Source organism: Ambystoma mexicanum, chromosome 9, assembly GCF_040938575.1.
Source record: "Ambystoma mexicanum isolate Mex_15411 chromosome 9, UKY_AmexF1_1, whole genome shotgun sequence".
Taxonomy (NCBI): domain Eukaryota; kingdom Metazoa; phylum Chordata; class Amphibia; order Caudata; family Ambystomatidae; genus Ambystoma; species Ambystoma mexicanum.
Genome location: NC_090931.1, coordinates 1328186673 through 1328330851, shown reverse-complemented (window position 1 = coordinate 1328330851; position 144179 = coordinate 1328186673).

The following is a 144179-nucleotide window of genomic DNA, read 5'->3' as shown; positions in this document are numbered from 1 at the left end:
CACCCCCACCCCCCAGCAGTCAGGGGCCCCTGCCAGCAGACCCCCACTCATGTCCCCCTGCACCCCCACCCCCCAGCAGTCAGGGGAACCTGCCAGCAGGCCCCCACTCATGTACCCTTGCATCCCCACCCCCCAGCAGTCAGGGGCACCTGCCAGCAGGCCCCCACTCATGTCCCCCTGCACCCCCACCCCCCAGCAGTCAGGGGTACCTGCCAGCAGGCCCCCACTCATGTCCCCTTGCACCCCCACCCCCCAGCAGTTGGGGGCCCCTGCCAGCAGGCCCCCACTCATGTCCCACTCATGTCCCCCTGCACCCCCACTCCCCAGCAGTGAAGGTCACCTGCCAGCAGGCCCCCACTCATGTCCCCTTGTACCCCCACCCCCCAGCAGTCAGGGGCACCTGGCAGCAGGCCCCCACTCATGTCCCACTCATGTCCACCTGCACCCCCACCCCCCAGCAGTCAGGGGCTCCTGGCAGCAGGTCCCCACTCATGTCCCACTCATGTCCCCCTGCACCGCCATCCCCCAGCAGTCAGGGGCACCTGCCAGCAGGCCCCCACTCATGTCCCACTCATGTCCCCCTGCACCCCCACCCCCAGCAGTCAAGGGCACCTGCCAGCAGGCCCCCACTCATGTCCCCCTGCACCCCCACCCCCCAGCAGTCAGGGGACCCTGCCAGCAGGCCCCCACTCATGTCCCCTTGCACCCCCACCCCCCAGCAGTTGGGGGCCCCTGCCAGCAGGCCCCCACTCATGTCCCACTCATGTCCCCCTGCACCCCCACTCCCCAGCAGTGAAGGTCACCTGCCAGCAGGCCCCCACTCATGTCCCCTTGTACCCCCACCCCCCAGCAGTCAGGGGCACCTGGCAGCAGGCCCCCACTCATGTCCCACTCATGTCCCCCTGCACCCCCACCCCCCAGCAGTCAGGGGCTCCTGGCAGCAGGTCCCCACTCATGTCCCACTCATGTCCCCCTGCACCCCCACCCCCCAGCAGTCAGGGGCACCTGCCAGCAGGCCACCACTCATGTCCCACTCATGTCCCCCTGCACCCCCACCCCCAGCAGTCAAGGGCACCTGCCAGCAGGCCCCCACTTATGTCCCCCTGCGCCCCCACCCCCCAGCAGTCAGGGGCCCCTGCCAGCAGGCCCCCACTCATGTTCCCCTGCATCCCCACCCCCCAGCAGTCAGGGGCACCTGCCAGCAGGCCCCCACTCATGTTCCCCAGCACCCCCAACCCACACAAGTGAGGGGCCCCTGCCAGCAGGCCCCCACTCATGTCCCACTCATGTCCCCGAGCACCCCCACCCCCCAGCAGTCAGGGGCCCCTGCCAGCAGGCCCCCACTCATGTCCCCTTGCACCCCCACCCCCCAGCAGTCAGGGGCACCTGCCAGCTGGCCCCCACTTATGTCCCCCAGCAACCCCACCCCCCAGCAGTCAGGGGCCGCTGCCAGCAGGCCCCCACTCATGTCCCACTCATGTCCCCCTGCACCCCCACCCCCCAGCAGTCAGGGGCACCTGGCAGAAGGCCCCCTCTCATGTCCCACTCATGTCCCCCTGCACCCCCACCCCCCAGCAGTCAGGGGCACCTGCCAGCAGGCCCCCACTCATGTCCCACTCATGTCCCCCTGCACCCCAACCCCCCAGCAGTCAGGGGCACCTGACAGCAGGCCCCCACTCATGTCCCACTCATGTCCCCCTGCACCCCCACCCCCCAGCAGTCAGGGGCACCTGCCAGCAGGCCCCCACTCATGTCCCACTCTTGTCCCCCAGCACCTCCACCCCCCAGCAGTCAGGGGCCCCTGCCAGCAGGCCCCCACTCATGTCCCCTTGCACCCCCACCCCCCAGCAGTCAGGGGCACCTGCCAGCAGGCCCCCACTCATGTCCCCCAGCACCCCCACCCCCCAGCAGTCAGGGGCCCCTGCCAGCAGACCCCCACTCATGTCCCCCTGCACCCCCACCCCCCAGCAGTCAGGGGCACCTGCCAGCAGGCCCCCACTCATGTCCCCTTGCACCCCCACCCCCCAGCAGTCAGGGGCACCTGCCAGCAGGCCCCCACTCATGTCCCACTCATGTCACCCTGCACCCCCACCCCCCAGCAGTCAGGGGCACCTGCCAGCAGGCCCCCACTCATGTTCCCTTGCACCCCCACCCCCCAGCAGTTGGGGGCCCCTGCCAGCAGGCCCCCACTCATGTCCCACTCATGTCCCCCTGCACCCCCACTCCCCAGCAGTGAAGGTCACCTGCCAGCAGGCCCCCACTCATGTCCCCTTGTACCCCCACCCCCCAGCAGTCAGGGGCACCTGGCAGCAGGCCCCCACTCATGTCCCACTCATGTCCCCCTGCACCCCCACCCCCCAGCATTCAGGGGCTCCTGGCAGCAGGTCCCCACTCATGTCCCACTCATGTCCCCCTGCACCCCCACCCCCCAGCAGTCAGGGGCACCTGCCAGCAGGCCCCCACTCATGTCCCACTCATGTCCCCCTGCACCCCCACCCCCAGCAGTCAAGGGCACCTGCCAGCAGGCCCCCACTCATGTCCCCCTGCACCCCCACCCCCCAGCAGTCAGGGGACCCTGCCAGCAGGCCCCCACTCATGTCCCCTTGCACCCCCACCCCCCAGCAGTTGGGGGCACCTGCCAGCAGGCCCCCACTCATGTCCCCCAGCACCCCCAACCCACACAAGTGAGGGGCCCCTACCAGCAGGCCCCCACTCATGTCCCCTTGCACCCCCAGCCCCCAGCCGTCAGGGGCACCTGCCAATAGGCCCCCACTCGCACCCCCACCCCCAGCAGTCAGGGGCCCCTGCCAGCAGGCCCCCACGCATGTCCCCCTGCACCCCACCTCCAAGCAGTCAGGGGCACCTGGCAGCAGGCCTCCACTCATGTCCCACTCATGTCCCCTTGCACCTCCACCCCCCAGCAGTCAGGGGCACCTGCCAGCAGGCCCCCACTCATGTCCCACTCATGTCCCCCAGCACCCCCACCCCCAGCAGTCAAGGGCACCTGCCAGCAGGCCCCCACTCATGTCCCCCTGCACCCCCACGCCCCAGCAGTCAGGGGCCCCTGCCAGCAGGCCCCCACTCATGTTCCCCTGCACCCGCAACCCCCAGCAGTCAGGGGCACCTGCCAGCAGGCCCCCACTCATGTCCCCCAGAACCCCCAACCCACACAAGTGAGGGGCCCCTGCCAGCAGGCCCCCACTCATGTCCCACTCATGTCCCCCAGCACCCCCACCCCCAGCAGTCAGTGGCCCCTGCCAGCAGGCCCCCACTCATGTCCCACTCATGTCCCCCTGCACCCCCACCCCCAGCAGTCAGGGGCACCTGCCAGCAGGCCCCCACTCATGTCCCACTCATGTCCCCCTGCACCCCCACCCCCCAGTAGTCAGGGGCACCTGAGAGCAGGCCCCCACTCATGTCCCACTCATGTCCCCCTGCACCCCCACCCCCCAGCAGTCAGGGGCACCTGCCAGCAGGCCCCCACTCATGTCCCACTCATGTCCCCCAGCACCCCCACCCCCCAGCAGTCAGGGGCCCCTGCCAGCAGGCCCACACTCATGTCCCCTTGCACCCCCACCCCCCAGCAGTCAGGGGCACCTGCCAGCAGGCCCCCACTCATCTCCCCCAGCACCCCAACCCCCCAGCAGTCAGGGGCCCCTGCCAGCAGGCCCCCACTCATGTCCCCCTGCACCCCCACCCCCCAGCAGTCAGGGGCACCTGCCAGCAGGCCCCCACTCATGTCCCCTTGCACCCCCACCCCCCAGCAGTCAGGGGCACCTGCCAGCAGGCCCCCACTCATGTCCCACTCATGTCCCCCTGCACCCCCACCCCCCAGCAGTCAGGGGCACCTGCCAGCAGGCCCCCACTCATGTCCCCTTGCACCCCCACCCCCCAACAGTTGGGGGCCCCTGCCAGCAGGCCCCCACTCATGTCTCACTCATGTCCCCCTGCACCCCCACTCCCCAGCAGTGAAGGTCACCTGCCAGCAGGCCCCCACTCATGTCCCCTTGTACCCCCACCCCCCAGCAGTCAGGGGCACCTGGCAGCAGGCCCCCACTCATGTCCCACTCATGTCCCCCTGCACCCCCACCCCCCAGCAGTCAGGGGCTCCTGGCAGCAGGTCCCCACTCATGTCCCACTCATGTCCCCCTGCACCGCCACCCCCCAGCAGTCAGGGGCACCTGCCAGCAGGCCCCCACTCATGTCCCACTCATGTCCCCCTGCACCCCCACCCCCAGCAGTCAAGGGCACCTGCCAGCAGGCCCCCACTCATGTCCCCCTGCACCCCCACCCCCCAGCAGTCAGGGGCCCCTGCCAGCAGGCCCCCACTCATGTTCCCCTGCACCCCCACCCCCCAGCAGTCAGGGGCACCTGCCAGCAGGCCCCCACTCATGTCCCCCAGCACCCCCAACCCACACAAGTGAGGGGCCCCTGCCAGCAGGCCCCCACTCATGTCCCCTTGCACCCCCAGCCCCCAGCAGTCAGGGGCACCTGCCAATAGGCCCCCACTCGCACCCCCACCCCCAGCAGTCAGGGGCCCCTGCCAGCAGGCCCCCACACATGTCCCCCTGCACCCCACCTCCCAGCAGTCAGGGGCACCTGGCAGCAGGCCTCCACTCATGTCCCACTCATGTCCCCCTGCACCTCCACCCCCCAGCAGTCAGGGGCACCTGCCAGCAGGCCCCCACTCATGTCCCACTCATGTCCCCCAGCACCCCCACCCCCCAGCAGTCAGGGACCCCTGCCAGCAGGCCCCCACTCATGTCCCCTTGCACCCCCACCCCCCAGCAGTCAGGGGCACCTGCCAGCTGGCCCCCACTTATGTCCCCCAGCACCCCCACCCCCCAGCAGTCAGGGGCCACTGCCAGCAGGCCCCCACTCATGTCCCACTCATGTCCCCCTGCACCCCCACCCCGCAGCAGTCAGGGGCACCTGGCAGAAGGCCCCCTCTCATGTCCCCCTGCACCCCCACCCCCCAGCAGTCAGGGGCACCTGCCAGCAGGACCCCACTCATGTCCCACTCATGTCCCCCAGCACCCCCACCCCCCAGCAGTCAGGGTCCCCTGCCAGCAGGCCCCCACTCATGTCCCCTTGCACCCCCACCCCCCAGCAGTCAGTGGCACCTGCCAGCAGGCGCCCACTCATGTCCCCCAGCACCCCTACCCCCCAGCAGTCAGGGGCCCCTGCCAGCAGGCCCCCACTCATGTCCCACTCATGTCCCCCTGCACCCCCACCCCCAGCAGTCAGGGGCCCCTGCCAGAAGGCCCCCACTCATGTCCCCTTGCACCCCCACAACCCAGCAGTCAGGGGCACCTGCCAACAGGCCCCCACTCATGTCCCACTCATGTCCCCCTGCGCCCCCACCCCCCAGCAGTCAGGGGCAACTGCCAGCAGGCCCCCACTCATGTCCCACTCATGTCCCCCAGCACCCCCACCCCCCAGCAGTCAGGGGCCCCTGCCAGCAGGCCCCCACTCATGTCCCCTTGCACCCCCACCCCCCAGAAGTCAGGGGCACCTGCCAGCAGACCCCCACTCGTGTCCCACTCATGTCCCCCTGCAACCCCACCCCCCAGCAGTCAGGGGCACCTGGCAGCAGGCCCCCACTCATGTCCCACTCATGTCCCCCTGCACCCCCACCCCCCAGCAGTCAGGGGCACCTGCCAGCAGGCCCCCACTCATGTCCTACTCATGTCCCCCAGCACCCCCACCCCCCAGCAGTCAGGGGCCCCTGCCAGCAGGCCCCCACTCATGTCCCCTTGCACCCCCACCCCCCAGAAGTCAGGGGCACCTGGCAGCAGGCCCCCACTCATGTCCCACTCATGTCCCCCTGCACCCCCACCCCCCAGCAGTCAGGGGCACCTGCCAGCAGGCCCCCACTCATGTCCCACTCATGTCCCCCAGCACCCCCACCCCCCAGCAGTCAGGGGCCCCTGCCAGCAGGCCCCCACTCATGTCCCACTCATGTCCCCCAGCACCCCCACCCCCCAGCAGTCAGGGGCACCTGCCAGCAGGCCCCAACTCATGTCCCCCAGCACCCCCACCCCCCAGCAGTCAGGGGCCCCTGCCAGCAGGCCCCCAATCATGTCCCACTCATGTCCCCCTGCACCCCCACGCCCCAGCAGTCAGGGGTACCTGCCAGCAGGCCCCCACTCATGTCCCCTTGCACCCCCACCCCCCAGCAGTCAGGGGCACTTGCCAGCAGGCCCCCACTCATGTCCTACTCATGTCCCCCTGCACCCCCACCCCCCAGCAGTCAGGGGGACCTGCCAGCAGGCCCCCACTCATGTCGCCTTGTACCCCCACCCCCTAGCAGTCGGGGGCCCCTGCCAGCAGGCCCCCACTCGTGTCCCACTCATGTCCCCCTGCACCCCCACCCCACAGCAGTGAAGGTCACCTGCCAGCAGGCCCCCACTCATGTCTCCTTGTACCCCCACCCCCCAGCAGTCAGGGGCACCTGGCAGCAGGCCCCCACTCATGTCCCACTCATGTCCCCCAGCACCCCCAACCCCCAGCAGTCAGGGGCACCTGGCAGCAGGCTCCCACTCATGTCCCACTCATGTCCCCCTGCACCCCCACACCCCAGCAGTCAGGGGCACCTGTCAGCAGGCCCCCACTCATGTCCCACTCATGTCCCCCTGCACCCCCACCCCCCAGCAGTCAGGGGCACCTGCCAGCAGGCCCCCCACTCATGTCCCCCTGTGCCCATCACCCCCAGCAGTCAGGGGCCCCTGCCAGCAGGCCCCCACTCATGTCCCCCTGCAACCCCACCCCCCAGCAGTCAGGGGCACCTGCCAGCAGGCCCCCACTCATGTCGCCTTGTACCCCCACCCCCTAGCAGTCGGGGGCACCTGCCAGCAGGCCCCCACTCGCACCCCCAACCCCAGCAGTCAGCGGTCCCTGCCAACAGGCCCCCACTCATGTCCCCCTGCACCCCCACCCCTCAGCAGTCAGGGGTACCTGGCAGCAGGCCTCCACTCATGTCCCACTCATGTCCCCCTGCACCCCCACCCGCCAGCAGTCAGGGGCACCTGCCAGCAGGCCCCCACTCATGTCCCACTCATGTCTCCCAGCACCCCCACCCCCCACCAGTCAGGGGCCCCTGCCAGCAGGCCCCCACTCATGTCTCCTTGCACCCCCACCCCCAGCAGTCATGGGCACCTGCCAGCAGGCCCCCACTCATGTTTCCCAGCACCCCCACCCCCCAGTAGTCAGGGGCCCCTGCCAGCAGGCCCCCACTCATGTCCCACTCATGTCCCCCTGCATCCCCACCCCCCAGCAGTCAGGGGCACCTGGCAGAAGGCCCCCACTCATGTCCCACTCATGTCCTCCTGCACCCCCACCCCCCAGCAGTCAGCGGCACCTGCCAGCAGGCCCCCACTCATGTCCCACTCATGTCCCCCAGCACCCCCACCCCCCAGCAGTCAGGGTCCCCTGCCATCAGGCCCCGACTCGTGTCCCCTTGCACCCCCACCCCCCAGCAGTCAGGGGCACTTGCCAGCAGGCCCCCACTCATGTCCCCTTGCACCCCCACCCCCCAGCAGTCAGGGGCACCTGCCAGCAGGCCCCCACTCATGTCCCCCAGCACCCCCACCCCCCAGCAGTCAGGGGCCCCTGCCAGCAGGCCCCCACTTATGTCCCACTCATGTCCCCTTGCACCCCCACCCCCCAGCAGTCAGGGGCCCCTGCCAGCAGGCCCCCACTCATGTCCCCCAGCACCCCCACCCCCCAGCAGTCAGGGGCCCTTGCCAGCAGGCCCCCACTCATGTCCCACTCATGTCGCCCTGCACCCCAACCCCCAGCAGTCAGGGGCACCTGGCAGCAGGCCCCCACTCATGTCCCCCTGCACCCCGACCCCCCAGCAGTCAGGGGCACCTGCCAGCAGGCCCTCACTCATGTCCCACTCATGTCCCCCATTGCCCCCACGCCCCAGCAGTCAGGGGCACCTGCCAGCAGGCCCCCACTCATGTTCCCCAGCACCCCCACCCCCCAGCAGTCAGGGGCCCCTGCCAGCAGGCCCCCACTCCTGTCCCCCAGCACCCCCACCCCCCAGCAGTCAGGGGCCCCTGCCAGCAGGCCCCCACTCATGTCCCCCAGCACCCCAGCACCCCCACCCCTCAGCAGTGAAATGGCGATTCCATGACACAAACCAAAAGTCAACTATGTACATCAACACATGTCCGCCTCACAAAGGCAGGCGGTAGCATCCCTGCGCATTAAAAAAATGTGCGCTATCAAAAAGCATGTATATACAGCTCTGATGAATTTCCCATACTGTGGCCCTCCAGGACAAATGACGTGCAAAGGGGTACGCGACAAACACGGGCACCCGCTGTGTCAACAATAGGCTGTATTTTGTGGGTGCGCGGGAAGTTTCACACGCGATTGTGCCTGGGCGAGCGGGGTACGTGTACTTCAGGGGCTCGCGGGAAGTTGGGCTCGCGTGAAGTTTTACACGTGATTGGGCCTGTGCGAGTGGGGTACGTGTAAATCTGGGGTGGGCGGGGAAGTACAGGAGGCAAATGCGCGGAACACCCACACACACGCGCCAAAAAAGACGCGCTAATCCGGAAACCCGTACGCCAGCAGGAAGCAGGCATACATGGACCCGCGCAGCATAAAAGTGCACGCAAACAACAAGCAAGCTCAGACGCCAGGATGAACATACCGTTCCTAGCAGCAGTGGTCGTGGGATACGCAGGAGGAGGAGGAGGATAGTCAGGCCCATAATTTTCACACCCAGAACCAGCCTTTTTGGCATGCCTGATGACCAGGTGTATGGGAGGTACAGGTTTCCACCTCACATAATACTCGACCTGGTCAGTGAGTGGGAGGATGACCTCACATCACCCACCCTCGGCTCCCAAGCACTCATCCCCCTGGAGAAGGTCCACAATGTACTGCACTTTGTGGCCACCGGATCATTTCAGCGGACAAGTGCCATAGTGGGGGGGTGTCACAGGCCACACAGTCACGCTGCCTACACCAGGTTTTGGCCATCATGACTGCACGCCCATCAGTGCGCAGGCACATATACCTGCCCAGAACACCTGCAGAAAGGCAGGCTGTCGTCCAGGATTTCTACGGGGTGGCACAATTCCCCAAAGTCCTAGGTGCCATTGATTGCACCCATGTGGCCCTACGTCCCCCCAGGGCATCAGAGCATATCTATAGAAACCGCAAGCACTGGCATTCCATCAACGTGCAGGTAGTATGTGATGCCAAGGGAATCATCAACTCAGTATATGCCAACTATCCAGGGTCCACCCACGACAGTTTCATTTACAGAATGTCAACCCTAAACCGGGACTTAGAAGCTGGGCGGCATGGCGATACATGGCTGCTTGGTGAGTATAAATGCCACAGCACATGCATGCATGCCAGATACTGAGTAATGTCACAACCCCACTAATGATACCCATCACCACCTCCCAAGGGGACAGTGCCTACCCTCTGAGCACCCACATGATGACGCCAATTCGGAACCCCACCACGCAACCCGAGGTAAGATACAACACAGCCCATATTGCAACCAGGGGCATAGTGGAGCGCACATTCGGAGTGCTCAAGTCATGCTTTCGCCCCCTTGAGCATTCTGGTGGGAAGCTGTTATACGCTCCCCCAGTAGTGTGCAGGATCATAGTAGCAGCATGTGTCCTGCACAACGTTGCCGGTGGACATGGTGGTGCCCCCACATCCCCAACCACATGCATGCCCGCTGCGCATGGGAGGGGAAAGGGCATGGGCTGAGGCAGCCCGAACACAGCTGGTGGCTAATTACTTCACTTAGAGTCACACCCCTGTGGAGTGCACACAGCCCTGCCACATACCAGCTGACAATCAATGATGATGACATGAGGGACAGTCAACTGTCACAACCATACCATCCTGAGATTGGTCACCTGGAAGTGTCACTATGTGTGCATCCCTACCTACAGAAACACCACCAATGCTGTGTCATCAAATGACACATATGCTGCTAAATGCATGACCGCCTTGAAAAATACAACATGAGAACAGTGCCATGTCACCCAACCCCTCCCCAGCACCGCCACCCAACACACCATGGTATGTCATGCTATGTGAGAGCAAACAAAGCAATCCCAAAAACCTGACACAAGTGTCACAAAGTACAGTGTCCCTAATGGAAACTGGCCACACACAATATGCTCCTAGTAATGTTGAACTAACAACACACATGACCAAATACTTACGAACTAAACAATGCATCTAGACAAGTTCAAACATTTCTAAAACATGACAGTACTAAGATAAAGTAGTCGTAGTCATACAATCTGAATATGCCACCACATCGCCCACTTCAAACTGTAGTCTTGCAGCCTTCAAAACTGGTCTGTGTACTGCATACAACATGAACTCCATCTCCAAAGTAGATGGCCTTGTGAAGACATGAGGAATGAACCTGCAAATTCAGAGGGAGACATGGAAGCAAAATCATACATTAATACACCATGCAGTTTACAATACAACAACAATATACACAGGGAATGTCTTCACAGTATTGACTACAGACTGCCCACACAGCTCATGGGAGCCCAACGTCACTGTGTACATCACTGTCACGTGGTCACACCCTTTGCAAGCCCATGGAAACGGGAAGCAGGAGGGGCGTGTGTCTCATGAACCCAAGCATCTAACCCAAACGCAGGACAAGCCTGCATGTGCCCAGCCGGAATACAGTGGATGCCCACGGGAGCCACACAAGGCAACACACTATCAAATTATTTTTAAAAAAAAGCAAAATTCAAAATTCAAAAATCAAAAATCAAAAATCAAAAATGGCCATGTGGGGGCCGGGGCGGGGGGGAGGCCACCCAGGAGGTCCGAGGACAGGGTGCGCACCAACAGCCACCTGTGTGGATGTTGGGGAAAAAAAACACCTCCATGGGCTCATGGCCTGCACGGCTATGCCAATGTGGGAGAACTACTACCGTCGCTCTCATGACCCTCTGCTGCTGCATCAGGAGGTGGTGGTGCTATGGGAGGCAACCCACGCAAAGCCCTGGTATGGTCCTCCATGGCAGAAAGCATGCAGGTGTGGAAGGTCTCGTTCTGGAGGATTATAGTGCAGAGATCCCCATGCAACACCTGACATGATGCCCGGATCTCCGCCCGAGTTGCCCACATCTCAGCTGAGAGCGTACTTGGGAGGCGCTCCAGCCGCTGTTCTGCCCTAAAATTAGCAGAAGTCTCAAGCTCAAGAAGAGTCTGCCTGTGGTTATGGAGTTCTTCACTCAGGGCTTCCCTGTGGGCCTGGGACTCTATTGAGATGGATTGGTGCAGAGTCTCCAGTGCCGCCCGTCGGTCCCTGTTGGATGCCAACATGTCTTCCCTGTGTGATTGGCAAATGGAGTCTGTTGCCTGCTATAGTTGCTCCACCTGCCTTTCAGGGGGATAATGGAAGTGACAAAAAATGCTGACAGTGGTGCACACCTGGTAACATTTGATATAGAAATTCAAATCGTCATTATACGTACAGCAGAGCTGATTTAAGAATTTTAAGGTGCGGGGGAGGAAACAAGGCCTTGGCACAAAGCCTAAATCAGAAAAGAGAAAATAGAAGAGGACCCAAAAGGTGGGGCCCTCCCGTCCCCTGCACACTATTTACTGATGCCACATAGGGCCTTCAAATATATAGATATAAATCTATCAATGTATAAATATATAACAGCAGTTTTGTTAGTTGAGCATATAACGATTTATTTGGCAAAGAAGAAAACAAAATAAAATTTGCCAAAAAGCACAATCTGTCATACAAAGTAATTCATGACGTATGACATATTAAAACAAATTGCGATGAAGCAATAAATGATGAAGAGATGATGCTGTCCAATTGTGGGGTGGCCGACGCGTTTCGAGGGTAACCTCTTCTTCATAAGGGCCCAATTGAACTGTTGACAACATTACAAAGAGACAAAAAGTAAAATCTTTTATTTTATTTCCATACCAGTCAAGGACTGACTGACAAGCTGTATATAACTCGAGATGCTAGCGAGATGGTGAAAAGCAGAATACTGGAGATCTAGTATGGTGAAAAGAGTGAACTCTCAGATAAAAGAGAAATACTCTATACTAATAACTAAACCCATAACAAAGGAGATGTATTGTGTGAGATCCACCTACATGGTGGGATCTAGAAAATGGCGTGATAAAAGATTGAACAGATCGAGATAAGCCAAAGGCGGTAGTGGGTTATAAATAGCAAGGACCACCCTTGAATAGTGAAAAAACAGAGACAATATGGGGAACGTGTACAAGAAAAAAACCTTACCCCTCCTATGGACGGGAAAAGAAAAAAGAAAAACTCCAAAAGAGCGTTACTGAATAAAATAAATAATACTTAGAATGAACCGGAAACGGTTTTAAAGAATGCACTCACTCGAGTTGCGGGACGGGTAGCCAAGGTATCAGGGGCATCCGTGTGGTCAACAAATATTTGAAACAATTATACGATGCAGGGCATCTGCAAAGAGACACGTACTGCTGGCACCTAAGTGGGGACACATACATTTCTGTTATACTGAAGAGAAATGAACATGGGGTCTCCCAACCGGGCAAAGAAATCCAAGTAGCGGTAGCTTACCTATACAGTGTGTAGAACACTGTTAGTGGAAACTGAAACCGGCAGGCAATGGCTCCGCACGGTCGTGACCTAGAAAACGAACTGTGCTGGGGACACGCCGTCAGACGTAGAAAGGAAACTAAATAATAAACATAAAAAAGGGGGCATAGAGGACGGTGAGTGAGGAATATGGGGGCCATCTTGCAATGGCGCATAGTGCAAACGTACTCATAAGGACTGACCAGAGATCAGGATGAATAAGAAAGGTAGAGTAAATATGTTCCATAGTGAAATTTAGGAATTCTGGTGTTCACCATCGTAACGCATTTTATAATTTAGGTACTAAAAAAACAGAAATTTGTGAATAGTACAGTAATCATTACAGTCATGATAGATAACACAAATGGTACATGCAGTTTACTCTAAATAGTCCAAAACAAATCATATAGAGTAATGAGGCTACTCATTATATAGTGAAACAAGTATGATACAATGGCAAGGGGATTGAGGACAAGGATAAGAGATTGCGATATAGCCTATTACTCATACAAGGTTCGAAATTTAGGAATTCTGGTGTTCACCATCGTAACGCATTTTATAATTTAGGTACTAAAAAAGCAGAAATTTGTGAATAGTACAGTAATCATTACAGTCATGATAGATAACACAAATGGTACATGCAGTTTACTCTAAATAGTCCAAAACAAATCATATAGAGTCATGAGGCTACTCATTATATAGTGAAACAAGTATGATACAATGGCAAGGGGATTGAGGACAAGGATAAGAGATTGCGATATAGCCTATTACTCATACAAGGTTCGAACCCATAGAAAGATGGTTCAATAGGTCATTCGTGGACAAGTGCAAACAATTAAGTAAATATAGGCAAATCAAACAAAGGAGAATACAGTTCCTTTGGAGAAAACATCAAAGTCACAACAGTTGTAATGAAATAGAATATTAAAGTAGTGTAAACAAAAAATTGTTTTAAATCCGGGATACAGACACTTGTGTATAGTAATTGGCAATGTAGTATGTGGATTTCGCAATTAACTATAGAAAGCAACTCAAAGAGAATTCATCATTCAGACCCTTAGGTTGCAAAGTGTCAAGTGTGTGGATCCAGTACTTCTCTCGCTGTGACAACAGGGATTGGTAATTGCCACCTCTGGGTGGACGTTTGACAATTTCTATAACTTGAAATTTAATTTGTTCAATCGTGTGTTGGAATTCGATGAAATGCCTTGCCACTGGGGATCTGAGATTCTTACATCTGATGGTGGATTTGTGTTCTGACCATCTTTCTTTGACGGGTCTTATGGTTTGTCCTATGTATAATTTACCACAGGGACATTTCAATGAATAGATGACACCTGCGGAGAGGCAGGTGGAAAAATCTCTGATTTTGAATTTCTTCCCAGTTTGTGGGTGAGATATCGTTTCACCTTTTATAACATTGTTACAGTTTGTACAATTCAAGCAGGGAAATGTACCCTTCTTTATGGTACTCAGTACAAGTTGTTTGTCTTTAGGAGGTCTTTCCGCTCTCACTAGTTTATCTTTGAGATTGTGTCCACGTCTAAAGGCCATCATTGGTGCTTTAGGAAATAATTTCAGGAGAAAGGGATCATTGTGTAGTATGGTCCAATTTTTACGCAAAGTTTTGCTGATTTGGAAACTCTGTCGTGAATACTTTGAAATGTAGAGTAGCGGTGTGGGTTTGTCTTTGACTTTAGGGATGCGTAGTTGTTCCTTCGTGAAGGTCTCTGATCTGTTGCGGGCTTCTCCTATGACAGTATCTGGATACCCCCTAGAACCAAATCGTTCAACTAAAAATGAAAATTCTGAGTCAAGGCCTGCTGGATCTGAGATAATTCTCTTCAATCTTAACATTTGACTGAATGGTAGGCTTTTAAGCATGGGTTTAGGATGGAAACTGCTGAAATGTAAAAGATTGTTCACGTCTGTTGGTTTATGGTACACCGTGGTGTCGATGTGACCCTCTTTGATCTGTAAGCTCACATCCAAAAAATGTAATGAAGGGTCCCCTACTTCCATTGTGAATTTGATTGTGTTATTTACTGAATTCAGATGTTCCAAAAAGAGATCCAATTCATCTCGTGTTCCACACCAAATACCAAAGATATCATCTATATAACGTTTCCAGGTCAAGATTTTGAATGACCAAAATGGGTGCTCCAACACGTTTTCTTTTTCAAATTTATACATGTAGGTGTTAGCATAAACCGGAGCCATGGCAGACCCCATTGAAGTACCTGATGATTGTACATAATATTGGCCCTGAAATCTAAAATAACTATTGTGAAGAATTATTTCCAATAATTCCACAATAAATTCTTTATTCCCTCTTATATGTTCATGATTCAACAGAAGCCAGAGTACAGCATCGACCCCTTCGATGTGGGGAATAGAGGTGTAAAGGCTGCATACATCCATACTAAAGAGAATACAGCTAGTGTCCAGGGCTATGATTTCTTGTAAACAATTGAGGAAGTCTGTAGTATCCTTCAGGTAGGTTGGTATTTTCTGGATTAGAGGTTGAAGTAAACGATCCACATAGATGGCCAAGGGGTCAAATATGCTATCGGTTCCCGCAACTATTGGTCTGAGTGGCGGATTAATATTGTCTTTATGAACCTTTGGTAGGCCATAGAACACAGGCGTGATTGGATATTTGTTTATAAGGAACTGACTTGTTTTTAAATCAATCCAGTTGTTTTCCAAAGCATTGTCAACAGCTTTCCTGATGATGGCTTTGATTCTAAATAGTGGATCAATATCAAGTTTTGTATAAGTAACGGTGTCGTTAAGTAGTTCCAAACATCTCCGTGTGTAGTAAGATGAATCCATGATCACGATTGCCCCACCCTTATCCGCAGGTTTGATAATGGAAGTGGCCACCCTCTCCATTGCCTGAGCCATCATTTCAACTGATGCTGACTGTTGGGTTGCCATAGCGTACATGGAGTTCTCCCATAGGCTATTGCCTGGTGGTGTACGGCCACCGCGTCGACGGGCACCACACCTGTTTGGGGCAAGGAGATGTGCACCTTGCTGTGGTGGCACCGCCTGAGGCTGCAGGACTGCATTCCCCCTCTGATATGCTGGCCCAGGAACAGGATCAGATGCTGTGGAGTGTGACCCTGCATCCGTAACCGCCAAAGGCGCCTCTACCAACACTGACATCCCCATAGAGGGATCTACCCCTGGTGCAGGTGGGTTGGCCAGAACAGAATCCCTGCCAGAAACACTTACCTGTGACGGCACATAGGTCTCATCATCTGAATCAGCACCTGAATAGAGGTCTGGGGAGGTGCACCCAGAGACACCCCTGGAAAGTATGGTCTGCAGGAGGATTGGGTTCTCACCCACCACCACACCACGTCCCCTGCTGGTGCCCGGTCATGCCTGGGATTCCTCCTGGGTCTGCACCATCTCCTGAACCTCAACAGCATCAAGTGCGTTATCCCTTGCAAAAACATGAAAGAGAAAAAATGGAAACAGGCATTAGCGCCATAGCACACAAATAGGCCTGTCAAGCTACAGAACCAGTACATGATTCACACATGTCCCATATGACTATAACCCTCCCATGCCTGCACGGTCACTGAGTAGTAAGGGGAGGCAAAAGGCAGACACTTATGACACCAATATGGGAGAGCAACACATTTGCTGCATGCTGGGTAGCACTGCCATCACACATTGGCCTGTGAGTGGCATGTCCAATACACATAGATGACACATAGCAGCACACAGATGGCATTTAGCATAGCCATGGTACATTTGACAAGTACAGCCATATGTCAGTGATTGAGTACTGTCACCCATTCATGTGAGATGGACATGATGACATGAAAAATGCTGCATACTGGGACTAAGTACACATGTGCCACTCACTGCAACACATGAAAGGTACAAGAATACTGTAATAGTTGGCTGATCTATTTTTCCTCATATTGACATCGCAGGAAACATCTGTCATTTTCCACATGCAAACAGGCACTCATCTAAACATTTGTGCTGGCCAATACTCCATCAGCCTGAATGGTCTCATTGTGTACATAACCAGGTAAAGCATTGCCCCAGTGTGGCCAGTAAACAATGACCGAAGCATATCACATATGTCACAATATGGTTGATAAATGTCTAGCAAAAAAGGGGAGAGTGGAAAATATTATCCTGAAGGCACACTTACAAATTCTGACCAATGTAGTTACAAGATGGCAGTACAAGGTCAACTGCACAATTGTGGACCTAATAGGATACTGTGGGCAGAAGGGATGCAGTCATAGCCAAATACAAGGCACGTGATCCCATGTGAGGAAGGAAATGGGTGACCCATAACACTCTGGAGTACACACCTTCACCTGGCACTCAATCAGAACCTGTCACCCAAAATACATACACATGCACACACACACACACACGCATGGGCACTCACCGGACAATGCTTCATAATCAGGTAGTTCTCCCACACCTCGGATCTGTTCCTCTGTGACGAAGGTCCCAGCAACAGACTCATGTTCAGTGAGTTCGTTGTCCGCTTGTGGAGACCCACCGGCAGTACCAGAGTAGCGGCATGATTTGAGGATAGCTTGTCCTTTGCTCTGCATTTCAGGTCGTTCCACCGCTTGTAGCAATCATCAGCTGAGCGCCTCACAAATCCAAGGGCACTTATGTGGTTGGCGATGGTCTTCCAGTGTGCCTTATGTTGACCAGGTGTGGTCTTGGACCCTGCAGTCACCACCATTTCGTGGCTATGTTGCGACACATAGCTCACAAGTGCATTAAGCTCCGCATCATTAAAGCAAGGCTTCCTTGACATGCCGGAGTGTGTAGCCGTACCTGGGTTCTCAGCCTGTCGTGCCAGAGCACCCTTCTTCCTCTTTTTAGAAGGTGGAGCGGAGCCAGAGTGGCTAACGCTGCTCTGCTCAGTAGGGGCAGAATCACCGGTGGACTCAGTTGTTGGAGTGTGCGAATGCACATTGACCATAGGACTTGGTGCAGGTATTGTCTGAAGTGTGATGTTGGCAGGGGGAACATCAGTATGATGGACCAGGACCGACACTGTCATGGCTGGGAGAGTCAGAGCTGGGGCGGATGGAGCTGCAGCTGCCACTGCAGCCTCACCACCCTGCATACTTGGGGCAGCAGATGACATAGCTGCCCCAGATCCACGTGCCTTGGTGACAACTTGCACCGCCACACGTGGCCTAGACTTGCTGACCTGGAAGTCAGCCAGGGAGTCATCCTGTGCCAGGTCAGGTGCCACAATGGGCTGGTCCAACAGGGGCTGAGCTGGGATGGTCTCAGCCGCGTTTCCCTCAACCATGGGGGGGGAGCATGGGTGTCCCTGATTGGTCCTCCACACATGGGGGTCTAGGGGCACCCTGCAAATCCTGGCCACGTCCCCTATCACGCCCACCACGTCCACCTTTTGAAGGTCGGCCACCTTTGCCTCCCTTACCGCTTGGTCGCATCCCAACCATGGCACTGATATTGTTGTGCGTATGGGAGGAGCAGTAAACTATCGCCCTGGGCAATTGGGGGTCAAAGGGGTAGGGTACTAGATGGAATTCGTACCCTAGTGCTCTAACAAGGCTGTCTGTGACCCCTGGGGGAAGATGACAGGTAACGCAACGCACAGGCAGCCCAAAAACAAAAATAAAGGTGCACGCAACCCCTCGTAGACCACGCGCATGGAAAAATGAACCTGCACTATGCTGTGGCACCCAGAAACACAAAAATAAGCGTACGCGTAATACACGCAGCCTACAATGACCTCTGAAGGGGAGTGCGACACACGGGGCAAGCACAGTTGCTGAGTACGTGCGGAACTCATCGTCTGCCTGGAATAAGAACGTGAAAAATACGCGCGTGTGCGCATTGGCAACACCCCCGCCAAAAGAAGAATTGTACGCTGTCTGAGGAGACAGGACAAAAGGAGAAGTGAACACTGTTTGAGGAAACGTGCAGCTTTTCCACGTGTGCTCTGTCATCACGTGCTATGAGGGAAACACCCGCGCGTGTCACGTCACAGACACGCTTACGTGCTAAGGGCCTTTGGTCCAATGAAATCGCGTACGTGCGCTGACGCGCTTACGCGCTAAGGGCCTTTCCTCGAATTACACGCTGACGTGCAAGATTTTCACGTGCCAAATCACTCCGTATCAAGCTGGCCAGGCGTTCACACACGGAAGACCACGCTCCTGCCCAGAAGGCCGAATTACTGCCCCCCAGAGCCCCGAGCACGCTCCCACCTGCCATCTGCTGCTGCCTGATTGCCTGCTGCCCACGTGCCCTGCCATTTGCTGCCTGCACGTCAGCCAGGGGTGCTGTTGCTGTGACCACCCCGGCTGGAACCGAAGACTCCCGACTGCTATTCCATCGCTCCACAGCCCAGCCCCAAGACCCAGTTGCCCACCCACACCTGCCTCTGCCAGAGAGGCAGAGGGCCACCAGCTTCACTGCCACCGAAGTTGGTGTCCTGATGGAGCAAGTCCTGGGGCAGTATGATGCCCTCTTCGGAAGTTCAGCCGCCGAGAAGGAAGGACGGACTCGGATCTGAACGGACATCGTGACTGCCATCAACGCGGAGGGGGTGGCAATCCGCGACTTCCAACATGTCAAGAAGCGCTGGGAGGACTTCAGGTCCAGGACCCTCAACAAGTGTCATGATCTCTGCTTCCAAAAGATCAGGACTTGCCCGACTCCCTTGAAAGCAGACCCATAACCCTGGTTCCGAGTGCCAGCCAGTCCCAATTGGGACCTTTTGGACCCTGTCCTGGCGCCAGTGGCACCAGGCTCATAAAGATGCCCAGTCCCAGCGCTGGAAGCGCCGGGCTCATAATGCTTGGGTGGACTTACCTGCAGCAGACCATGCTGCTTACTTACCTGCCAGTTGAACCCCTGATCCTCTTCTGTTTGGGACTACTTTTCCTGTTGGGTGGGGCAGGAGCCACTCCCTAGGTTCAGAACACTGGAACTCTTCTGGAAAGCAGGAACTCTTTTCTTACCTAGGCGTGGCTGTGGAAGGAGACACCTAAGCACTACAGGAGGCTATTTAAACCACACCCGATGGATGAATCTTGCTTTGCGTTATTCTGCATTCTCTGCATTCTCTGCAGCAGAACGCTCATCGTGACTTCTGCTTCTGATCCTGGGCCTAAGGGAACAAAGGCTTACCATCCTGGAATCCAGTCTTCAGCAGCACCTGTAAAGACAAAGAAATAACAGGTTAGCACTACGGTCTTCAGTGGCAGCGCATCTCTTACCTGGTCCATCGGCTGTCACCAACGCCTCGCGCTGCATTCCGGCATCTGAAAGACAAAGGCTTACCTACTCTTCGCATGCTCCGGAGGTCTTCGCACTGCATTCCGGCATCTGAAAGACAAAAGCTTACCTGCTCTTCGCACGCTCCGGAGGCCTTCGGCGCTGCATCCCGCATCTGAAAGACAAAAGAAGGTGCGTTTAAAGACATTGGGCAACTTTATTACTCACGTGCCATTACTCCTTCCCACGCCGAATCCAGTGGGTATTCCAGCACCCTTCAGCTTCTCTAAAGCTCCGAACTTGTACCTGCAAGATAAAAGGGACAGTTAGTGCGCATCGTGAAGCAGGCTACAAGCGCTTACTTACGTGCTTCCAGGCGCTTCTATTCCTCACGCGGGTTCGATCCTCAACTCTCATCAGCCCGCCATCCGCCTTCGCCGGAACCCTGCAAAACAAGAGATATCATTACAAAAGACTTTTAAGACATTTGAAGTGCCCAGAACTTACCGTTCGTGCAGTTAACGATGGACAGCAGTCCTCTGAGGTCAAGAGGCCTGCACCCTTATCCAGTGAAGAAACTGGTTACGGCACCCTGCCCGGAGGCAGATGGAGAGCTCGGCGTTCACTTACCTAAGGTGAGGGTGTTATCCTTTGGGGTTCTACAGGAGAAGAGAAAGGGAAGAGGAGAGAGGCACCCAATAACCCCAGTTCATTAATCCCATATTTTCTATCTGCAGACATCTTACTCTTCGAGTCAGACATACAGTGCACAGAGGTCCAGCCCAAAGAGCCAACCGTGTGTTACACATCACCTTTGAAGATACGGCATTCACCCAGTCAAGACCGGCGCCTCTGCGGGAATCAGGTGAGCGTTACAGAACGCAAAGCCTATCGCAAAACTCCCACCCAGGCGCTATGGAAACCTCGGATACCGACCAGCTAGCCCAGTTACTTGGGGAACTAAGAGCAGAAGTGCATGCAGCCCGTCAGGAAACGAATGCTCTAAGAAGGGAACTGATTATTTCCACGGAGCGAACAGACGATCTCGCTAGACAATTGCTACAGTCACAAGCCGGACAAACTCCGTTACCCGCATCAGGGGCAAATCTTCCTTCAACATCCTCTACGAACCCAGTGCAGATCAACCTACCTGGGAATGTACCTCTGACTCCGCCCGAACGATTTTCTGGTGACCCAAAGAGGTTTGCAGTATTTATTAATCAGTGCCGGTTGCACTTCTTATGCCGGCCAGCAGCCTTTCCAACTGATCAAGCTAAGGTAGCTTTCGTGCTTTCGTACCTTAGTGGCAATGCGGCAGACTGGTCGATCCTCTAGTTAATCAAGATGATCCGGTTCTCCATGATTTTCAAGCTTTTCAGCTCAGTATGGAAAAACTGTTTGCAAGACATTCACAGGGGCAGGCCTTGGACAATGAGCTCCTTTCATTGCGACAGGGTAATCAAGACCTTTTGGCTTATATTGCGTCTTTCAACAGACTGATAGTGGAAACCCGATGGCCTGAGGACAAAGGGATTACGCTGTTTTATAGAGGTCTACGTGGAGAGCTCAAAGATGTGTTAGCCCAAGTAGTGAATCCCCCGCAAGACTGTTCGGACTATATTGACTTAGTCGTTCAAATTGACCACAGACTGCAGAACAGGAAGGCCGATCGTTCCAAGTTTGATGCTCGAGTATTTTCCAAACCACCAACTCCTACCAAAGGAGTAGACTCCGGGGAACCCATGCAAATAGGGGGCCTGAAAGGACCACTAACACAAAAGGAGCGGGAAAGGAGAAAACAGCTGCAATTATGCCTCTATTGCGGAAACTCGGGGCTCTTTCTTCGAGAATGTCCGGTGAAACCAGCCAAGAAGGCAGTAGGAGCTGCAGTTACCAGGGTCACAAACTCTGAGCAGGGAAACGACCTCGCCCGACAAGAATAGAGGTCCTCTTGCCGAGCGTTAAAACCAGTTCCGTGACCTCGCATTTCGTGATACCTATGGTCCTCATTAGCCCTGAACATCCGGATCGATTACATGCGATTGAAGCTTACGTCGACAGTGGTGCCATCAGCAATTATGTGGATCATGAAATGGTTTTGAGGATGAATCTGACTCTTTGTCCAAAGGCTGTAAAGGACGTCATTACTACGGTGGATGGTACGGTGATAGCCTCCGGACCAGTAACGCATACCACCCAAGAAGTGACGCTAGTAAGTCAAGATGGACACCATGAGAAGATCGTGTTCGATGTGATCAAGGCCCCTCAGTTCCAGATTATTCTAGGAATTCCTTGGTTAGAGAAGCACAATCCTCAGATCGATTGGCGAGCAAGAACGGTTCAGTTTCCAGAATGTGTCTCTACTTGTCACCCTCGACCTGGTGTTGCACTGGCAGCAATTTCCTCGGAGGCTCCTCAGTTACCTCCTGAATACCTAGAATTCCAAGATGTTTTCCAGAAGGATCAGGCTAACTCTCTACCTCCTCATAGGTCTTATGACTGCCAGATAGACCTGATACCTGGATCTACTCCTCCTTGTAGTAGAATTTATGCCCTCACCGAGCCTGAGAATCTTCACCTCCGACAATACCTGGATCAATACCTAGCGAATGGGTTTATTCGTCCTTCCAAGTCCCCTGCTTCCTCAGCTTTGTTCTTCGTTCCAAAAAAAGAAGGGGACCTTAGAACTTGTATAGATTATCGTGCCCTGAACCAGATCACCGTTAAGAATAGATATCCGTTACCTTTGATCCCTGAACTCCTGGACCAAGTCAGAAAAGCATGCATATATACAAAGCTGGATCTTAGAGGAGCCTACCACTTGATACGAGTAAAAGAGGGCGATGAATGGAAGACGGCCTTCCGCACCAAGTATGGGCTATTTGAATATCAGGTCATGCCCTTCGGACTTTGCAATGCCCCGGCCGCCTTTCAATATTTTATGAACGATGTCCTCAGAGAGCTCATAGATGTGTGTGTTGTTGTTTACATTGACAACATCCTCGTTTATTCTTCATCGGAATCTGAACATCGGAAACACGTGAAAATGGTCCTCGAGAGATTGCGTCAACACAAACTTTTCGCTAAATTGGAAAAATGTGTTTTCAACGTGACTGAAGTTGAATTCTGGGGATTCATATTATCACCTAGCGGAGTGCGTATGGATTCAAAGAAGGTCGGTGCAATTCTCAAATGGCCATCGCCATCCTCCGTAAAAGGTGTTCAAAGCATGTTAGGCTTCGCTAACTTTTACCGCAGGTTTATCCCCGAATTCTCTCGAATAGTCCAGCCCATCACCGCCTTGTTAAAGAAAAACAAACGTTTTGAATGGTCTACCAAGGCGGAACAAGCTTTCCAGAATTTGAAGACTAGATTTATCTCTGCACCGATCTTAAAACATCCTCGCCCAGAACTCCCCTACATCGTTGAAACTGATGCTTCGAGCCTTGCCATGGGGGCAGTTCTATCACAAAAGGACCCAGTAACCAATCAGTTGCATCCCGTGGCATTTTGGTCCCGCAAATTCTCGCCTCCTGAAATCAATTACACTATTACTGATAAGGAACTTCTAGCTATCAAGTCCGCCTTTAAGGCTTGGCGGCATTATCTTCTGGGGGCCCGACACACCGTTACTGTGATTACAGATCACCGAAACCTGCAATATTTGAAAACCGCAAAAGCTCAATCCTCTAGGCAACTCCGTTGGGCACTATTCTTTGCCGAGTTTGACTTCATAATTACCTATCGACCTGGTACAAAAAACGGTAAAGCTGATGCCCTTTCTCGGATGGGAGTGGAAGAACATTTGATCAATCCTAAACCTGTACCTATCATTCCCGAACAAAGAATTCTAGGTGTAATCGCCACACAATCCATAGAGGAAATTAAGGATAAAGCCAGGCTACTGGTAACTCCAGCAGACATACAGAATTGGCATCTGCAGGGAAAGGACTTTACGGTGAAGGACAACCTATTATATTTCCAAGAACGGTTATACCTGCCCAGCACAGATTTACAGAAAAAGGTAATCTCTTGTTATCACGATTCTTTAATGGAAGGACATCCCGGTATGACCAAGACCTCGGAAAAGATCAAGCGCTACTTCTGGTGGCCGTCTTGGAAAAAAGATATCAGAGACTTTATAATGTCCTGTGGAGTATGCGCCCAAAACAAGAGTCAAAAGGAAAAACTTGCCGGCCTCTTACGCCCTATTGACATCCCGCCTCGCCCTTGGCATACGCTTTCTATGGACTTCATCACCGATCTACCTCCATGCTCCGGATACAATACGATCCTAGTAATCGTGGACCTATTCTCCAAGATGGCGCATTTCATTCCACTCAAAGGCTTACCAACAGCAGCAACTCTGGCCCGAGAATTTCTCGAAAACATCGTCCGACTGCACGGTTTTCCTTCAGTTCTAATTTCGGATTGAGGTAGTCAATTTATTTCTCATTTTTGGCGAAGTGGCTGTCGGTCGGCTCAAATTGATGTGAGACTTTCGACCAGCCACCACCCTCAAACCGACGGACAAACCGAGAGGACCAATCAAACTCTGGAACAGTATTTGCGCTGCATGCTACAACAAACTGAAAAAACTTGGAAAGATATCCTTTGGATAGCCGAATATGCCTACAATAACTCTGTCCACTCGGGAACTGGGAAGACCCCGTTTTTTCTTTTATACGGTAGTCACCCTCGAACCTGGGAGTTGGATCCACTCCAAGATCTTGGAACACCAGCAGTAGACCACCTGCATTCTACAATCACCCAAGCCTTTAAGGAAGCCGTTTCTCACCTTCAAAGGGCTAAAGAACAATACAAGAAAGGAGCAGACCAACATCGGAAGGAAGCCCCCCAATATCAAGTAGGAGATCAAGTCTGGTTATCCACCAAATATCTACCTCTAAAAGGACCACGCACATTCAACCCAAGATACCTTGGTCCCTATTCCATCACTACCATAGTAAATCCAGTAGCGGTCAAGTTGGACTTGCCCCCTCACATGAAGATACATCCGGTCTTCCACGTCTCTCTATTAAAACCCGTGCAACCTCAAACCCGACTAACTACATCTCCAAAACCTATTCTAGTTGATGGAGAACTCGAGTTTGAACTCAAAAGCATCCTGGATTCCAAGATCTCCAAATCTAAACTATTTTACCTGATTGACTGGAAAGGCTACGGTCCCCAAGAAAGATCCTGGGAACCTGCAGAATATGTCCACGCGCCTCGTCTAATCAAAAGATTTCATCGAACATTTCCTAACAAGCCCAAACCCCCAGAGAAGCCCGGTTTGGGAGGGGCCTTGAGGGGGGGTGCTGTCATGATCTCTGCTTCCAAAAGATCAGGACTTGCCCGACTCCCTTGGAAGCAGACCCATAACCCTGGTTCCGAGTGCCAGCCAGTCCCAATTGGGACCTTTTGGACCCTGTCCTGGCGCCAGTGGCATCAGGCTCATAAAGATGCCCAGTCCCAGCGCTGGAAGCGCCGGGCTCATAATGCTTGGGTGGACTTACCTGCAGCAGACCATGCTGCTTACTTACCTGCCAGTTGAACCCCTGATCCTCTTCTGTTTGGGACTACTTTTCCTGTTGGGTGGGGCAGGAGCCACTCCCTAGGTTCAGAACACTGGAACTCTTCTGGAAAGCAGGAACTCTTTTCTTACCTAGGCGTGGCTGTGGAAGGAGATACCTAAGCACTACAGGAGGCTATTTAAACCACACCCGATGGATGAATCTTGCTTTGCGTTATTCTGCATTCTCTGCAGCAGAACGCTCCTCGTGTCTTCTGCTTCTGATCCTGGGCCTAAAGGAACAAAGGCTTACCATCCTGGAATCCAGTCTTCAGCAGCACCTGTAAAGACAAAGAAAGAACAGGTTAGCACTACGGTCTTCAGTGGCAGCGCATCTCTTACCTGGTCCATCGGCTGTCACCAACGCCTCGCGCTGCATTCCGGCATCTGAAAGACAAAGGCTTACCTACTCTTCGCATGCTCCGGAGGTCTTCGCACTGCATTCCGGCATCTGAAAGACAAAAGCTTACCAGCTCTTCGCACGCTCCGGAGGCCTTCGGCGCTGCATCCCGCATCTGAAAGACAAAAGAAGGTGCATTTAAAGACATTGGGCAACTTTATTACTCACGTGCCATTACTCCTTCCCATGCCGAATCCAGTGGGTATTCCAGCACCCTTCAGCTTCTCTAAAGCTCCGAACTTGTACCTGCAAGATAAAAGGGACAGTTAGTGCGCATCGTGAAGCAGGCTACAAGCGCTTACTTACGTGCTTCCAGGCGCTTCTATTCCTCACGTGGGTTCGATCCTCAACTCTCATCAGCCCGCCATCCGCCTTCGCCGGAACCCTGCAAAACAAGAGATATCATTACAAAAGACTTTTAAGACATTTGAAGTGCCCAGAACTTACCGTTCGTGCTGTTAACGACGGACAGCAGTCCTCTGAGGTCAAGAGGCCTGCACCCTTATCCAGTGAAGAAACTGGTTACGGCACCCTGCCCCGAGGCAGATGGAGAGCTCGGCGTTCACTTACCTAAGGTGAGGGTGTTAACCTTTGGGGTTCTACAGGAGAAGAGAAAGGGAAGAGGAGAGAGGCACCCAATAACCCCAGTTCATTAATCCCATATTTTCTATCTGCAGACATCTTACTCTTCGAGTCAGACATACAGTGCACAGAGGTCCAGCCCAAAGAGCCAACCGTGTGTTACACATCACCTTTGAAGATACGGCATTCACCCAGTCAAGACCGGCGCCTCTGCGGGAATCAGGTGAGCGTTACAACAAGGCCCGGCGCCTCTTGAAGGCAGCGGATGCTAAGGGGTGCCGGGGCCACCTGTCGGAACATCAGATGAGGGTCCTGGAATGCATATGCCCAGCGCTCCACGTCCAGGTCCTTGAGAGGCAGACCCGTCTGGAGTCGAGTGGTAAGTGTACATGCATACTGATTGGAAGCTGTGTGTGTGGTGGTGTGCCAGTAGTGTGCAGGTTGTACATGTGGTTTTGTAGGGCCATGTATGGATGTGTATGTACAGGGCTGTGAGGCTGACACATGCAAGTCCTTTCATGTGTGAGACACATGGATGGTGTATGTGTGGGTAAGCATGCAGGCCAAATGCAGATGTGTGAGCACACATGTTTGGATTACAGTGTATGTAAGTTGGCATGGTTGTGGTGTCACACATGGATGTTGGTTCCAGCTGCATGTATCTTCACCGTATACATGTGCATGTGTGTGTATTTGACATGGGTGCAACAGTGATGCAACATGGATACATGTGAGACTGATATGTAGAAGACTGATTGCCAGATGTGACATGGATGCCAATCTCATCACTGCGACAGTTGGCGGAGGTGTACACATGCATGTAAGTGTGGTGGCGTGTGTGTATGTCTAGTGCAATCCCTGTGTTTCATGTGTTTTCTGGCTCACCTTTGGCTGCTCATGCTGTTGTATGTGTATGGATGGTGCTGGCTGTTGCAATATGGCTGTGGAATAGCTCATGTGTGTGAGTTGCAATGACATGTGTGTTGGGGATTGTGATGCCATGTCTGAAGTTTGACAATGCCACTCATGTACAACTGTCATGTGTGTATGAGTCCATTGTACAGTGCCCTCATGCCTGTCTCCTATCTCTCCCTGTCTGCAGCGTCAACTGATGAAGAGGGCGGAGAAGGTGCTGTGGAGCACAGCGGCAGGGATCGCACTGCCAGCCGGAGACGCAAGGCCCGGCTCCCCTCCCAGGTTGTGATCTCATCGGGGAGTGAGGAGTCCGGTGCCGCGTCCCAGGTCGCAGCTGCCGAGGGGAGGTCCAAGAGGCGGAGGTTGGAGTTGGACTCCTCGGCAGCCGAAGGGGCAGCTGAGACCCCACAGGGCCCGACTGAGGAAGACGGCACGGAGTCATCCAGGTTGGTGGGGGGTTTGGTGGAGGAGGAGGCCGTGCAAGGGACAGAGACGGGGTCTGGAGGTGGGGATTCCACTGGTGCTAGTGGTGCAGTGCAGGGGCAGGGACAGGAGGCAGCACAGGCCGCCACGGAGGTGCCTGTGTGTAATCCTGTCCCCGATCCTGTGACTGCATCATCTTGCACCAGCAGGGATACCTACGTCCAGACCCGTTCTCAGGGAGGGAATTGGCTTACACCAACTGGCCTTCCTCTCCCTGCGGATGTGGCTTTCCGGCACCGGGTTGAGCCTGCCCTGGGTGGGGTGGCGTTGCGTCAACGTGCCATGCGAGCTGACCTGCAGTCTTTTCATGAGGAGACTGCACGTCTTCTCGCATGGCTCGTTGACCGCATTGACCCACTGGGACAGCTCACCAGGGCCGGATTCCTCCGTTTTCTGGACCTTGTTCCGACCCCCTCCTCAACTGAACCCCCTATGCGCCAGTCGTCCTCCGTGCCATCTTCTCACCCATGTGTCACCTGGGTGCCCTGTGGAGCTGCCTCTGACCCTGCGGCCAGGCTGGTGGAGGACACATCCCTGCCACAGTCGGGAGTCGGACGTCCAGCAGGGTTGGCCACCTCAACAACTGCACCCCAGCTGGAGGAGGATGTGCAGGCAGCAGGAGCCAGGGCACAGGCAGCGGCACAGCAGCAGCAGCAAGGTGGGAGCCATGATGGCTCGGGGCCTTCATCATCGGAGGGGCAGGCATCGGCCGGAGGGTAGGAGGACCCTGGACAGGAAGTGTCTTCCGTGTGGCAGCGGTTGGGCCATGCGATAGATGCGAAGCGGCAGCGGGCGGAAGAGGCACGGCTCACGATGGTCAGGGCGGAGAACTCCATGCGTAGGGCCCGATGTCATCGTCCCTGCGAACCCTCAGGGCCATGGAAGAGGACCGCCTCTGGGACATCGAGCAGGAGTTCGATGATTCCCTGGCCTGGGACATCAACATGTGAGCCGTTGGACTTGCCCACTGCCCTTGTAAATAGTTAGGTACTGTTCGGTTTCCTTTGGTTTTTTCTTTATTTTGGTTGCGCTTGGACAATGCACCACGTTTCTGTATATAGTTTTTCATTAGGTAGTATTTTTGATAGGTTTCATTTCTTCAGTTGGGATCATGGACCCTGGATTTTTCATCTGTATATAGTTTACTATTGGATTCATCTTTTTTTTTGGATTTCCCCATGGAGCAATGGTTTTTCCCTTGGATTTGCTTTGTTGGACTGTGACTTTGGACACCTTTCCTTTGGATTATGATTTCTTGTTTTTCATTATTTTACGGACATGCAGCTTTTCTTTTTTTATTCTCATTGTTGTTTGTTTGATTTTAATTCCATTCATGTTGCTTTTAATACATTTTTTTCTTCATACTTCGATGTGTGGTATTATCTCATTGGTTTCATGCATGTCATGATATGGGTTTTCACATTCACTTGCAACCATTGTGTGTGTGTGACGGACATGTGTTCATTTACATACTTGCCATTGGGGTTGTATCATGTAATTGCCTTTTCTATGTGGGTGGATGCAATACTTGGTTGGGTCTTTGGGCTGGAGAGGCTGGCCATAAGGGCCATGATTGAGGATCGTCATGACCTGGGTGCAGGGGGACATGAGTGGGGGCCTGCTGGCAGGTGCCCTGCACTGCTGGGTTGTGCAAGGGGACATGAGTGGGACATGAGTGGGGGCCTGCTGGCAGGTGCCCCGCACTGCTGGGGGGTGGGTGTGCAAGGGGACATGAGTGGGGGCCTGCTGGCAGGTGCCCCTCAGTGCTGGGGGTGGGGGTTCAAGGGGACATGAGTGGGGGCCTGCTGGAAGGTGCCCTGCACTGCTGGAGGCGGGGGTGCAAGGGGACATGAGTGGGGGCCTGCTGGCAGGTGCCCTGCACTGCTGGGGGGCGGAGGTGCAAGGGGACATGAGTGGGGGCCTGCTGGCAGGTGCCCTGCACTGCTGGGGGGTGGGGGTGCAAGGGGACATGAGTGGGGGCCTGCTGGCAGGTGCCCTGCACTGGTGGGGGGTGGGTGTGCAAGGGGACATGAGTGGGGGCCTGCTGGCAGGTGCCCCGCACTGCTGGGGGGTTGGGGTGCAAGGGGACATGAGTGGGACATGAGTGTGGGCCTGCTGGCAGGTGCCCTGCACTGCTGGGGGGTGGAGGTGCAAGGGGACATGAGTGGGGGCCTGCTGGCAGGTGCCCTGCACTGCTTGGGGGGTGGGTTTGCAAGGGGACATGAGTGGGGGCCTGCTGGCAGGTGCCCCGCACTGCTGGGGGGTGGGGGTGCAAGGGGACATGAGTGGGGGCCTGCAGGCAGGTGCCCTGCACTGCTTGGGGGGTGGGGGTGCAGGGGGACATCAGTTGGTTATCAGTGGTGCAAGCGGACAGGTGGCTTGGCTGGGGTGCATGGCCATGGTGGATGGGCTGCCTGCGGGACATGACCAGGGGTGCAGGGTAGTCCCTGTGGTGTGGTCTGCCTGCAGGGGCCGTGGAGGGTGTAGAGGGAAAACCTGGGAGGACCCACACTGCCAATTCACGTGTAGGACTCCCCGCGCACCCCCGAAATTCACTTACCCCGCTCTGACAGCTAAATTGCGTGTGGAACTTCCCGCGAACCCCTGAAATACACGTACCCCACTGGCACAGGGCCTATCGCATGTGAAACATCACGTGAACCCCAGGAATATTGGCCCTGTGCGAGCGAGTGGGGTACGTGTAGTTCTGGGGTACAGCATGAAGTTTTACACGCGAAAGGGCCTTTTTGAGTGGAGTACGTGTATTCTTGGGGTTCGCGTGCAGTTTCACCCATGATTTCATCAGGGTACGTGTATTCCTGGGGTTCGCGTGCAGTTTCACCCACGATTTCAGCAGGGTACGTGTATTCCTGGGGTTCGCGTGAAGTTTCACCCACAATTTCAGCAGCGTACGTGTATTATGGGGTTCGCATGAAGTTTCACACGCGAAAGGGCCCTGGTCGAGGGAGTACGTGAATTTCAGGGGTGCGCGGCAAGTTTTACACGCGAAAAGGCAACGCCCGTGCACAATATGTCACAGACGCGCTTACGCGTTAAGTGCCTTTGGTCCAATGATATCGCGTACGTGTGCTGACGCGCTTACGCGCTAAGGGCCTTTCCTCGAATTACACACTGACGTGCAAGATTTTCACGTGCCAAATCACTCCGTATCAAGCTGGCCATGCGTACACACACGGAAAACCACGCTCCTGCCAGAAGACCATTTTCCTGCCCGCCAGAACCCCGAGCACGCTCCCACCAGCCATCTGCTGCTGCCTGTCTGCCTGCTGCCCACGTGCCCTGCTATTTGGTGCCTGCACGTCAGCCATCTGCAGGGTCCAGTTGCTGTGTCCACCCCTGCTGGAACAGAAGACTCCTGACTGGGATTCCATTGCTCCACAGCCCAGCCCCAGGACCCAGTTGCCCACCCATTCCTGCTTCTGGGGTTGCCATGTCGGGCACATCTCCATCTGGCACCACTGGCAACCCCCAGCCAGAGAGGCAGAGGGCCACCAGCTTCACTGCCAACAAAGTTGGTGTCCTGGTGGAGCATGTCCTGGGGCATTATGATGCCCTCTTTGGAACATCACGCGCCAACAAGGAAGCACGGGAGAGGATCTGGGAAGATGTAGTGGTTGCCATCAACGCGGAGGGGGTGGCAACCCGCGACCTCAAGCACGTCAAGAAGCGCTGGGAGGACTTCAGGTCCAGGACCCTCCACAAGGCCTGGCGCCTCATGGAGGGGGGCACGCATCAGTAACATCCAGATGAGGGTCCTGGAACACATAGGCCCAGTGTTCCACGCCCAGATCCTTCGGAGGCAGACCCGTCTGGAGTTGAGCGGTAAGTGGCCAAGCATTGCTGTGTGAGACAGGGCATGTTGCAGTGTGCTGGTAGTCTGATGCTTGCCTGTATGTGTGACATAGTTCATGTATGGATGTGTGTGTGCAGGGACATCATGGTCATGCATGTGAGACCAGTTATGTGTGAACCACATGGTTGGTGCATGTGTTTTAATGCAACATGGGGAGCTCTATGTGGAATGCACACATGAAAGCATGGGTGTCTCTGTTCCTGGACCTGGAGGGGGGGTGAAGAATGGGTGCTGATGTCATGTACATGTATGGTGCACATGTGTGTGTGTGTGCCTGAGAAGTGTGTGTGTGACTTTGAAACGCCATGGATGCACGTGACTTTGAAGGCAACATCTTGGTTTACAGGGGCCCTTCTACATGGATGTTGATGTTGATTGCAGGCGCCAGGACTGTTTCTGCATGTGTGTTGTGTGCATTCACCCATGTGTTGTGGAATGACAGGATGGAAGTGACATTTGACAGTGCCACTCATGTGTTATTGCTTCCTGTCTAGGGTATTTTGTACTGTACCCTGATGCTTGTGTTCTATGTCTCCCTCTACGCAGCGTCAAGTGAAGAAGAGGGCGGAGACGGCGCTGTGGAGCCAAGCGGTGGGGATGCCTCCACTGGGTGACGACGCAAGGCCCAGCCACCCTCCCAGGAATTACCATCATCCGGGAGCAAGGGGACTGGTGCTGCGTCTGCCACAACGGCTGTGGCGGAAGGGCCTGGTGAGCCCCCACAGGGGCTTCCAATGGCAGAAGATGGTGTGGAGACATCCAGGTTGGTGGTCTCCACAGAGGAGGAGGAGCCCGCTACTGAGCCACACATGGGGCCTGGTGGGGGTAGTACCACTGGTGCAAGTGGTGCAGTCCAGGGCCAGGGTCAGGAGGCAGCACAGGTCACCGCGGAGGGGCCTGTGCATGTCGCTGTCCTTGACCCTGTGACTGCACCATCATGCACCAGCAGGGAGGCCCCGTCCCAGGCCCGTCCGCAGGTAGGGGAGAGTGCCATATCACCTGCCTCTGCACTACCTGCGGGCGAGGGGTCCCGCAACCGTATGGGATCCGTCCTGGTGGGTGTCGCATTGCGCATGCGTGTCATTCGTGATGACATGCGTTCTTCCCGGGCGGAGAACGCACGCCATCATGAAGAGCAGCATCGTGACGTGGCACTGCTGGGAGGGGCCCTGGTCGGTGGATTCCTACATGTGACGCGGACCTCTCCTCCTATGTGGTGGCTATGCACCGGTCGTTCTACACATCATCTTCTGGCCCAGATTCCACCAGGGCCCCCTGTGGACCTGGCCTGACCAACACAGCCAGCTTGGTGGAGATCCCATCCCTGCCACAGTTCGGAGTTGGCGGTCCAGCAGGGGTGGACACCACAACTGCAGACCAGCAGATGCAGGATGTGGCCTGCTGGCAGGTGCCCTGCACTGCATGGGGGGTGGGTGTGCAAGGGGACATGAGTGGGGGCCTGCTGGCAGGTGCCCTGCACTGCTGGGGGGTGGGGGTGCAAGGGGACATGAGTGGGGGCCTGCTGGCAGGTGCCCTGCACTGCTGGGGTGTGGGGGCGCTGGGGGACATAAGTGGAGGCCTGCTGGCAGGTGCCCTGCACTGCTTGGGGGGTGGGGGTGCAAGGGGACATGAGTGGGGGCCTGCTGGCAGGTGCGCCGCACTGCTGGGGGGTGGGTGTGCAAGGGGACATGAGTGGGGGCCTGCTGGCAGGTGCCCCGCACTGCTGGGGGGTGGGTGTGCAAGGGGACATGAGTGGGGGCCTGCTGGCAGGTGCCCCGCACTGCTGGGGGGTGGAGATGCAAGGGGACATGAGTGGGACATGAGTGTGGGCCTGCTGGCAGGTGCCCCGCACTGCTGAGGGGTGGGTGTGCAAGGGGACATGAGTGTGGGCCTGCTGGCAGGTGCCCTGCACTGCTGGGGGGTGGAGGTGCTGGGGGGCATGAGTGGGGGCCTGCTGGCAGGTGCCCTGCACTGCTTGGGGGGTGGGGGTGCAAGGGGACATGAGTGGGGGCCTGCTGGCAGGTGCCCTGCACTGCTGGGGGGTGGAGGTGCTGGGGGACATGAGTGGGGGCCTGCTGGTAGGTGCCCTGCACTGCTGGGGGGTGGGGATGCAAGGGGCTAATACGTTGGTGATCACTAGTGCAAGGTGACATGTGGCTTGGCTGGGGGGGCATGCCCATGGTAGATTGGCTGCCTGCGGGACATGACCAGGGGTGCAGGGTAGTCCCCTGTGGTGTGGTCTGCCTGCAGGGGCCGTGGAGGGTGTAGAGGGAACACCTGGGAGGACCCACACTGCCAATTCACGTGTAGGACTCCCCTGCACCCCCGAAATACACGTACCCCACTCGCACAGGGCGCGTGTGAAACTTGCCCGCACCCCAGTAATACACGTACCTTCCCGCGCACCCCTGTAATACACGTACCCTGCTGAAATCGCGTGTTAAACTTCCCCGCGCCCCAGAAATACATGTACCCTGCTGAAATCACGTGTGGAACTTCCCGTGCACCCCTGTAATACACGTACCCTGCTGAAATTGCGTGTTAAACTTCCCCGCACCTCAGAAATACACGTACCCTGCTGAAATCGCGTGTAGAACTTCCCGCGCACCCCAGTAATACACGTACCCTGCTGAAATCGCGTGTTAAACTTCCCCGCACCCCAGATACACACGTACCCTGCTGAAATCGCATGTGTAGATTCCCACGCACCCCTGTAATACACGTACCCTGCTGAAATCGCGTGTTAAACTTCCCCGCACTCCACATATACACGTACCCTGCTGAAATCGCATGTGGAACTTCCTGTGCACCCCTGTAATACACGTACCCTGCTGAAATCGCGTGTTAAACTTCCCCGCACCCCATAAATATACGTACCCTGCTGAAATTGCATGTGGAACTTCCCGCGCACCCCAGTAATACACGTACCCTGCGGAAATCGCTTGTTAAACTTCCCAGCACTCCAGAAATACACGTACCCTGCTGAAATCGCATGTGGAACTTCCCGCGCACCCCTGTAATACACGTACCCTGCTGAAATTGCGTGTTAAACTTCCCCGCACCCCAGATATACAAGTACCCTGCTAAAATCGCGTGTGGAACTTCCCGCGCACCCCTGTAATACACGTACCCTGCTGAAATCGCGTGTTAAACTTCCCCGCACCCCAGAAATACATGTACCCTGCTAAAATTGCATGTGGAACTTCCCATGCAACCCTTTAATACACGTACCCTGCTGAAATTGCGTGTTAAACTTCCCCGCACCCCAGAAATACACGTACCCTGCTGAAATCGCGTGTGGAACTTCCCGCACACCCCTGTAATACACGTACACTGCTGAAATCGCTTGTTAAACTTCCCCGCACCCCAGAAATACACGTACCCTGCTGAAATCACGTGTGGAACTTCCTGCGCACCCCTGTAATACACGTACCCTGCTGAAATCGAATGTTAAACTTCCCCGCACCCCAGATATACACGTACCCTGCTGAAATTGCGTGTGGAGATTCCCGTGCACCCCTGTAATACACGTACCCTGCTGAAATTGCTTGTTAAACTTCCCCGCAGCCCAGAAATACACGTACCCTGCTGAAATCGCGTGTGGAACTTCCCGTGCACCCCTGTAATACACGTACCCTGCTGAAAGCGCGTGTTAAACTTCCCCGCACCCCATAAATACACGTACCCTGCTGAAATTGCGTGTGGAACTTCCCGCGCACCCCAGTAATACACGTACCCTGCTGAAATCGCTTGTTAAACTTCCCAGCACCCCAGAAATACACATACCCTGCTGAAATCGCGTGTGGAACTTCCTGCGCACCCCTGTAATACACGTACCCTGCTGAAATTGCGTGTTAAACTTCCCCGCACCCCAGATATACACGTACCCTGCTGAAATTGCGTGTGGAACTTCCTGCGCACCCCTGTAATACACGTACCCTGCTATAATCGCGTGGTAAACTTTCCCGCACCCCAGAAATACATGTACCCTGCTGAAATCGCATGTGGAACTTCCCGTGCACCCCTGTAATACACGTACCCTGCTGAAATCGCGTATTAAACTTCCCCGCACCCCAGAAATACACGTACCCTGCTGAAATCGCGTGTGGAACTTCCCGCGCACCCCTGTAATACACGTACCCTGCTGAAATCGCGTGTTAAACTTCCCAGCACCCCAGAAATACACGTACCCTGCTGAAATCGCGTGTGGAACTTCCCGCGCACCCCTGTAATACACATACCCTGCTGAAATCGTGTGTTAAACTTCCCCGCACCCCAGAAATACACGTACCCTGCTGAAATCGCATGTGGAACTCCCCGCGCACCCCAATAATACACGTACCCTGCTGAAATCGCATGTTAAACTTCCCCGCACCCCAGAAATACACGTACCCTGCTGAAATCGCGTGTGGAACTTCCCGTGCACCCCTGTAATACACGTACCCTGCTGAAAGCGCGTGTTAAACTTCCCCGCACCCCATAAATACACGTACCCTGCTGAAATTGCGTGTGGAACTTCCCGCGCACCCCAGTAATACACGTACCCTGCTGAAATCGCTTGTTAAACTTCCCAGCACCCCAGAAATACACGTACCCTGCTGAAATCGCGTGTGGAACTTCCTGCGCACCCCTGTAATACACGTACCCTGCTGAAATCGCGTATTAAACTTCCCCGCACCCCAGAAATACACGTACCCTGCTGAAATCGCGTGTGGAACTTCCCGCACACCCCTGTAATACAAGTACCCTGCTGAAATCGCGTGTTAAACTTCCCAGCATCCCAGAAATACACGTACCCTGCTGAAATCGCGTGTGGAACTTCCCGCACACCCCTGTAATACACATACCCTGCTGAAATCGTGTGTTAAACTTCCCCGCACCCCAGAAATACACGTACCCTGCTGAAATCGCATGTGGAACTCCCCGCGCACCCCAATAATACACGTACCCTGCTGAAATCGCGTGTTAAACTTCCCCGCACCCCAGAAATACACGTACCCTGCTGAAATCGCGTGTGGAACTTCCTGCGCACCCCTGTAATACATGTACCCTGCTGAAATTGCGTGATAAACTTCCCCGCACCCCTGTAATACACGTACCCTGCTGAAATCGCGTGTTAAACTTCCCAGCACCCCAGAAATACACGTACCCTGCTGAAATCGCGTGTGGAACTTCCCGCGCACCCCTGTAATACACATACCCTGCTGAAATCGTGTGTTAAACTTCCCCGCACCCCAGAAATACACGTACCCTGCTGAAATCGCATGTGGAACTCCCCGCGCACCCCAATAATACACGTACCCTGCTGAAATCGCGTGTTAAACTTCCCCGCACCCCAGAAATACACGTACCCTGCTGAAATCGTGTGTGGAACTTCCTGCGCACCCCTGTAATACATGTACCCTGCTGAAATTGCGTGATAAACTTCCCCGCACCCCAGAAATACATGTACCCTGCTGAAATCACGTGTGGAACTTCCCGCGCACCCCTGTAATACACGTACCCTGCTGAAATCGCGTGTTAAACTTCCCCGCACCCCAGAAATACACGTACCCTGCTGAAATCGCGTGTGGAACTTCCCGTGCACCCCTGTAATACACGTACCCTGCTGAAAGCGCGTGTTAAACTTCCCGCACCCCATAAATACACGTACCCTGCTGAAATTGCGTGTGGAACTTCCCGCGCACCCCAGTAATAAACATACCCTGCTGAAATCGCTTGTTAAACTTCCCAGCACCCCAGAAATACACGTACCCTGCTGAAATCGCGTGTGGAACTTCCTGCGCACCCCTGTAATACACGTACCCTGCTGAAATTGCGTGTTAAACTTCCCCGCACCCCAGATATACACGTACCCTGCTGAAATTGCGTGTGGAACTTCCTGCGCACCCCTGTAATACACGTACCCTGCTATAATTGCGTGGTAACCTTTCCCGCACCCCAGAAATACATGTACCCTGCTGAAATCGCATGTGGAACTTCCCGTGCACCCCTGTAATACACGTACCCTGCTGAAATCGCGTATTAAACTTCCCCGCACCCCAGAAATACACGTACCCTGCTGAAATCGCGTGTGGAACTTCCCGCACGCCCCTGTAATACACGTACCCTGCTGAAATCGTGTGTTAAACTTCCCAGCACCCCAGAAATACACGTACCCTGCTGAAATCGCGTGTGGAACTTCCCGCGCACCCCTGTAATACACATACCCTGCTGAAATCGTGTGTTAAACTTCCCCGCACCCCAGAAATACACGTACCCTGCTGAAATCGCATGTGGAACTCCCCGCGCACCCCAATAATACACGTACCCTGCTGAAATCGCGTGTTAAACTTCCCCGCACCCCAGAAATACACGTACCCTGCTGAAATCGCGTGTGGAACTTCCTGCGCACCCCTGTAATACATGTACCCTGCTGAAATTGCGTGATAAACTTCCCCGCACCCCTGTAATACACGTACCCTGCTGAAATCGCGTGTTAAACTTCCCAGCACCCCAGAAATACACGTACCCTGCTGAAATCGCGTGTGGAACTTCCCGCGCACCCCTGTAATACACATACCCTGCTGAAATCGTGTGTTAAACTTCCCCGCACCCCAGAAATACACGTACCCTGCTGAAATCGCATGTGGAACTCCCCGCGCACCCCAATAATACACGTACCGTGCTGAAATCGCGTGTTAAACTTCCCCGCACCCCAGAAATACACGTACCCTGCTGAAATCGTGTGTGGAACTTCCTGCGCACCCCTGTAATACATGTACCCTGCTGAAATTGCGTGATAAACTTCCCCGCACCCCAGAAATACATGTACCCTGCTGAAATCACGTGTGGAACTTCCCGCGCACCCCTGTAATACACGTACCCTGCTGAAATCGCGTGTTAAACTTCCCCGCACCCCAGAAATACACGTACCCTGCTGAAATCGCGTGTGGAACTTCCCGTGCACCCCTGTAATACACGTACCCTGCTGAAAGCGCGTGTTAAACTTCCCCGCACCCCATAAATACACGTACCCTGCTGAAATTGCGTGTGGAACTTCCCGCGCACCCCAGTAATACACGTACCCTGCTGAAATCGCTTGTTAAACTTCCCAGCACACCAGAAATACACGTACCCTGCTGAAATTGCGTGTGGAACTTCCTGCGCACCCCTGTAATACACGTACCCTGCTGAAATTGCGTGTTAAACTTCCCCGCACCCCAGATATACACGTACCCTGCTGAAATTGCGTGTGGAACTTCCTGCGCACCCCTGTAATACACGTACCCTGCTATAATTGCGTGGTAAACTTTCCCGCACCCCAGAAATACATGTACCCTGCTGAAATCGCATGTGGAACTTCCCGTGCACCCCTGTAATACACGTACCCTGCTGAAATCGCGTATTAAACTTCCCTGCACCCCAGAAATACACGTACCCTGCTGAAATCGCGTGTGGAACTTCCCGCACGCCCCTGTAATACGCGTACCCTGCTGAAATCGCGTGTTAAACTTCCCAGCACCCCAGAAATACACGTACCCTGCTGAAATTGCGTGTGGAACTTCCAGCGCACCCCTGTAATACACATACCCTGCTGAAATCGTGTGTTAAACTTCCCCGCACCCCAGAAATACACGTACCCTGCTGAAATCGCATGTGGAACTCCCCGCGCACCCCAATAATACACGTACCCTGCTGAAATCACGTGTTAAACTTCCCCGCACCCCAAAAATACACGTACCCTGCTGAAATCGCGTGTGGAACTTCCTGCGCACCCCTGTAATACATGTACCCTGCTGAAATTGTGTGATAAACTTCCCCGCACCCCAGAAATACATGTACCCTGCTGAAATCACGTGTGGAACTTCCCGCGCACCCCTGTAATACACGTACCCTGCTGAAATCGCGTGTTAAACTTCCCCACACCCCAGAAATACACGTACCCTGCTGAAATCGCGTGTGGAACTTCCCGCGCACCCATGTAATACATGTACCCTGCTGTAATTGCGTGTTAAACTTCCCCGCACCCCAGAAATACACATACCCTGCTGAAATTGCGTGTGGAACTTCCTGCGCACCTCAGTAATACACGTTCCCCGCTCGGCGTTTGCTGTTTGGCAGCCCTGTATACTGGTCCAGGGTTAGCGCAGCCCTTTGCGCTGAATTGGGAATTTTGATGGCTTTTCCTTGTGCGAGGGCGTTCTTGGGGGCGTAACTGCCGCTGCTGCAGGGTCGCTGCGCCACTCTACGCCACGGCTGGTTTTGGAGGCTAAAATCCATGAATACGCTGTGCGCGGATATCGATTTTAGCGCATGCGGCTGTCGCAGACGTTCGCACGCGCACACTATGCGCCAGCCGCGTGCGCCACTTTTGTGCGAAATTCTATGAATTACCCTGATAATCTCTTGCGTACCACTGCCTTCAAACAGCTAAGTGATCCAATTCTGTTAAATAAGCAAAGCAATGACACATACTTTTATTTCATGCAAGGAGGTCACTGGGGTTCTGCCCTCCAAAGTACTGAGTTGGCACACTCTATTACAGACACTGAATAGAATGTCCTCCTCCCTCCCAAGAATTCTAAAACTTGTCTGTGCATGCAACAAGCATGATGACTGGCCACAAAAAGACAACACTTTCACTTACAGCCACCAAATGCACTCTAAGATTTCTAAGACTTTCAATTTGCATAAAGAGCTCTCAGCCTTCTCATTGGCGAAAATAATTCTAAGACTGTTCTATGGGAGAAATAAGCATTTGGACTGGCCACACAAAGATGGTAGACTTAGTTACATAGACCGAATACAACCTCCTGCCTGCTGCTGTGTACAGAGAAAGGTATGATCCCATTCTCCTCAATCTTTCAAGCAATAACACATGCATTGATGCCATGAAAATTAATTAACAGTGCAAAAAAACTGCCCGTGTTCTTATTGCAGTTTTCTACTTCACCCTCAATTAAGCCCTAGTCTACATTTCTATGTGTCCCTCTACTGAAGTGGTATTCAAACTTTTCCATACCGAACCCTCCCACTCGCCCCGTTCCCGAGTACAAATATTGTTTGTGTCCCCCCCCTACCCACCCCAAGGGGTTGGCCTCCCTAGGGAGCCCAAAGGATGTCTAGGGGGTTCCCATGCTCTTTAGGTGACTGCTTTAAATAGAAAGTATAAACAGTAGAAAATATACTTTTGCTTTATATGAAAAACAATCACCTCAATCCCTTTTTAAAGAGTCATGGCCCCCTCTAAAGGGGAGTCAGAACTCCAGTGTGAAGACCATTGTTCTACAGAATGCTAATGTAATGTTCTACCTACCCCTCAACTAGAAACTTGACTCTAAACTTCTGTGCAACCTTCTGCCTCTGATTGGAGACTGATTCTGAAATCAAACACGCAGCCATATGTATACCACTGAGCCCTAAACACCCAAATGACTCAGCCCGAGCCACGCACAAAGTTTGTGAAAGTCCATTTTTGAGAAAATGGTCCAATTTACGGGGTTTGGCTTATAGCTCAATATACACAATTGAGTTAAAGCACGTCTTGCACATGCCGAATACGGATGGGCTAATTGAGAGCCCACAATTACTGTATGTCCTGGTATCAATTGGAAGCACTTGCCGTGAGCCGAATTGCCTCGCAGTGGTGATTTCTCAGGATTATACCAAGCAACGATCATGGAAAATTGTATGTCAGCTCAGGTCACTTAGACCTTTCCAGTTGCATATTTAATAGGCTATTTAGCCTTGAAAAAAGAACCTGGTTGTTCGAAACACGCATTGGCTGCTTTTTATGAGTTATGTGCTCACATTGACATTTATAAAAATAATGTTCTTCAACATGTTGCTCAATGTGCATTCATTTGCCCTATATTGATCCTCTTGTGGTTTGATGGTTCAGGTTTTTTCTTGCAGGATTATAACTCACCCGTGCTTACTTTTGATCCCTGCAGGAAGAACCAACATGTTACTAACCAGAGCAACAGTAACACCTGAAAATGAGTTTCAGTCTGAGATCAATCTACTCAGCCGTACGATATTCAGGTGAGGGTGTCTTCTTGGTCCATGTGCCAGGAAGTAATATATAGCATTCGGATCATAGATGTCACTCTGGTAACAGCTGGTGTAGCCAACATCAAATACAATACATGTTAAGAAGGGAAGGGTTGGATTTGTAGATGGATACCTACACACCATTGCTTTGGACACCTCCCCAACTTCTCCACACTCATGCTCTGAAGGCATAGGTTTCCTACCGCACAGCAGGGTATGGCCATCCATGCAGTCATCCAAATGTTGCCAGTGCAAGTTATTGAAGAGAGCTGTGTACATGGGAATCACCTTCTCATTTCTGACTGCCTTTACTCAAGAAAAAGGTGTCAAGCTAACACTGCAGAACGTGACAGACTTATTTTACTGGGTGAAGTAACAGCTCAGATGAGTGATGTGTTTGGGCCTTTTTACTGCTTCTCTGTATTTGCATGAGTTTATTAGCCTCCTATGCAGGTCAGGCGTCAATGGAGAGAAAGCTTCCATGAAGAGATAGAATCTAGCGTTTTGATTACTTGTTGTTTAACTAACCCTCCCTTCCCGCTTTCTAGTCCTTACTTAACATGAGCGTGTTGCACCTCACGAGATGGGTGCCCTGTTGCCCAATCCCCAAAAATAAATTCAAAAACCTAATCCTCAAAAGCGTCCTACTCCTTCTGGAGTGGGTGCCACAAGAGGCTGCCATACCCACGTTTCGGTTGCCAGTCAAAGGATCGACAGTGAAAGGGTCGACAGGTCAAAGGATCGACACCAAAGGGTCGACAGGACAAAGGACCGAATTTTTTTTTTTTTCATATTTTTTTTTTTGGGGTGTCACGCCCAACCCCCTTTTTTTGATAAAAAAACACTTTTTTTCCAAAACGAAAACCTAAACAAAAATATATAATAAAAAAAAAAATCGATCCTTTGTCCTGTCGACCCTTTGGTGTCGATGCTTTGTCCTGTCGGCCCTTTTTTTTCGATCCTTTGACTAGACACCCCACGTTTCACCTGTGTTTTACCCAAGCATGCAGAGATTCAAGAAGAATAGCTTTCTGTCTGGGGTGGAGTGATGAGGAAAGGAGGGAGAATTGGAGTAATGAAGATTACCAGAAGATCAACCAAGCATCTCCTCCCTCGTCCCAGTAAGATATAGAAGAATATGAAGCACCAAGTGATGAAGACCGAGTTCTGCAACGAGATTAACAACAGTGGCAAAAAATTCTAGGCCCAAAAACTGAAAAAGAAACATCTGTCAGAGAGGACTGACTCATTGCTCCAAATATATTTTGGGATTTTTGGAAACACACTCAAAAAAGCATAGAGTAGAACAATGACCAAATGGCTCCTATTAATCTGGGCTCTTAGCTCAAAAGATCCAAAAGGCAGTCAAGTAACATCTGGGATCCAGAAACGCTCAAATCGTAGGGAGTGCGTGAATAATCATAGATGGCCATCACAATTCCACAACCAACAAAGCTAGCTGGGTTCCCCTGGGCAGAGACAAAGGGGCGATTACCGAGTTCTGATTGCCCCACTTGTTGTGGTGAGAGGGTCCTCAAAAACTGAAATCTTCCGACTGAGCATGGCCGGACTGGAGTGAAAACCAACAGCTCACTGAAGCAGAAGCTAGGCAAAACCTCCCGGGGACGCTACAAAAGAGAGATGCTGAAGCCTGTGCTGTTTAGCAAAACATCTCCCAGCTTCTGAGAAGGGACAGGCTACTGAGGAAAGCTGCCCAGAAAAAAAGCACACCAAACTAATAGCACCTTGTGAAGAGTATGAACATATAATGAATTAATGGCACCTTGTGAAGAGTATGAAAATAGAATAAACCCATGTTGACAAAAAAACCTCCAGACGACAAGTTATTACCATTTGAAGAGCTCACATCACCACCCATTAATTGCATGCCGGTGCTGGCATTTATTTATTGAAATCAAGTCAAAACATATCCCTTCATGGCACATGAACTCAGAATTAAGCGCTGTATCAAGAGTCGCAACCAAATTGGTTTCCAATCCTATGAAGAATATAGGGCTGTCACCTTAAGTATATTATTGTTATTATTATTATTAGAGTATTTATTGATCGAGGACCTAAGTTCGGAAAGGCGAGCGCTTTTCAAGTCGTGAGGGGAAGTACATTGCTTGGGAAGCAGATTGCATGGGAACAATGCTTGGGAGGGGGGAGCTCACAACGGGGCACCAGGAGGGTGCCATTTAGCAGCCAGGGATCGACAAGCAACCAAGGGAGGAAATGAAGGCGTAACCAAGGGAGGAAATGAAGGCGTAACCAAGGGAGGAAATGAAGGCGTAACCAAGGGAAGAAATTAAGGCATAACCGAGGGAGGAAATGAAGGCGTAACCGAGGGAGGAAATGAAGGAGTAACCAAGGGAGGAAATGAAGGCGTAACCGAGGGAGGAAATGAAGGCGTAACCAAGGAAGGAAATTAAGGCGTAACCAAGGGAAGAAATGAAGGCGTAACCAAGGGAGGAAATGAAGGCGTAACCAAGGGAGGAAATGAAGGCGTAACCAAGGAAGGAAATGAAGGCGTAACCGAGGGAGGAAATGAAGGAGTAACCAAGGGAGGAAATGAAGGTGTAACCGAGGGAGGAAATGAAGGTGTAACCGAGGGAGGAAATGAAGGCGTAACCAAGGGAGGAAATGAAGGCGTAACCAAGGGAGGAAATGAAGGCGTAACCAAGGAAGGAAATGAAGGCGTAACCGAGGGAGGAAATGAAGGAGTAACCAAGGGAGGAAATGAAGGTGTAACCGAGGGAGGAAATGAAGGCGTAACCAAGGGAGGAAAGGAAGGAGTAGATTGCCCCGTCTCAGGTTAAGAGGGGATTGGAAGTGTATGGCCTAGGTGTTAGGGAGGAGCGATGAGTTGAAGGGAAGGGTCTTGGGCTCCTTCCTGAAATGTAGAAGTGAGGGGGTGAGTTAAAGCATACCTCAGAGCTTTAGATGAGAAGATCCACTTAGAACCTGAAATGCAGTTATAATGTTTGCTGTTTATGGTGGTTTGTAGCCACCTCGATTGAGAGCCTGACTCCATCACCCCTAAAATAAGCAATACATTTTTATCCAGTGCAACATGATGAGCAAAAACCTCTTCCACCACATGTTTCTTTGTGAAAGTTAGGAGGGCTGCATGAGATATACAGGTTTTTCAACACTGTGCTGGGAACAAAGGCTGGAAACAATGAGAGTATCAACTTCCAGTGTTCATTGGGCCTCCATTACACCCCACACAGCCCCCCCCCCTCCCGTGTACATCGAACCTGCAACCCTGAGGAGCCTGGCACTGAGAAGAATATCATAGTGTGATAAAGGCAGTGAAAAGACCAGTTGGCCACTATCATTTAATAATGTGGATACTTTAGGGGAAGCAGGACTTGTTGCCTACACCTCAATCCCAATAGGAATGACAATTTGAAGCATTTCTCTCGTGATCGCTTTGCTTCACGTAATAATAAATAATAATAATAATTTAGTATTTATATAGCGCTACGAACCCTCAGGTATCTGAGCGCTGCTTATTATTACCCCACCCCCCACCGGTGTGTGGTGCTCCCAAGGAAGGATAAAAGGCTGAGTTTGGCCCCGTCGGGATTCGAACCTGCGTTAGCAGGGTCTGCATGGATGTCAAAGCGTGCGCTCTACTCACTGTGCCACTTGACCAGCTACATGATTTAAGGGTCATTTGTTTGAGGTGTTTTGTAACAAAAATAAATGAGTTGTTCAATAATTCCATTTGGTATAGAATTTCATGGGGAAAGTAGATTTCACTGATCTTGGCAGCTTCATTTTTCTTGATGGTATTAAGGGCGTGATTCATGCAATTTTTGGCGGGGAAAATCAGAGACATGCCAGTCAAACCGCAGCAAGTCCCCGTTTGGCGATTTATGGAATCGAATACACAGTACTTCTCCTGGACTTGTGTGGAATTCCCGCAGGCTCGGCACATCTCTGCGAGCTGTTAAGCGGCTTGCAATAGAAACCATGCAGAGCATGGGCGTGGCTTGTACAGCGGGCTGTGAAGTGGTGGAACACCAAAAATGGGAAACAACTTGTGAAAAAAATGTGATGTTCCGAGGGACGGCCTGCAGGCAGTCCCTTGCATGCCCACAATTGCACGTCACGAGATGTATTCATGGATTCAATCGCGCAACCTCTTGGCTGGGAAATGGCCATGCAAGTCCTTCATACTATCTGCCAACTGAGGACAGGCGTAAGTACACTTGCGCATAGGAATACCAGTGCGGAGGTGGGTTTGGATGTCAGATTTTAGGGTGCATGTATGCAACTGGGGTTCCAATCCGACTTAGGGTTGTACATGTGCAGTGTAGCAGGCGGCAGGAACGGTTTACGGGGGTTCGAACACAGATTTTTTGAGTTTTCAACCAAGTTACAATTTTTCATATGCATGCTGTCCCAATACCGGAAACAGCTACAGGGGACCCTGCGCAGGGTCCCTGAGATGCAGGCCTGCTAGCGGGGGACCGCACGCACTGTTTGAAGTGTGCATGCATTCATGCCCGGGGGAACGCTCAAAGGTAGTTGTTCTGGCTGTTTATGCTTTGCGTTTGGGCGTGTCTGGGTGTTCCGGTCGCGACTTGATATTACGGTTACATTGCGCAGTAAATTCCATGAATACGCAGAGCACACATTATTTATCCTGCACGCAGGCTCGTGCAGTGTCCTTCTTGGTGCGCGCCCGTTGCCAGATTTCTGTGCAAATTTCCATGAATCGGGCCGTTACCTTCAAGTTGTGTGAAATGTGCTATAAAAATGTATTGTCATGCTGTGGTTGTGGATGAATTTTAATTTGGTTTTATTGTGAAACGTTTAATGAAACATAATTTAAAGAAATTAAATATCATAGTGCATCCTGCTGCCACTATCACTGGAGGAACACCTTGTGCTGCTGCCATTATCACTGGAGGAACACCTTATTCTAGGGAAAAGTGAACTCAGTCTCAACCAAGTGCCACGGAGAAGGGACTGGCATGCCCCAGAGACCAGCCGAAGCACTGTTAACAAAGGTGAGTACTGGGGTCACAAATGCCAGAAGAACTTTAGCTCTTCTGGCACAGTGTGGTACAATGCCATGGTGTGAAGGTTGTTTGACAAAGTAAGGACTTGAACTCACAACATTGAGAATAACCCAAGACAGCCCAGGGGGCCAAAGCTCTACTAACTGAGCTAATGGTCCACTCCGGCTAACAAGCAAGTCTATTCCAAGTAAAAAACATCCAGTGCCTAAGAAAGTTGGACAAGCCCCAATTTTCTGGAAGGGACAGAGGAGGATTTTGATTTTGTACATTTGGTCAACACATGCAGAATTTGAAAACAATAATATCAAGATGATGAATTGCACAAATGTGTGCACACCTGCAACTAAGTTGGCAGGTTAGTGGGTGATAAGGAGATTTGATTTCACTTCTTGCTGAATGTTGAAAAATATATTGATTTAGACAAGATTTATAATAAGATTTGAAAAGTACAATTTTTCATTCATCGTGATCAAGATATTGTGAGACAGAATTACAACAGAACAAAAGACACTAATGCAGATAAAACGTATTTAAAGATTCCAGGCATCACCATACAAAGATTTATTTTTCTATTTGAAGAAACTAAATAAATATTCCATTCAATTCAAATAAATAAGTTCTCTTTTCCAATTTTGACTAAAACTCATATCTCTTTATTGGGGATTGCTCCTGCGGCACCGAAAAACTTCAGTTCAGCAATTGTTAAGCTCACCTCCTGGCCACTAACCACCCGCTCACAGAGACTAAATGCTCTCTGGTCTGTGTGACCCAACCTCTTGGGATAATGGACAGCCCTGACTGATTGGATCTACCCCCGCATGGATAGCATCACTCTCCACAGTCTGGAGCGTGTAAAGCCTAACACTGAGGAAACCGCAGACGCCAAGAAGGACTTGGGAATCTGTCAAGCACAAAATGCTGACTGGTTTGCCAGATCGTGTCAAGCTGTTATAAAGAGGCATGATCTCATCTTATCAAATGCTTTCTGCCAATCCTTACGGAAAAGTAACTTTTTCACCAAATTTGGGACTGATAGCAAAAGATTAGTGGAACACGGTAATGTCTATTAATATACTATTTGTGCATATGCAAAAGCGCCCAATGGGGTTTCTAGGGTTTTTAAAATGTATTTCTACTGCAAGTTCCCTAAATTGGGACCCCTATCTCAGACCTATGCACAAGCCAAAAGTGTTGGCTTAGTTACTGCTTGTTTTTAACAGGGCATTAGTGCATGGAACAGATATGAGTCAAGTGACTGAAGGCACGCTAGGGTCAGACATTGAATTTACAGCCGCAAGTAGGCCATTATCGCTCTGCAGACTGCTTAGAAATGACATGGTGGGTCAAAGGTTGATGTGAATTCTTGATGTTTCCTGCGTTTTACAAACTAACAGGCCAGGGAGCAGAAAAATGTATTTAAAGATAGGCTGTGCAAACGCAGCACTCGCCCTCCCCCTCTCCCCTTGAGCGTATGCGTCTCTAGTCTTTATGTAATGGATAATTGCTTTTCTGGAATCCGGCGCACTATCAGCCTGGAGAAGGCGCTCTTGCAATGCTCAGCAGCCAGTCTCAGAACACGCATGGTTAGTCTGACAAGATTACTCTTTGTAAGAGGGATTCCAGGGTACTAGTCTTGGATATTCATGTACCAAACTACTGCATTGGGGAGTTTTAGTCTTGCTTAACTTTAACCTTTGGCATTCCGGATGTTTTGAACTACAGTCCTAGCCAGCAAAGTCAGCGCGGAGGGATCATGGGAGCTGTAGTCCAACACATGTGGAGAGCAGCAGGTTGCAGACCTCTGTGCGAACAAACTGGACTTGTTGCCGGCTATCACTGGTTCGTGAAAGCAAATCCAAGAAGTGTAAAAAGGGGTGCTCCAGTGACACAGACGAATGTAGGTGCTCACTATAAGGATGAGCAGAGTGACCTCCCTGATATGGCACTGGAAATGTGCATCGCTCTGTTCTGACACTTTGCTCTAGGGTATTATGAAATATCCTATTTCCTAGTGTGGTTCAAATGAAATTAAGTCAAATGCCTGACATGAAATTGCCACAGTGTATTTTATTGGGGACTTGCGTTTTTTTTTCAGTTGGGGTACCTTTTTGCTTCCGCGGTATGACAATTGAGGCTGTAATGAAAATTAGTTAGGGTGAGCTCGGATAATGTGCACTTTATGCGCTTTGATGCGGCATGCCAAAATTCAGCGCTATATTTAAAACAATTAATGAACGGGCTTGCATTCAATTATTTAATTTTTGTATCTGTATTATGGTTAACAAGTAACCTTTTGCAGAAAGAAACACAATCTAATTATAGTTCAGTGACAATTCAATTACAATTTGCAAGATTTTCATACAGCAATAAAATATAAAAACACAAACCTAACACAGCTTTAAAATGGAATCAATAAAATTCAAAACAACAATACTGAACGATAATTCATTAGAATGATTTTAAATCCGAGTCCATAGATAACCTTGTGTCAAAGGAACATCACAATTCATTAATCTTAAAAACCTTTGCTCTCTAAGGGGAATTAAAATTGGGCACGCCACCATCAATTGTTTCAATGTTTCATCCTCCTGGTTACAGTATATAAACAATTTGTGAGTTCTGGGAATCCCCTGTCCTGCACCCGATACTTCATTAGATAAAAACCAGATTAATATAAATCTTTAAAACGTTGCTGTAAAATCACTAGACAGATTACATGGTCATAAATTCAAAGGTCTAATATCATTCATCGATCACTAAAACAGCTGATATTCATAGCATCTGGCTATACTATTTATCCAATCTATTTCGAATAATTTGCGTTTAACCTTGCAGGGGTGCGGGAGGTCAATTCCGCTGCCGAGTATCCCGTACTTTCCAAAATATGTATACATTTGTCTACCCAACACCTCAGGACCTTGCAATTGTCAAGGACCAACTGACCTTGAAGCCTAGCAAGTCATGAAAATGCGGTGGGAGTTAATCATTTTGCGAATTAGCCACTTTATGTGAACTTGAGTGGAAACAAGACCCAGTCCATGACGAATCAGGCTCATTGGAAACCGCTACGGGTGATTCAGGGTATCTCTCCCTATTATTGCTTCGCTGGTAGCCCAGTCGAAATCGTATCCGTGCGTTTGGGCCCCGTATATTAACGTAGCGGGAATGTTCTGCTGGTAACACTGCAGAAGAGGAGTAGCTGAAATATTCCGATAACGGCTGTCTAAAAGCCTTAATTGAGTTGAAGCAATCGTAGCCTGCATTTTCACTTTCTTCAACATATCCTGGTCATTGGTGGTATCTTGGACCAATACCCCCAAATATTTGTATAAAGCCACAGGTCCTGATTCATGGAATTATTTGCATGTAATATAGGGATTTGCGTGCCATTCTGCACACAAATCCCTGCTTCACGAATGTATTTGTTTATTTATTTCTTGCTTGCTTGTTAGGCGTTTATATAGTAAGAAAATACTGTTTCAAAGCGCCCACAGGGCAGGGAGGGAGCAAGGGAGGGAAATAAAGTTAAATCACAACAGTTAAGAGCAGTGGGGGAAGTGGGAGAGGGATTAACCTACTATGTCTTGTGAGTATTCAGAATGTGCAAGAGCAGCAAGAAAAGGGGAGTACAGGCTCGTGGGAGAGCCACAGATGAAGTGCGATGAATGCTTTGAGTGCTACATGGACTGGACCGCAGGAGGTGTTGTAGAGGAGGTCCCAGATATGGCCTGCACTCCAGCCACCCATTTTGAAATACCAGGAACATACTCGCCGAGATATGTGATGTACGATGAGCAAATAAACCAGCAGAGAGCCACGCTAGGGCTTTGCCCAGTGTCCATCGGAAGAGCAATACCTGTTGAAATGCCAATTACCAGACAACAATGGGCAGCACAGGACTCATTGAGACAACCGTATCAGCAGCTGACACGGCATGAAGACTACTTTCAAACTGTCCCAGAAGAGACCCAAAGGGCCTTAATCGAAGGTGAATGATGACAACGCAAGGGCCCGGACAGACGTACAGATAAACGAAACAACAACCAAAAAGATGACACACTAAGACGAAACACCATGGATAAGGATATCATAGACTTAGAAGAAGAAACGGTGTTGAAATATAAAGAAACGTAACTAGGAAGTAGGATGAAAATATGCATCTAGCTAACGCCTGTAAATAGGCACATTATAAGTTTAGTCCACTGTACATGGAAGCAGATTTAAGCCCAGGATGGTAGGGGTCAAACAGGCCAGGACTCAAATACTAGAACAAAGCCAGACGAAAGAGCGGAATCGAAATTTAGCAAGAAGCAGCTCATGCCTGGGAATTCGAGATCAACCTACGGAAGGGAGGAGAGCGGCAACTTCGAAGAATCGAAACTTCAGAGCATAACAGCCTGCCCGTGAAGTTCGAGATAAGGAGGCCCAGGCAGGTGGAGAGGCCGAAGAGAGAATCAAATACGCAAATAGATGGAAAATTAAGCAGCTTCACGGTGTACTGACACGTGACCAGCCAAGTGCGAAGAGGTACCAACGTCTGATGTCACCCAAAACCAGAGGATGCCATAACTTTTCCCGATAAGAAACTACAGTTTTGAGGCCATCCTCAGCCAACAAATTGACACATAGCCCTAAAATACTGATTGATGGAAGGGAGGCGGCCATTGGCACACTTATGTAAGCAACTGCCGAAACATGCACCCAAGCTTAAGATATATAACACCGAGTGGGTTAAGGGCACCGCCCACAAGATGTTTATGCCGTGGCCACAAAATGGGTCTTTATCTAAAGCTGTTTTACAGCATATGACGACTTACTTGCATGCCACATATACAGGAAAAAAACTAGAAAAAAGCCTTGCTGTTCTAGAACTTTGGAAAATGTTCAAACAGTCAAAGGAAGAAGAGCCACCTGCTGACTGGATATTAAATGTATGCACGGAGGGGGGTGACGCCTACCATGCCACCTGCCCCGTCTGAAACAGAAACCGAAGGAAGTAAGCCTGAGGGACTCTACCTATTAAGAGAGCTTAAGGCAGCCACCGGGTATAGCAACCCTGCATATGAGTCACCTACTTAAAGTAGTGATGAAAACCGAGGGAAGGATCAGAACGAGAATCTTACCCCCGCAGTCCCGAGGGACAAGGAGAGATGCGATGATGAGAGGAAGGATCAGGCACAGATTAGTGCATCTCTCGATAAGGAGAGAGAGTGAAAGAAATGGAAAGAAGGTGAAAGCAGAACTGATGAGATAGCATTCGCAAAAGATGAATGGATGGGAGGACAGATATTGTTGAAAATCGATGGAAAAAGAAGTGATGATCTGAGACCTAAGGAGTGGTTAGATGAGGCACAGAGAAAGGAGAAACTAAAGGAGTTAAGGGATGAAAGGATAAGACGAAAGGATAGATTGAGGCGTGAGCAGCTATATCGCGAAGAGCAAGAACAGCAACTCGTTCGCAAACAGAGAGCAGTCTATGCCTTAGACAGACAGAAACAGCAAAGTTTAGAAGAAGAGCAAAGAGTACATGACAAAAAGATAAGGAGACGAAGGGATGAGGAAGTTCAAAGGGAAAATGAACGTAGAAATGAAAGGAGAAAGAAAGAAGATAAGGTCAGAGAAGAGGCAAGGAAGAGCAAAGAATTTGATGTTGACATTGAACGTAAGCGTAGAGAGAGGGCACGCAATCTCGAATATTTGGAGCGGGAAGTTAAAAAACCTGATCCTGTTGTAGAATGGGAAGACACTGAAGAAATCTTTCCTGCATACAACTCAGTACCAGGTGCGACTAGGGCAAATATTGAAGACGATTTTGATACCAGAAGCATCGGGGAAACAATCGATAAAATATATGTATATATGATGAAATGGGACTAGAACAAATATCCCAAAGGGGAAGGGAAGACGAGCACTCAACTGTATGACACTGAGGATGTCACCCAAAGTAGTGGGAGCAGGAGACTGTCCCTGGACATACTAGAAATCAGTAAAAACGATGATGACACAAGGGGTTGCGTGAATTGGGAACAATCAATGTCCGACTCCGGAGAGAAAAGGGAGTGCGAGACAAATGAAGAAAGGAGACGGCGTGAAAAGTGGCTCCCAAGGGACAAAGGGGTATGATGGTCGGATGCTAATGAGTCTGCACTGAGGAAATCAGAGTCTGCCACACAGTCGGACCGGCATGATGGAACACCCCATGGTCAGAGGGTGGTTTCACCACCCACCTATGTAGACAGGTAGAGGACATGGCCAGGCAGACGGCGATGCAGGAATATTACCCCAGCGGTAGACAGGAGAGCTATGAGAGAAGAGAAGGAAGACTGCGCATTCCAATTTCCGCTACTAGAAAAGGGGGGAGCAAGACCGCAATATATTCCTTGGCCACACATGGATCAAGAAAACCTGAAAAACAAGCTTCCAATGCTGACATCGGGAGCTGGGAAGTGGATACATGAGTTAGAAAAAATGACATGGGGTGTCACGTTAGCTGTAGGGGACATTAAAGGTCTCCTGATTGCCATACTTGGGGAGAGAGCAGACGATGTGTGGACAAGGGCAGGGTACCCTGGTGTAACCATAATTAACACTCATGACGGAGTGCCATTTAATAATTGCAGAGCAGCAGTATGGAAAGCGCTACGAGTGCTGTAACCGGACACTTCCGATATGGGAGCTATAATGACTCGAAAAATTAAGGAGTCAGAAGATCCATTGATTTATATCCAGAACTTCCAAGACGCGTGGGTGCTCGAAACGCATGAATCTTGGATGAAATCTATACTGGTGTTTTACCACATATTGTGCCAAGGGTTGCCAGAACCAGTGCAGAAACAGCTCAAGAAATTGGTAGGGGTTGAGGCTAAACCTTGGGCTTAAATACAGCTAACTATCACACAGTACTGTAGACTGTTACAAGAAAAGAATCGGAAAAAGGAGGCAACTCGAAAGGGTGAGGAAGCGAAGCTGATGCAAAAGAAATGATCAAATTATGCTCTCTAAGGAGCCATGCTAACTAGCCCAGCTGAACAGAACTTACAACAGGTGGCTAACCCACAGCAGAACAACCAGGGAAACGTAGGACTGTACCAGAGGGGAAGAGGATTTAGAGGAAGAGGATGGCAAAGTAATCAAAGAGGTTTCCAAGGTAATCAAGGAGGTTTTCAAAACGTGCAAACAGGCAACCCAGATATGCCAAATGGACAAATAATCTGACCACCGCCAGTATGTTGGCTGTGTGGAATGACGGGGCATTTGGGGCGCACATGCAGAAGTCCAGACGTGTGGCATAATAGCCAAGGAATGGGAGCAGGCAAGGCGAATCCACCTGCGATCTTGCAACAGGGCAATGCACAGAATCACACAGTGCAGCAGCAAGCACAAGGTGTGCAGCAAGGTGCGTAACAAGGGGTTCAACCCCCGAACATGGGGAATTCGCCACAAGAGCAATTTCAACAGACACCACCGCAATCGTCTCAGGGCACAAGCTCCGAAAGGGGAGGCAACCCAGGGAATGGAGAGAGTCCACAAATGTACAATGGACCGAACTTATATATGAACTAGGAGAGCTCACTGGGAACCCTGATGTGCTCTACCCTATCAGTGACACCAGACCCTAATAGGGAACCTAGGGTGAATGTCGCCATAGAGGGTAAAGAATATTCCTTCTTAGTTGACACGGGTGCAACACGCTCGTGCATACGAGAAGGCAAGTTTTCCTTGTCCGGCGAGGCCATAGATACACAGAGCATTACAGGAGCTCACTGTCGAGTTCCCCTTACAGACGCACTCCCAGTCTCCTTAGGAGAATGCAAAATAAATGTACCTTTATTATATTCACATCAGACCACAGTAAACATTTTGGGTCGAGACTTAATGACAAAATTGAACATGAGGATGACGTTCACGGAGGAGGGCATAATATGCTCCACTCCAGGAATGCATTATTCAAACATGTGCGAAATGATCAGGGCGTAATCAGGACATGTAGCCATGAGAGCTATACCATTAGAGCCAGAAGTTTTCACATATGGCAGGCATGTGCTTATGGCAGGATTACCAGGCCTGGCAGATAGAACTATGAGAACCCCTGATGAGTTTCTATTCAGACCAAGAATACCTATGCATGAAGAGGAGGGACAAGTATTTCCCTTGATGATACATACCGCAGCAGTGCAAGGGAAAGTAGCATTGGTCAAAGGCTACGACGATGAAGGCAGACAATGGTGTGCGATTATCGCATCGAAGAAGGGTATCGAGTGACTGACGTCACTGATGACGATCTGTTTGAAGAACAACCATCCGGAATACTTTGATGACGACATGGCCCAGGTGCCTGTCTCAGTATGGACTACAGGACCATATGACGTAGGCCTCCTGAAGGGAGTGGGAGAAGTGAAAATTAAACTGAAACCAGGAGCAATTTTACAGAGAGCACGACAATATCCCATGTCCAGAGAGGTGGATGAAGGGATTGCAAAGACAATTTCCGCCATGATGGATCAGGGCATCTAAGTGACATCAGAGTCACCCTGTAATACAGTGATTTATCCAGTCAAGAAATCAAAGGGAGGGTCTTGGCATTTAATCCAAGATTTAAGAGCATTAAACGACATTGTTGAAGCCGAGTTCCCCCTCGTCCCTAATCCATCTACAATCCTATGTAACATACCCATCGAGGCAAAATATTTCACGGTGATTGATTTGAAAAATTCTTTTTCTCAATCCCATTGCACCATGACTCTCAAGACCTGACGTCATTCACTTTCAGACAAATGCGTCTGAAAAGCACGAGGTTGCCACAGGGGTACTGTGAGTCCCCATCCATTTTCAATAGAGGCCTACAGATGGACCTAAGCAATATTACATTAGAAAGTGTCATCTTGCAATATGTGGACGACATTGTGATCTGCAGCCCCACGGAAGAACAATGCAGACGCGATTCTATTCAGCTATTGACTATACTGGCTGAGAAAGGTTATAAGGTTGACAAGGAAAAGTTGCAATATTGTCAACAGGAGGTGCTATACATAGGCCAGCTAATCTCACATGAAGGTAAAAAGGTGACCCCAGAAAGGGCTGAAGCCATCATGAGCACGGCTAAGCCACTCACGATAAAGCGAATGCAGAGCTTTTTATGGCTTTTGCCATTATGTTAGAGCATGGGTCTTCGATTACAGCTTATATACCAAGCCCTTGCTCCAGGCCCTGAAGAAGGCCCAGGTGACAAAGTAAAAGATTGAATGGTCCGAGGCAATGGAAAAAGGATTGCTGAACTCAAGAGAGCGATTTGTACAGCTCCAGTTCTCGGGATTCCTAATTATGCAGAGGAATTCTATCTGTTCTCGCACACAGGCGGCAACGTTATGATGGCAGTGCTCGCTCAAAAAACTTTGTTAGGATACAAGCCTCTGGCATATTACAGTGGTAACCTGTACCCAGTAATGAGAGGCCACTTCCCATGCAACAAAGTTTAGCTGCCGCAACGTTTGCCATAGAAAAAGCAACAACTATTGTGATGGGATGTTCCATGACGCAATACGTCGAACATTCACTATTCGCCATTTTAGAGAAACCCAAAGGCACGTTGACATCTCAGAGAGCTTCTGCATATGGAGTGATCATATCTAATACATCGATCAAAATAGTTCGATGTAAAACAGTGAAACCAGCTACGTTCATAGCTGAGCCAGTCACTGAAGGAGAGCCAATTAATGACTGTGCAAACTATGAGGAATTCTATAATGAAATCCCCAGGGTGAAAGAAAATGCCCTGGTGGGAGGAGAGATCATTTTTATTGACGGATCTTCGAGAATCGACCAAGAAGACGGACAAAGATATACAGGCTTTGCTGTAATGAAACTCATAGCAAACTGAGAATTTCGAGTACTCGTCAGTGCACGAATAACATCTCATTATTCAGCACAGGCTGCAGAATTATTGGCGCTGATACTCGCCATTGAGAATCATGCAGACCAGGAAGTAATGGTATACAGTGACTCCGCCTATTTGACGTCCACAGTGCACGCAGGACTAGCACGCTGGAAAAGGAGGGGGTACCTCCAAGCAGACGGCACGCCAGTGCAACATGCAGCCTTATTGGACAGGCTGATTAAGGCACTACAACTCCCAGTGGGTATAGCAGTCGTGAAATGCGCAGCCCACACCAAAGGGACAGATTTTGTTTCACGCGGAAAACCATGCAGCAGACACGGAAGCCAAATGCATGGCCTCCAAAAGTGAGACGATCGAAGAAGTGAAAGTGGCATGCGCCCATGAGAGAATGATGGTGGCACGTACCACACCCGAGGCCTATAGTAATCTGGGGCAGACGCAACTAATGGAGCTTCAAGGGGAGGCACCACAGGACGAGAAGAAGCTATGGAAACGTTGAGAGTCGTCTTTAAACCCTTCTGACGGATTATGGCGGCAAGACAGCACTGGTAAACCAGCAATGCCTGTAGCCCTACTAAAAATAGCATTGGAACAATTGCATTACACACTACACATGTCAAAACAGAATCTAGCAGCAACGCTCACAGAAGACTGGTTCATACCGAATTTAGCTGAGCATGTTGCATTCTTTATGGTGAACTGCATAATCTGCCAGCAATTCACTGCTGGGCACACATTAAAAGTAGTGAGAGGAGTCATCCCCCGGCCAAATGGGCCTTTTCAGCACTTACATATCAACTATGTCAATATGATTCAAGTGTGCAATGGGTACAGATACTTAATTGTAGTGGTGTGTCCATTCTTTAAATGGATAGAAGCAGGTCCATGTACACAGCCAGACTCTACCTGTGCAGCCAAATTCCTAGTTAGGGAAGTGTTCCCTAGGTGGGGGGTGTGTGAAGTGATGAGATCAGATAATGGGGCTCATTTCGTAAATTCAGTCTTTGGGCAGATTAGCTTGTTGCTTGGTATAAAACACAAGTTCTCGTCAGCGTATCATCCGGAAGGTAATGGTATCTGTAGAGGCTCAACGGCTTGTTAAAAGAAAGGATAGCCAAGTTGAAGCTTACTCTAAAGAGGGGATGGTTGCACTGCCTTCCACTGGCATTGTATGCTCTCCAGAACCAACCAGGCTCCGACCATCATCTTGCGCCGCACGAGATAGTCACAGGAAGGGGAATGAATACTCCCCCAACCCCTCAAGACATAGTTAGATGTGATGCCGAGCCAATCCGAGAGGTCTTGGGATCGGAATTGCAAAAATATCTGAACTGCATGACATCCAGTCTGTAATTTCAGACCAACTGCAGCGACAAAGTGGGTGCAGCACAGCACAAAACACAGAAGGAGATGCTACAACAGACACAGCTCAAGGTCTACGTGTTCCACTACGTGTTCCACTCATTTTCCCTGGGGATGCTGTGTTGGTGAAGAACCACACGAGAAAGAGGTGGGACGAGCCAAGATTCAATGGCCCTTTCATCATTGAGGACTGCACTCCGTCAGCTGTAAAACTGCAGGGCAGGAGAGCATGGATTTTTCTCAATGACATTATGCCCTATATCGGAGAAAGCCCTCTAGCTGCACCCCACCGCGAAGAACCCACAGACAATGGGGAAGAACCTCAACACGTGCAGACGAAATCCATGAAGAGGAAGAAAGACGCATGAGCAGCAAAGCCAAGACAAAGGACTCTTGTGCAATTTGTGGCTTAAACTGGACATTTCCTCTAAGCAAAAGGGGATAAGGACATAACCGGACACTCTGTGCATCCTAGTTGCAGGGTGAAGAAGAAAATTGCACATTTAAACCACAACACGTTTTGTTGACACGAACTTGTAAATCAAACCACACTTAAGTGTTGTTGAGAAACAGACAGTGATCAAGGACTTTTACCTTAAGAGCTAAACACAGTATCCTGAATCATCGAATATCAAGACTTTGTTTGGCAGCAGTTATGGTGTCCCCAGTAGAAACATCACAAAGGACGTACTCACTTACTTCCAGTTAGTATTGGTATCATATCCATCACTGGTAGGGAAGGTTACCAGTGTTACAGACTTTATCCAAGACCCTGCCAACAAGAAAGTAATCTGGCAACTACTTACCATCATCGCAGAAGCCTTCATTGGACTGCCTGAATACAGTGATGATAATAATAATAATAATTAGGCATTTATATAGCGCTACGAATCCTCAGGTATCTGAGCGCTGCTTATTATTACCCACGGTGTGTGGTGCTCATTTATCGACCTCGGAAGAATGAAAGGCTGAGTTTGGCCCTGCCGGGATTCGAACCTGCGTTAACAGGCTCTGCAAGGATGTCAAAGCGAGCGCTCTACTCGCTGTGCCACTTGACCAGCTTATAAGGACACAAATGCTTCCACCACAGGCTATTATAGATGAACTCGTCAATACGCTTTTCTTTCGCATCAGCTATTGTTGGGAGAACCACAGACACTCTCGTGTTTATTCGAGATCCAGCAAACTCTGAACTTTTGAGCCAGCTGTGGACCAAGTTAAGCTATCTGGTCGCAATCCACGTGTCCGGAAAGTGCAAGCATTGTTCACGTCAAGGGAAGGGCCTGTAATCCAGAACCCAGCAAGGCAGGACAAATGTCCCTGTCACTCGAGAACAGCCGACTGGCACACAATGTCGTCTTGTCACTGACTTTCCAGAAATGGTGGGGAGACCTATCGAGGTTGACGTCCTCACATTCATCAGAGATCCAGCTAATGTCGCACAGATGGGAACGCTCCTCCATGGCATCGTACTGCAAGTGGAGCTGTCCAACTTTCAGAGAGATTATATGAGGAGATTCCAGTGAAACCTTCCACCAAGGGACATATCGAGGAAACTGAGGCAAGCACTTCATCTTTCCTCCGAGGGACCGATAGAGGGAGCAGAGACAAGAACGTATTTGTTTGATTGCCATTATTTCCATTTCTTCACATTGAACAGTGTCCAGCATGTCCTCAGGACTGGAGCTGATTAGGGGGGGGGTGGACTGGGAACTCACCTACTTTGAACATGCACAGTAAAAATGACTACTCAAAGTGTTAGTCTAATCTATTTTTCCATAGTCTAGCAAGGATATTGCATCCTGTATCAAGAGACAATCGTCACCCGCAAGAGGGGGGACACTTGTGAAGCACCAGACACTTTATGATACAAACTGTTTGAGAACAATATTAAATTGGGAAAAAAGAATAAGCATTGAAATTTGTTATGATCGAGATGGGGGCCCAGAACAGTAACCTGGTCCTCCCACAAGCAGAGGGGCGCCCTCGCGTCTCTGTAAGGAAATGCTGCTGTTTAACCTACCGCCTATCATGTATCTATGCATTGTGTTTATCATTATTTTGCTGTCATGAACAATCAGAACTGCAATTTTTCTTGGTGCACAAAGCCTTCCAATTTCTGTGCACCCACCTGATGATGTACGCATGAGTCCCACAAAAGCACCCAGACCCTATATAGTTATTCCAGTCCCGAGAGAATCTGATGGTAAAGTAAATGAACTGAAAATAAATGTAATTAACAGTGACACATACACACTTGAGGTAACGAATGAAGACAAAAGCTGGAGACAGGGTCAGCACGGAATGAATGAAAACATAGCACTGACAACTACACGCACCCACACACTGAATACACACGAACCAGGGCATGTGTCAGTGGCCACAGGACCTCAAGCAAAGGCAATCAAGAGCATGAGACTGCCTACCGAACAATCAGCCCCAGAAAATAATGAGAGAAACCAAAAAGAATCAAGAGAAAAGTCAACGAATGAAGACTTAACAAAAGCCCTTAAAAAGACAGAAGCGGCTGTAGGAGAATTCACTGCAAAGACACAAATGTTAATAGATCATTTATTCCCGTTTATAGATAGAGCGAAGAAACGGCATGAGGAACTGAAAAATAAAACCGCAGAGACTGTACTGACAATCACACAAGTTCCAACCAAGGAACAAGTACCAGGCCCACAATGCAGCCATACACAAGGCCGGTGACAGGCTGGTGGCTAATAAAGGCACTTATAGAGGGCAGGAAAAGAATGCAAAAAGAGAAGGAGAGAATTGCAAATCCTCCACCTACCTCATCGATGCAGATAAAGGAACCTGCTCCATCGACCAGCATGCCCGAGAGACATCCAGCAAGGGAAAGCAACACAGACGCGAGATGTAGTTATAGCAAACTACAGGAAGATACTAAGGATCAAGAGTGGCCTGCATGAAGATAACAGTGAACTGAATGACTACCTGGACAGCACAGCACACCTAGGAAACAACATTTCGTACCAGCACATGAAAGAAGTTGGAAGAAGGAAATCAGAAGGAGAATGCTTCGTTTGTGCACTCCTACCGTACTGCATGGGGAAATCAAGATCTTCGTGGGTGTAAACAATTGATGTCCCGACAGCACACTGTCTTTCACACGTAGCGAGGTGCAACACCAGGGGACAGTTTATGGGGAGAGATGCCTCATTGATATGGGCAACCGAGACAAATTACCCCGATGAAGATGATTATATACAGGACATTAAGACGAAAAATAGAGCCCATACTAGGAATCATGTGATGAGGTATGAGAAGCCTGGAGTTAAAGGAGCAGCAATCAGATGGGAAGTGAACCCAAAGCTAAATGTCCAAGGAAAAACTCCAGAAGAGGCAAAAAATTGGAAGAACAGAGGCCAAATGCAGATATGGGGAACAGTGCTTTCATCAGACAGATGGGAAGAAGGAGTCGTTATCTGCCGAGCATGGATGATCTTTGGAGCCTATAAGGAAGCAATACAGAACTCACAGAGGTTGTGCAAAACTTTATGGCCGAAGCTCACAAGATTACTGACATGGACCCCTGCACATAGTGCCACTGGAAAGCACGAAATTGCGCTTCAGGAACAATGGCACGAGGAAGATGGGAGAGAATCAGAACTGTGGACACATTTTTTGAGGCTCCAGGAATGACGCATGGAACCGCAGTAATTATGGATCATTATTGGGCATGTGGATTCAAAGCATACATAAGACTGCCGAAAAACTGGGGAGGCATAGTCCACGTTCCTGCACTAGTGATCCCGAAAAGTGACCTGAATATTGACAGTTTCCCGAAAGCAGATGCTCACCTGAGGAAAAGGAGATCTGTGTAACTGGTTTCCCTAAGGAAGAGAGAAAATTACTTTTCTGCCAAGTCAGAAGAAGCATTCCCTGCAATCCCGTATGGGCACAGGCTCTTCAGCATCACCTCATCAGTGTTCACAATGATCATCATGCCAAGATTCCAGGTTGGAGCAAATACTAAATCGTTGCAAATCACCAGATGAGAATTACTGCACACCATCAACTCGACAATAAAGGGATTCAACGCAATCAAGGAAGAGTTAAGAGCAATCCGACTGATGACTCTCCAGAACAGATATGTACTTGACATGCTCACAGTGATGGATGGAGGAGTTTGCACACAATTCTGAGAATCAAGTTGCACATTTATACCGTCACATGACGAAGAAAATGGAACCTTAACAGAAGCCATAGGTATTCTGACAAACCTACAGAACCAGATGATCGATGAAACCGACAAACTTAATGATGACAGCTGGTTTGGAGCACTATTCTCATGGGTCCCACAATGGATGGCAGACATATTCAAGTTTCTGGGAGCCCTGCTAGTGATGATGCTATTAGGATTTTTGTGTTATAAAGATAATGATCTCACAATGCCAGAAAACTGCGAAGGAAGCCATAGGGATGTTAATCATGATTGATGTCAAACCAGGATGGAAACCCAGAGACCTGACTGATGAAGAAATAAGAGAATTTGTGAAGGCCAGCGAATATGCGCCAGAAGGAACAAAATTTGTGTATACCAGGAAGTGAAGAAAGTACGAAGGAAAAGTGATTTATTGCAGCCTAAATGGAAAGTGCCAGCTAATGACCTGGAACAAAGACGAACATGTAAAAACAGCAGGAAGTTTGAAAAGAGTGATAAAAATGTAGACTCCCAAGAGACACTCCTTCACACTGTCATGTACAAAACCAGAAGATGAATACAGAAGAACCAAGTAAGGTGAATCCAAAGGAGGAAGCAGAAGTGGTCGATGAACTGACCTGAGGGGGGAGTGTAGAGGAGGTCCCAGATATGGCCTGCACTCCAGCCACCCATTTTGAAATAGCAGGAACATACTCACTGAGATATGTGACATACGATGAGCAAATAAACCAGCAGAGACCCGCGCTAGGGCTTTTCCCAGTGCCCATCGTAAGACCAATACCTGTTGAAATGCCAATTACCAGACAATCATGGGCAGCACGGTACCCATTGAGACAACCGTACCAACAGCTGACAAGACATAAAGACTACTTTCAAACTGTCCCAGAAGAGACCCAAAGGGCCTTAATCGAAGGCGAATGATGACGACACAAGGACCCAGACAGACGTACGGATAAACGAAACAACAACCAAAAAGATAACACACTAAGACCAAAGACCATGGATAAGGATATCATAGACTTAGAAGAAGAACCTGTGTTGAAATATAAAGAAACGTAACTAGGAAGTAGGATGAAAATATGCAACTAGCTAACGCCTGTAAATAGGCTTGGAACTTAAGAAGCTAAGGGAACAGTACTGCTTGCTATGCTTAGTAGAAGAATAGAGCAGAAAGCGCCAACTATATATACATATCTACCTCAATGAAGCACATTATAAGTGCAGTGCACTCTACATGGAAGCAGAATTAAGCCCAAGATGGTAGGGGTCAAACAGGCCAGGATTCATATACCAGCACAAAGCCAAACGAAAGAGCGGACTTGAAACTTAGCAAGAAGCAGCTCATGCCTGGGAATTCAAAGTTAACCTACGGAAGGGAGGAGAGCGGCAACTTCGAAGAATCCAAACTTCAGAGCATAACAGCCTGCCTGTGAAGGTCGAGATAAGGAGGCCCAGGCTGGTGGCGAGGCCGAAGAGAGAATCAAATATGCAAATAGATGGAAAATGAAGCAGCTTCACAGTGTACTGACACGTGAACAGCCAAGCGCGAAGAGGTACCAACGTCTGATGTCACCCAAAACCAGAGGATGCCATAACTTTTCCCGATAAGAAACTACAGTTTTGAGGCCATCCTCAGCCAACTAATTGAGACATAGCCCTGTAGTACTGCTTGATGGAAGGGAGGCAGGGTGAATCTTGGGGCATGCCGCATCTGGGTAACCATTCTGCATGATGCTAATTAAAGTGGAGATTTATGCATGGGGGTGTAACCAACCCAATCACAATGGAGCAAGTATTCTAGGGTCCTATAGCTAGTAGAACCAATGAGACGTCGTACTTGTAATGACGTCTATCACGAGTGATGTAGAGGGCTGGGTTACCATATTGTTACGCTCACCTGGACCCCACAGGGGTGTCGATCGGACCCGGACAGCTGCGGTCTCCGTCAACGTGATGCGTAGTGCAGAGACGACTGTCTGGACTGGCCCGCCTAGTCTTGTCTGCTGGACCCGAAGAAGTATTTTCCTGCAAGTGGAGACAGGTATTAGCCACCTGTGGGTTTTAGTGATGGCCTCCAAACTGTTCTCGCTCTCCCCCACTAATCACCTCCGATATCCCCTTAGTAACCTCACCTTATGTTTGTAAAAGATGAGCTCTCCATCCTGCGTGTCTTGCAGGGGCGCGTAGATACCAGTTACTTCACTGGTTTGAAGGCGTTGGGAGAGTTCCGGTAAGCATTGACTCTGAAGTCCCAGGCGGGATTGGTAAGTATCAAGTTCAAAGAGTTCAATGTGCCCGATGTTCACTCTTGTCCCCTTCCTTCCTTAAGTTGCAACTGAGTTTGTGAGAAGAAGGTCTCGTAGCTGCTGCTGGCGTTCAGGGAAGAGTCTGTGTTACCCAACGCTGTCCAGTAACTATTGTATGCGTTAATGTGTTGTTTTTCTCCCTCTTTACAGATGCGGCATATGAAGATATGGAGAATAATACCGCCGGTGGTAAATCAGGTAAGTCTACGGTGGTAAGAGTTATTTGTAGATTCCCTTGGCTCACCTTGTTATTCTTGTGCCCCTAGGTGCTGGAGTACGGCGAAGAAATGATGGAGACAGTGCCGTATTGAAAGATGCTGTGAGAACTGGTGAGTATGGCGCCGTGCTGGAGCTGGCGAAGGGACGTGTGCAGGACTGATGTACTTTCCAGGTCGGGAGATGAAATGGATCCAGAATCAGGTGAGGAATTTGAAATAGGTTTGTTTTCTAACCTTGTCCTTTTCTTCCTCTTTATTCTAGGAGCTCTGGATTCGAGGCGGGCATGGCAGAAGACTGGATGCTGGTTGCAGGCACGCGGGCGTGGCAGAAGACTGGATGCTGGCTGCAGACACGGTGAGAGTCACGCTGCTGGATGCAGAATAACACGAAGCATGTGCTGCTGTTCGGGTGTGGTTTAAATAGCCTCCAAAGTAGTCCCAGGAAAGAAGTTCCCCAGGACCACACCCGAGTAAAAAATAGTCCCTGTAGTAAAATAGTCCCATCCAGGCCTCACGTTGGCTTGGATTTATTTGCAGCATGGTCTGCATGAGGTAAGTAATGTCTATGAGCCTGGCGCCTATGGCGCCAGGACTGATTTTTATTATGAGCCTGGTGCCTACGGCGCCAGGACTGAACTCAGACAGCCCCTAGCTGGGGCTGCTGGGGTTTTTGTAAATGTCTGGATGCCTGCTCCCGGGGCTGATGGGCTTGATCCGGATGCCCGGGGGTAGGCATCATGACACATATACAGATATAGTACTTATACTTTTGAATGAAGATTGTGGAAGTTGAAGCGAGACGGGTGATCGCATCACTGATGATTTCCTATTGTTTCCCTGTTTTTTGTATTTGTTATTAAACGGACTTCCCTTTGCCAAACCATTGAGTTGTCTTTATTGATTGGTGTTGGAGTAAGAGAATCCCGCACCCCGTCCATCTCAAGGTGCAGCTATCTGGTCTTAAAGGTACTCGAGGGTGAGCTCTGATCCCATGGGCCCCATCAGAGGTCGCTCTGCCCTCCTGTACAGTGTAAGTACGAAACCTCCAAGCAGAGGGTGTGCAGATTCAAGTCCTATAGACAGGAGCTGTGCAGAATTTGTGTGGAGGTCAGGGCCTTGAAAGATACACTGATTCAGCAACTGTGGGATTAGCAGAGGAAAGAGGAAGGGAAAGGGGAGGAAAAGAGGAAAGTCTTAAGGAGCTTCTGGAATTTAAGGAAGTCTTGCTCAAGGTGCAAGGGGAGCGGGAGGCTGTTCCAAAGGAGGGAGATTGCAGAGTAGAGTGAGCGACCACTTGCCCTCTGTCCATGAATGGGGATTTGCGAGCAGAACAGGGCCACCGACTTCATGATTCCCCGGGGGGGGTGCCGGCGCCCAAAAGAAAAGTGCCATTTAAAGTATAGGGACTTTTACGCAGATGGTCTTTCCCGGGGGGTGCTTCAGCCCCAGAGCACCCGCGTACTCGGCGCCCCTGGGGCAGAATGGCATGCAAATCCCTGTTTTACACGCAAATAATTCTATGAATCAGGGCCACGGTCTCGAATTTTGCATTGCCCAATTTAAAACTGCACAAACTGCCCTTTGTTCGAGATTGAGTCCTGGGTTTCAATACCATCATCTTTGTCTTTTGGACATTGGTCAAATCCAGCACTTTCAGAAACCCATGGACTGCATCTAAACCCTGTTGCAGACCAATCGCTGTTTGGTCGCAAATAACAAGGTTGTCCGCACAGGCCATATACTGCACATAGAGTAGACTCAGACACGGGGGAAAGGTGCAGACATTTTTAAAAGCAATATCAAGGTCCTGAATAGAGAAATTCAATAAAAACGGAGCTAAACCACGACCTTTTTTCCACTTCCTATACCCTATTTTATATAAGGCCAATACATGTGATAGTACAGTACTGACCACCTATTATGCAAGCCCAGGATTATCCCTCTGGTGAGAGAGTGGTAGCCTGAGGGATGCAGGTGGTGTTTGGCGCCTGGGTTGCTCCATGGAAGGAGTGGCGTAGATTTGCTAATTCAAGAGACTCAACCTCATGTCCTTATTGGGGACTTGTGTTAGACACGTTTATGGGCAACAACTGCTCCAAACCCATGGGTGACTGACTTGTGTGGGGGAGGGGGTCGCTTTTTTATTGATATGTGAGGCCAGGGTAGGGGTGTTTCAATTAGTAGTATTATGATGTTATTGTAGTATATATTGTTGGTCAATATTATTCTGATAGATAATCCTTGCGTTGATAATATTACAATCAACCCTTTTAAACTGATCTGTTGCGCCAGTGTATTGGCCTTACCGAGATTTGGCGATTAACTTTAAAGGAAGTCTGTGCTTTTGAAGGTGCTTAGTTTTATTACGGGTTCTCTTTTCACTGTTTTCATGTGGGCAGGGAGACTGACACACAGCGAGCTTTCCCGCAAGCTTTACTTTGCTTGCCTTCGGGTAACAAGGGCTGAGCGGTCAAGGACACCTCGGTCAATGGCACAAGACTGGCGAGACTGCAATTTAACACACAAATAACATTAATTAAGAGATTGGGCCTCATTACTAGAGTGGCGGTCTGGAAATAAGGGTGCCTGTAGCAACGTACCGGCACCCTTTCTGCACCGCCACACTACAAGTCTGCCTGCAGGGGCTGTTGCACCCGATAGATCGGACCTGCCAGGTGCAACGGTCCCAGTAAGCAGACTTCTCACTGAAGCACCGGAACCGTTAGCAACAGTGCCAGTGTGTCCTTCTCACACTCCTATGGAGTCCTATTGGACTCCACACGAATGGGGAACAACATTTTCCGGCACCTGACTTCCCAATCCGCCGGGACTTGTAATGGCCCGGTGGCACCAGGATATCAGGTGCTGGAAAAGTGTTATGAGTCCGGTGGCAACCCGCCAGTACCACCGTTACATGAGCTGTTCTAAAAAATCATTTTTGGTGAAGGATCCATGCTGTTGATTGGCTGAGTGGGATATCGGCCTGATGCAGATGTACCACCCAATGTTAAAGATAGCACTAATCGTAGCTATGGGGCACACTCGGGAAAGCCTCCATTAGCAATAGACTATTGCTAGCTGCTAAACAATTTAAAGTTGAAGAATAAAGTTCAACAATTGGGTTTAGCTGGTCTCTGATTCTTTCAAGGGGGCTCCGGTGGGCACAACAAGGCTGAATATGTGTGGGGCCCATTTCAACATGATGATTGGGGGTCACCTGTTGAGAAAGAAACAAATCTGAAGCACCCGTGGGGTGCAAACATTACAATGGAGACAAAGATAAGGCTAATAGCGGCCAATTTTCACTTGGCAGCCAACCAGCAGGGTGCTTAAACACTTAATGCCCACTGGAGAGATCTAAAGTGTTTTTTGTCAGCAAGAGGCTGATATGAAGGAACCATTGTTAGAAGGCATTAAGGTGATAACACTTCTGTGTATCGCGAGGGACGAGAAAACGCATCTAGTAATGTGAGTGCTGCAAAGGGCACATTTTAAGCCCCAGAACAAAAATGGAGAAATTAATATTTTGCTGTGTTACAAGACTGCTGACTGGCAACATGAGGGCAGTTGCTGGGGGCCGCCATGAGGCTTGAGGCCCCTTTCATTTGAAAATGTTGAAAGGCCCGAAACGCCGGCCTTGGCTGCAGGCCAGCTGGATGAAGACTGGCCCACTAGAGAAGGTGAAAAAGGCGAGGAAGATTAAACCTGTGTAGTTGTGGTATGGTGTGGCTGTGCCGTTACCAAATGGCATAGTTCTGGTACAGTTCAAGTTATACCATGTGCATTTTGTGACAGTTCATTCAGTTTGTATTGATAGCTCTTCCATGTGCACCTGAGTCTTTCTGGTGCTCTCAACTCTTAGTGATTGGCCTGTGCAGGGATGCACGGCAAGGCATCTCAGGGAGAAGAGGGTGCTGCAAGGATTGTAACCCATCTTTTCCATCTGGGTGCGGGGAAGGGAGCACTAAGCAGTGGGAATTATCTAGAGAAGTCTGGTATGCTTAGAGAGAGGGAGAGCTTCGTGATCAGATGGGTCTTGGCAAATTGCAGCAGCAAGCCTTCCATCCAAACTTGTTGGTGTGGCATTCTGCTCGTGTTTAAGCCAGGAATCATCCCAAATTAAGGCAAAGTACTGGAGCTGACATGTAGGTGGTCTGGGAATATTGGAGGCTGATTGCAAACTCAGTTTCTTTTCAGGAGAGAGCCGCCATTCAAACATTTAGCAGCCACCCAATCAATGGCCGTCCTCACTTCGCAGGCAAGCACACAGTGGGCCTCATTACGAGTATGGAGGTAGCCATGGTGCTATTTGCGCCATGGCTGCCTCCATACCGGGTTCCAAAACCGGGTTCCTTCAATGAGGAATAACCGGGTCATTCCAACATTGGAGGACCCGGTAATTCCTCCATGAAGGAACCATTCCCCATTCCCATTGAGCCCTTTTGGGGCTCAATGGGAATGGGGATGGAGCTAATAACGGGCACGTAAATAACGGACCATTATTAGATCCCTGTTCCCCTTGCGGGACCCGGAAAGGACATCTGGTTTTACCAGACGTCTGTTCGGAGTCCTGCTAAGGGAACCTCGTAATAGGCGCTCCCGTAATGAAGGGTGTCGGTCCCGTACCAGCACCCTTCATGACGGGAGCACCAAGGCCGTAATGAGGCCCAATATGTGGTTTGCACTCAGGAATCCCAGACGCCATGCTTTTATGCAGCGAGATTCGGTCTCGACTATTACTTTCCTAGCCCTTGGAGGGCTTCATCTATTTCGTGTCACACACATGTAACAATGTTTCGATCTGAAATTCAAAGTGGATTTCAAACATAGGAATGACCTTCTATAACCAGCCATTCTGGCCACAGCTCAGCTGTTTTCCTACATATGATGAGAATGCATTGGGCGATGCGTGAAATAATGCAGGTTCCTGGAGGCAGCAGCTAAGATTGTAAGCTTCTTTATTAAGTTACAGGACAATTAGGTAACATCAGGAGATTAAGTCATAAGGAGCAGGAGAACAGATCTTCAGGGAAGCCCACTGGCTCCCACCACATCGGGTACATAACTCCAACTGCCTGGAGTAGAACACTCACTGAACCACAAACATTCCATGCACTCACAGAACATTCTCTCATGACATCACACCATATGTGCAGGGAGGGTGACAAGATATGACACACTTCTCTTCCTTCAACATACCACACAGGGACACCAACACACAGCAGGGTCAAGACAAAACACACCTCCTTTCTTTCAACATACAACCAAAGAATACACACACGCGGGAAGCACAACCACCATACAAACGCATTCATGCACCACCACGACCTGCAGGATCATGCAGGATCAGAAGACAGGTTTGGCCCAACCAAGCATAACTGACATTCATGCAGGAAGGCTACATCACAGCTTTACATTCACCACCATCAAAATGTACACATTCCACCTTCCATCCACCACTGTCACTGGTGGACCTCAGGCCCGCCACCCTCGAACACCGGGTCCCCCTACTTAGGCTGGCACGCAGGTCTGCTGTGACAAAGCAAAATATCAACTAATATTCAAGGAAAACCCTTCTCAAACTGAGTATGTCCACACACAGAAATCCAACAACACCTACAATGCCTTCATACAACACACGATGCAATCACATATGCTGAACCACACACACTGATGGCAACTCTATGAGCAAATGATTCCACCGAAAACAAACATATCTACAACCCAACCCAGAATGCTGGTCCGGCAAATCAGGAACAAACAAAGAATTCCACAAATCACCAATCAATTGCTTTCGACAAAGATAAAAAATGTTGGTAAAAGACCAGACACAAGGTGGAGTCCGAGTAATCCCAGTTGGATGGAACCACTTAGAAGGTTCGTCAAAACAATAATAACAAAACGCTAAATTCCTGACAGGGCTCAAACCTACATCGCTTTAGACTCACCTCCAGTCATAAAATGCACACAAGAACACACTTGAGCCCCATCTACACCACAGAATCTGGCACGTAACCATGCATTACTAGGCACTGGAAAATTGTGCAAAGGTGTAACTTAACTAGGATAACCCACACAGCCAGCGTGAAAGACTCTCAATAAATCTCATGAAGACAATTGAAAACACTACAATTCTTAGACTGTGTATAACACTAACAATTTGACAGCGCGTAAAAGCAAAACCTCTCATCCCTAAACAACAACACTGCAGCACGGCAGGCGACCCAACCACACCAGTAATTCAGTAGGACAGAATGTGGGAGGCATCCCACCCACACCGTTCACAGTAAAATCCAACCAACCTAACCACATCAAGCCAATAAAACTACATGCACCCACTGTGAACTGCATGCTAACATTCACACCTACTGCTGAAATGTTAAAACCCATCACCCAGCATTAACACAGAACTGAATCTTTTTAGCACATTTCCAAATGTTTGGCACACAAACATCTGTGTGCCTGTGCCAAATATGACTACAAGCATGCAACTATGCAACAGGCTTTTCTGGTGACTGCCCAGTTTGATTTTATTTGATGTTATTGTTTAAAGTGCTGACCTAGCTCGAGAGAAGCAGAGCAATGTAGAGTGTGTGGATAGTCAGCGTTTGGGCTGGCATCTTTTAACTGGAGCACAGTACGGTGAGTTGCAGACTGTGCATCGTTCTCTGGGTCCATTGGGATTAGCCATTGGTCAGGCTTCATTGAAAAAGGCAAGTTTTGAGAGATTTGCATAATTGTGGAATTGTGGGGGCATTCTGAGCCGAAACCGGGATCGAGTTCCAAAGGGTGGGTGCATGGCTAGAGGAGGATTGTTTGTGTGTCCTCTCTTTGAGGGTGAGTTGGAATTCTAGCCAATTGGTAGATTTGCTGCCCGAGGACCATGTTCCACCAGATATGTGGAGCTTAGCTGCCAAATACACCAGTGTGCTAATTATGGCAGCTTTGTAGATGATACATGCAGCCTCGAACAATATCCTGGCATGGAGAGGAAGCCAATGTAGTTTGCGTAGGATGGGGTGATTCAGTCAAATTTCTGTGTACCCATATTAAGATGTGCTGCTGCATTTTGGATGGCTTTTAAGTCTGCCAAGTGAGCAGCTGGTGGCCCCCACAAGGGCCTGCAATATAATTCGTAAATTAGGCGACTGGATGAAGGGTTTTTAACTTTATGAAGAGTGGCTATTTGGAGCCGGCCATTTGGCCCTTCTTTGGTATTTGTTTGTGGAATGACAGGCGGCTATCAATGGTGAAGTCTAAGCATTATTTTGAATCACAGAATTGCAGATCAAATTCTTTTAAGAGCATATCATTGACCATTTGTTAGACCAGTTGTTGTTTATTGGGGGTACCAACAAGGACGAATTTGGTCTTGGATGGGTTTGGTTTGAGGGAGGCAGTCGACATCCAGGACTCGATGAAGGCTAGGAAATCGCAGAAACGATAAATGTCCTGTGGGATTTTTACTCTCATGTACAATTGAGTATTGTCTGCTTATTGGTGGATGGCTATATTGGGATCTTTGAGGAGAGGGCCCATAGGCTTCATGTAAAGGTTAAAAAGGATTGGTGAGAGGATGGAGCCTTGGTGGACTCCACAGAAGACCTGGAGACAGTTAGAATGCAAGAGCTCACCTGGACAGCCTGGTGTCTGCCTGAGAGGTAGGAGGTAAAACAGTTCAGGACAGTGCCCGAGAATCCCATACTGTCAGCAAGGGGGAGAGAAGGATGCAGTGGCCGACAGTGTTGAATGTAGCCAAGAGATCAAGAAGTACGAGGAGGCATGATTCACACTAACCCATGATTTGGAGGGCATCCCCCACCACTTGTATGGTGGCTGTCTATATGCTACGCTATGGAAGAAACCCCATTTGAATTGTGTAGCACCTACTTATTCCAAGATTTTGCCGATGTGTTGAAAGTAGTGCCACTTGTATGCAGGAACTCAAGTTGTTCCATACCAGATGTAAGATAATACCCTACACTTGGCTTTCAGGTTCACATAATATTGCATTCTGGTAATTATAGGCCTGTCTTTATAAAATATATAGGAATGCTAAATGCCATATCCTAACAATGCCAGAACTGGCAAAGCATAATTTTAGAGCTCGGTTTCAGCATATTTTTATGGCACCATCGTGTAAATGAAATGGCAGGTTTGAAAAGTTTTAGAAAGTTCACACTTAGCATTTATTTGGCATGCCTTTTTCTAGTTTTAGAATGTTCACACTCTGCATTTTTTTGCATGCAAATTACTGTTGTACAGCAGAACAGAAAACATTTACCTGTCTATGCCTACAAACATGTATGAGATTTATAAAGTACATACATTGCTTCTGGGAAACTGTAATCTGTACAAGAAAGGGAAAGAATACAGAGCGATAATGCGTATGAGAACCAGATGAAGGAAAGCCTTTAAAGAGGGTTCATCACAGGTCAGTTACACATATAGTTAGGCCTCCAGAGATCATCGTGAAGCCTGCATGCACCTGCTCAAATTCAGACACAGTCCTTATGTTATCCTTACACTAACAATAACATGAGCACCATATAGTTCAGTAATAGAAGCATCTGTTATTTATAATACAATGAAAATTGCTCATAAAAGTTCATACAAAGGCTTGGTAAAGCTATCATGAAGAAACTGAACACTCAAATGAGCTAAGCATTTTCCTTGTTTCTATATGGTACAGGTCCACCCTGCATTGAAATTCTGGCTACACAACGGTTCCTTCAGGTAATTCTGATTTCAACCATCTCCTGTGAGAAGTCTTGCACTGGGAGATTGGGCCTCATTACGCGTTTGGTGACGCAGGAAAAAAGTGGCGGTAATTCCATTACCTCCATGTTTCACGCACCTAATTCTGCCATAAGTAATACCGCCAAAAATCCCCAATGGATAAAAGGGGGGGTTACACCACCTACCACCACTTGCAATCCCATGGTAAACACACTGTACCAAGTGGCAGTAACGGTAATACCATTTGGTGGTAATTCAGTGGTATTTTCCCCGAATTACCACCAAACTTGAAATGAGGCCAATTGTATCTTTGGAACACCATGGTCCTGAGAAGTCAAGGGCTCTTAGGGGAAACCATAGGGCCACATCCTGGGCGAGGTATCAGATTCACACCATCTGCGAAAAAAAGTGTGAAATTATTGGTTATGAAAATGAAATAAATACAGGGGCTCTCACCAGAACAATAGTCTAGGACTTTCGCCATCATGATCAGCTCACGTTTAAGACTTAAGGCATCTCAGCTGTCCGAGTGCTGCTCAAAATTCACTGCTGCCCAGTGATTTGGGCAACGGATAGGAATTTAAATGGCCTTCTTGTTCCATTGTCAGCGGGTAGGTTGGCAATTCACAAAAGACTCTGTAGGCACCATCCCGAACTGGCTAACTTCAACTAATACACAGTGATGGAATTAGCAAAAAGTGCGGCCTCCATTGTTGCCCTCATGAGCTCTCCCGATACTCACTGGAGGAAAGTTGGGAGTCCTATGTACGATGCTGGAGGTCACCAGCTTCCAGCACTATTGTATTGTACATGCCATTTTTATAGTGCCAATTTTAACATTAATATAGTTTCAATGCACTGTTAGTGGGAACGCCCTTGGAGGACAGAAGTCCAGAGTGTTGGAGGTCCTGGGGCACAATTATGATGCGTGTGTGCATTTGGCCAAAATAAAGGCATAGCTTGGCTGGTCAGTCTCCGGTAGAAAAGCCACCCTTGTAGTCAGGCATGTGGAGGGGTGCCGATGAGAAAAGGGGTGGCGTCAGTGCTATTTACTCGCTATGTGTTCAGCGTGCCCAAATGTATCGTAGGAATGTGCGCATCCTGCTGTCAACAGGTACTGAGGCATAGTCAGGTGAAGGTAGTCAGAGAATTTATGTGAACAGCACGACCGCATTTTTGTCGTAGTCCTTGTTGCATACTTATGTGTGTGGTTGGCAGTGCCTGCGGCCAGTGGAGTGGTGTATTATACATACTATTGCTGCCAATTGGAGGCGCTTTGATGTTGGGGAGCCCACTCAGGTATTTCGCATCATCTATTGGTTCTTGCGGCTGTGATAGAAATAGTTAGCAGCAACAACAGTCTATGTTCCAACTAATCGCCATAGGAGGCCAGATTCTTCTATGGGGGTTAGGTGTTTGATTGTGGTGGAGAAGGCATTGGTTCTATCACAGCCACTGTGCTTCTACTACTATTGTTGTGATTAGCCTGTTTTCTGTTGTTTTCCTGGTGCAGTTATTCATGAATACTATGACTTACTTGTGAGTGCTGTGAGTCAGCAAGTGGCACTCGAGGGAAGACAAGGTTGCGATGTGTATGACAGTGTGTATGGTCCGGGCTGCCGCAAACACAGTCGGCACCATCAGGTGTTTGGTGCAAAAAGGTCAGAGATACCACAAACTCAGCCAGCCCTGCATGGGTAGACAGTTCATATACTTTTAATTAATGGGGTTTTCAGGATAGGGCGGTAAAGAGCATTGTTTTGAGAGTTCTTTTGAAGGAGAGGTAGTTTTCAATGCAGCGGATGTGTAGAGGAAGAATGTTCTAGATGGTGTGTGCTAGGTTAGGGAAAGCCGAGCCGCCAACTCTAGTGGAGTGGTGTGGTAGAATGGCCAGGAGGAGAGCTGAGCCCGATCTGAGGTTTCTGGGGGGCTGGTAGTGGATTATTTTGTTCTGAATTAATTCACATCATGAATGATGAAGAGCTCAGTGGATGATGCACATGGTTTTGAAGGTTGCTCTTAGGCTAACTGGGAGCCAGTGCAGGATTGTGGGGGTGATGTGTTCTCTGGGCAAGAGGGCAAGGAGCGGTCTAGCTGCCACGATTTGGATACGTTCTAGTTTCCTTAGCTGGCTTGCTGGGACGCCGAGATAGAGGGAGATGGCATAGTCCAAGCGGGAGATGATAATGGCCAGTATAGCGGAAACCTTTTGAGAGTAAGTGAGGTATGGAAATATTTGTTTGAGGATGCGTAGGGGAAAGTGGCAGGCTCTGGATACAGAGTTGATGTGCTTAGAGAGGGATTGGTCTATGTCCATGGTGCATCCAAGATTTTTGACAGAGGCAGAGGGGGCAGGTGAGGCTCCAAGGGCAGGCAGCCATGGTAGAGATTGTGAGAACAGAGCAGTTTTGCCAAATATTAGGATCTCTGATTTGCCCGGATTGAGGATTAGGTGGTCATGCAGGCGTTGATTTCTAATAGATAAGAGGTGGGGTCAGGGAGTGGTGAGGCTTGGGTTTTGGGGATTTCGAAAATTATCTGGGTATCATCTGCGTAGTTGTAGCAGGTAAAGTTATGAGGGTGGATGAGGGCTGGCAGAGGGCTACGGTTAACCCCTTTTGTCAATGGGCGGGGGTGTAGCAGAGAGGGGAGGTGCCTCGAGTTTATTGAACTGTTTGTGGCGCGCCAGAGGGCTGCCAGAGTCGCCAGAGGGGTGGTGATGTGACGGCTGATGAGTGGCGACGGCAGAGGGATATGGGCAGATTTGGGTGTGGTAAGGCGCAGGGCAGGGTCTGGTATGACCTTGGGTGGGATGTCTGAGTGTGGACGGGGGTAAAGTTACCACAAATCGAACTTTGGAACTGCAATATGACAACACTGCCAGACAGACGTTATAGAGATGAGAGACACCTAAATTTGGGACTCAACAGTAGATGAGGTAACAATTAGATTTGAGGCACAGCAGCAAATGAACGAACGCTTAGACCTGAGACAACTGGGTAGTGGGAGAAATTTCCTAAGTTGGTGGACACAACAGTAATTGAAAAAACACCTAGCGTTCAGACACCTGGGAAGTGGAAGAAGAGCCCAAGTTGGAGACACAACATTGAATGTAAACACCTGGATTTTGGGTACCTGAGAAGTGGGAGAAAGGCCTAAATCGGGGACACAATAGTAAATGCAAAAATCACCTTGCTTTCGGGTGCCTGGGAAGGGGTAAAAAGGCCTAAATTGGGGATACAACAGTAAAAACATAAACACCTTGCTTTCGGGTACCTGGCAACAGGGAAAAACACCTAAATTGGGGACAGAACTGTAAATGCAATAACAACTAGATTTGGGATACCTGGCAAGAGGGAAAATGCCTAAATTGGGGATAGAACAGTAAATGCAAAAACACCTTGATTTCGGGTGCCTGGGTAGTGGGATAAAGGCCTAAATTGGTGACACAACAGTAAAAACAAAAACACCTTGTTTTCGGGTACCTGGGAAGTGGGAGAAAGGCCTAAATTGGGTATGCACCTAAATTGGGGACCCAACAGTAAATGCAAACACACCTTGATTTGGGATAGCTGGCAACAGGGAAAAAGCACCTAAATTGGGGACAGAACTGTAAATTCAAGAACAACTAGATTTGGGATATCTGGCAAGAGGGAACATGCCTAAATTGCGGATAGAACAGTAAATGCAAAAACACCTAGAGGTATAGCTGGCAAGAGGAAAATCACCTAAATTGGGGAAGGAACAGTCAATGCAAAAACAACTAGATTTGGGATACCTGGCAAAAGGGAAAACCCCTAAATTAGGAAACAACTATTGACATGCAGTAGTGAAACAAAAATGACTTACTAACTGGCTAACGTTGGTGTGCTATATTATGTAGGTAGGAAGAATGGTAGAGTTTCTCAGGAATACAGTAATTACTGCACTCCCTGCCTAGAACCACACTTACCTTATATGTCACTGCTGGTTGACAGCAGCAGGCTTCCCAGGTGAACACGGGCAAACACGTTCTGAAGCTGCTTCTGCAGGAGCTGCCCTTTGCCCTGGGGCCCTTAGCCGTGGGCTGCCCTTCAAGTGGCTGCCCAGAGTGTGTCTCTTATAAGCAGCCATGTGGCCAATGGGATCACGGTGGGCTGGAGGGAGGGGAGGAGGAGAGGAAACACCAGGAAGTGGGAGCGGGGAGGGGGTTTGGAGTGTACTAAGTCACAAGAAGGATCAAATATTTTGAATTGACAGTAAAGATTTGCTACAGAAAATGGAACTTACCCCAGGCGCAGCTCACTGGGAAGTGGTGCGGGGATGCTGCGGGCTGCGACACACTGGCAATGTGAAAACAAGACCTTGTAGCCAATGGGAGCAATGGGAGCCAATGGGAGCATGGTGGGCGGTAGGGAGAAGGGAAATAGAGGAAAGACCAGGAAGTGAGAGCAGCAAGGGGGTTTGGAGTGTGCTAAGGTGTGGGAAGTGTAAAATATTATTTTAAATCGACAGCGAGGCTTTGCTGCAGAAAATGGAACTTATTCCAGGTGCATCTCTCTGGAAGGTGGTGCGGGGCTGATGAGAGCTGATACACCCTGGCAATGTGAAAACAAGGCCTGTGGCCAACGGGAGTGAGGTGGGCGGGAGTGAAGAGGGTGTAAGAGGAAAGACCAGGAAGTGAGAGCGGCGATGGGAGTGCGCTAAGGCTATTGCTCCAGGATGGTCACCATAGGTACCAGGTTACATGGGCCGGGGGGGGCTATGCCCCACCAATAAAGCATGTGCTGGGCATAGAGAGGCTGTGCAAGGACTTATCTTTAAGCAGAGCTTTTACTCTGGTGTTTGTGGAGCTTCTAGTGGGGTCTGAAGGTGTGCTTCGATCCACAGCTATCATTGCTGCGATACATCAAAGCTTGGTGCGGCTGTGCTCTCATTTACAGTCTGTCTGTTTTTAGACCATGCTGTCATTCAGAGCACTGCTCCTCTGGCAGCAATTAAGGGATATTTGGCATGAGGTTCTATTCATTTCAATTGCCCATTCAAGTGAAATTTCCCAAGAAAGCGCATAGGGCCACGTGCATTTTCAAGGCAATTCCTCCAGCACAGCACATGACACGACAGTTAAATGGTTGATATACGCAGGTAAGGGTGATCTAAATACTTTAAGAAACGTACAAAGTTGTTTTATTGTTTGACTAGCAAAAAATACTTGTGCTTATTCATACAATATATTCGCATAATGCTTACCAACAAGGTGAATAATACAGTACAAAATGCAGGTGACCTTTCTCTCTAGAGCTGTCCCATGTCAGTGGCCAGCACTTCCACCCCCCGCCCCCATTTGCTTGCCTTCTGCTACTTGCAGCACAGCGGTTATAAAGAAACCCCAAAAGTGCAAAAGTACAAGTGCCAGAATGCAGGGAAACAAACAGTGCAAGAAGCACCACCCACGTCCGACACAGTGCATACTAAGATCCCTTAAGCCGCCAAAGCATCTGCACAAACCATCATTTAAATAGAACTCTGAATCACAATTTACAAATAATACGGATAGCTTGCCCTGTATCACGTGCGCGCAGTCCATCCAGTCCAGGTTTTCATTTTTCCCTCTTTGCATTCTGGTATCCACAGTTCTGAGCATAGTGACATAACCCGGAAGAACAGGTTTACAAAGGCAAAAAAAGAAACATGGCAGCATGAACCACTCGCTCCTGACACAGTTTGAGGGAATATATCTTTGCTTCACAACTGCCATACAGCCAGTTGAGAGGGCAGGTGTTAATGCCAGTGTGGGTGAAGAGCTCTTCACAGGGCATTGTTCAATACCATGCCACTCCTGTGGGGCAAATCGATGTCTGAAAGGAGCCCCAGGGAAAGTGATGGCATCTCATCTAGCTCTGCCACTCTACAGTGTAAGTAGGCGGTATTAAGGTTGGTCTTTGCTTTTAGTCAATATCACTTTGAATGTATTGGTTTGTAAACCCAAACCTAACCAAACCAAACTGGCAAGTCTCAGAATGCAAAGTGATGTTTGCAAAAAAGCTATTGCTGGATCGAGGTGTCAGACATGGCGTGGGACCACTTAGCAAAACCTTAGGTCCTGTTAGAATGTTGTCCCCTGTAGATCAATCAGGTTGTCCAATGGGTCTGGCATGAGATACTATTGCTATTTTGTAGAGCTGCATATATAGAGGTACATTTAAACTTTCATTTTGTACAAAAGAGCAAAAATGGCACAAGCCAAAAAACAGGACTGGAAGAACTTATTAGATCTAAAATTGGACGGCAGAGGAGCTCCATTTGTGCCTATTTTTGAGGATGGATATCATAGAAGGGATGATGTTCGATGAAATAGATGAACGGTAGGTTTATAACATTACTAGCTTTATTGGCCTTCGAAAGGTTCGTACTTAGAATGTCGTTTCATGCAGACCACTCCCGGGTGGCCAACCAGTCCAAGGTATGACACTGGCCTACATGGCTAGTTGGGAGATCTCCAAATGGCTACATCCGAATGCTTCTGGCTGTCAGAAGCTCTTGGCAGCAGTTCATCACCCAGTAGTCTGGGAGTTGCACCTTCTTTGTGATATGATATGATATTATATGTCATTTATAAAGCGCCTATACACAAGTGTTTCAAGGCGCGACGAGGCAAGAGAGAGGAAATAGAGGGAAGACAGAGACAGCGATCCTACTAGGCCAAGTGACATTGAGATTGTGCAAATGCGGGGGAAGAGGAAAAGTGCAGGGGGGAGGGGGCAGTGTAGTACATAGACTAACAATAAAATAGAGACAATAAATAATAAATAATGAATAAAAGTGTGGCCAGCAGGTGGCGGGTGCACGGGGGTATGAAGATGTGTGTAGCAAGATTATGAGGAATTGGATCTAAAATGGGTCACTTTGTGGAAAGAATGTCATTTGCATATGTACAGTGCCCGAATGTGTTCCAACTGTAAAACAAACACTAAAACCCTGATTCATGGAACTGTGCGAAGTGTATTGTTGCAGTGCAAAGTCATAATGACTTTGGCCGGACTTTGCACTGCAAAAATACCCTTTGCACATTTCCATAAATCAGGGTTTAAGTCTTAATTGTCTCTGCATGGCGTTAATAGGTTTTATTATTACTGGACATAATGATAATTATTTTGATAATTGTGTGTTGAAATGCCAAGTAGGCCATACCAAGATGCCAACCTGTGAACAAAAGATTGCACACAACTGTTGTACAGTTGTTTGGCATCATAGCAACACTTCCATTGTGCATTGACCGTCATGCAATGGGAGTTCTGAAAATGATCTCTCTTGTTTCCTGCCCTCCAGCCCCCCCCCTCATCATCCTCCTCTGCACTCTCTGGGGGACCCCTATGGAACCCCGTTTTGCCTCACCTGCAGCTCCCACTCAACCTATCTCCCTTCCAGGGGTGAAGTCCTAAAAATGAAAGTGGGGTGACTCATCAACACACGCAATGGGATGTGACGTCACCAGAAATTAGAATATAAATGTGAAATATGCACATTTCATTAAATTGGCTTTGGATAACCACACAAACTGCACAGGACGAATGGCATTTTCCTTTCATAAAATCTGCACACACACAAAAACAAGAGAGGATATTTTCTTCTAATAGTGTTTTTGAAAACTGGTGGTGTACATGTTTCATACTCCAAGAACCAATACAAATGTTTTCCCCCAGAACTTGCAGTACCAAAGATTGGATATTTCACCTCGAGTTGTTTGTTATTTTTCATCCGGTGTAGCAGTGATGTGTCCGACCTACAAATCTGTCAACTGCTGAGTATGGGTTTAATTCATAAATTCAAAGAGGACATTCAATGTTTCTCATTTTAGCTGGGGGGGAGGACTGAGTCCACCCTCTGAATAAAGTGGGTGGACTTTGTCCCCCGCGTGTACCCTGGACTTGAGCCCTGCTCCCCTCTATCATTATACAGGGGACACCCCTGGAACTCCCACCAGGCGCTTATGTCCCCCCCCCCCCTTCACTAAGAATACCAAGTTCTTAAATAGTTGCTCTTGGCAACTCAGTCAAAATGTTCTTGTTTTAACATATTCACAGTTGTTCACCTGCCTTGAGTTGGGCAAGGTACTGTGGCACTCAGTCACTGATTCTGATCACTTGCCCTAGCCATATGTCAAAATGTACCCAAAGGTATTGAAGAAATGCGGGAGAAAAGAGATCTTTGTTTCGACAAGACACCGCTGTGGGAGGGGTGAGGCACTACCCACAGGCCATGCTCATGGTAGGTAGGTGGGGCCTAAAGGAATTTCAGGTTTTTCTCTTGATGCGGCCAAAGAAATGGCACACTCGACACACCTGTGTGCCAGCAAGATCACGTTTCAGCGGGTCCCACCCTTCTGTAAACACTAAACTCGGTGATTCAGCGTGTCCTGTGAAGACGGTGTCTTTGGGCCAACCGCCGTGTAGGCCATCTTTCCACAGGACCGGGTCACGTGCTTCCAGGGCGCCGCCTGCCGCCCAGCATGCGCCGGGGCTGCCTGCGAGCCACTGGGCGGGGACGTTCTGCTAAATTAAAGTTCTGATCTCTGCTATCGCCGTCATCGTCTCTCGGGGACATTCACATGCTGTAACCGAGGTTTCCTGGAATCATATTCTCAGAAAATATCGTTGATAAAACACGCTGTTCCGCATGCCAACGTCTGTGGGAGGGGGAATGTCTCCCTCGCTGACTCTAACGCCCCCCTCTTCAAGTCCATCATTCTGTACTGTCAGGGCTTGTGTAGGTGTGCAAGAGTTACACACGACTTTTTCCCTGTAACAGCATTGAACTTGCGGGGAAATCCCAATGATTACAGATGGCCCCCTTCTGCCTTTCTCAGGCGTCCCCCTCCTCTGACTACCTCTCTCTTTTTAAATCGAGCCCTCTTACTTCCCTTCTCTCTCACCATTTTCTTTCCGCCTCTCCCTTCTTCCCTTCCCGTTGGCTTCCTATCTCTCCCACACACCTCTCTCTCTTTCTTGGCCATGTGTCTCTGCATATCCCCTTTTCTCTCCCTTCGCTCTCCCCCCCCCCCTGTTCCTCCCTCTATCCCTTCCCCTCTCTCCCCTTTTCCCCACCCCCTCCCTCCGTGTCTCCCCTTTTCTTTTTCTCTCTCTCGTTCTAGCTCCTCTTTCTCCGCCCAGCTCTTCTTCGTCATAAGTGTCTCTGTCACCCTTTCTCTCTCTTCTTGGTCACATCTTCTCTTTCTACCCCTCTCGCTCCTTCCATTCTCTCCCTCCCTTCTTCTCAAGTGTGTTTCTCTATCACACGTTGTCTTTGCTCGGCACCTTCCTATAGTCCCAAAAGTGGTGTCCGCTTTCCAAGAAACGCGTTGTTCGATTTCTGTCTATAAATTTAGGCTGTAAATTCCAAGGCATAAAAATAACTCGTGTTGTGCAAGGCATCCAAATATGCCAAAAGACCATCTGTTTGCTTTAAATGCTGTGCCTTTATTTCTATTTCACAGAAATGTGTATTTGAGAGACATGCACCCCCAAAAGAGTTTCAGGTCTTCGGGATGTATGAAAGGAAGTCGGTTTGGAAAACAGAGGAGGTCAACTTTGGGAACGCCTGGGGGTAAGGTGGAGAGACTGAGGGGCAGAAAGCTGGTCCAAAGCGATATGTTCTACTACGCCTGCAGAACCTGATGGCATTGGACCCAAAGAGAGTATGCAAAGCGCCCAGAAGAGATGAAAGTGATGTTGGGCACACAGGGTAAAACTGTACAAGCTCACCTTCGGACATTGCACACCTAAACCATGAGGTGGCCTGTGCCTCCAAAAATGTCAATATCATGGCGATTATAAAATGGGGAGAACATCTACTTTTGTAGGATACGGGTTGTTTGACCTAACAAACTTGACCTACTACCGATGTTACCACATTGTTTTGGTCGAATAAATTGAAATATGCCATTTGACCTACCAAAAAGATGCGGTCAAATCGGAGTAGGTCAAGTTAGCATTAGGCCAACTAAGCCAATACCACTTTTGTATACAAGAGAACATAAAAACTGTGCATGTATTTATTTATTTAACTGTATGAGTTTATAGAGTGTGCATAAGGCGGCAAAGATCAGGTTCTTTAACAATGAGGTCTGTGAAATTCCAGGGAAACCTGTATAACATGAACACAGAGTTAATTGATCCGGGTCCAGCAGGGTCCACCAGGCCGGCAGTTCTAGGTCGTATCCCCAGGGGCAAGCAATAGGACCGGGTTTGACAAGTGAATGCGGAAGCAAGGCAAGAATCCGCCCTGTCCTCCCTGGGAGGGGGAGCAAGCTACGCTTACTTAGCACCCTTTTCCCAAACATTGCGGTAGGCACAGCCAATCATTCGGTAACATTCTGGGCACTAATCTCCAGGCAGCTGACGACCACCACATACCCCAGCCTATCATTTGCTCTCCTCCACCACCCCATCCCTCACCTCTCCCCTTGCTCGCTCGCTCTCTCTCTCTCTCTGCACGGCTGTCTCGCTTCCCTTCACATCGAGGCCCACCACCGTCCAGCACAAGATGTCCATGTGGCCTCGTCGGCATTCCCACTGGCCCACCTTACCAATGTACTCATGTATTGCCAAGACAAGCCTACTCACAAAGAATGGCGACCCCTATCTTTCTCCTGTTTACTCTCATATTGGGGGTCCTTTCTTCCCTTCCTAAAGCCATATCGCCCCCATCGATGGCAATGCCAGCCGCTAAGTATCCTTGGCCCTTCTTAACGGCCTTTGGTTAGCTCGGGCCTCTTAAACTGGGCTTCATGACACACAATGGTGAGCATCTCCCACTGCAGGGGGCACTGGTTGTTAATCCTGCCAACCGTTCTGGTTAATGGCTCCAAATGATGAGTCCCAGAATGCAAAGCCCTCGGATCCATGTGAATACTGCGGGAGGAAAAATCCGCAATCCCAAAATGTCAAATTTGCTTTTTCCTTTCGCACCTTTCATTACAATTATTTGCGGGGCGACACCCGCGCAGTGCCCCCATACTCCCCTCAAATAATATATTACCCAAAACCACCAACCACCTATAATTGCGCTGAAATGCGCAGTGACATTTTCAGCATTTTGGGATTCGGGAATTTGGGCCGCAGAATTATAGGGTGATATCAAGCCCTCGTCACTTGTTACAGCAGGGTTGAGGTGCTTTGGATAGAGTACTACTGCTAGGCCCAGAATTGTATCAAACGTCCACCTCCTCACAGCCACAGGCGAGTCATGAGGGACAGGTGTGGTGAGGGGTCAAGATGAAGGATTGTGTTAGTGAGCAGGTGTGGTGAGGGGTCAAGATGAAGGATTGTGTTAGTGTGCAGGTGTGGTGAGGGGTCAAGATGAAGGATTGTGTTAGTGTGCTATGTCTCTCGTAGGAAGGATGCGTATCACAGTGTGTATGCATGAGATTTATAAAATGCAAGCCTAACTGGGCAGCAGCAGAGTGCTGTACAAAGGGGACACCCTTAGGGGGTTACAAGTAGGGTTCAGGTGTTGAAAACGAGCTGGGATGGCTAGCGGGAGCAAATGAGAGTGGACCTCAAGAGATGTCCTTTGAAGAGTATTCTGGTCACAGGAAGTGTAGGCTGGAGGGAGGGCAGTCTTATATGCGTTTGGTAATTTTTTCCTGAAACAGGGTGCATAGCAGGAAAAGGCCTAATTCTCATGAGAAAAGGCACTGATATCAGTTGCAGACTAGTGCCGTGTGAGGTCTTCCAGATGCAAAATCCCCATTGGTTGGTATCACCCAGACATTAACATTAAATTGGGGAGACTTGCTGCCTGCAGCGCACTAATGAAGAGCTACCCTTTTGAATGTGCAGTGAGGTGTTTAGGCATTTGTGAGGCACTTATGCTAGCTGCTGGGCACGTGGTCATCCTCCTAACCGCTGGTCTGGAGGTGAGTGGGGAAGGCTACAATGCCCCCTGGACTTCCAAATGCAACTTGGAAATTATTCGACCCCCCCCTCCCTTATCTTATGATTGATCATGTTATTTGTTCCTCCCTTGTGATATTTGTAGTGGCCGTCCATAATCAGAGGTGTTTGTCTTTATCTCAAGTTTGCAGGTTATTTCTAGTATGTTGTGATCACTCGTTGGCATCTGTATGGCGCTAAACGTTTCCACCAATTGTGCAAGGTTAGCAGGAACAAATGCATAATCTATGCAAGCTGAGAGTACTCCATTCTTCCAGGTTGGGTTTATGGGGATTTCCCCCAGGGTTTGGGCGATCTGCATCTGCAGCTCACGCCCTGATAATTCTTCTGTCAATTTTAACGGATGTTTACTCTGATTCCTGGTATTTATGATCAGGCCGGGTTCATCCACAAGGTGCATTCTTAAATCTCTGCACAGAAGAATATGAGGGTCTTTGAGGGCCACTAATATATTAGCTAAGACTTTCAGTATCACAGCAATGAAGGTGTCATAGTTACACTTGTCTACGCTGTTATACACGTTACATATAACAAGTAGCGTTTTTCTTGCGTCGACCTCCAATCGTTTTTCGACTGTTATTATTTGGACAAAGGGGTTTGGGTTTTGAGTTTCTCTCACAGTTAACCCTAAGCCTCTCCTAACAAGTGTAAGAAAACCGGAATGGGGTCTGCCAGCTTTCCCCTTTATGGCACAATTCAGGTAGCAGTCATATCCGTCGCAAGTGGGGGACACTCTAAGCCATGTTTCTTGAAGGCATAAAATGTCATAATTTTACAACCCCACGTCACCAGTGTCAAACAAATGGCTAAAGCCACGCGTGTTCCATGAACAGGTTTTTAAGCGTTTTTGGCGGCTGTTTTTCTGGCTCTGTTGATTAAGAGTGGAGGTTAATGCACTAGCTATCCATGACCAATTTTGCTCCTCATTTGCCTGTTGGGTCATGCTCACTCGTCTTGGTGTCGAAAGTGCAAGCTTGGTTGGGTAGTTTATAGAGACTCTCAAAGGCAGGTAGTTCGACTTCACCTCTTTTGTAGAGTTAGTTTCTGTCAAATGCATTTGGGTGTCCTTGGTCGGGTGGTGAATTGTCGCATGAGATGGATCCGAGGGCGCTTTCGTGTCAACTTTCCTTGTTCTTGTGTGACCTTTGTGGGTTGACATTTCAAAGCCCAAACGGAGAAGATCACTTGTCAGCTCTAAGATGGCCCCTTTCAGAAGGAGTGAGTTTAAGTGCAACTTTACCCAATCTATTAATTCCTCATTCATGAATTGCACTATCTTTATGTCTTCTGATGTCAAAACTCCCTTTCGGACTATGATGGATTAGCTTTATTACATTTTTCTGGTTTAGTAGTAAGTGATGGTGTGCATGCACTATTCTCTCGGCGATTACTATATTGTCGCTCGTCGGCCAATTAGGAATCTTGTCTCTGTTTGAGGTCCTTGTTGTCCTGTTGTATTTTGACCTCTTTCGACTGGGAACTATCATTCTTTAATAGAGCGGTTCGCCTTTGTTCGAGTGTCTGAAAGTTAGTAGTCCACACTTGCTGATTCGTGAGTCTCTTTGTCTTTCCTTTGGATTCTGTTGAAGATAGTGATTCTTTTTTTCCCTACCATCGTTGTTGGTGGCATGTGATTGGGTAGCACTGAGCCCACTGCATCAGCGCTATGTGAGTTAATAGAGTCCTCATATTCTGTGATTTCATTAAGTAGGGCTATGATTTCTTCATGCACTAACATGCTCTCTGATAGGTAAATGTGTGCCTCTTGGCTTCGTGCATGTACGTCGTCTGGTTTGTTGTTTTGTGTATGTGAAGTTCGGCATTTGCAGCCAGATTTGTGGTTTTATTTGGAGAGTTCACAGTCGTTATCATTCTGTCCATCTTCTTCAGGCCTGACCCAGGGATTGGGTTTCTTGTGGGAGACTTGTGTTCCTTAAAAAGACTCGAGAGCCATTGGACTTTGTGTTTTTTGAAGATTGTTTATTTTTGGCTTTCTTTTGCTGTTTTTGACCTTTGTTGTTTTGGAAGTGAACGGTATTTGCTGTGGCCTTTTTGTCAAATATTGTAAAGTGTTTGTGTACGGATGTGTTCGCTCGTCGAGCTCTCAGGGCAGATGCTGCTACTAGCACTGGTGGCATCGGGCTGGGTGATGTCAGAGGCCTGGTCTCGGCAGCTACTGCTAGGGGAGCACTTGTTCCTCAGCGGCGCAGGGTCGGTTGGCCCTTGGGAGGGGAATCCTCTTCCTCCAACTCAAGTCTAGGCTGCGTGCTGGATCGACTTTCTATCAGCTCCGATATGGAGTTTCATTAATGGCTGAAATCGGCTTGCTTTTTAGAAATCTCCACATCAGGGCCAGCAAACGGCTTTGGCCTAATTCTTGGGTCATGTGGTTGTAGAGGAGTTTGGCCTTGGTGGCAATTTAGTCATGTTTCGTTCTAAGCACTGGTGTCTCATCCATTTACAATTTTCCAGGAGGGTGGTCATCAGAGTTGATTGATCACACTCGTCTCATCTTGCTGGGTCACACAACCTGTTCTGCCACATTATTGAAGCTTCAGCCTCCTAGTCCGATTTGTTATGCACTTTGGCGACAAATGTTTCTAATAAGACCAGTTTAGTGTGTGCCATTGCCCGCAGAGTCATCTGGTCTTTTATTGTGTCATTTAGAGATTCATATAATTTGGTGAAGGGTGACATTGAGATGAGATTGTTAATGCAGCCATGATGTTATTTTGCAGTAAGGCAACATCTTGTGGGGAAGGTGGGCGGCCGGCTCTGGATATTTTTGATAAAAGACTGAGTCCTGGTTGCCGGCATCAAGCAACTCACTTTGTTGATCATTGTGAATGGATGCTAAACCCTCACACTCTGTATGTGGGCAATCTCTATGATTTTTGCTGGCACTTCGCAAGTGGTTTGGACTCAAGGCCTGCCTCAGTGTCTAGTCAAAGGATCGAAAAAAAAGAGTCGACAGGACAAAGGATCGACACCAAAGGGTCGACAGGACAAAGGATGGAATCTTTTATTTTTATTATATTTTTTTTTAGGTTTTCGTATAGTAAAAAAACAAAACAAAAAATTCGATCCTTTGCTTTTCGGTCCTTTGATGTCGATCCTTTGGCCATTCGACCCTTTGGTTGTCGATCCTTTGACCTACAACCGCCTGCCTACTATGGCTGTTTTGCCAGTAGTTCAGCACCCTGTCGACGACGGTGATTGTCAAAGAGGTGTTTATCTGCGAGTGGTCTTCAGAGTTGTTAGGCATCATGGCAGCCACAGAGATCTTCAATTCTGTCGATTCTGTCGGTGTTATACTTGCAGATAAAGGTCAATCTCTCGGCTTAATAGTTGTGGGTGATGTCACACGTGTCATCTTTGTTATTTGATGGTCTTTTTGTTTTTGGTGTGACTCCATATGCCCCTTTAGGACTGCAATATCGCGTGATAACCGAACTGCCAGGACAGAGCGCTGGAGCTCCAAATCATCAAGAGAGGTTAAGTGGCCCGTCTGAGGGCTACTTGTGTAGAGAGTTTCAGCCTCTGGGCCAGGATCAGCAGTGGGACGAGCAATAGCAAAAAGGTGCTCTAGCGAGGTACACACCAGAGTTTCACTTGGCTCTATGTTTGTGGGTTGGGCTGGCAGTAGGCGTTGCAAATGAGTTCACAATGTTTGGTGCGGGTAAAGCGGGTAACCCTCTATGTTGTTTAGTTCTCACGCACTGGGTTGCGTCAGAGACGAAGGCAAGGGTGGCATTCCTGTCGCGACCCTCATGGTCAACTCAGTGGATTTCATTTATGAGTATGCGGGTGGGATACTTTCCAAGTTAAACGCAGAGTCCTCAGACAACACTGTTGATGGATTTGACTTTTTGATGTCTTCATGTGGTTCCAGGCACAACTAGAGCACCGCAATATTGTAGTTACAGTTTTATCCAAGTTAAGCTGGGAGAAACCAACCTCTAGTAATTGTGAGGGTAGCAAAGGGGAACTATAGGTCCTTATCAAGCTCACTCTATTCCGATGGGGCCACCTCCATGGGCCGACAGTTGGTTGCAACCGGGCTGTGATCAACAAGAGCAACATGCTGAGAGATGTAAGAGGGCTCTCGTGGAGTGCTAAACTGGGGGTTGGTTGTATTGACAATGATGGTATCAGGTGGTTTGACAGTATCGTTGTTGCCTGCCGCTGATATTAGTCTGAACAAATACAAAGAAAAAAGGGGGGGATTTGTCCCATGAGCAGAAAGGGAGGGGACAGGAGACCAAAATAAACACCGAAGGTCCCTTGCTGCTGTTTATCAAAGTCAGTATGGTTAAATTATTCAAAAAAGTACCAAACTCTGGTATCATACACTTTAGTGGAATTCTCTGAAAACAAAAAGGGCAAGTTTCTAGGAAATTATTTGAAATGTTTATTTCTTAAACAAAAAAATCCTAATAACACAAAAATTGTAATAACAAAGAAGTGTGACAAAAATTAAAACACTCAGAATTATAATTCACAGTAGGAAATTTGATTTAGTTTAAAGAACAAAAAACAATCAATTATTCTTTTTGAAAAACTGAAAAAAAATTAATAAGTTGTTCTTTTTATAAGATCACAAAAAACGAAATAAAGAAGGAATGGAGTACTAGTGGAGGAAGAATGTGTAAACGGTTCTTAAGGTAAAAAAAAAATATTCTTCCTTTTCTTCACAGAGCAACAGTGTCCACTCTAAATCTAACTCCAATATTCCTTATGACAGGTCTGCCTACGTGTAGGTGTCAAAAAAATGTTTCAGAAAAATTCAAAATTGACATCATCACAACAACGTTTTGGCTAAAATGCCGCCTGTCTGGCCTTAATTTCTTTGCATAGTTGAAAGTTGCCTTCCTCAGGGCGAAAGAACCTCACAACAGTTTAACCCTGAATTTTACGGGCTGTGGGTAAGTTAGAAATACAGGCGTGAAAAAGGGCTCAAAGGCCCAAGACAGTAATGCCTGAAAAGCGGAACCAATAGGACCCTTGGTGTAACTGCATCGAGTTAGGACTCACATTGGAGAAAACAACAAATATGGATTAAATCCTGTAGCTCAATAGCATGCACAGATGAAAGGTGCAATCTGTGGAGTATAGAGTGCGATGAGCACGTGCTTCGAGTAACCTAGTGTGGTCCCTTGTCACTGGCATAAATGGTGTACAGCCTCTATGTCGGCTTGACCAGAATAAAATAAAATGCAGACGAACGAGGGGAACAGCCATTCTTGGACACCTCTCTGATATTAGTCTGGACACAGCTTTGGGTATTTGTTTGGAAGTAAACATTGCGGGTATGATACGGGCAGGGACACACTCACCTCCTCTAGCCCAGGCCCAGAAACGCTGCTACAGGACGTGTCAGCATCTTGGCGTGCTAGTTTTTGTTGAGTTATGGGTCCTCCAGAGGCCATAGCTTTTAGCAGGTCTCTCACGGGTACAAATGTTGATAAACATAAATGTGGCATCTGCAAGTTGGCTCACCAAGGACCACAGAAGACCACTCATCTTCCCACTCCACGCGGTGCTCCGCGCTGGCGTGGAACTTATGTAGAGGTACACTCTGGTACTGCGGCAGGACTCCGCCTCTAAACAAAGAACAAGGTGTAAAGACTGTAGGTCCGACTCTGACACAAAAGACCACTGGTCTTCCCACTCCGTGCTGCACTCCGTGCTGGTGTGGAGCTTATGTAGATGATCATACTGGTACTGCAGCAGGGCTCTGCCTCTGAACAAAGAACAAGCTGGAAAGACTGTAGGTCCGACTCCGACACAGGAGACCACTCGTCTGATATTATGTGCAAAGCCAACATGAATGTGTTCTTATGTGAAAATACTGGCATATTTTGTGGTCACAGCCAGCATGAAAATGTCTTCTTGCACTGGCAGAATAATGGGAAATATTGTGTAAAAAGTCATCATGAAAATGCTTTGGAAAATGCTCCTTTGTACTGTTGGTAAACTGGAAGCTGTTGGATTCTTGTATGTGTTAACACCTACATAACTATAAATTGAATAGTGTTTTGCCCAATTTTTCATCAAAGTGTGCTTTAAAAGGCGCGATTTGAATTCACTCTTTAATTATTTTAATTACTTGGTTAGTCTACACTCAGTCACATGCTCAAATTCATGGGAAATATATACTCCTCTCCAATGAAAGAATTCACCAGCTGCCACTCAGGACCTGCCCTAGCGAAATTTGACGAATAGCTTGAAATCAAACCACCTCGTGTTAATCGGTCACCCTGAAATAAATGTAATCAGGCAGGTGATAAAATAAGACAACTCCAAACATTTGCTCAGGAAGTCACCAGCTGGGGGCCAACAAGTAGTCAAGAAAATTAGCAAGTCCATTTGGTAGTTGGTTCCAAATTGGTCTCGTGAAAACAGAGAACCTTGTTCCACTTCCAGTTACCTTTTTCAATTTTTCCACTGACGGGCAGATCCAGTTGGCCAAACGCAGGCCTATATCCCAAGTCAGTGGCGGGGGGAATGTGTTCCTTTCACATTCATTACTTTATGGAGGATGAAGAAGGCCACACAATAAACATTCAACATAATCGGAAGTCAGTGGAGGTGATGAAGTATAGGACTCACATGATCTCTTTCTCTGCTCTTGGTAAACATCTCAGTTGCTCTTTTCTGGACACCCTGTACTCTTTTATGTTCATCACTGGAAGGCAATGCAGCTTTAACCTAAACACTGCTTACACGAAGTGGAGTGGTGTTGGTTAAACAAGAATAGTGTGAGATTCCTAAAGAGTACACTTTGATGATCACAAGCTTGTGTGGGTTTGTGATTTGTTGCTTAAAAGATAAATTATGATCATAAATGAAATGCAGAATTGTAACTGACTTCATCAGTGAGGGATCTGGCTCGAGTAGTGGTAACTGCCTCTGTATTAATAAGAATATGTTCCAGAATAAAATGATGAGACGAGGGCAGGATTAAAGAATTCCAAATACCCCTCTTAATTCGGCCAATTGGGGTGACACCAATCCATGAAGGGTGATAGGAGAGTGAGAAAATTAACAAAAAGGCCCCAATTCATTAAACACGGGGCAGAAAAAAGGGTCAATGGTCACTGATGGAACCAGTTGTAGTGGCCACGGAAAGACAGAATAGCAGAATGGTGGCCATGATCATCAGAACCTGGTCAATGATGAGTGCCGTGGAATTTTCCCTCAAGCAGAGTGCTAGATTTATTGTCAGTATGGGGAACCAGCCTTTCAGTTGAAAAATGATTTTTTGTTTGTGAATCACCTGCAGATATGGTTAATAACATTGGAAATGTTGGCTGGGGAACTGCATGTCTGTATGTGCGAGGCGGAGCTCCTGCACCTCCTCGCACATACAGACAGGGCAGGCTGGAGCAGGGCATTTCATCCTCCTCACTCGGGCTACTGCACACAGGAACCTGCAGGAACCAGGAAGCTTTTCCTCCCCAATTCCTGTTCATGATGCAGGAGCTGGAGCACTGGGGAGGAAACCTCAGGACCGTGGCAGAAGGTACTTTTATGTTCATTTATTTTTTATCTATTTATGTGTTTGGATGCTTGTAAGCTTATGTTATAAGTGAATGTATGATGATGGGTGTGAATGATACAGTGCTTGCCATGTGAATGCTGTGTGAAAATGCCTTTGTTGCACAATTCCCCTACCCACCTACCCACCTAAAATCAGGGGGGTCACCAAAAAAAAAAGACGCCTACCTGCCTACTTTTACATGGCGACATTATCACGTAGAACCGTCTGCTGAGGGTTATATCCTACCAGAATCAAAGGAGAACAAATGGATGCAAAACGTCTGGGGCTACATCACAGGCCCTGACAGGAACCAAAGAATCAAGGGAAAACCAAGAACCACTTGAGGCCCAGTAGGATGAAAATAGTCTGGTGGATGAAAATAGCATACCTTGACAGTGGCCCTTTGCAGGGAGAAAGAATTATTTGCTGGTATACGAAAGGTATCACGCTAGGAAAGCAGGAAAAATACCAAGAAGAATGCTGATGCCACAGCCCTGGTACTGAGAGGCCAACAAGCAAGATGGGCGCTGTAGACCTGGTACTGATGTGATATGATATGATATGATATGAAAGAAATGTGCCCGTACACAAGTGTTTCTAGGCCCGAAAGTAACAAAGCAAGCTGGGAGTTATATTCATGAAACTGTGAGATTTGTGACAAGATGCAAACGGGGCTTCATATCCCTGAGGCTGTGCATGGTTAGGGAATCCTGACAGAGATAGGTTGTCCTTTATAAAGGCCCTTATGTTGCCCCATTTTCTGGCCCTAATGCAAGCCAGGGATCACCCATTCCTGGCTTAGGTCAGGGACAGTCCCTAAGGATATAACCGCCACCACCCCACTGGCTCTCTAGTAAGGGTGGGGATTGCAGCTGGCAAATAAAATTGCTCCTTAGTTCTTAGATGGCAAACTGGGCACAGACATCAGAGTAGATTTGATAAGGATCCCAACAGGGATCCCTCTTTATTTGTTAAAACACTTATTGTAAACAGAGAATAGCACAGGTGCAACGCACTGGTCTGGGAAGCAAGACCACGCAGAGCAACAGAGGTTTGAATCCCGGATCCGCTTAGAGACCGAACTCCGGTACGGTATTAGGCGCATTATAAAAAAAACAATAATAGAAAATAAATTGTTCTATTCATAACGTTTCCTATTCCCTTTCCTAACATACCCCTGGTTTGAGTACCAACTAGATAGGGACCTGCTACTCCAGCTCACCCTTCCTTGGAGGGGTCCCAAGGACCCATAGTGTGAGTCTGATGAAACAGACCAGTTTCCTAACTTCAGGTACCACACACATGGAGTGTGAGGTTAAAGGATGGCCTCTGTGGGTTGTCCCATCTCCCAAAGTGACCTCAGGCAGTCTACCACACTATCCCGCTACCTCACGCCAGGGTTCCTCACCTCTACTGCCTTTTAATATATTCACTACAACAACCTACACCTACTTAACATTTCACCTACATAACATTCCCTTTCTTTATAACCCTCATTCTACTATTCCCTACTTAACAACCTCCTTAACATTTATTAATTAAATATATACATATACATACAAATACATGTATACATTTACCTACTGCATAGATACAGCATATAAAACACTATGGGGCTCATCAGAAGTCCGGGCAGTATTCTGGCTGAAATTCCGCCGAGCGAAATTAGCATTACCGCCGGGACCGGCGTCACAATTACCAATGCATCACAACCTGGCGTGAACGCGCACATCACTCGGACGATAACACTAATTCCGTCTGGCAGAATTATCACAGCAACAAGGCACTCCGACGAGTCCCTGGTGCAATAAGCACCAGCATAAATAGCGTGTTTGCCAGAACTGGTAGCATGGTGGCAGCCATCTTTAAAAGAAGAATCCACCCTGAATCCCCCACTTCCTGTAGCATTCCGACCCCAAAAGACACTGGAATCATGTGACAGGAGCAGATCAGAGGGAAGGTGCACACAACCTGGCACGGGAAGCCAAAATTTAGTGAGGGGGAGCTAATAGTCCTCACAGATGAGGTGGTTGGACACTGTGAAGAGCTATATGGGAGCCAGCAGAGGAAAACCTTGGACAAGCGTAAAACAGGAATTATAAGCCAGAAGGTCACTGCGGTTGGCATGGTCCTGCAGGATGTAGTAGACTGCTGCAAAAGATGCAACAACCTATGAGTCAGGGTACATGGACTCATCTCCCAACACTGGCAGGAGGCCATGGCTACGGGAGGTGGATTCACCGAGCCACTTGTCCTCACACTGTGGGAGGAGAAGTGAAGCAGCATCCTACACATGGAGGATATAGAGGGAGACAGCGGAGCGGAGGCGGGTGCTAGCAGCCAAGAGGCAGGAGTTGTGACACCCCCCAAATTCACACAGCAAATGACCATCCATAAATGTAAGCATTAAATGCAGTGATAGACAGCACAAATGCCAGACGGGTTTATAGCGAATTGTTCGACAGTCATTGGCCCTCATTACAAGGCAGGCGGTGGATCATGGTGCTATTAGCACCATGGTCCATGCCGGATTCCGCCATGGTGGATGGCGGAATTACCGCCCCATTCCAAGGTGAGTGGGGCGGTAATTCCCCATTCACCATTTGCCCTTCCCCATTCCCATTTTTGCCCCATAGGGCATAATGGGGATGGGGTTGGCGCTAATTACGGCACCGTAAATTACGGTGCCGTAATTAGCACCAAGGTCGCTTAGCGCCTTGGACTTTAACGCCTGCAAAAAGCAGGCGTTAAAGTGTGAATCAGGCGTTAAGGGTTAATGGCGCCGACGGCGCCGTTAAACCCTTAACGCCTGACTTGTAATGAGGGCCATAGTGTTGAAATACAAAAGTTTCGACACAACAGGATTGCATTTTTTTTTCTTCGAATGCATGTTTCTTTTTTGTTTTTTTGGGGTGGGGGTTCCCCCCCAAACTCCCGTTTTTTTGTGAAAAACCACACATTTTACTATACAAACCCCAAAAAAAATTGACATTAAAATAAATGCATTTAAAAAAAATGTTTTCGATCCTTTTGTTTCGAAAAATTTGTATTTCAAAACTATGTGTTCGAAACTTTGACGGGACACCGCCAGTAGGCTTGGGCAGTCAGGGTGATCTGATGGGGTGCGACATCAGCCCCCCTCCACAGCAGCTTGGAGGTAGGGCACCAAGTGCACCCTGAGCGGTTGTGGCGTGTGAAGGTGTGGCAAGCGACTAATCCAAGTGCAATGCACCCCACTCTCCTGCTCGCGCTCTCTGTGCCTGCATGAGTGTGGCGTGTGAGTATCCACGACACCAAGCAGTCATCACACCAGCATGTTGCAGGCCCAGTTGGCCAGTCACATGCTGGCATGGCAGACGAGCCCCACCTCAGTGTATGACTCCCTGCACCTAAATGGATGCAGCAAGGCAAACACGAAAAAGAACACTGCTGCTGGCTGCACAGCAGCATCCCATTGAGCCATGGCAGTACCCAAGACGATGCCACTAAACCCATTCCCACAAGGCATGTGTCGCCAGGGGATGGGCTATGGGGTCATGAGCACATACGACTGTCCCATGTGCTGCAAAAACAAAGGCTGTGGCTGTATGCCAGAACATGCCCATGAGAGCATGCCACAATATGTGTGACCCTGCAGGGCCCCATGCATGCATGGTTCACCCAATCATCTGCCCCAGCATGGACAGCTTGCCTTGACCGCACACGGGCTAAATGCCACATTGTCATGGGTCACAGACACACATAGCGGCAACCATTCCCACAATGCTGTGGGCACATGCATTGGCCCCTGAACAACCATGCCCATCTGGCCACATTGGTGGGGTGTCACTCTGATCAATAGACTTGCAAGTCAAACCACATGAACACACAATACCTCACAGCATGTAATTTGTCCCCTACAGGCACTCAGGCAGCTCACAAAGGGGCTGTGGAGATTAGGGGGAAGGCCCATCAGCAACTGCTGCCCCAGAACTTTGACCTCCACTACTATACCTAAAGAGCGGGCACATGTGATGGTTAAGCACAAGTCCCAGCATGCCACACCTGGCCCCAGCAAGGGAAAGCCTGCTAGTGGCAGTGCAGGCCCTGCGCCGACACCACGTGCCTCCAGGAGCACCACCACACCAAGTGCACCCATACAGCCAGCAGCAGTGGCCATGGCCAAGGACACACTTGCTGGCAGGAGTGCTGATGGCACCCAGGAGGAAACCACACAAACAGACTGGACCGCATAGTGGCAGATTCTCGGAGAGTCGGTGTCCGAGGGGCTTCAGCGGATCACGGAGTGTAGGTATAGACTCAACTATATGCAAATATTGGGGAGGGGAACGTTTCATTTGTTGTTGTGTTTTTTGTGTAGAATTTTTTAGGTGGTCAGCTTATTTTACAGATGAAAAATAGAAAAATACCATAAAAAGTACACCTGTACTCTGGGCATTAGCTTGGTTTATGCATGAAAAATATGAAAAACCCATAAAAAGGATACCTATGCTCTAGGCAGGTTAGCTTAGTTCATGGATGATTTCATATGTATGGATCCCTGTGTCTAGGTATTGGCAAAGGTGCTAACTTAGGTCACGGACGGTGGTTTCTTAAGTTATCTCATTGAGATGTATTCCTATATGCGGCGGTATAGAAGAAAGCCCATATCATTTTGGAATTCCCTGTGTTTTGAAGAGGCAGGAACACGGCTGTGCTTTATGTTATGTCTGTTGTTGTGTTGTCGTGTTTATGTTGTAAAAAGTGTGGGTTTATTTTCATTACTCCTAGTCCTATTCATAGCCCTATTCTTCCTCGTCTAAGTACTTGTGTATGAGGCACTTTGCCTCATACAAAATTACTGGGATGAGGTGGAGGGACATGGAGGAAATGCCTGGCTTAGTTACCTACAATCTTCATTAATCCTAGTCCCACTCTTCCTCGTCCCAGTGTATCAGAACTGGGACGAGGAAGAGGGACATGGAGGTGATTCTGAGCCGAGGAGCTCATTTTGGGGGTTGGGGCAGTGGGTGGGAGGGAGAGGGGATGTGTGGGGATGGGGTGGTGCAATGATTGTGCAATAAATCCTAATGGTCATCCATGTCCAGGCTAAGCAGGCATGATATGTGGTATTAGTAGCTAGAGAGGCATTTTGGTGCAGTCAGTCAAGTAATTTCTTAGTTTGGCTTGACTTTTTTCAACTGGGCATCTCTGATAAAGCAGTCCTGTTAAGTGTAATTACCTGACTAGACTGGCAGCACTCAAGCACTGCCAGTCTAGTTGTTTCTTAATGTGGCACTGTATATTTTTCTGGGCATCTGTGAAAGAATAACCATGATAAGTGTTATTGCTTCATCTAGTATTTTGGTGCAACCAGTCTATGGGCCTCATTACATGGTAAGTGGTAAGGGATTACCGCACCGGTAAGGGCACCGGTGCCAATAATCCCTTACCGCCCTACTAGAGGGTCCCTTAGCAGGTCCCGACCTTAACGCCTGGTCTGACCAGGTGTTAAGGACGGGACCCGTTATGGGACCTCAGAGCTATTAATGGTACCGCAAATAGCGGTACCGTTATTAGCTCCATCCTCATTCCCATTGAGTCCTATGGGGGCTCAAATGGGAATGGGAAATGGTTCCCGGAATGGGGACTTACCGGGTCCTCCAAGGTCGGAATGACCCGGTAAATCCCTATTCTGGGAACACGGACCCGGAATGCGGTAAGGGGGTAGCCATGGCGCTAAAAGCGCCATAGCTACCACCTACCGTGTAATGAGGCCCCGTGTGTCTAAATATGGCCTGGCATGCCGTACTTAATATGTTATTATGTGTCTAGACTGGTCTACATTGTGCAGACAGTTGGGCAGGTTTTCATTGTGGTATGGCATTTTTAATAGCAAAGCATTAAATTAATTTAAGCAGTAATGGTCCTGTGCACTGTTGGTGACTTCAATGTAATGGATTTTTGGATTGGTGTTACCGTACAAAACAATTGCAAACGCTCTGGCTTTTTAGCCAATTCTTCTCAGAAAGTGTGCTGTATAGTGCATTCATACATATTTATATCTTTTTCCTAGTGCAGTGTGCCCTGCAGAAACACATTTGTGCGTATTATGCAAGCGTGGTAATCTAGGCCGGCCCAAAGTGTGGTGCGATCCGTGATTTGTTTCCAAGCTGGGGGAGTGGGTCCCCTAAGCATAGTTTGCAGGGGGGCCCCAAATGTTGTGCTACGCCATTTAGCACAGAACACGGAGCGTGATGGCGCACTGTTCTATAACTGCCAAGCAACCGTATGGCAAGCTCTAAGGGTGCAGTACCCGGACGCATCCAACATATTCCCGATTATGGCATGCAAAATGCGTGAGGACAAAGACCCACTTTTATACATTCAGGAGATACAAGAGCACTGGCATCTCATGACGAGAGAACTGTGGGATAAAACAGTGGGGTTATTTTAAAACATATGCCAAGGGCTGCTAGAACAGGTGCAAAATCCATAGAAGAAATGAGTGGGAAGGAGGCTAAACCATGGTCAGAGATCCAGCTAACTATAGTGCACTATTGTTGGTTAATTCAGGAGAACGTGTGAAAGAAGCGTGAGGAGAGAAAGACAGAAGAGGCAAAGTTAGTGCAGTAGAAGCTATCGAAATACACAACGGAAGGGGCGATGTTGACCGAGTGGAGAGGGATTAGTTGCCCAGAATGCGCACAATTGACCTCGGACAGTAGGGGGAGGCTTTGTAGGAAGGGCTAACGGAAGCCACTGGCCAAGGGGATGAGGAGGAATGCCCTAGGGAAGAGGGTTTGGACACCTGATGCAACAGGGTGGAGATGGATTTAATGGGGTACAGCTGAGACCAATGGGGAGTCCACCACAATGCTGGATATGTGGAAGGATGGGTCACATATCACAAAGTGGTGCGAAGCAACAGAATGGGGAAGTGACACACCAGCCAATACACCAGATTGAACAAGCAGAGTATTATGCCCAAGATCACATGCACACAAAGTTATATGCGCCACAACCAATGCCAGTTCAAGGCATTCCAATACAGTCTCACCAACCTATGGCATATGCATTGCAAACACAGGAATACACGCAGTCAATACAACCAGCACAGCAAGCACCAGCACAGCAGAATTTTGTAGTCACAGTACACACAGACTCCATGATGCAGACTCCCATACGGAAACGGGGGAGCGACTGTACTGGGAGGCAACTCTTTTACAGGGACAGTGATTACTCTATACCCACAATAGGACAGCCCACAGACAAACCTGATGTGTTTGATCCCCTCTATTACACCCGACCCAAATGAGGAACCACATGTAGGGGTGACAATAGGTGACAAGACATTGGGCCTCATTACAAGGGTGACACTCCCGTAATGAAGGGTGCCGGTACGGGACCAGCACCCTTCATTACGGGAGCACCGATTACGAGGTTCCCTTTGCGGGACCCGGACCAGAGGTCTGGTAAAACCAGACGTCTTTTCCGGGTCCCGCGAGGGGAAGAGGGAGGTAATAACGGGCCATTCGTAATGTGCCCGTTATTACCTCCCTCCCCATTCCCATTGAGCCTTATGGAGGCCCAAATGGGAATGGGGAATGGTTCCTTCAAGGAGGAATTACCGGGTACTCCAATGTTGGAATGACCCGGTTATTCCTCATTGAAGGAACCTGGTAATGGAGCCCGGTTTGAAGGCAGCCGTGGTGCTGATAGCACAATGGCTGCCTCCAAACTCGTAATGAGGCCCATTATCTTTTCTTTTGGATATGGGAGCGACTAGATCCTGTATTAGGGAATGGAGATACCCAATGTCCGGCCTTGCCATGAATGTGCAGGGATTCTCTGGGGCTACAGATTTAGTTCCTTTTACTGACAAACGTCCGATTTCCATAGGAGGACAAGAACTGACTATGCCATTATTATATTCGAGAAAGACACCAGTAAACATAATGGGTAGGGACATGATGAGCCGACTTAACATGACCTTCTCATTCACCAATCAGGGGATAGTATGCTTGACTCCAGGGATTCACTGCATGAATGTGAGGGAGCTTATTCAGGCATACTGCGGACAGACTGTCCAGAGGGTGTGTCAGGAACCCTGAGTTATTCCAGTATGGAGTGAAAGTGCTGATAGCATGGCTTCCAGGAATTCAAGGCAAGTTGCTTTGTATACCCAATGAGTTCTTGTTCAGACCAGAGGTTCCCTTGCATGAAAAGGAAGGACGGGTGTTTCTAATAAAACTGGAGACGGTTATAGTATGGGGCGATAGAGCAGTATTGCATGGGATGGATGACACAGGACGGCATGAAGAGCAGTAATCGCAGTAAGACAATGGCACAGACTGACTGACTTGCCAGAAGAGGAATTGTTCTGAGATGATCGTTCAGACCTCGAGATGGTTTATGACCATTACCTATTGGGTGAGAATACATTATAGAGAAGAATCACAATGAATGGTTTTACTGAAAAAGGCACCACCACCTAGCATGAGTACCCAGTGTTCTATGGACTAGCAGTCCATATGACGTTGGCCTGTTGAACGGAGTAGGAGCTGTCAAAATAAAGCTCAAGCCAGGGGGCATCTTACATAGGGGTAAGAAGGCAATGCCTTCTATCCAGGGAGGCAGGCAAAGACATTTATGAGACAATCAACATGTTAGTAAAGCAAAGAATTGTAGTCCCTTCTGAGTCACGGTGTAATGCAGCTGTAAACTGTAAGGAAGGCATGGTATCAACAGTAAGACAGCCACAAGTGACCACAGTTCAAGGGAGTTTATTGAACTTCAATTAGGCTTGAAAAACACCTTTCTAATCTTAAATCTAAAGATGGGTACAAGCTACAACCATCAAATAATGATAACGCATTCCTAGTGGTGTCTTGTCAAAATAAAAGGGCCTGTGCTAATAAACCTATTGCCAAATGCTTACCTCTAAATACAAATAGTGTGGCAAACAATGTTGTGCAAAAGTAAAGTGTCCAAGAAATGATATGTCAAGATATTCAAGCCATTGGCTTCCCTTCCCCATGTGTTTCAGCATGAGACAAGGCAGCACACTCGAGCTTAGCACAGTCTGTGGATTCTCTAGCACGAGGGTGCAGGTCAAAACTTTAGCATCATGCCCTTCTGTGCCAAAGTCTCTTTGCCATTGAAAGTCTCTTCTTTCAGAAGGCCTGATGTAACAACCAAACAATAAAGTTCCTTTCCTTTTTGTATTTCATATATTCCTCATTTTTTTAGGTGATTTACTATTCAACTCGGATCCCCCTCCGCCGGGCTCAGATCCACCTTTTACTGTTCACCTCGGATCCCCTTCCGCCGGGCTCAGATCCACTTTAACACAATGTTCTTAGGATTTTCACGTACCCAATTTCTCGGGTGATTCACTGTTCACCTCGGATCCCCCTGCGCCGGGCTTCGATCCGCTTTGACAGAAAATCTTTAATCAGCCTCCCTCTGCTGGGCTTGGACTGATTTATCTATTCTAACACAAAACATGCTGTAACCCAAAACTTGCCATTGGTCTTCCTCTGCTGGGCTCAGACCAACTTTATTTACTTCATTATAAACTTTCTTTACTGTATCAACATTGAAGACTTTTGATTGTGTAGAGGATGTTGCTTGACCAGTCGCAGGACCACTTCAATTCACAATCCTTTGCCCCTCTTTCACTTTTGTCAACTCTCAGTTGGATACCTTATAGAGACCTTCTATTGAGCAACCACACAGTGCTGGACCACTCTGTCAAAGGTATTGTATCTTGGTTTCAAAGTTCAATCACTCATCTGCAGTTCAACTTTGCTTGCGTTGGTTATCACACGTGTTTCATACAATGTTCATTTCAGCGCTCGCCATACAATGTTGCTGCTTGCAACCTTGGCTTCAACACAGCCTGGTCTTGTATCTGTCTCCTCAACCTACCGGCTGTGTTGATTTAACTGATGCTGCTTTGTTGTTGGAGCCAAGGACAGTACCATGGCACCTGGCGATTCTCCCTGCGTACCTCTGGCACACAATGCAGGATTCCTCAGGCTGGTTTCCTGGTTTTACGCTTTCTACTCTCAACGCTTCATGAAAGTAACGGTTCCTTGTTGAAAAAAGGTCAAGGGAACTTCCCTCCTTGTGATACCCTTCTGTTTTGCCGTCTTCCTCCTCTTGTTAAACTGCCATCTTAGAACTGCTTTTTCCTTGTGTGCTTTGCCTCGCTCTCGTGCTCCACCTTTTATCTGTGTGGGGAAGTGGGGGAGTGTAATGGAAGTCAGGTGTGTGTTATGGTCAGTAATTGCCTGACCTTGCCTGGCCATTGTATTGGGACACGTCAGGTATATGGCTCTGGTGTTAGTCCATTTTCTCTCATAGCGGGCTGTCTGTGAGAAAGTGTTCATGTTGTAAAAGGGGGGTTGAGTTCCTAAATATCCTACCTGGTAGGATGAGGTAAAGGTATTACAGGGAAGGGGATACTGTGGCTCACCATCCGGTGTCCCACTCCCACTAACCGAAGACCCCTCATCCAGGAGATCGTCCCGCACTGGTCCACCCCCAGGAACTGGTTCCAAAAGAGATGGCCATGTCCTGGCCACCTGGATAAAAGATCTCTGGGGCCTAGTTGGTGAGACACCTTCTGATTTCTCACAGTACCCAGTAAAGAAGGCAACGGGGAATCATGGCATTTTATTCAAGATCTAGGTCCCTTGAACCAGATTGTTGAGGCAGAATTCCCGTTAGCTCCCATTCCAGTGATGATTCTATGTAGTCTTCCACTGGAAGCTACCCACTTTATGGTAAAAGACTTGAAGAACGCTTTCTTCTCTATAACACTCAATGAAGAAACGCAGGACTTGACATCCTTTCTATATAGAAACCAGAAGTGGAAACACACAAGATTACCTCAGGGGTACTGCGAATCACCCTCTATCTTCAGTAGGGTCCTTCAGATGGACCTGGGGAGTATACATTTGGATAGTACCATCATTCAGTATGTAGACCACATTTTGATCTGTAGGAAGTCAGCTGCTGATAGTGCTAGCAGAAAAGGGTTACAAGATAGACAAGGCAAAATTAAAATATTGCCAGAAGGAAGTGTTGTACATTGAACAGTTGATAACATAGGAGGGCAAAAGGTAACCCCAGAAAGAGCAGAGGTGATTGAGAGAGATGCAGCAATTCTTGGGCATCTGTAAATATTGCAAGGCCTAGGTATTCGACTGTAGCACATAAATGAGAGCCTGATTAAGCAAGTTTCGGGAGGCTCAGAGGCGGGACGGTAAGCTGGCATGGACCCGAGAAATGATTGAAGCATTTGAGGAGTTGAAGGAGGCAATATGCACAGTCGCAGTGCTAGGGATTCCTAACTTCAATGACAAATTCTATTTGTTCTCACACTCCAACAGAGTTAGATGACTGTGGTACTCACACAGAAGACAACCTTAGGAAACTAACCAATGGCCTACAATAGCAGAGGTTTAGACCCAGTGATGAGTGGACACTACCCCTGCAAATATTGGCTGCTGCTGCATTTGCAGTACAAAAGTCGGTGAGTATCACAATGTGGTGCAGTAGCACACTTTACGGGGAGTATGTCCTTTTTGCGATCCTCGAAAAGCCCACACTGACTACACAAAGAGCATCCAGATCCGTGGTGATCATTTCGAATCCGGCGATAAAAATCATGAGATGCAGAATTGTAAACCCAGCTACATTCATAGCTGAACCAGTGGACGAAGGAGACTTTGTGCATGACTGTACTACATACACTGAATGCTATGATGACATCCCTAAGGTAGGGGAGAGTGCCCTCGAAGGAGGGGGAAGTACTTTTTGTTGACGGATTATCGACCATAGACCAGGCAACAGGAGAAAGACATACTGGGACAGCAGAAGTAGCAAGCGCAGGATTGCCATCACATTTCTCAGCGCAGGCAGCAGAATTAGTGGCTCTCATAATGGCATTAGAAATGCACAAAGACAAGGAAATTACAGAGTATTCTGATGCATCCAATGTGTCGTCTACAGTACATGTTGAACTGATATGATGGCAGAGGAGGGGCTTTCAACGTGCTCATAGCACAGCAGTGCAGCACGCCTCCCTATTGGCCAGACTCATAGACACACTACAACTCCAATCAGTCATAGCAGTCGTGAAGTGCCAAGCACACACAAGGGAGGAGAACTTGATCTCTCGTGGCAATGAAGCCGCAGAAGCAAAGCGTGCAGCATATTTTACAGAAATAAATGAGTTTGACACCCCTTCTAACACACACATACGTGAGCACATTCTGATATTGAAAGAAGGGTATAGTTCGCTACCCACCACAGATATAATGGAATTTCAAGGGAGAGCACCATTAGAAGAAAAGGAGCTATGGGTAAGGAGAGGGTGTTCGATATCCCCTAGAGACGCATTATGGTGACAGGAATGCACAGGCAAGACAGTAATTCCAGAAGCATTGTTGCACAGAGCACATAGCCGCATTCATGGATAACTGTACTGTATGCAAGAAATACAATGCGGGTCATACATTGCAAGTAGTGCGAAGAGCAATACCCCCTTCCAAATGGCCCTTTCCAACACCTCAATGTAGATTATGTAGATATGATTCAGGTCTGCCAAGGCTACCGCTATATGATACTAGTAGTATGCCCTTTTTCCCGATGAATAGAAGCTGGTCCATGTTCACACCCTGATGCCCTCAGGGTGGCCAAATTCCTCGTCAGAGAGGTGTTCCCATGATGGGGGTGGGCAAGGTCCTGCAGTCAGACAATGGGCCTCATTTTGTAAATGCAACTTCTGAACATATTACAGCCTTGCTGGGGATTACGCATATGTTTTTCTGTGCCTATCACCCAAAAGCAAATGGAATATGTGAGCACCTCAATGGCATGCTACATGAAAAAATAACTCAAATCAAAGCCACATTCAAGAAGGGATGGCTGCATTGCCTACCCATAATTTGGTTCGCATGCCCAATCAACCTGGATCCGACCACAATTTAAACCCTCGGGAGGTGGTGACAGGGTGACGTATGTGACTACCACTTTCTCCTCCCACTAGAGCACTGACAGACGCCCATAGTTCTGCTGTTGTCTTGGGTGATGAAATGCATGATTGCATTGCTTCAATGATGGCTAGTGTATCTTTAATCTCTCGACAGCTGCAGTGCCAGCGGGAGAGGTCGAAGAAGGTTGAGGAAGATAAAATACCAATAACAAACTCTGAACTGCTTACACAACCACTTCTTTATCCAGGGGACAATGTTTAACTACGTAATTTAATCAGACCCTGGTTTAAGCCCAGATTCGAGAGACCTTTTTCCGTAGAGCAGGCCACAAACCGAGCAGTGAAACTAACTGGCAAAAAAGACCTGGAACTACATTGGAGATGTCAAGCCTTGTAGAGGTGAGACCTCCTCCCACCAGCACGCAGACCGTTTGATGCAAGAACAAGAACAAGAAGCAGGAGATGCACAACAACAAAGATTGACCAGGCCTATGACCAGAGTTAGAGAAGAACAAGACGCAGAGCTAGATTAGGCATACTATCTTTTCCTCACGCTAGGTATTCATCATGAAAGTAAAGAGACTGGCCTTAATACAAGGTTTTGTACCTCCACCCACCCTTTGTGAAGCACTTTCTTAAATCTGTAATTAGACCGAATGGATGATACCATATAGGTTGTTCTTTTATGCCTTTTTTCTTTATGTACCCACGTTTGACCCATGGAAATCCATCTATTATCACGTTGTTGAACAGTGCCAAAGTCCACTTAGTGTGGGAACGATTGTTTTTGCAGCACTTGCCCAGTGCTACCAAAGGAAAGCTTAACTAACACACTAAAACAGTAACAATGTGTTTTTGAGGCTTTTCAGTTGATTTTATGGACTTTCTGGACAATAAGGAGCACTACAAAAAATGGGAACTATAATTTGAACTGCTGTGTTGATGTTTTTTGCCTTTTGCTGTCCCTACTTATTTACATTCTATTTTTGCATGCACCTGCTTTGGCTCCCACTAACGCAACCTCTATCGCGGCTCTTACTGAAGCCATATCTGGGTAGATGTCTAATGCTGCCAGAGAAGTAAAAATACTCAAACATAGTAAAGATGTAGACTTTGAGCAGGTAAATGCATATCTAACAGATTCAGACAATGTATCCAACAACATGTGGTATAAGAACATGACCAGGTTCGGGAAAGAAACTATGAAGGAGAGCTGCCATGTGTGCTCTCTCATCCCCTATGCCATGGGTGCATCCAGAACATTCTCAGAAATCGAAATTCCAATTGCCAGAGCACATTGCCTCATGCGCTTGTCTCTCTGCACAACCAGAGGCCGATTTCAAGGAATATGGGCCACATTAAGATGGATGTCACAGATTAAGGCGCTATATAAATAACACGTCATTATCATTATCATTATATCAAGACCCAAGATATGATAGAGGACTACTGGAGCACTGACAGGACAAAAGAGTGCATTCCTGATGGCCCAAACAAATGAGAAGGCAGAATAGTGACACAAAAGGAATTACAATTCCCCAAGACAGGACAAAAAGAGATAGGAGGAATGCCAAGATGCTGGCAAAGACCACGGTTACTAGTATAGGGACAAATATAGACAACTGAAGGATGGAAGGAGAGAATGGTTGGGAGCAAAGCACATGCACTTCTAACAGTTCCAGTAGAAGTGGTACAAAAGGAAAATGGTGATTGCCTCAAGGAATGGGAAGCAGGTGCAAAACTGCTCACGTGGGTAGAGAATTAATCAGGTCCTATGCCAATTCTACCGCTCTAGAGAGTGCTTCATTGTGTTTCCAGAAAGATGGTCCAGTGAAGGTTGGAGAGAATAAAGGATGCAAGTGAATATCGAAGATATCAGGCATGAGGGTTGGTACTGCAGTGCTAATGGACCATTACTGGGCCTGCGGGTCTAAGGCATATGTGCAATTGCCACCAAATCAGGGAGGAATATACCCTCTAGTACAGCTGAAAACTCCAGTATTAGCAGTATCCCAGAAGGACATACAAGTAGATGGGTTCCCTAAGATGGATATTCATCAGAGGAAGAAGAGAGCTGCGTAGCTGACAAGAATAAAGAGAGGAAACTATGTGCCATCTAAAATGGAAGATGCATTGGATGCAGTGCCACAAGAACATAGACTGTTCAGCCGACCGAGATGTTCTTTGCATCCGTCATTCCAGCGGTTCAGGCTAATGTGACCACCAAGTAGCTCCACATCACACGGTGGGATCTGATGCAGACAATAAACTTGACTGTTTTCAATGCCATCAAAGAAGAGTTGAGAGCTGTCAGATAAATGGCCTACAGAACCGGTACGTTCTGGACCTTCTCACGGCAATGGAAGGAGGTGTTTGTGCCAAGATTAGGCCTTCTTGCTCTATGTACATGCCTGCACATGATGAGGAAAACAGAACAGTAACAGAAGCTATCACTCGTCCATCAGAACTGCATGCTAAAATGGAGGCAGAGATAAATGGTATAGGACAAGACAATGACTGGTTATCATACCTCTTTTCTTGGACACCATCATGGATGGCCAGCAGACTGAAAAGTAATGATAGAAGCCTTGATACTGGTATTATTTGTCTTCTGTGTCATCAGAGTAGCAATATCAGAGTGCCGGAAGACTACTGAAAAGACTATGGGGGTAAAAATATTACTTGACGTAGGGATGTATTAGGAAACACAGACACTTAATGCACTGAAATCACAGCTGACGCAGTGTTCTCTGTGTCCACCAGGCACTGCATTCACTTTTCCTCCTATCTCATGTGACTATTGGGGAAAATGAGAATAGATCAACCCTGATGGAGATTGCAGCTATATGACCTGGAGTTTGGATGAATATGTGAAGTATCATGGAAATCTAGGAGGAGTGACAAAGATCTGGATCCCACAGCTGATTGTGAATAGGGAGGGTTGTTTGGGGAGTGTGATTGACTTGTTGACCAGAGGGGGGATTTAAGAGGGAGACCCAAGTGTGGCCCTTGTGACCCCCACCCCATTCTCAGCCGAAAGACAAAGAAACGAGAGATGCACATCACTCCTGGGCCCTTTCTCACCATCATTGATGTATCACAGATGTGAGAAATGCTATTCACTCAGACAGCCATTTAGACCATACCCGACTGGCAACATGGAGGAGATACAGTTGTCATCGATAAAACAAGTTGACTAACTACAACCTCTCAGAAGCTAATGACATCCCCACTGACATCATGACATAGATGCGTTCGACATGAAGCATATGTGCGTTCATGCACAAAGCTGCACAAACACTTTAGTTTATTTCAGATAGACAAAAAGCAAATGCTTATGACTCACATAGTTAGAGGACCAACACACTCACACGAGTACATCTTCAGCTGTACTGAAACTGCAAGATGCCTAAGAATACGTACACATTGCTTGCTCATGCTTAATTGCGACTATTATGTATGGCCATAAAAACAAAGATAGAAGCCATCGGTACATTGAAGTGAATGAAGGAAGCAAGAGGAACTCCAGAATACAGGAAAAAGCTGACAGACTTATCCAGTTAAAGCAGACAGACAAGGCTTCCAGCGCAGACAACATGCACAGCCTCGCCAAGGACGAGCAGAGACGGAAAGGTTTCCAGTTCACCAAAGCGATAAGGCACCTGCAAGGTATACAGCCTAGAATCCTCATAATTACAAGCAGGAGAGTTCCATTTTGTGGTCCCTACACACTTGACCTGCAAGAGCAGTACAGAGCTTATTCCTTCGAGGCAGATGGGGGAAAGCTTTTCCCATCAAACCAAAGCTGGAAAGATACAATTACTATATAGGCTCAAAGCCAAATGTACTGTCACAAGGCCTAGGCGATCAGAGATGACAACTTGTTGGGAACACACAGCATCTTCGGGATCGTTCCCTCTACCTTGAGTAGTTTCACCTAGCTTGGTAGCTGTCCAATGTCCCAAGGCTGAGAAGATCTGTTCTGCGCAATCCCCAAATACCTTTCACGTTAAGCACTTTATGTTGCACGGGCCAATTACTTTCAAAATAACTTGCAACTTTGTATTTGTGACACTTAGAGGTGGTTCTAGCAGGAGCCACCAGATATGGCTACCAAATGATTACACTAACCACTATAAATTGCATATATAGTTTTCCTCAATTAACCAATCCACTTCCCTGTTAGGCTTTTGGAGAGCAACTTGTTTGTGTAATGTCACTAGCAGTTAAAATGGTGTGACGCACGTTTGGAGGATGAGAGCATTCTTGGAAACTCATGTTGTTCGAGGTGCAATCCCTGTCATTTTGATTGATAATAAAGACAGTACACTTTGCACTACAGTTTGAGTCTTCTATTCTTGCGGTGGCAGCATTTTCCGGGGCCCAGGTACCCTCTTGCTGGCAATCGGGGTAACTGCTAAGAGTGCCCCTGCCGCTCCATTACAATTTTATTAATCAGCCTTGATTAATGAACAGAAAGCCCACAGTCAATAAAACGCTAAACTATAGATTTCATCTTACATATGGTGACTACACCAGGCGTATGTCATGTTATGATAATCATCTTTTGTACTATGCCAATCACCACTAGCTGGTGCGTTGTGCCCTATATGATGGCATTTTTGTCGTATTTTTAAGACTGCTTCTGGTATTTGTTACCTTGGATTAGACCGTTTTATGCTGTGCCAGTAACCACCATAGTGGTCTCGCCATGCCTGCATCTTCCCTAGAAAATGGCATATTATGGTCTCTCCTGGGGTGACCAGGCTATAACTCTGTGGGGGAAGAAGAATGGAAAATCAGGGCCCAAAGCGTGTGTGGAAGTGGCAAGCAGGAACATGCTCGGGGTGCACGGAAGTAACACGTTGGGAAAATAGGTAGGGATTAAGCTGGAGAGAATATGATTGTATATGTAGAGGCAAGTGTGTAACGCTAGACAGTGGGTCGAGCGGAGCGCTGATTAAGAGCAAGGGAAAATAAGCAAACCCGTGGTAACAAGTATTTTCCAGTCATGGCGGATATTGGTACCTTGGAAGAAGTTGTGGAATTAGTAGAAGCATGGTGGTGCGATGGCCACAGGATGTGCTCAGGAATACCTTGAAGAGGCTTGAAGAGTCGGCAACATGCAAAAAAGATTACATTAATGCATGTCCAAACTGTGCTTCATTAACTATTCCAAAAAACCTATTCGATCTCTTAAGGCAATTTAATGTGTGATACACATTTTTTCTGTTTGATTCCATGATTAAATTCCCTTTAAAATCAACTCGCCATGTGTAACTCAGTTAATCTACTAGAAAACGTCTCTGTGACAACTTCGCCATGTAAATGTATTTCGATACTCTACCGAGGTATTGGGGGGATTACAATGAGCACAAATCAACATGACTTTACTTGCACATCTGAAGTGATACGTCTTTTCATTTGAGTGCTGGCTAGCACACACGCACTGGTTTAGATCGGAGTAAAGTCGCACTGTCGTAGCCTCTGATCTTTAACCTTTAGAGCTGCCCCATTTATTTGAATAAATACAGACGTTTGCACGAGAAATACTACCTGTCAGCCTGGGTACTGTTCAAATGCAAGATAGACGAGGCAAGGCCCTGCAGGCAAATAATTCAAGAGTTGAAGGTCAAGGCCCAAAAATTCAGATCCGCCCAGCATTTTCCTTCGAAACAGAGGTACCTCAAACAGAAGTGCAGACAGGGCCGGCCTATGCGCCGGAAGTACCACAGGCAGCAAAACTAAAATATGGGGCCTCCTTACCCCCCTCCTCCCGCGCACCCCTGGTCATGCCAAAAGCTACGGTGCCTGCCGCACCTTCTCCTACCACACCAGCTCCGGGGAGACCTTGAAAGACTCCCCCGAGCTAGCGTGACGGTGGGCTAATGACGCCCCAGGCAGTCGCCCAGGCAGCCCTGCCCTAAGGCCGGCCCTGAGTGCAGAGACAGATTTCAAAAAGCAAGTGGTTGGTACTTTGGAAGTTTCTTAGAGAGAAAAGGGAGGTGGTGGAGTGTGCTCCCCCAATTCACTGTAGCTTTAAGGATTCTATATTCAGCTGCGCCTTGCGAGGGTCTCAGCAAGGGCTTACAGCTATTATCAGGTTAGCACACCTTAGTATAGGGTCATTGATCAATTAGCATCCCAGACGTTCAACCGGCCTGCTGATAGGTTTTTTTAAATGGGAAACTCGCATTGGGCAACTCTTGCATGACGGTTTCCCATTGAAAATCTACAAAAAGTAATGGCTGCTGGGAAAACCCAGTACTATAGGCGAGTTGCATGAGCACGGATCCTCAGTGGAACAGGAGGTAGGTAAGTCGGAGAGCAGCGTTGGGGTGGTAGATGAATAAGGAACTCTAGGGTTTGCAGGGGTGCTGGCCATAGGGGGAAATGAGGTCTAGGGTGCTAATGAAAAACCTATTGCGGCCTCGGGAGTATGGTAGGAGACAGGAATGGGATGCAAGTTTATACCAGCAGATCAAGCCTGCGTTCCTAGCCTCCTGATTGGGCGGCTCCCCTCCCCGAAATGCTAATGTGTGCAATGCGGTGGGATGGTGATAAGAGATATTGGGCCTCATGGCGGTAGCCGTGCCTGTATGGCAGGCACGGCTACCGCCATGCTCGCTACCGGCACTGCCTTCTGCGATTGGGCAATAACCGGCCCATCACGAGATGAAGGGGCCGGTAATTGCCCATTCACGGGAGGCGGTAATACCAGGCTCCCTATCCCCTTTCTGCCAAATAGGGCACAATGGGGGTCAGGAGCATATTTGGTAAGACCTGGTGGGCTGTCAGGGACCCACGGGGGAAACTCGGAATAAGGCGGTACGGTATGGACGGTTCCGGTGCCATACCGGCACCGTCCATACCGTACCGCTAGGGTCGTAATGAGGCCAATTGTATACCCTGAAAATGGCTGCTTGTGCTGCCTCCTTCCTGGGATAAATGATCGGTATCACTGTGTGCACATCACTGCAACAGTCTGAATAGCAGCATGCTTGGGTTAGGATATTTCTTTGTGGTATGTGTGTCTGTTTGTCCTTTGGGAACTTTTTGCTCAAGGTTATTTTCTCACTGAAGGATCAGCTTGAAGAGGTTTCCCTTTGGCAGGAACTGCTGCCGCATGTTTGGGGGCGAGGCTGCGGTCACCTTGCTGTTTCTTTTCCTGGTTGCATGGCGTGTTTGTGGGGAATTATACTTCCTGAGCCTGTTCTGCTGGTGCCCTCCTGTGAGCAGAGTTGGTTTTTGAGTCTTTGCCATTTTCTATGTTTCTCCTTGTACAATCTGCTCATTTTGGGAACTAGCCCATCTCCTCGCAGACCATTTGGTTCCAGGCCCATTGGTAACGTTTTGTTTTACCACATTTCAACACAAAAGTAGATGGGGGTTGGGTTTAGGTATTTAGAAAGGCATGTGTTGTTGGGTGTTGCAGGGGTTCTTACACTGCATTTTTTGTGTTGAAATATGGTCAAAAGAAAATTTGAACACATCGTCCTTGAGCAAAAAGCTGAGAAGACACGTCATAGATCCTAATTTTGTATTTGTGTGAATTGCTTCCGCTCTCCATGACTGTGCTCTGTCGGTGATGTGTGCTTTTTATTTCTAATGGTTACTGTCCTCAATATTCCCTCAGGCATGTTTGCTTGTGCCAGAATGTCACTTTGGTTTACTAACCGCACTGGTAGGTATGGCTGTGCTGGTATTTTCTTGTTTGCTGGAGTTGTGTCAAGAACATCCTCCCTGTTCTGTGCCTCTGTGGTAGACTGCTTTGTGTGTTTGGTTTTGTCAATTAAGTTTTCGGGGTCTCATTCTATTGCATTATAGACCTCCCATTCTGTGAATGTGGCTGTCATTATCCGCATGCGTCTTCTTCCCACCCTATCGGTGTCAGTCATCGCTCCTGTGCTAGCGCCAATGACCATATATGTTCATGGGAGGGGTTTAAATGCTTATGCCGACCTTTGAAATCTGTTTCTGGTCATTCCTGTTTCTCTGGTTTGGTTACGGAATGTCTTTTGGGGGAGTAAGAGCTCCCCCGCAGGTTTCCTGCCCTGCTGCTGAACTCGCATTCTACAGGGGCAACGCTGTAGCTGATGTTTCCAACTAGGACAGCTCTGTCTTAATTTGGCAAACTGGTCAGCTGAACTTTTCATGAACTGCCTGGCCCTAGTCGAACAACCAGTGTTCACCTGCAAGGGGTGTGTTTGGAAATGACCAAGTAATTGCCCCAGAGCATGAAATAAACATCAGTCCAAGAGACTAACTCTACTGCCAACACATGAGCAAAGGACTCCAAGGGAAAGGGGCATCTTCCAGTTTGTGGATTCATTCAGCAAACTCGTTACAGCTTGGCTAGCTTTAAGTCAGAGGTCTTCAAGCTGTGGGGCTGGCCCACATATGGGGGGCCAGAAGGATTTCCGGCGCAGGGCGGGGGGCGCAAGGCTCTTCAAAAAATCACTTTGGTGACCGCTTTTAATAGAAAATATAACCAGATATGGACTCTGGGGGGAGCCTGGTAAAACAATGTGTGCTCAAGGGAGAGCTCAGCAACAATATGCCCCCCAGGGGGGGTGTGGGGGTGGGGGAGGCTCCGCATAGAAAAGTTTGAATATCACCGCTTTAAATGAACAAATTATTCTTCAGCACCTGATGCCAATTATTAATAAAAGGAAAAGAGCAAGGAGCCCATTCACAAAACATGCAGATGCAAGTGAAGGGAAGGGTGAGCACATCCCTTCACCTCAGTGACTGATTCACAAAGGGCAATCTGAACGTGCATGTCGCAAATGCACGCACTCATTGCACAAACCAATGCTGAAAGGGGGTGTTTATAAGAGTATATACAAACACATCCCAATTCACATCTAGGAATCGCTTTGAAATGTGCAAGAAGGGAAAGCGCCCCTTCTGCGCCTGTTTGAAACAAGCACAGGGGAATGAGCAATGCAGAGAAGGATTATTTCTGACCCCTTTATGCATTTTCTTTTCCTGAACATGTTATGAACCACTGCTGTTCCGCTTTCATTTCTGTCTCTCAAACAGGAATCAAAATATGTTTTACTTGCTTGTACATTTCACCTGTAAGGAAGGGTCTGTCATAATGAACCACACTCCCAGTACCCAAGCGGGTGCCAGGAGGATGTCATATATGAGTGCACTGAGCAAATGTATGCAAGGAGGGCAGCTAGCACATCATTTGCATCGGCACATGGCCCTCAATATAGGCATAACTGTCCACTGTGGATACGGTTTGTGATAACCAATATTTACACTATGCAGGACCTTGAATCCCATTCAATCATAACTCATAATTAGGTGGTATTTTCACAATATGAGGTATTTCAAATATTATACAACTTGTTTTTTTAGTTGCCACAATACTTAAAATTAGGTGCATGGGGAAAAGAACTTGACTTGGATCAGTGCTAGTTTTCCACTCTTGGTTATGAATAGTTTATCCAATGTTTTCAGACTTCTGAAGAGGTTTGTATTTCAGTAAAGTGTATGTACTTTTGGATATTTATGTGACGCTGGGAGGATAGCTCATGGGCAACGCGTTTGTCTTGGAAGCTTACAGCAACACAAGTTCGAATCTCGGGGCTTAGTGACTAGTCTGTACTTTGATCTTTTTTTAATGCTTGGTAAATAAATGAAATGATGATGGTAACCTATGTATTCTGGGAAGCCCAATTTAAGTGTGTTTCATAACATGCATGCAGTGATTTCGGGGAGACTATTGCCATGCGCACCACAGCGATCTATTCAGGGAGACTTTTTGAATGCACACCGCAGCGATCTATTCGGGGAGACTTTTGCCATGTGGACCACAACGATCTATTCGGGGAGACTTTTGCCATGCACACTGCAGCGATCTGTTTGGGGAGACTGTTGCCATGTGCACTGCAGCGATCTATTCAGGGAGACTTTTGCCATGCGCACCGCAGCGCACCGCAATGATCATTCGGGGAGACTTTTTCCATGCTCACTGCAGCGGTCTATTCGGGGAGACTTTTGCCATACACACCGCAGTGCACAGCAGCAATCTATTCGGGGAGACTTTTTCCATGTGCACCGCAGCAATCTATTCGGGGGGAGACTTTTGCCATGTGCACTGCAGCTATCTATTCAGGGAGACTTTTGCCATGTGCACCGCAGCGGTCTATTCGCGAGACTTTTGCCATGCACACTGCAGTGCACCGCAGCAATCTATTTGGGGAGGCTTTTGCCATGTGCACCGCAGCGATCTATTCAGGGACACTTTTGCCATGCGCACCACAGCGTTCTATTCGGGGAGACTTTTACCATGCGCACTGCAGCGATCTATTATGGGAGACATTTGCCATGCGAACTGCAGCGCACCGCAACAATCTATTTGGGGAGACTTCTGCCATGTGCACCGCAGCAATCTATTCGGGGAGACTTTTGCCATGTGCACTGCAGCGATCTATTCAGGTAGACTTTTTCCATGCGCACCGCAGCAATCTATTCAGGCAGTCTTTTGCTATGCTAACCGCAGTGGTCTATTCGGGGAGACTTTTTCCATGCACACTGCAGCGCACCGCAGCAATCTATTTGGGGAGACTTTTGCCATGTGCACCGCAGCAATCTATTTAGGGAGACTTTTGCCATGCGCACCACAGCGTTCTATTCGGGGGCACTTTTACCATGTGCACTGCAGCAATCTATTATGGGAGACTTTTGCCATGCGCACTGCAGCGCACCGCAACAATCTATTTGGGGAGACTTCTGCCATGTGCACCGCAGCAATCTATTCGGGGAGACTTTTGCCATGTGCACTGCAGCGATCTATTCAGGTAGACTTTTTCCATGCGCACCGCAGCAATCTATTCAGGCAGTCTTTTGCCATGTTAACCGCAGTGGTCTATTCGGGGAGACTTTTTCCATGCACACTGCAGCGCACCGCAGCAATCTATTTGGGGAGACTTTTGCCATGTGCACCACAGCGATCTATTTAAGGAGACTTTTGCCATGCACACCACAGCGTTCTATTCGGGGACACTTTTACCATGTGCACTGCAGCGGCCTATTCGGGGAGACTTTTGCCATACACACCGCAGTACACAGCAGCAATCTATTTGGGGAGACTTCTGCCATGTGCACCGCAGCAATCTATTCGGGGAGACTTTTGCCACGTGCACTGCAGCGATCTATTCAGGTAGACATTTTCCATGCTCACCGCAGCGAACCGCAGCGATCTATTCAGGCAGTGTTTTGCCATGCTAACCGCAGTGGTCTATTCGGGGAGACTTTTTCGATGCACACCGCAGCGCACCGCAGCAATCTATTCGGGGAGACTTTTGCCATGCGCACCGCAGCAATCTATTTGGGGAGACTTTTCCCATGCGCACCACAGCGATCTATTCTGGGAGATTTTTGCCATGCGCACCGCAGCAATCTATTCGGGGAGAAGTATATGCCATGCGCACCACAGGGATCTACATTGGTGCCCATCATTGTAACTTCGCTCTCTGCACCTCTGTCATTTGTTTTAGCAAATCGCACCTGTTGTTTGTTAGTGCAACACTGGGCCCTATCCATCACAATCATCCACTTCCGTAGGGCTTGGAATTGCCATGTGTTGACAGCCAATGACGTGTGTGGGATGCCCACTATCTGCGGGACCCCTTTGTGGCAAATACCATAAAAATGGGCAGGTTTAGAGATGTTTTGGGACAACGGTGCTTTGCACGAGTACTCCCTGTGTCCCCCCAGCTCATTATGGGGAAGAGCCGGAGATTCCTGTTTCCAGTGACTCTGTTTCTCTATGCCAAACCGCAACGACAATTTTAGGCTTTGCAGTAAGAGCGAGCAGATTAAGGGTTCATAAAGTTATTTTTGAGGTGGTCTCCGGCCTGAGCCTCTCTGTAGCGCCCACACCCACATTAAGGAAACTCCAACCTGCCTCCAAGTTGAAGTTTTCTTAATGTGGGCGTGGGCGCTACAGAGAGGCTCAGGCTGGAGCCCACCTCAGAAATACCTCTGCGGACATTCGTATACCACAGGGTAGGCCAACGATAAGCAGCCAAGCACAGTTTCATGACAGAAGTGGCCATTATTTAATTCATAGAAAACGAAGTGCCTGGGCTTAAAGTGTGTATTAGGAGTCGGTCTAACATCACATGACGTGGTCACCAATGCTGGTCCTGAGGTCATTGGGGGTGGAAGCAAGAATCCATATGGTTTTGTAGGCTTGACCTCATGTGGCTAGCCCAAGGTTTGTAGTGATCTCCGTCCCTCAATCTCCCCACTGTCTTTCCCATGACCATGTTGCTCGCTCCATCACAGTCTAGACCTACCGCTGACACTTGGCTTCTATCCCTCTCAGATGATATGATATGGCAGTTTATTTATATAGCGCCTATACACAATGTGTTTCAAAGCGCTTCAAGGTAAGGGAGGGAACAGGGGAAAATACAATGACATTCTTACAGGCCATGAACAGTAAGGATGTGAAATTAACTATGGTCCTCGGCCTGATCTTCCACCCCAGAGGTTCGGGCTATGTCTACTCCTTAAACCTGCTGCCACCCATTCTCAGAACGACCTGAAACTCAAATGAAGCATCTTATTGGTGGGGACACTGGGAAAACGTCCTTATCTCATGTAAAGTGCCTGGGATTAAAGCTCATGTAAAGCGCCTTGGATTAAAGCGCTATATAAATTAAATTAAATACAAATACAAATTTAACTAAGAAATACATGGCCTAGCCACTCAGTATCCAATATACATTTTTTAGCAATCGTCCCAAGGGCCTTTTTGTCCAAAAAGGCAATAGTAAATAACTACAATTGAAGGCCAATTGCTTGTGTTTCAAATGAAAGAATAAGCAGCACTATTTAGTCTGGCAATTCAGCAGAAGCGGTGCAATGAACGATGCGGCTGGTTGCAGTACTGGGCAAAATTCTGGAGAGCGATAGCGGACGATCATGTGGCGGGAAAAGGAGTTGGCATAGCAGGATTCAATGCCCGAAAAACACGCCGGACATCCAGGCAGTGATCGATCGAAGTGAGCAGGAACGGTCAGGAGCGGTGTTGCACTACTTCTATTTTTTTCTCTTTACCATTCCTCTACTTTTTACGCCCATATTCACCATTCTCTACAGAGGATTTATCCATGCATATCCCTTTGCAATAGGAGCCTTAGTTAGTAGTCACTTAGACTGTTGGAATGTTCCAGTCGCAACACCTATTCACATGTTGCACTACGCTCCCGCCTACCCTCTCCTGTGCCGAGGCAACAGTACCACTACTTTTTTCGGTACACTTCTACCACTGCATCCAGGATATACTGCATGGCCAGTTTCAACGCAGCTCTGACTTGGATATAGCCCAGCTCACCTCAGGGGATAGTTCACTGCTTCTTTGGTAAAATATTTAAGGGGGGGCAAGCCCCCTATTCCCCACTCCTACCAGCCCCAGCCTCAAATTCCCTTTTTCCCTGTTCTCTGAACCCATAAACCACCTAAAAATGTGCTGGCTTGTCGCTCCACCAAATGCATTGAATGGCTGCGGTGGGGGGTTGGTTGGCTGCCACGGAGACAGGCCTCTCCTTGCGGGCTCAGACAATAGCGCTTTGTTCAGATGATCTTTACTCTAGACCCTTTAATGGATTACTCACATGGGATCCCTTCTTTGAGTCAGAGGGCCGAGTGATCCACCTCACTCCTTTTATTTGCTTTGCCAGCACGTTTGTGGTCCACTCTTGTATGAGGATCTCTAGGTAACGTTTTCACAAATGCTTCTGAGGCCCATTTAATGCTGTTCAGGCAGGTGGATTGCACCTTGTCAAGTGTTATCGGTTTTGGTCTATTTGACCTAAAACATTTGACCTATAACATTTGAAAAATTGATTTGACCTTTTTTTGGTCTAAAATGTGGGGGGAGAGCCCGGAAACCACCCCCGCTTCCCCTCAACCTAATCTATACCTTTATCCACCCCCATATATATATATATATATATATATTTAATTACATTTGACTAAAAAAAGGTCCAAAAAATGTGATCAAATGTTTTAGGTCAAATGCTTTTAGCTCAATTATGCCAGTACCGTGTTATCCAGGCGGCGTGTTCTTTTTCCCAAGGTTTCTTTCTTGGCACATAGAAAGGGCCACTCAATGGGTGACTTCGGGAAGCTGGTCGCTCAGGAGGAATGCTTCCCTTGCACTATCACTGCAGACCGAGTCTTCTTCATTACCACAGCGAGGGCCATATTAGAACATCTTTGTATGCAGCTTTGCCAAAGGGCAAAGGATCAGACTAGGGCACATGGATTGGGCTGGTGCAAAAATGCACTGAAAGAATATTTCTTCTTGCACTAACATAGTTTTTGGGAATGCTAAATGCACTTCTACTGGTCAAATGTTTCTGTAATACTACTCCAAAATGTGTTCCCGTTCGGCCACGATATTCCAGGAAAAAGTTAAGGATGTGAAAAAGATGTTCTTCTTGGCCTCGATTGCAGGCACACGTGTCCTCTTCGATTTCTCACCATTTTGAGGTGGCTCTTGCGCCACCTATACGCCAAAACTATGGCATTAAGGTACAGATAGGGAAAAGTGGCACAGTTGTTTGGTTATTCCCCCACCCATTGACTAGCCATGGCCATGTTAATCTCTCTGGCCATTCCCACCCAGTTCCTATCCCTCCCCGCCCACAACACCTCTTCATGGGAACTATTTGAGCTCGCTTTAATCCAGCCTTACCATCAAACCTTGCACTCAAAGTGCCTGCCAGTGTTTCTTCAGAGCAGTCTTTTGATATCTGATGACTTAATTGGAGCTGTAAACCTTCAACTGGTGTAATAAAAATGTCATAATCAAGTTTGCCTTGTGCCACTCGATTTATGAGCACTATGCATGCCCTTAACTGAAGCCCTATTAAAAACAAGCATTGGTAAAGCCAACAATTTTGACTTGTTAGGCAATTTTCAGGCACTGCTATTAGATGCTCGGGTACTCACACTATTTGCACCTGCTACCAGCAACAGGCAGTTAATACCACTATGACAGTGCCTGGCAAGTACCTATCCCATGCCCACACAAAAACCCAAACTGTTGGCTTTGACAATGCTTTCTTCATTTTCGTTTTGGTTTCCAAATGGTTAAATACGGCACATGCAACTGGCCTTCTCTGCATAATGGAGGTCACATTTGTTATGTGTGACCGGATCTCCGAGATAAGTGAACATATAAGTTACTACAGGATAGGTACAATTCTTTTATTTTTTACATTTTATTTGTGTTTTAATTTCCACAAGACAAACATGTAGATTCATTTTTGTTTTTTGCTAGCGACTCTTAGTTTGATTTCATCAAGCATTTTATTTTCCGAAGTGTTTCCTGTTATTTGCCATTTTATAAGCTCTGCAATTGTTTGAAACCATGAGCTCACGGCAGCACTCGCCTATCACACAGCATCCGTAGAGCTCCTTTTCGCCGAATAGTGACACTTTTTAGAGGCTATTTTCAGTTATTCAAGGCCACAATCGGCTTTAAGAACTGTGCCCTCGCTTTCCTAGGGAATATGGAGACACCTTTTCTAGAATGTTCTGTCTATGAGTTGTAGTGGTTCGAGGTTACCTGGAAGGTGCTGTATTTGTGCTGCACAGTTGTTTGTGTAGCCATCCTGCATCCATAAGGCTTGACAATGACAATGTGGAGGCGTTGCTTTCTGTAGGGGGTCTCTCTATAAACACGCTTGAAAGAAAGTCAGTTCGAAATGTGAAGATAAAACACTTTACAAACATTTTGTTTCTGTGTCGCCCAACTGAGTGTGGAGTAATTTGGGTTCTAGGAAGAGTACTTCCTCAGGCTGGAAGGATAGTGTTGGAGACCATCCTAGCCATACAAGAACACCAAAACACCAGGCCGGTGGCAACAGTGCGCGGCATAAGAAGATTTAACATAACATAAAAAAGTAAAATGCACTTTTTTTCTTATTCGAGGATTATTTCAAAGGAAGAAATTGCACACATTTACAAATGGCGGCACTGTTTTCCACTGGTATGGCTGTCTGTGCACAGCGAAGTAGCTGGAAGATTGGGATATGGTTTATGTAAAGGCATGGCTCCCAGGAGTCACCAGGGAGTCAGTGGGCCTGATGTACAAAAGCGTTTTGCAATTGAAAAACGTTTTGTAAATCAGGCCCAGTAAGTCATGCAAGTTCATGGAACCGATATTACAAATGACTCCAACATGTTATAATGTCTTACTAGAAAGCAGTCCACCTGAATGGAAGCCAGCGATTCAGATGTCCACCTTAAACAGTAGTTCAGCATTTCATATCGCAGATATTTCGGGGAATTATTACTATCTCCGAGTTTCACAATTACAAATAGAAAAAAAGTATTCAAATTGAAGGTCTTTTCAGAAAAACGGTTGTAAACCATATGATTAAATATACAAAATACCAAGAACATAGCACACATCACAACCTCTTTTGACACCTAAATAGCAGGGACTATTACTGTCGAAGGGAACACATTTATGAAACGTGGAACGATGGAAGATGGGGCAAACCGGCAGATTAAATTGATATCTCTACAGCAGGCACACTGCCAACTGAGTTACCTTATAAACAGACACAAGTGAAATAGGTTTCAAATGGGAAGAGAGGGTGTTGTCAGATATGCATTCAAAAACAGCATGAAGACATTACTGACGGCAAAGTAGCCCAGGCTTACCATTTGCCATCTCTGAGAAGTGTGGAATACCGCTTCACAGTGTAAACACCTTACCAGCACTAGCCTATACTCCCTGTAGGCTTGTCACTGACCCCTGGCATAGGGGCACCCCGGAAGGGAAACAATATGCAAGGGTAAGCAAGGGTAGCCAAGTTCCCAGGGGATGTGGTGACAGGCTGCCCAAGATGTAATGAGGAGAAAGCAGACATGATGCATATGTTCTGGGGATGCACAGTGATACAACAGTTCTGGTGAGCAGCCGTCACGCGGATGAATACTTGGGGAGTGACAACATTTAGGTGTACACCAGGGGCGTGCTTGCTGGCGCTGTTCCGCATCCACAGAAGATGAGGCACGTAACAGAAATGACAGCCCTTGCATGCATTATAGCAAAGCGTAGAAAAGCCAATCTCTTGATAGTCTCTGAAGGGCCCCGGATTTAAGGGGTGGTGGCGCGACCTTCAGGGATGGACACGGCAGAGTCAGTAGTGTGGCAGATGGCAGGCACTGAGTAGAGGTGCACAAGAAGAAAGTGATAATGTTATGGCCTGGAATGTTCTAGTGCAGAAGATGTTTACTGCCATAGTTGGCATGCCCCTCTGAGAGATCAAACTTCAGGAGATGGAAGGGCACTGTGATGGGAAGTAGTAGTACCTATATAACGTATGGTGGGGAGCAAAGACCAAGAGAAGGGGATTGCGAGGTAACCAATGTTGGGCTAGGTAACCAATGTTGGGGAAACTTGGTAGAAGGACAAGTAACCAGACTAATAACTGGGGTCGACAAGCAGGGGGTTAGTGGGTTAGAATGTTCACTGTTAAAAGTGATATTGGAAAAAGCTGTAATCGAGAAAGGATGGTTGTGGATTGGATGTTATTATATCTTGTAATGTGGTGACATGTGTAAAGCTGAAAAGAAACATATTTTAAAAAAAATCACATTCATAATGAATGTGATTATGCGTGGATGCGAGGCGCAGGGGGCCCAAGGGTTAACCATGAATTTTTACTCAGCATCTATCATAGATATGTGTATCTATTATAACCTAGTAAAACATGCTATGCCTGCCTGTCCCCTGGGCTCCCTAACGACACACACACATAATCACATTCATTATTAATGTCAGAGTGTGTGTGTGTGTGTGTGTGTGTGTGTGTGTGTGCGCGCGCGCGTGCACGTGCGTGCGTGCGTGCGTGCGTGCGTGTGTGTTTGTGTGTGTGTGTGTGTCACACTGTGGAGCCGAGGGGGCAGGCACAACCTATTTTACTGTTCATCTATGATAAAGCTAGCCTGATAAGTGATAATCCATGGCTAGACTTGCATTTTGGGTGCAGCCAGTCTAGCCATTTCTTACTGCTTCATTACATTTTTCACTGGGCATCCATGATAAAGCAAGAATGATAAGTGCTATTACGAGGCTAGATCTGCATTTCCTTGCAGCCAGTCGAGCCATTTCTTACTGTGGTATTGCATGTTTTACTTGGCATCTATGATAAAGCAAGCATTATAAGTATTATTATGTGGCTAGACTGGCATTTTGTTGCAGCCAGTCTAGCCATTTCTTTTTGTGGCTTGACATTCCTTATTGGGCATGTGTGATAAAGCAAGCATGCTAAGTGTTATTGCGCAGCTAACGTGGCATTTTGGTGGAGCCAGTCTAGCAATTTCTTACTGTGCTATGCAGGTTATTACTGGAAATCTATAATAAAGCAAGCAGGATAACTGTTCTTGGGTTGTTTAACTGGCATTATGGTGCAACCAGTCTATGTATAATATCTTAATGTGGCATGGCATTTTTATACTGGGCACCTATAATAAAACATTGTAAGCATTAGTACGTGTCTAGACTGGCATACATTAGTGCAGCCTGTTTGGCCATGTTTTCTTATTGTGGCATGGCATTTTTAATCACAAGTCAACAGGAATATGTTCTTTTGTGGTGTACTGGCATATATTGGAAGTGGCCAGCTTGGACATGTTTTCTTACATTATCATTATGCGTGAAGCAAACATGAGTATCTTCTTATATGGGAATTGTGGCATATATTGGTGCAGCCAGCATGGAAATATATGGGCATAGTCAGCGTGAATTTCTTTTTTTTTTTCTGGCATATATTTTTGGGAAAAACATCATGAAAGTGCACATGGAAATGTTCCTGTGCAGCTTTGGTGACTTGCATATATTGGATTATTCCATGAGTTACCCTTCAAAATCGATTGCAAACGGTGAAGCTTTTTACCCAGTTTTTTTACTGAAAGTGTGACGTAAAATGAACCATTTTAAACCATAATTCAAAAATATTTCTCATGGGGATAGCCCCCTGAACCCTGCTTGCTTGGTTCGGGCTCCCATGCCATGCCCAGTTACTCTTGAATATTTGTTGCAAATATTTACACCCCTCCAATTTTATTTAAAAATTCATAAATGACAGTGAATTAGCAGAACTTTGGGATAAGAACCTTACATATTCATCATTTAAGATGATGATGCCTCTGATTAAACATGCTGAGAAATGCCACGAGAAAGCAGAAGTACAAATAAATCAGTTAGAAGAGGGACTACACAAAACTGATCGTCCAGAGACCATAAACAATACTTTAATTACTTAGATCAAATTTTAACAGAAGTTCAGGATGAAATTAAGTTAAAAAAATCCAAAACGATTTTTCTTGACCAAAGGGATTATCAGTCAGATAGAATCTATAAATTCCAACCAAAATATGATTCAAAAGGAGATTGAAAAACAGACCATTTTCAACTACGGTGAGATCTGATACAGAAATGGTTGATAGTGTAAAAAAGGAAGGGAACAGAACTGCCACAGATTCTATGAATGTAAAAAAAAGACATTATTTTGCAGAGATTAAACCCTATAGGAGAGGCAACAGGTACACCATAATGGGACTACAAGAGTATCTTTTTTAGAAGATGGGGAGAAAAATACAGATTTACAGGGAACAAACAGAGAGGCAAAAGAGGAAAAGGACAACACCGATCTAAGAGAAAATCAAAGAGGGGATCAGGCAAGATCACAATTCAGAAGAACACAGAAAAGATGATTTCACACAATACAATCATAAATTTGTCGAAGAGATTGACCTTTGCTTCTAACTCGAATCTTAAACAAGTAAATGTGTATGCAGACATGTATACATTTTGTAGAAAATGAACACAACAAAATATATTTATGAATTTGGAAAAGAAAATGGAGCTAGCAAGTATTATTGCTAAATTAATATCACTACACTCTCTTAATGGCCTAGATCACATTAGGTTATTAATGTCACTAGAAAAGGAGAATTAACTAGACATGGTTAAAATCATTGATGAACTAGATATAGTGCAGGGGGCCAGTAGAGAAAATTGTTTGAACACAAGATCAACGTGTGTTCCCATCCTACCTAAAGATAATGTAGAAGATATATTTTTTATTTAGCATCTAAAGACATTATTCAGTTGGATGAAAAAAGAAAGAAAACCAAACCATTCACAAAATGTTATTTGATCAAGTAAGAAAATATTAATTTAAAAATACTACATGCAGAGACTTATATTGTCATAAAACAAGCTGACAAAGGTGGCAACATCATTATTATGAATAAAGGTATTCATATTCAAATGGGTGACAACCATTTACATATAGAGGGTGATTTCAAAATTGTTGAAGGTAATGGCATGAAGAGGGAATGATTAACCCTAAAGGTTTTAATCACGTACAAGTTAAGTGTCCAACCAAGCCATTCATATATTTTTTACTAAAAATTCACAAAGAATTTGTAAAGCTGCCAGTAGGGAGACCAATAGTGAACGGCATAGGTTCAATTCTGGAAGCCATTTCAAAGTTTGTAGATAGTTTTCTGAATCTAATGGTATCAAATTTAGATTCTTACACAAGAAATGGAACGGAAAGATTCTTTCTGGTTGACCACATTAGATGTGGTAGCATTATATACATCCGTAGAACATGAAGCTGCATTACACACAATTGAATACTTTTATAGCAAAACATCTGCAATTTGTTTTTGGGAAAAATCTATGCTGTTAGACCTAACAAATCTAATACTGAAAAACAATGTTATTATGTTTAATGATAAAATTTAACTACAAGAGAAAGGGGTAGCCATGGGTTCGGAATGCTCCTGTCAGTGGCAAATCTATTTATGGGATTCCGAAATCACTGTGTCATCAAATGTTGTCACTATATTGACACCATTCCTCTAATTTGGGCACGGAAGCAAATGGAACTTAAACAATTTGTGTCATGCTTATATGAGAATGGATGTGGTATACAATTTACCTCTACATATAGCAAAGAAAAAATATAATTCCTAGATTTAGACATTTCATTGACAATAAAATTGAAACAATGACATGTAGAAAACATACGTAGGTCAACATAACACTTTCTGCAGACAGTGGTGATAAGAAAAGCATTATTAATAACTTACCACTTGGTGAATTTTTGCAAGCCCGAGAAATTGTAGTAGGAAAGAATTATTTATCAGTGATCAATGTCAAATGCTAAAAAAACGATTGTAGAAAGAGGCTGCAGTAATATAGATATTCAACCTACCGAATATAGAGCGCAAGCGTAAGAGAGATGATTTATTAATAACAAAAATGAAAAATCAATTGGAGGAAAAATGGATTGGAATTGAATTCTAATTTTCAGAAATTATACATAGAGATTTCACACTACAGGTAAGCTTTTTTTACTTCTTCACTAATTACTCAGAGGTGAACAAAAAGGAGTGGGAACAAATAGGGAACTAGGGCAAAGCCACATGGGGGATGTATTACAAATTATGAAACAACACTGCCAATTGAAAGCACTTGAAATCCATAACGAATGGCATAGAGGTATTGGTGAAAAGAGGGTTTAGTATATTTGTATTAACTAAATTGAGGATAACACATCATTAATTATGTGATTTTGTGTTTGTTCCTCCCCTGTTTCTTTTGTCATTCTTTGTCTCCTATAACTATTGTTGTTTGATTAGGAAACTTGTTTTCACAATTCGAAATATGCTAATGAGATTCAATTGTTAGGGAAATGTGAAACTTAAGCCAGCCTTGAAGAAGCTCACGAGGGGCCACAGAAATGTATGTGACGCCGCAGTAAAACACATGTGTTGGAAGGCACTTAAGCATGAAATATCGTAAGGTTTATGCAAGATATGCATTGACTGAACTAATGCATTGTGTGTAAATGCCTTGACTAAGTATGTATTGTTAGGCAGAAACTGAGGTACAACATACATTTGCTAAATAAGTGGATGTATTTGTGGCATTGCAAAAGAAAATAAGATGAAGTTGCTTAAATACATCTGACAAATGGAACAGAATTAGCGTAGATGGGTTAAAAGTTGGGGGAAATTCCTTACTAAATAGGGGGACTTTGAATAGTATATAATAAGAAACGAATTGAGCGCACTTAGGGGATGATATGAAGATTAATTCAATTCACACAATGCTGCTGGTGGCTTATACGATTGTGTTCTAGGGGGAAGGTACCACCCCATGTTCGTATGTTAGGTGAAAGATGTTAGCGTTGATCAGTGCTTTAAGTGGGGTAAGAAATTGAGGGGGGCCCTCGTTTGGGGGCGTGGCTTCCATTGTGGGCATGGCCTAAAACACGCACAAATCATTGTAAGGTGCTCAAACAAATATATAAATGTATGTGAGCATTTATATATTTGTATGCGCACTACTATGGTTTGTGTACCTTTCAAGCCTTATAAACATACCAATGTTACTTATTTCTAGGTTTATAAAAAGGTGGCTTGAAAAGTGCACAAAGCATAGTAATTTACGCACACGTGTGTGCTTACCTTACTATGGTTTGTGCACTTTTCAAGCCACCTTTTATAAGCATAGACATTTATAACATATTTCTATGTTTATAAAAGACGGCTTGAAACGTAAACAATTCAAGGCATCTTTTATAAAGGGTTGAGGACGGACAAAACCCGAGGTGGCTTTGTCCATCGACAAAGCTTTATAAAAGATGCCTTGAATTGTGCACGTTTCAAGCAGTCTTTTATAAACATAGAAATATTTCTACGTTTATAAAAGATGGCTTGAAACGTATACAATTCAAGGCATCTTTTATAAAGCTTTGCCAACGGAGATAGACGCCTCGGGCACTGTGATCTATCTGCTCTGAGCAGATAGATCACTGAGCCCGAGGCGCCTTTCACCCGCTGCGAACCCACGGGCTCTGTGATCTAATCTGCATATTAGATCATGGAGCCTGCAGATTCGCTGAGGGTCAGTGACCTGGTGAGGGCAAACAAAGGAACTGTAACTTCCCTGATGACCCCTCACGTGAGGGGTCATCAGGGAAGCTACAGTGACTGACAGAAGTGCCAGCCAGCCTCAGCGACGCTGTGCCTGGCTGGCACTTCTGTCAGCTCGCCTGAAATTAAACTGGCAGGCGCATCTCCCTTCGCGGCTGCGGCCGCGGCGGGATAATGCATCCCGCCAATGTTGTGTGGGATGGGGTGTTGGAATTGAAATAATATTATGCCTCCTATCGCAGTAATTGAATGTGTATTGGCCTACGCCAAGTTGTCTAAAATATCATGTGAATAGACTCCGCGGCAAGGTCTTGACCTTAACGAAAAGTAATGTAAGTCGCCATTTTGGATTTAGCCACCATTTTAGGTCCTCTTGTAAATGTGGAAGTCACCCTGAACATCAAAATGGAGGCTAAATGACATTCTGAGTGAGATTCTGGCCGTTGTGACCTCTGCACACACGAATAATTAATATGCCTGCAGGCCACTTGTCGGGGTCGCGAACTGAGACCTTGTCCTATTGCTGACCTATGTGTAAATGAACAACTGTATCAGCGAAACTGATCAAAACGCATAAATTATAGGATTGACCTGGCAAGGAACTCTAGGCCCGATCCCAAGAATGGTTAACCCGCGAGAGGGTTGGCCAAAGGCTGGACAAAGCATATAAAAGACCCAAATATTCCAATGTACGGTCTCTCTACTAATGCATCGAACCTTCATTGAAGTTTGTTACGTTACTCTGAGAGCCGAATAGCTATCCGTTTGTCAATTGACTTTGGTAACTGTTGTAGCTTTTAAATAAAGCACTTGTATGTTCTTTGTAACCTGTGTTGGTGTGTTTCCTTGGGCTTCCCAGCCTCATAGCAATTTTTATGTTTTCACAGTTGGCGCCCGAACAGGGACCCTGAAGATTGATGCCGGATCATTGAAGGTTGACGCAGACTATCGAACCGGGATCGGACAGTGTGATACTGTGGGCCCGACCGAACGAGACGCGATACCTCGGCAGCACTGCACAATCCGATCCTTGGACGATAGTCGTGTGGTCTGACACGGCATCTTGACGAGGTCCATTTTTTGAGGCGGGCAGATTTTTCGAAACCACCAAAAACAAGGTAAAATTCGTTAGGTAAGTTCTTTGGTAAACCGTACGGTCCTCCTTAGGTTTGGTCAGGTGCAGTCGTGACCCGGCTCTTAATTTAACCCTGACAATTTGAATTTGGCGTATTGTATCTGCAGACACAATTATTGACTAGGTAACACCCATTTTTTGTGAAATACCTGGGAAATTGTCTAGCTGCTTTAGGGCTCTGTTCCGCAGCGATCGACAATCTTTGGAATTTAGCCGTCCGGCACCACAGGAGGGGTTGCCGGCATGTACTATGTACTGTAATTATGGCATTGGTAGTATAGTATTTAATGATATTTGGCACAGTCAGACCAGACATGCCTCCGAATTTCAGTGGCCAATCAATGGCAGTTTTGAGATCCCCCGTATTGAATACCTAGAATCGGCCTTGCTAAAAAAGAAGGCTAGACCTGCAGCCTTTGATGTTTTGCAGAATTGGAAAAAAGAAGCATTACAGCAGCTTAAAAGTAGGGATAAACATGCACGCCTTCATAAAACAAATGCCGAAAAAGCGTTGTTATATGATAAAGAAAAACATTCAGAATCAGTTAAAAATATGGATAGGGCTTTTTCCCTTTCGGAATCCAGAAAATTTACCCCTCTAAAGATTTTCATGTTTCTGAAGAATTTATTGAAAAATTGTTAAACGAACGCAGGCCTGGTGCCTCTGCGCCACCTCCATATGATCCCTTTTTGGGCGCTCTGCCCATTCCTGCTGTTGTTCCTGCTGTTATTCCTGTTCCCCCTGCACAACCTATTGTTCCTATTCCTCTAGTTGTTGTTCCTCCACCTATCGCACCGCCCCTTCCTCCTGCGCCGATAGTCGCACCCTTATTAAATTTACCTGCACCTCCGCTCCCGAGTGGTCCTGTATTGACTGAAGTTGATCAAGGTGCACGGTCAAAGATTGTCACTCGTAATACTGTTTCTGTAGATAAGAAACAGGAATTGTTTGCATGGGTTAAGCACTGTATGGAGAAAGGTGATCAAGTTGATGTTTTTTCCACATTATCTAATTTGAACAGTTTTCCCGAGAAAAATGTTTTTATCGAAGGTTTGGGGACTCATTTATGTGTGATGTGGGGTAGATTACAAAATTTGGATCTTCCACAAGGGGTAAGAGATCTAAATGCTTTGGCACTTTCGAGAGACACAGAGCAGAAAGTATATGGTCATGTTGAAAGATTGTTTGAGTATAGGAAGGACTTTGAAAAGTCACGAGATGAGGATGATGAAGACGATAGTATGTATGTACAGAAACGGTTCCTTCCGTGTCGTAGATCGGCACCTGAGGAAGTACGAATTTGTACCAAAGATGCGATTTGATGGATCTCGAATTCATCGATTCCGCCAGATGAAGTAGAAATGCAAAGAAAGGTAATTCAGGTAATGGCACAGTACCTGCAAGAAGAATGTGTAAGAAAGAAGGTTAGTTGCCCCATATAGTTGTTGGGGATTTGTAAAACGGCTTTTTCGCCCGACACTCCTTCGGCTGCCTTAGCGCTCGACCTGGCTCTGTTGCTTAGTAAGCGGCCGGAGGTACCTACATCTCAGTTACCTATGAGAGAGGTTCCTCCGACCTTCGTCCCAAAGGTTGAGATTCCCACTAATGCTGGGACTGGTGCACCCGCTGTGGATATCCCTGCACATTATATATCGCAATTCGTACACGTCCCGTTTTCATGACAGGAAGTGAACACTATTAGACAATCAGTTCCCGATATCAGGAAAAACCCGACAGGGTTTTACAAAGAGATAGAGTCCGTCTTGCAGTCCTCTGTGTTCACCTTAAGTGATATTGACTTGCTATTCCCTGTACTCCTACCCGTAGATGTATGGAAGCAGGTTCGGACAATAGACGATGTGCCAGGGCTGGGAGATACGTGGGCTAATATGATTAGGGTTGATGGGGAAAGACCAGCAGGTGAGAAACCACCTCAGGTAATACTTACTTTGCCTGATAGAATTGTCGCAAAATTAAAAACTATAATTCCAGAGAAAAGAATTATTTGGGACAAGCTTACGGCCTGTGTTCAAGGGAAAACTGAAGGCGCCACCGAATTCTTTAACAGATTCGAGCAGGTATTTTCTGACTTCAGTGGGCAGGATTTGGGTACAGAGTCTGGGAAAAGGTTGTTTGTGGACAAATTTGTACGTGGATTGTTGCCCGACATCCAGTCACAGATTATGTCCTCTGAGAGCGCTTGGCAGGCAAAATCTCAATCTGAAGTTTTGCACATGGCTCAGTATTATGAGAACCGTGTTAATAATGAGAAGGGGAAAATAGAAAAGAGGAAAGGAGACTTGAAAACCAAAGTATTATTACAACAAATTGTTAGAAACCCCAGAGGAGGCACGACACAGACCAGAGGCCAGTATCTGCCAAAAGGAAATGCTCCTTTGGGTTCTGTGAATATTAATCAATGTGCTTATTGCCGCCAGGAAGGTCATTGGCGAGCACAGTGCCCCGTCCTTCGACAATGGTCAAACAGTGCGTTTGGGAGTATGGGTAGACGACCTAGAAGTCGCCCTAGAGCAGGGGGCCCTGATAGAGGTCAGTTTTCGCAAGATCCTCACCAACCTTTTTCACGGGAAAATCAGACCTCGAGTGTGGACTCGAGGAACATATTTGATCACCCTTCTGCTGCCTACCTTTCTGAAGAGCTTCCTTCCGACGATACTCTATTTCATTAGGACTGCCCGAAGCAGGGTTTGGAACATTCACCTATTCCCGTTAATCAGAGAGGCCCCTACGTTGAATTATTAGTAGGGAATAGGAAACACCAGTTTTTGATAGACACTGGAGCACAGAAGTGCTCCATTGATCATTCTCGGGTTCCAAACATTCCACTGTCAGGGCAAACAAATGTTTCCGTAGGGTTTTCTGGTATACCAATTGTCTGTCCGGTTTCTTCACCGGTGTCTGTTTCTTTGGGTCCCTTTAGGGACCATGGCCCTTTTCTTTTTACTTCGAACTGTGGAGAGAATTTGCTGGGGTTAAATTTGTTAAAGAAATTGAATGCAGTAATTCATTGTTCCTCTGATGGAGTACGGCTGACGGTTTCACCACAGCAACTTCCTAATTCTCAGTTTCTGATTCGACCTTTGCTTCCTGAGTTTAGCATTGTCCCAGAATGTTTATGGGCGGTTGACGACAATGATGTCGGGGTACTACAGATTGAGCCCGTTAAAATAGTTTTGAAACATGGAGTAAACTACCACGCATTCCGCAGTATAAAATATCCGTTGCGGGCGAGTGTGCTTTGAAATGCATTGTCTCCGATTTTGTGCATCGTGGGGTGATCGAGGAGATTACAGGTAGTTTGTGTAACAGTCCGATCTTGCCTGTATATAAGAAAGGCGACAATGCAATCCCATACCGGTTCAAAATTGATCTTCGTGCTATTAACAGAGTTGTCGCCCCACAATTTCCAATCGTGCCTGATGTAATGACGATATTGACATGATCCCTGCTACGGCTATGCACTTCAGTGTTGTGGATTTAAAAAATGCTTTCTTTAGCATTCCGATACATAAGGAAAGTAGATATTTGTTTGCGTTCACCTTGGGGGGACGTTCATTTACATTTACTAGGGCACCTCAAGGGTATACTGAAAGTCCAAGCATTTATATTAGAGCTTTGAAAGAGCAGCTCGACACCCTTGAATTGCCACCTACTTGTACACTGCTTCAATATGTCGATGATTTCCTTTTGGCTGCAGACTCTGAAAGTGCTTGTAAAGAAGGCACTGTACTGTTGCTTGTTCATCTAGCTAAAAATGGTCATAAAGCTTCGCTGAAAAAAATGTCAATATTGTTGTCAGGAGGTCGCCTATTTAGGCTACCTCCTGTCAAAGGAGAGGAGAAGATTGACACCTGAAAGAATAAAACACATTTCTGGCATGTCTGTTCCAAATACACAGAAGGAAGTCAGAGCCTTAATAGGTATGGCTTCTTACTGTAGGTTGTGGATCCCGAACCTTTCACTAGTGATAAAACCGATGTTGGCTTTGACGAAGAAGGGCATTTCTCTGCCACTGCCATGGAAATCGGAACATCAACGATCATTTGAGCTTCTCAAAACCGCGTTATGCTCTGCACCGGTTCTGGGTACTCCAAATTATGACAAGGCCTTTGTGTTGTTTGTGCATGTGTCAGGTACTGTCAGGTTGGAGTGACATATTCTTTTACATACAGTAACATATACTAATTTACATTGGGTCAGGGGAGACACATATTTAGTATAGAAAGGTTTTGGGAAGTTTTTATGGGTTATATTTTTAAACAGCCAATTTTGCCCTTAACCTTCATTGCAGTCTATGGAAAATGCCCCAAGCCAAGATGGAGGTTCTCAGTCTAAATTCTAATTGGCTGGAGATTGTTTATAGGGAGGACAGTGAACATTCGAAGCTGCCTTTCATCGTCTTTGCCCAGCTGAGAGGTTGTGTGCTATGCTGCTCCTGCTTAACTTGTTCAGGGGTGTCAAGTTTCAAGCAGTCGAGGGGCATCTTTGAAAATATAACAATATGGAGTTTCGTGGAGACACAGGACAGGAGTGAGAAATTTCCAATTTTCTGAGAAAAGAAGTTTTCAAGACTCAATCACAAGATAAGTGACTTTCCATGTTTTGATGAACTTTGTATAAAGGTTATATTAATTTAAAAGGATTGAAATCGCAAACCTGTATCAAAAGACTAGCGCGTATGTTTGTTTTCTTTCCTACGTATCATTTCAAACTAGCGTGTGAATTTTTCGTTACCTTGAGCCTGCGCGAGTGACTCTGCGCGTGAGAGTGAAACGCGAGCGTGAACTTTTGACTCGCGTTTTCTGTTCATATACGCGAGGGTTTGCTACGTGAGTTTGCGCTTGTATTTTATTACGCGTTTCGAATCTGCGCGTGCGCAAGAACAAATCTATGTGGAGCTTCCGCGCGAGCTCTCAGAAGTGTCACGTGATAAATAAAAGCGCGTGTGCTTTTTTCCCGCGATTTGGTTTTTGCGCGTGTGCGTATTTTTTTGTGGGTTGGACTTTAGCGCGAGTGTGTCTAACTCGCGTCATGGACTTTAGCGCGTGTGCGTCTTACCCACTATTTGGATTTTCAGCGCGTGTGTGTATTTCTCGCTTCTGGGACTTTAGCGCGTGTGCGTCTTACCCGCTATTTGGATTTTAAGCGCGTGTGCGTATTTCCCGCGACTTGGAGTAAAGCGCGTGTGTTTTTTCCCACGGTTGGATTTTCAGCGCATGTGCGTATTTCCCGCGACTTGGATTAAAGCGCGTGTGTTTTATCCCGCGGTTTGGATTTTCAGCGCGTATGCGTTTTACCCGCGGTTTGGATTTTTAGCGCGTGTGTTGGATTTTTCCACGTGAAGATTTCATCGCAAGTTTAAAATCGTTCAAGAGTAAAAGACACTCTAAAAAGAAAATGTAAAAAGAAATATAAGAACTTAAAAGAACTTCCTTAAACTTTTTAAAGAACTTTAGACTTTGTTCAAGAATCGTGAGGTTGAGAAGATGAACTACAAAGTTAAATATTACATTCATGGACCTGCTGAGAAGGCTGAATGATCTTTAAGATTCTGGTCAACAAGTAAGGAAGTCTTGTCTGCTTATCACTTCTCTGGGCATTCTGAAGAGAAGTACCAGGGTTGGTTTTTTTGACTATTTTGGTAAAGGATATAGAGTTTTAAGGTTAGTATAGTAACCCATTGAGTAATGTGGTGTATTATATGTTTATGTTTTTAACTACAGGTGAAGAACCAGCTAGTTGAAAGCTTCCAACCTGGTGTTTGTTAATTTGTCCCTTCCCCCTTTCCCCTGGAAGTGAGGTAAACTGAGCGGTTATATATATTATCAGCTCAGAGTGCCACATTTTGGGTGGATTGTCGGGGGTTCAGCAGCTTCCGCAGAAACCAGGATCTCAGCCTTGACATCATGAATGTGATGGATGTGCTTTGGCTGTGTTAACACAGGAACACGGAGGGAAGAATAGGCCGTGCGGCTACTACTCCTCCGCCCTTCATCCTGTCGCATGCGCTTTGCCAAGATGTTTGCGAGCTGTCGCTGCTGTTGCTGCGTCTGTAAAACAGAGTGAGGGAATGGTCCTAGGCCATGATTTGATTTTGATGGTACCTCACTCTGTAGATAACCTATTGAACAAAACCCAAACGCAACACCTCACCTCTGCACGGCTAACAAGGTATGAATTAATTCTGTTTGCCCCTCACATTCAAATTAAGAGGTGTTGCGTTCTTAATCCGGCTGAACTCTTACCTTTCCCGCAAAACATTGTTTGCGGTGACGAAGAATTACATGACTGCCTGTATACCACTGAACAAGAAACGAAGGGCAGGATAGATCTTGTAGATACTCCTTTGGACAATGCAGAAGGGGAGCTGTTTTGTGATGGCTCCTGCTTCAAACTTTCAGATGGTCCATCTACAGCTGCTTACGCAGTTACTACGTTGAGTAAAGTTGTTGAAACTAAGAGAATTTCGTATAACTCCGCGCAGGCCGCAGAGATTATAGCATTGACCCGAGCTTGTGAACTCTCCGAAGGGCGTATAGTAAATATATATACTGATAGCCAGTACGCCTTTGGGGTGGCTCACAACTTTGGGAGGCTCTGGTCAAAAAGAGGGTTCCTGACCTCACATGGGACCAAGATTCAGCATGGCCCCTTGATAGTGCAATTGCTCTCGGCACTCTCGCTCCCTAGGCAGTTAGCAATCATGAAATGTGCAGCACATCGTAAGGTCATAGATGATGTGGGAAAAGGGAACGCTTTTGCGGACCTGATAGCCAGGCAAACGGCCACAGACCTTAGCACGGACATGTATGCTCTAAGGCAAATGAAAGATGCTTATGTAATGGATGAAGGTATTGGGTCTGTGTGAGATATTCAAACTGATGCCACAATAGAAGAATCTAAAAGGTGGGCCGAAGGAATGGGGAAACTAGATGATGATGGGTGTTGGGTGGATACATCTGAAGGAAAATGGTTGCTCCCTGATTCATATGTGCTGGCAATGGTTACGATGGCACACGGTCCTACACATGTGTGTGCTCAGCAGATCACGAAAATGTTACAACAAGTCTGGGTGAATAACAAGATTCCGGAGACTGCAAGACGTCATGTCCGGAACTGTATGATCTGCTTGCAGCACAATGTGGCAAAGGGGACAGTAACTCCAAGGGGAAGCTTTGGGCCCCCTTCTGTTCCATTCGAGGTCATTCACTTTGATTTCATTGAGATGGAACGGTGTAACAATCTAAAATATGTTCTTGTAATTATTTGTGCTCTTAGTAAATGGGTCGAGGCTTTCCCCGTTAAAGATGCTACTGCCATGACCACTGCAAAGACTATGGTAAAATAATTCTTTCCTCGATTTGGGCTCCCAAGGGTAATTTGGTCGGACAATGGTCCTCATTTTGTTGCAGCAGTAATTTTGCAGATATGCACAGCATTACATATTGAGAAACGATTTCACTCAGCCAGACATCCTCAAAGTGCTGGGTTGGTGGAAAGACATAATGGTATCTTAAAGAATAAGCTTGCAAAAACATGTGCCGATACCAAGCTGAAATGGCCAGATGCCTTACCTATTGTATTATTAGCTATGCGTACCACACCTCAAACTAAGACTGGGCTTTCTCCATTTGAGGTAGTAATGGGGAGGCCTGCTAACATTTGGGGTCTCCCAAAGCCTAAAGCCCTGAGAGAGGTGGAAAATGTACTGCTTGTAGATTACTGTAACCAGTTAACTAAAAACCTGTATTTCATTTATCACCAGGTTTATTCAGCTTTACATGTACGTTTCACGGTCCCAGGACACGATATACAGCCTGGAAGTTGGGTCCTAGTGAAGGCCTACGAAAGGTCTTCCTGTCTCGCTCCTCGTTGGAAGGGACCCTACCAGGTGCTGTTGGTCACCCGGACAGCAGTGCGGGTGGCTGGGAAGAAACACTGGATCCACGCGACGCATGTCAAGAAACTTCCTCACCCGACGCCACACGTTACAGAAGAAGCAGAACCCCTCGCTGATGCTACAGTCTCTGATCTTGGAGTAGCAAACAGCGCTGTGAGTGCGTCGGAGAATTTCTCTGAGCCCATGGAGCTTGGGAAACAGTCCATTTCGTCTCCGCACTCTTTTGAAAAATCACTTCCGGAAAACACTGTTTCAAGTTCTGCGACTTCCGTCGCCTCTGATACGTCGCTTCCCTCAGGAAGTGACGACACCTTATTTTCGGATCAAACAGTCTTGGGTACCACCAGGTACAACCTTCGACGAAGAAAATAGAACTATGCCATGGGTCTTTCCGTGCATTTGGAAAAGAGAAGTGGTTGAAGGTTTTTCTTTTGTATAAGAAAGTTTCTGTTGAACAAAAGGGATTCTGCTGGCTAGGGTTGGGGAGGACTAAGAAATCGCGCGACCGCAGCGTCGCCAGAAACGAACATTGGGGTCGTCGATTGAGGAACTACAATGTCTGCCACCTCCACTGCTGCTCCCCGTACTGGACTTGTGAATAGGGGGGTGACCAACTTGGACAATGAACAATGTGCCTGGGCCCCGAAAACGTATTGCTGTGTTTTGATAATGATAATTAGTATTTTTGCAATTACCGCCGTAGGACTTTGGTATTTTGAAGAAATCTATCCTCTAAAACCTCTGCTACCAATCGACATTGTACCAACTGCTTTGACTCCCTCTGTACACCTTCACACTCTGCCCCCTAGAGACTCCCAACATAGACAAAAGTATCATAATAATACTTTAATGATAGTAATGAATGCAACGCATGCCATTTTTAATAAGAGTAATTGTTGGATTTGCACTCATTTACCGCAACATGGGAACAAGGGGCTAGGATGGTATATTCACCCTTTACCTTTAACAACTGCTTGCTATGCCTCTCTTAGAGCACTATTCTTTGGGCGTTGGAATGATAGCATCTCAGGGAACTTTGATGGAACTAATTTGAATGATTTCGAGAAACGTGAATTGACTCCCCTGGGATGCTCACTTTTTGCAAATAGAAGTAAACCTAATGTCGCTTCTATTAGGCCGTCTGATAAACTATCTCTTCCCTTTCAAACTCTAATTTCCTTTAAAATGGCTCCAATAGGCAATAAGGACGCTGTGCCTCCTTCCTACTCTATAAATCATAGCCCTGATTCAGTCCCCTTTTGTGTACAAAGAAATGGCACTCGGCCAATGGGAGATTTTGAAGGTTGTGTGAACATTGTAAATTTGACTGGAGAAAACAGGCCTCTGTATGTAGGGGGGCCTGTTGATTTTGTTTGTGGTAGTTTAGCATTTCCCTGGTTGCCCAAGGATTGGCAGGGAACCTGTTATTTAGGAATCATGTTACCCGGGGTATTTGTAGCTAGTACATTGGAGGTTTCTAAGGCTCGCCCACGGCGGGACAAGAACGGAGATACCCCTGGGCAAGTATTGGGAGATATAGCAAAATCATTTGTGCCCTTTTGGGGACAGATAACAAACTCTGAGAACATTAGGGGATTAGCAAGGGTACTGGAGAGAACGATCAACCGGACCACGGACATACTCTACAATATGACACTAGAACAAAAAGCAATAAGATTGGTAGCACTCCAAAATCGGATGGCATTAGATGTCATTCTGGCAGAACGACGTGGAGTATGCAAATTGGTGGGGTCCGCTTGCTGTGTTTTCCTACCAGATTCCTCGCCGACAATTTTTAAAGCAATACAGAACTTGCATATCCTTAGTTCTGAAGTACATATCCCTGTGGGAGATTGGAATCTTAGCACCTGGTTTTGGGATTCTTTACGATCTTGGGGCTGGAATGTGCTTTCTGTCATTCTGGTTATTTTGGGGATCCTGCTATTCCTTTGTTGCTGTTTTCAATGTCTTCCGAGTATATGTGGAATGCTAGGGGGATGTTGTGCCCAAGCAGTGAGCACAATAGGGCATAGAATATATGCCCCAGATACAGCATCTGAAGAGTTTGTGTTACAAGAGGTTCTGATGAACGACCTAATGGCTATAGATATTACAGGCAATGATTCGGGATGTATGGATGACAATGGATGGAGTTATTTGCAAAAGTATTAGAAATGATATTAGCACTTGGCATAGGCAAAAAGGAGGGTCTGTTGGAATTGAAATAATATTATGCCTCCTATCGCAGTAATTGAATGTGTATTGGCCTACGCCAAGTTGTCTAAAATATCATGTGAAAAGACTCCGCGGCAAGGTCTTGACCTTAACGAAAAGTAATGTAAGTCGCCATTTTGGATTTAGCCGCCATTTTAGGTCCTCTTGTAAATGTGGAAGTCACCCTCAACATCAAAATGGAGGCTAAATGACATTCTGAGTGAGATTCTGGCCGTTGTGACCTCCGCACACACGAATAATTAATATGCCTGCAGGCCACTTGTCGGGGGTCGCGAACTGAGACCTTGTCCTATTGCTGACCTATGTGTAAATGAACAACTGTATCAGTGAAACTGATCAAAACGCATAAATTATAGGATTGACCTGGCAAGGAACTCTAGGCCTGATCCCAAGAATGGTTAACCCACGAGAGGGTTGGCCAAAGGCTGGACAAAGCATATAAAAGACCCAAATATTGGTTGAAGTTCGTTACGTTACTCTGAGAGCCGAATAGCTATCCTTTTGTCAATTGACTTTGGTAACTGTTGTAGCTTTTAAATAAAGCACTTGTATGTTCTTTGTAACCTGTGTTGGTGTGTTTCGTTTGGGCTTCCCAGCCTCATAGCAATTTTTATGTTTTCACAGGGGGGCTCCGGCAGGGCCCCGGCTCAGTCCCACGTTTTGGAGACTGCCGGGGCCCTGCCCCGGCAGGCCCCGGCCCACTTTAAGCACTGGCGTTGCTTACAAAACATACTTACTTCTTTCACCTAGTGCAGTTTTTTGTGCTGTGCCCCTGCAGCACCGAGATCATCATGGGCATTGTGCATGAGTGGTGGTCCAGGCCGGCCAGGAGTGTGGAGCAGCCCTTGCTTTGGTGAGGAGCTTGGGGGTCTCCTTATAGCACCCACATTTTGGGCTATACCACTATGGCAAGGTATGCCTCTCCTTGAGACTGTCAGCCTGTCTTCTGAAAAACCATGTGCAAGAGGATATAACAAGTGTTAGAACTGCCAGTTCCTTCTGGTAATGTACCTAGAAGTCTAGAGCAGTATCATGCACTCACCGAGGGTAGTTTCCTGGGAACTGGCTTGTCGGGTCTGCTGTTGGAGTTTCCTGAGGAGAGGGAGAGCTGCCTGGTGCTTTCTGTGGCTTGCTGGGTTCTTGCTGGGCCTCTGCGTGTGAATCCTGAGAAGAGATTAAGAAGCTGCCTGGACTTGGAGGAAGGAGGGGTAATGATGCATTGCTGTGTCTCTGGAGACCTCTGTAGCTGCTGAAGGGAGTTTGCAAGGCTGTGTCGAGCCAAGGGCTGTGCTGACAGGGACGAGCTGATAGTACGTGGCAGCCAAAGGGCCTGACAAGTCATGTTTGATCGGAAAAAGCAAAGGACTGGCCTTGTGTGAGTATACACAGGGCAATAATCAATCAATCATTTGATTTATCAGATAGGACCCCATTCTGCAGGGTATTGAAATGTGGCCCAGTGTCAAACTGACACAGAAGGCACATCTTCCTCTGTCACTGAGGTAAAGAGTGGCAGATGAAGTAGTCTGATATTACATTTAGTAACTGGGAGGGCTGTTTCTTTCACACAGAAGGGATCACTATCTCCATAATCCATTAGACTTGCCACTAATCCAACATTAGCTGAGGGCAGGGAGAAGTAAATGAGCATATACCTATAATGCATTTGCTTTCATAGCCAAAGCACCGGCTAGGGGGTCTAAGTGCTGTGCGGAATCAATGCAAAGTGTATTCCTGTTTTTCTCATATGTTCATTGCCATTGTTTATTTCCAATGTTTCTATGCTCAGCACGGTACCAATTGTGAGATAGTTTGATTGTCTTCATGTGCACTCTCTCTCTCTCTGTCTCTCTCTCTCTATCTCTCTCTCTCTATCTCTCTCTCTCATGAATATAAAGGTGCCTAAGCGCATACATATGAAAACATGTGATGGCTATTATTGTGTCTGGATTTATTGTGCAGCCTGTTCAATCCATGGTTTCCAGTGTTACAAGAACATGGTGTGGGATTGGTTCAGTACAAAAACTGTTGTGTTTAGCCAAAGATCTGGTAGTATAACAAAATTGTTACGAAGAGAGAAGTATCAGGATTTATCTGACAGGAGCATATTGTATTGGCAATGTTTGCTTAGTGTACTGTACAGTACTATAGGCCACTTCTCATTGGGATATCTTGTGTTGACCTTTTGGGGCATCTAGTTGGCCGCACTATATGAGTTGACAGTATTTTAGGTGTGGACCATAGGTCTCAGGCTAGCTTCCTTTAGCAACATACATTTAAGTGCATTATAAGTTGCTATCATGTACTGCGTGCACACGTGAACTGTTGGTTCTATATGTGACAATTGGTCATTTGCACATGCCGATGAATTGTACGTACTATGTTCTTGTAAAATGGGATGTTTGTTGCTTTGATATCATTTAAAACTGCTATCCTTTTAATGAATGTGTAGATTTTGTGTAATAAGCTTTTCTAATTATGTAATTAACAATGTTTTGCCACGATACATTGGTAAATCATTAAAAATCCTTTAACAATGTCTGAGTCTTGGAGTCATCCTGTGACACAAGGCAGAGCATATGTATGTTGTCTATTCAGTAGTCAAGCTACATACACCAAGATGTTGATCACAATGACCCGGGCCGGTGACAAACCTCCTCTATAAAATCCTGCTGCCCACCACCATCCAGGAGGACAGACACAGTCCACAAAGTCTGTCCCTGTGGACCGGCATGGATGTGAACCACAGTGTGGCTAAGACTTCTGGAATCACAGCATTTTCTTGAAGGGAGTGAATAGTGACCTTACGGCTGCTCTGCCGTTACTCTATTGGATGATGCTATATGAAATAATGATTCAACACACACACACCCAGGTGGATTTAAGATAAGTGGTTGGTGGGCTTTAGTTTGTTATTTTGCACAGCCAGAAATCTTAAATGTCAGTAGATTGGTAGGATATGCAGGGATGGCTAGAGAGTCATGGAGGAAACTCATTAGGCAGGCAACAAGTTACAATAGGATGTCTTAAAACATAACCACCTACAGGTATTCATCTCAATGGGCCTCATTAGGACCCTGGCGGAGAGGGTATTACGCCAGCGTAGTGCATGGCGTACCTCTCCGCCATACTACGAGTTCCCGTAGCGCCATGGAGGTTTTCTCCGCCTGGTTTTACCAGCCGGAGAAAACCATGGCGCTACGGGACCTCGTTGTTAATTACGCCACCGTATTTTACGGTGGCGTAATTAACTCCTTCCCCACTCCCATTATACCCTATGGGGCGAAAATGGGAATGGGGAAGGGCAGAATGGGGATTGGGGATTTACCGCTCCGCCGAGGTCGGAATGGGGCGGTAAATCCGCCAACCCCCATGGCGCTATCGGCGGCTTTCCGCCATGCTTCGCGGTGCATTTAGCACCGCGAAGTCCGCCCGGGTCGTAATGAGGCCCAATGAGTCTTGCGCTTCCAGGGTAGACCCAGTGCACTTTTTATCTCTCAGTACTGCATCACACAGGACACCTGTCATGACCCAGGACAGGTCCCCTCACTGGGTTCACAAATGAACCTTGCCTGGTCATTGAGCCTACCCTTGGAATAAGCTCAAACTAAGAGCCCTCCCTAAAAGGTTAACAATAATGATAATAACTTATAGCGCTACAAACCCACAGGTATCTGAGCACTGAAATAACAGTTGATATTGTTATCCCACCGTGTGGTACTCAATTTATCGACCTCAGAAGAATGAAAGGCTGAGTTGGCCCTGCCGGGATTCAAATCTGCACCAGAGGCTGCGCGCAGATATCAGAATGAGCGCTCAGCTCGCTTGGCTATCTGACCGGCTAGCAAGGTTAGCACCTGGATATCCACCAGAGCTTTCCACATGTCCGCCCTCAGAGGCAGGTGAAGTATGACATCTGCCTGGCTGA